Source organism: Bos javanicus, chromosome 9 (assembly GCF_032452875.1).
Source record: "Bos javanicus breed banteng chromosome 9, ARS-OSU_banteng_1.0, whole genome shotgun sequence".
In the NCBI taxonomy this organism is placed as follows: domain Eukaryota; kingdom Metazoa; phylum Chordata; class Mammalia; order Artiodactyla; family Bovidae; genus Bos; species Bos javanicus.
Genome location: NC_083876.1, coordinates 23,763,108 through 23,907,286, shown reverse-complemented (window position 1 = coordinate 23,907,286; position 144,179 = coordinate 23,763,108). Strand labels below are relative to the sequence as shown.

At 40.0% G+C, this 144,179-nt stretch overlaps 3 protein-coding genes and 1 pseudogene across 4 annotated transcripts; 1 reads left to right on the top strand and 3 right to left on the bottom strand.

Annotated features, from left to right (window-relative positions):
- Nucleotides 1–13,084: 13,084 nt before the first annotated feature.
- KIAA0408 (KIAA0408 ortholog) lies at nt 13,085–26,381 on the bottom strand. The gene is made up of 5 exons (XM_061427340.1): nt 26,246–26,381; nt 21,331–21,690; nt 21,163–21,242; nt 17,510–18,842; nt 13,085–15,467 (listed from the first exon to the last, which is right to left on the bottom strand). Exons 1-5 carry the CDS (start codon nt 26,378–26,380, stop codon nt 15,294–15,296), a joined length of 2,082 nt encoding a protein of 693 aa, XP_061283324.1. The 5' UTR covers nt 26,381; the 3' UTR covers nt 13,085–15,293.
- Nucleotides 26,382–44,951: 18,570 nt separating this feature from the next.
- MTCL3 (MTCL family member 3) lies at nt 44,952–93,266 on the bottom strand. Of its 2 annotated transcripts, none has more exons than XM_061427338.1 (7): nt 92,245–93,266; nt 89,089–90,739; nt 88,385–88,609; nt 86,453–86,611; nt 54,462–54,533; nt 46,683–47,864; nt 44,952–45,062 (listed from the first exon to the last, which is right to left on the bottom strand). In XM_061427338.1, exons 2-7 carry the CDS (start codon nt 90,190–90,192, stop codon nt 44,952–44,954), a joined length of 2,853 nt encoding a protein of 950 aa, XP_061283322.1. In that variant the 5' UTR covers nt 90,193–90,739; nt 92,245–93,266. The 2 variants fall into 2 exon arrangements, with proteins under 2 accessions (XP_061283322.1, XP_061283323.1); XM_061427339.1 differs by having other exon boundaries at nt 89,089–90,287.
- Nucleotides 93,267–96,853: 3,587 nt separating this feature from the next.
- On the bottom strand, nt 96,854–97,730 carry LOC133254494 (small ribosomal subunit protein uS2-like; annotated as a pseudogene).
- A 12,054-nt stretch (nt 97,731–109,784) lies between these two features.
- LOC133253737 (protein LEG1 homolog) lies at nt 109,785–122,918 on the top strand. Its single transcript, XM_061427337.1, has 6 exons — nt 109,785–110,148; nt 113,204–113,290; nt 115,211–115,395; nt 117,238–117,338; nt 117,622–117,860; nt 122,509–122,918. Exons 1-6 carry the CDS (start codon nt 109,845–109,847, stop codon nt 122,622–122,624), a joined length of 1,032 nt encoding a protein of 343 aa, XP_061283321.1. The 5' UTR covers nt 109,785–109,844; the 3' UTR covers nt 122,625–122,918.
- The last annotated feature ends 21,261 nt before the right edge of the window (nt 122,919–144,179 follow it).

Sequence of the window (144,179 nt, the reverse complement as noted above, 5' to 3'; positions counted from 1 at the left end):
AATCCCAGGGATGGGGGAACCTGGTGGGCTGCCGTCTATGGGGTTGCACAGAGTCGGACACGACTGAAGTGACTTAGCAGCAGCAGCAGCAGCAGCAGCAGCAGCAGGGCTTCCTTGGTGGCTCAGGAGGTAAAGAATCCACCTGCAATGCATGAGACCTGGGCTCGACCCCTGGGTGGGGAAGATCCCCTGGAGCAGGGCATGGCAACCCACTCCAGTATTCCTACCTGGAGAATCCCCATGGACAAAGGAGTCTGGCGGGCTGCAGTCCAGGGGGTCACAAAAAGTTGGATATGACTAAGCGACTAAGCACAGCACAGCACAGCCTTCAGAGCTGTGAGAAGGATATGTTTGTTTGAGCTCCTCTGCCCCATCCCTACTCTGGCCCTGGCCCCACCACACATAAAAGGCAATGAAAACATTAAAGGAGACAGTCTCCCAGTCTCTGTGGGAGGACAGGAGCCTTAACTTGAATGGGCACCTCACTCCAAGGTATGAAACTACTTTCTGTCATAAAAATAAGAAAACGGTGTTTTCCCTCTGGCTAGTTCAGTTACCTAGCATAGATGGTCACTGAATTACCAGGTGAATTTAGAATGAATTCTGTATGACTGATGGTGCTGTCCAGCCCTCCCACTTGAGGATTAGTTATTATTATCTTGAAAATAGGTATGTATTGGGCTTCCCAGATGGAGCTAGCAGTAAAGAATCTGCCTGCCAATGCAGAAGATACATGAGATGTGGGTTCGATCCCTGGGTAGGGAAAATTCCCTGCAGAAGAGCATGGCAACCCACTCCAGTATTCTTGCCTGGACAATCCCATGGGCAGAGGAGCCTGGTGGGCTACCGTCCATAGGGTCACAAAGAGTTGGACATGACTAAAGTGACTTAGCCTGCAATGGACTCTATCAGCTTTGCTATATAAGAGGGTAAAACTCCTTTCTATCTTTACAGTCTCCTAGCAGGTTACCTGTGATGTGCATTATAGTCTGCTTTAGTCCTTATTCAAAAATAAAAGTACTGTCTTTCTCTATTATCTTTTTTGGGTTGGGAAAGCATTGTGTTTTTAATTATATTTCTCTAATGATTTCAAATTTTATATAATGAGTATTATTATGAATACAATGGGAAATATTTTATTTTATAATTAGCTTCTATTTTTGTAATTGATTTCTTAATCTTTTTTGTTAACCACCAGTTAATAACCACTTTATTTGTTTATCCTGCTCTATACTATAAACTGTTCTTAGCTCTAGATCGACTTTTCCAAGTCAAAAGAATTCTTTTGACTGTCTGTTCCATTTTCTTCTGAGCTGCATGTTGTAGGGTGTTAAGCCTGGGAAATACCTGTTTAACATATTGTTGCAGCTAGGAGCTCCATTGATCTCTCAAGGAGATCTGCTTAAAATCTCCTCTGCTTTTCAAAGCAACCAATTTATTGTTAGTCTGGTTAGCCTTCCTTTGGGCTCTGCCTTCAAAATATTTCTCTTTTTCTTTCTTTCCTCTATTGAGAATCAGAAAACAACAAAAAATATTTTACTATAAGGATGTCCTAAATATTATATTCTATCTTTCTATCTTCTGTCTACTTATCATCATCTATCTATCTTTGTGTTAACAATCGATTCAGAATAGAATAAACCAATAGTGTTTTATAAACTGATTATTGTTTATCTGAAGTTCAAATTTAACTGGGCATCATGTATTTATAATTTTAAATATAGAAACCCCACATGTATGATCATCATAAATATGCTTATTGGAACCATTTTCCTCCAGATGATAATTTCTTTACCCAGGTCAGGGTAATTTTATAGTCTATTATTTAAAATAAGTTGATAGATTAGACACAGTGAAGCTAACAGAAAACACATAATTTAAATGAGTCAAAAGTGACTTATTTCTCAGATAAAAAGATTTCTCCTATTCTTTAGGGAAAATTAATTTTCCAATTAAGATACTGGAAGATAAGCATCATTTGAAAGAGTAAATCAAAGAAATCATATTTTGTTTATAGATTTTAAAATTTTTTTCCTCTTTACAAATACATTGCTGTAAAATTTTGAGTAGAAAATACAAAAGTATTTTGCTATACATAAATGAAATCCCACTACTTTTTTCCCACTCTACAATATAGCAAAATTTTTTCCTTGCAGTCAAAAGAGTCAGTAAGTGCCTGTTTGCTACTAAGTCCTCTAAACTTCTCTATATTCTTCTTTCTCCTTCCCCTGAGTGCTATAGTTCACGTATATAATGAGAGACACCTTGAGATGGCTGGTGTCAGTAGCTCATTTCCTCCCCCTTTTGGTAGCTAGCTAGACTCCCGTCTGAGGCTGAGGAAAGAACAAGCAGAAGGTGGTGCCTGAATTTGGGGTTCCCCTTTTCCAACAAGCCTGTTTTTAATGTCCCATGACATTGTGAAAAGAAGCTCCCTTTGTTACATTGTCAAAATCAAGTGGCCATTTCCTACTCCTCTTTCTCTCTCAATATGTAGAATAGTAGTATCTGGTGAGGTCTTCTTCTGACAATCCCTGTTCTCCCTCCTCAGCTTGCCCCCCACATGCCCCCCAGCCCCGCAAAGAGCTACACAGCATATGCAGGGCAATGGGATGGCTTTGCCTTGCTGTTTTCCCCGACTGTATGTTTTCCCAAAGCGTTCACTTTACTTCTGGTTGCTAATGTTGTGTGTTTCTTTGCCCTCATTGCATGTGTACTTTCTGAATTGGGGGACCGTAACAGTCAGGTAATTTAGAATCAGATCTATCTTTTCATTGTGTCTTATGAAACCTAAAGGGCATGGACCCCTACCCCAGAGTGGAAAACAGACATCAAAGCCATTCTTCATTCCATTCTGAAAATTTCCCTTCGCGCTTTATAAAATTTCAGAAATTAGAACTGCTAAGGAAAAAAAATATTTGAAAAGGTCAAGATTTTCGATTAGGTTTTGCCAGTACCATATTTTTGTCTTCTCTTGAAATGGATTTGAGATTTAAATAATTTTGGAAGCTTTGTTGAATAATCCATGAACATTCTGTTGCAGGAAGAGGGACTCCTTCCAGGGCCCGAAACTGGGCTCTTGTCTAACACTCAGAAATGAATTGTCCGAGGAGACACATGTCCTCACAAAGCAAGAGATTTTATTGGGAAAGGGCACGCGGGTGGAGAGCAGCAGGATAAGAGAACCCAGGAGAACTGCTCTGCCACGTGGCTTGCAGTCTCGGGTTTTATGGTCATGGGATTAGTTTCTGGATTGTCTTTGGCCAATCATTCTAATTCAGTCTTTCCTGGTGGCGCACACATCGCCCAGCCAAGATGGATGCTAGCGAGAGGGATTCTGGGAAGTGGACAGACACGTGGCGTCTCCTTTTGACCTTTCCCGAACTCTTCCGGTTGGTGGTGGCTTATTAGTTCCATATTCCTTACCAGGATCTCCTGTCATAAAACAACTCATGTGAATGGTTACTAAAGGGCCTGGCCAGGGTGGGTGGTTTCAGTCAGTGTGCTTCCCCTAACACTTCTAGAGTGTAAATTTCAGAGTTAGAGAAGAGATACCAGGTGAATTAATATATTTTCAGGTTTTGTAAATTGATGATCAGGGTAAGAGGTGCTTGCTTGGAGCACAAATGTAAAATGTAGTTTAAAGAATGATCCTCAGTGATTTGTTAATCTTCTTCCCTTTAAAAACAGATTGAATACCTTTATGTGAAAGACTTATTCCATGTTCTTCTTCACAAAAATGTTAATATCTGAAGTACAATTTGGGGGGGAAAAAACTCCATAAATTCCTTTATTCTCTTACTAGAAGTTTGAAATTTCCATGTAGTACTCTCTACCAATTTGAGCCTGTAAACTCTTCTGATTTTACTGAGATCCATAAGTAAATGATCCTGCTACACATCAGTGATAATTTCACTTTGCTCTAAAATACTGGAGAAAACAAAAAGTTGGCCAACAGGTGCCATCTTTGATCATTTTTCCTTATGTTTAAGGCATTAATGTTAAGTTAAACGTTTCATTTTAGAGTAAGTTCTGCAGTAACATTTTGGATTTTCCCACTTCCCTTTTATACTCTGCTGTGTATGACCAGGGCTGTGAGACTACACTGTATCTTCTAGGCCCCTTTGGTACTGGAAGGAGATCTGGATGATAAAAAAAGAGAAGCTTCTGGCTTCCAGCTCCCACCCAGTGATAACTGCCATTGTTGTTGTAATGATAGTGATGGTGAGGCGATTTTAAACTCAACAGTCCAAATGGAAGCTGCATTTTTCTATAGGAAATGGTTCTTATTTGGCATCCTAGAACAAGCCCTGACGGAGCTTCCAACAGTGCGGCTTCAACATTAGGGAACATTAGCAGGTCCTAATCTCTAGGTATTAAATCTTCTTTCTTGCTCCTCTAGCCCTCATCATCAGTTTGTTTCTCCAGATATTCTGTCCCTTTGTTATCAATTTCCCGTTCTTACATGTTTCAATTCCTATTGTTTCTATCCTCCTGACTGGTCCCTGACAAAGTACTGCTTTGAAGCCACTAGATTTCCTAGACTACAAGTAGCTTTGGAACCTTTGTCCCTTTCCCAGGTGGCGCTAGTGGTAAAGAATCTGCCTACCGATGCAGGAGATGCAAGAGACAGAGTTTTGATCCTTGGGTCGAGAAGATCTCCTAGAGAAGGAAATGGCACTGCATCCAGTATTCTTGCATGGAAAGTTACATGGCAGAGGAGCCTCTTGGGCTTCGGTCCATGGGGCTGTAAAGAATTGGACAGAAGTGTATGTGTGTGTGTGCGCACGCACACACACACACACACACACACACACACAGAGATATGTGCAACAAACCAAATGGACCCCAAGGACATTATGTTTAGTGAAAAAAGTTAGATTTTCACCCCCACAATATTAATAGTGTATGATTCCATTTATATAACATCCTTGAAACAATAAACTAGATGGGTAGAGAACAGGTTAGCGGCTGTCTGGGCACAAGGATAGGTTTAGTGGGGAGGCAGCACAAAGGAATTGTTTTGTGATGGTGCATCAAACATGTATTTTGATTGTGGTGGTGATTATACAAATTTGTACATGAAAAAAGGTGCATAAAACTACACACACACACACAAATGAATGCAGGTTTTAAAATGCAGGTCCTAATGTCAGTTTCCTGGTTTTGATTTTACACTAGAGCCTCTATAAGGTGTCATCATCGGGGAAGCTGGGTAAAAAGCTGGGAAGCTGGGACTCTTTGTTCTATTTTCTCAGCTTACTATGAGTCAACTGTTACTTCAAAATAAAAAGTGTATAAAACTGTGTTGGGTACAAGCCAACTCAATAAAAATTAGATAACCTGATTTTCTTTGTTGGTGAATATTTTGTGGCTTTTATGTCAGCCAAGAAAGCATAACCTTTTTAGATACAATTATTGACTGGGAAGTTTAGTACTCTTGTGCTTTGGGGAATAAAGTGCTGTCAACAGTGTGGTCCCACAAAATGAACAGAACATGCTACTAGAGGAAGAACAGTGTGTTAAGATTTCTCCTGGCATTGGCTGCTAGAGCAGGAAAAGCTGAAAAATGGGGTTTCGCCATGTGTCCTCAGAGACCTGGACAGCCAGTCTTTAATTATTCAGTTGCTGCAAGAATCAGTGTTTCTAGCCAAGACACATAGTAATCAAACTGATGAAAAGTAAAGATAAAAATAAAATATTAAAAGCAACAAGGGAAAAATGACAAATAACATACAAGGGAACTCCCATTAGTCTATCAGCTGATTTCTCAACAGAAACTCTACAAACCAGAAGGGAATGGCATAATATCTCTAAAGTGATGAAAGGGAAAAACATACAACCAAGGATATTCTACCCAGCAAGACTCTCAATTCAGATTTGATGGAGAAATCAAGAGCTTTATGGACAAACAAAAGTTACCACCAAAGCAGGTTTACAACAAATAAAGGAACTTCTGTAGGCAGGAAACATGAGAGAAGGAAAAGACCTATAGAAAATAAACCCAAAACAATTAAGAAAACAGTAATAGGATCATTTATATTGATAATTACCTTAAATGTAAATGGATTAAATGCACCAACCAAAAGACATAAATTGGCCGAGTGGATGAAAACACATCCATGTATGCACTTTCACTTACCACATCACTCTGATTGACCCCCCAAATTCTATGTAATTATTTTATATTGCTAGGTTAATCATGGAGAAGGCAATGGCACCCCACTCCAGTACTCTTGCCTGGAAAATCTCATGGACGGAGGAGCCTGGTAGGCTGCAGTCCATGGGGTCGCTAAGGGTCGGGCACAACTGAGCGACTTCACTTTCACTTTTCACTTTCATGCATTGGAGAAGGAAATGGCAACCCATTCCAGTGTTCTTGCCTGGAGAATCCCAGGGACAGAGGAGCCTCGTGGACTGCCGTCTATGGGGTCGCACAGAGTCGGACACGACTGAAGTGACTTAGCAGCAGCAGCAGCAGCAGCAAGTTAATCATGTTCCCAATATGGCTTGCAATTATGATCCTCTTTTATTTTTTGTCTGGCTATTGATTGTGAAAACTGATACACATCTTTCACTATTGAAAAAGAAAGAATCAGTGTTTTTAACCTTTAGATTACATGCCACAGAAAGTCATTGATTGCAAAATGGAATTTAAGAATTTCTAACAATTACCGTGATTATGTATTTTGTTTACAAGTGCTTGATTCCTTCTAAGTTCTACTTTCTGCCAATAGAGAATAAGTATTTTAAAATAAGCTGCATTGCATGTTATGTTATCATTTTTTGAAAAGCCCCTGATGCTGGGGAAGATTGAAGGCGGGAGAAGAAGGGGATGACAGAGGATGAAATGGATGGATGGCATCACTGGCTCAATGGACATGAATTTGAGCAAACTCTGGGAGATGGTGAAAGATAGGGAAGTCAGGCATGCTGCAGTCCTTGGGGTCACAAAGAGTTGGACATGACTAAGCAACTGAACAACAACAACAATTTTAAAATTGTATTTCCTCAGGAAATATATTATGTCATTTAAAAAGGAAGTTTGGGTCCCAAGCTGAATATTGAGTAAAGTAAAACAGATAATTTAAACTTCTTAGTACTTCCAGAAATCAGCAAAAGTTGGAGAGATGAGTTTTACCAATGAAATGATGATGGAAAGGTCATAGACCACTCTCTTTACTACTGAACTGGTACTAGGTAGCTGCCATCTAAAAATAGTAGGATGTACTTAGAGGCGTATTTGAAATATGAGCTATAATATGGTGGAACTGCCAAAGGTCTAGTTGTTTATATCTTTCAGTGGATAAAACTCTGAGAATAACTGCATAAACCATCACTGTTCTTGTGGTTAACATTAAAATAAACTGTTCAAAGGAGCAGAAAATGTTGCACCAACAGAGGAAAAAAATATTAGCCAGGAGTGAAAAGCACAATTGAAAAGACAAAATTGCCTGATTATTAAAATCTGTTTAAAGAAAATAACCCCAATCTTGGTGAAACTCCATGCTATAGTTATGATTATATCTGTTTGGAGATTAAAAAGAAACCAACAGGATGAAAAAGATACAATTATTAAATGATGTTTGATGTTTGATAGTTCTAACATACAAGAAGAATGACCGATTGAAAGATGAACCCTAACCTTGCTCTTTATTTTAAATTGGAAAGCATGGACACTGATAACTTGGTAATTTAAAAATCTTTATCCCAATTTATACAGATTGAAATTACAGAAAATGATTTTTAAACTGTATATGAGATTTCTTTTTAATTAATGAAAATGCCCATTGATGAGTGTTTGCAGAGAAATGAATCTATGATGTTGATATTGATGTCAACAAGGGGTCACCCTTTTATATTCTGCATGAATCAGCATCCCTGGGGTGGTGCGTCAATAATATCCCCTCTCAAAGAATTTGTTTTTTTGCTTTTCTTTGTGGATTAGTGGGCTGGACATAAATGCTGAATTTTGTTGAAAATTAACAGAAATAATTATTTAGATGCTTATCTTTTAGATAAATTTATAAAGAAATGGGAAATGAGTTTGAAAATCTGCGCTTTGACACGTATATGTGCTGGTTTAGGCAGAGAAATCTGCTGATCAAATTAGGGCCCTCCCTGGTGGTCCAGTGGTTAAAGAATCCCCCTGGCAATGCAGGGAACATGGGTTTGATCCTAGTCCAGGAAGATTTCACGTGCTGCGTAGGCGTACTGCAACTACGAAGGCCCACGAGCTCTAGAGCCTGTGCTCTGCAACAAGAAGAGGAGCCCCACTCTGCAACCAGAGAAAGTCCCCGCACAGCAACCAAGACCAAGCATAGCCAAAATAAATAAGTAATGATTTTAAAAAGATTTTCAATTTAGTAAAACTACTGTTTTAAGAGGAAAATTAAAAACTTGGAAAAATGGCTAAAATATGGGTTAAAATGATGAATCACGGCTTTATCTAACGGCAAACAGTAGTTCTCAAAGTTGGCTTATTTAGCAAAACCATTTTAAGATTGAATTATCTGTGAAAGCTTTCACCGGGTGTGATAAGACAGCAGTTAAAATGTGACAGCTGTGAAGAACTGACATCGACCATGAAATTTTGGAAATTTTAATTCAGTGACATGTGGTAAAAGTTAGTCCTATATTATTATTTTTTTGTCTTCACAAAAGCCCTTCAACTATGTTTCTTCTCAGACAATAAAAAAGAGAGCCTTACAATATTTCACATAGCACACTGACTTTTCAGCTAAAAGATACTTAAGTTTCTACCAGCAGTCAATTCAAACATTCAAGAATACTATCTCGTTGGTAGTATTCTTGTCATTTTATGCCAGTGATTATGCTTATAAAGTTTACAAAACAGTGAAAACAAATGATCTCTATTTGTAGGCATATTTTAAGTGCTGAAAATATGGTGACACCATCAAGAAGAGAAATTACTATACAAAGTAAATTCAGCTGGCTCAATTTTGGGAAATAAATAATTTCAGTCTGTGGTAATTAAATAAGGAAGCAGAGAGGAAAACCTATTTTGATTTTCCTGATAACAAATGATTAAAGCATTTTGTTACTGTTAAACGGTTAACAACAATTTTTTTTTTATTCAACAAATATTTATTGAGCTTACTTTCTGCTGGCACTTTCCTAAGCACTTGGCACAGTAAGTGAACAAAGCAAACACAATCCTGGCTTGTTTAGGGACTGTAAAAATTTTCAAGTTATGACTACCCTAAATGAAATTATTTTAGACACCACCCTTCATGGATCAAAGCCTTGTTGTAGCAAAGGGGCTTGTATAAGTCAATGAAGCTATAAGCCATGCCATGCAGGGTCACCCAAGGCAGATGGTCAAATGAAGAGTTCTGACAAAACATGGTCCACTGGAGGAAGGAATGGCAAACCACTCCAGTATTCTTGCCTTGAGAACCCCATGAACAATATGAAAAGGCAAAAAGAGAGGACACTGAAAGATGAGTCTCCTAGGTCAGAAGGTGTCCAGCATGCTACTGGGGAAGAGTGGAGGGCAATTACTAGTAGCTCCAGAAAGAATGAAGTGGATGGGCCAAAGTGGAATTGATGCTGTTGTGGGTGTGTCTGGTGGTGAAAGTAAAGTCTGATGCTATAAAGAACAACACTGCATAGGAACCTGGAATGTTAGGTCCATGAATCAAGGTAAATTGGACATGGCCAACACGAGATGGCAAGATTGAACATCAACATCTTAGGAATCAGCAAACTAAAATGGATGAGAATGGGTGTATTTAATTGAGATGACCATTTTACCTACTACTGTGGGTAAGAATCCCTTAGAAGAAATGGAGTAGCCCTCATAGTCAACAAAAGAGTCCAAAATGCAGTACTTGAGTGCAATCTCAAATATGACAGAATGATCTCTGTTCATTTCCAAGGCAAACCATTCAACATCACAATAATTCAAGTCTATGCCCCAACCACTGATGCTGAAGAAGCTAACGCTGACCAGTTCTATGAAGACCTACAACACTTAGAACTAACACCAAAAACAGATGTCCTTTTCATCATAGGGGACTGGAATGCAAAAGTAGGAATAATAGGCAAGTTTGGCCTTGGATTACAAAGTGAAGCAGGGCAAAGGCTAACAGATTAGGTTTGTAAAGAGAACATACTGGTCATAGCAAACACCCTACTCCGACAACATGATTCTACACATGGACATCACTAGATGGTAAATACTGAAATCAGATTATGTTCTTTGCAGCCAAGGATGGATAAAGCTCTCTACAGACAGAGACTTTGGGTAGTTATTTTTTTTTACTATTAGAGAGAACTTCCTGGAAATGTTAAAAAAAAAAAACAAAACACTGGTCTTGATACTCTCTTATTTCTCTAAACAAGTCGTTAATTTGAGAATCAGAACGGTACTTGAGTGAGTGTGGGAAAAGTGAGCTGATGGAACTGGGTGACCCTTTGGTGCAGACCTGTGGGGCACTGACAGTCTGCGGGAACCTCCTCCCCTAGAGACAGAATGGAGTAGTACAATGGCCAGAAATTTCATGTCCTCAGGCCCTGGCCTTTTGGTTTGTTTTAACTGGATGACAGAGCATCAGCAGTGGATACTCTTGCTCTCAAGTATCTTTTCCTCTGCTCCATGCAGCCCACCTCCTTTCCATTCAGGACAGAGCTCAGAGAAGCTGATTAAGCTTCACCTTCTTTAGTTATAATATCGCTGCACTTCTTTTTCCCTGAGACCATATTTTATTCCCAGATGCAATATGGGTGTCCCCTATGCTTTTCCACTTCATATATACAGTCATTTTCTAAGTTCTTCTAGACATGGTCTTACTCTTTGATGTTGTGCCTATTTCTTTTTTTTATTGAAGAAAAATGTCACGTTCAATTTCTGGGGTATCTAATTTTGCTCTTATTATATGAAGATTTTATTTATGGGTTTATCTAGATAAAATTTTAGATGACAATAAAAGGACGGTGGAAAGAACAGATTATCAGTCTACAGGCACCACCCTTGCCTGTCTTTTAAAGTCAGATGAGATGGCTCTGTGTGATTTCTAAGGTCCTTCCTACTCTAGCTTCTTCTCTCATTTCTAGACTCCATCATAGATTCATAAAAACAGAATCATTTTTCTTTCCAGAAGTCGCCAATCTTACCTGTTGGATTCATGAGATCATTGTAATATGTATCAGATTTTAAGTCTTAAGATTTTTTTTCTCACTGAGACAAATATTATTTTCTATGATAAGAATTCCCACAATAAAAAATGGCTAGGCACTTGCCTTAAAACTCCTCCTGCAATTTTTTTCTTTGCTTTCTTTTACTTTATGAAGCTCATTTTTGGAGAGGCTTATTTTCTGAGCTGTAATAAAATGAAGGTCATGGGTCTAGATTCTGATAAAGTTGCATGCATACTAAGTTGTTTCAGTCATGTCCAACTCTTTGCACCCCTCTGGACTGAAGCCTGCCGGGCTCCTCTGCCCATGGGATTCTCCAGGCAAGAATACTGGAGTGGGTTGCATGCCCTCCTCCAGGGGATTTTCCCAACCCAGGGATAAAACCCATGTCTCCTGCAGCTCCTGCATGTGGATTGCACATGGATTCTTTACTGCTGAGCTGGCAGAGAAGTCCCTCTGATTAAGTACTTGCTACTTAAGAAATGTGCAGAATTTGAAGTGAAATAGCACTCTACTAGAAATCTGTGGGGCTTTCCGGGTGGCTCAGTGGTAAAGAACCCACCTGCCAAGCAGGAGGTGCAGTTTCAGTCCCTGGGTCGGGAAGATCCCTGCAGAAGGACATGACAACCCACTCCAACATTCTTGCCTGGGAAATCCCATGGACAGAGGAGACTGAGGGGCTACAGTCCATGGGGTTGAAAAAGAGTCAGGCACAACTTAGCAACTAAAACAACAATAACAAGAAATCTGTGTGTGTCTAAAAATAATGTAACTGCTTTCATAATGTAGGAGCAAATTTCAGAGGAGTATTTCTTTTTAAAACAAACTTAATCAGACTTAATAAGCAGATAAATAGACATCAAGTGGTGTCACTACATGAGAAACTAGATGTGTTTGCATATGACTGGGTGCAGGAGTTCAAGCAGGCTTGGTCTTTAGACTACCATCTTGAGATATTTTAGGAGAAGCTAGGTTGAACTGTGTACATATTTGAGTTTAGACTTTAGAAAACTCTCAGCTGGAGTTTCACCAGTAAAAGAGGAAAATATAAATGCTCTTCCTCATGTATACACATGCCACCACGAGTGTTTCCACACCTATTTTACTTGATAGTTTCCAATGATTGAAAGAGATTTCATTATTGAGTAGCTGTTTGTCAGCAAGCGTGACTAAAAATCATTTTAAAAAGTCTGTGTGGGAAAGCAGATTCTCGTATTTAGGTCCAAATGTTTTCTTAGTATGACGTGGAGACTGGCTAAATCCTCTATGTAGAAGTAATCATGTTTTGTGCATGATAATATCTGGTCTTTGTCATTGTCTATGTAAAAATAAAGTTATGAATAATGTTTAATAAAGTGAATTATACAACATCATTTGTATTTGGCTTTGATCATAAAGCAACATAGGGAGCATGGGCAAGGGTTGTGCACATGTACACATACACATACACACATACAGGCACACGGGCACAGAAACTCACACTCTCCTCTGCCTCATTCTTCTTCCTTTCTGAGATCAATCTACAACATCAGTAACTCTACTGAAATAATATAAGATTTTTTTTCCCTTCAAAAGTCTGCCAGGGAAAACTTCTAATCAAGTGCCTCTGAAAGGTTTATAAACCCCTAAAATCCAGTAATGATGGTATAATAAAGGTAAGTTTTGGGGGAAGAAAATGCCCATCCAAAGTAGAAAAACTACTGGCTAAAAGTCACAATACATCAAAAATGTATTTTCCAGGATAATTTCCATTTAACTGATAGGTTTTTCCATAAAAAATTATAAAATATGTAAAAGAGAAGACAGAATATTCAAATAATATTTGTTTTAGTTTTTCCAACTTTACAATCAAGGAGTTGGAGTAGATACTAAGTTTTTTTTTTTTTTCCCAGCGCTAATATTCTATGATTTTTGTCAACATAGGATGTTAAAATGTATCCCACTGTTTTATTCAGATGGTTAGAACAAGTGGCACAAAATTGTGATGTGTGACAATATCACCCTTTTAATTTACAGATAAGGAAGTCCCAGAGAAGTAACATGAATATATCCAATGATACACATCATTAGGGTATCAATGAATGTCACTGCTTCCAAATCTCCCTAATTAGCAAGTATTTTGTTCTGTGTTATTAAGGACTCAAAATTCCCTCCCCACCCCTGGAAATTCTCTTTTAGTAGTTATGGGGTGAGGCCAAGAATTAAAAAACAACCCTCAATATTTGACTTGTAATTCAAGTTAGGACCACAGACCCACATCAGACTACCTGGGATACAGTGAAGGAGAGGAGGAGCTTTGTCGCACAGCCCTTGGGCAGGCTTGTGCTCCACTGTTACACAGCAGGATCTTCCGGTTCATTATCTTATGCCATAGTCTCCCACCTCCCCAGGGTCTTCTCCCTTTTAGATGAACAGCATATTATATGAGTGACATCACTTGATATCTAGGGTACTTTTCTCTTACAGTCTTCCTATGGAAAAGGATATGCCTGAAACAAAAAGAATTAAAAGACTGGATCTGTAGCCCTTTCTTACCATCTGCTCCAACCTCACGTTCTAGAAGTTTAATTCTGCTCAACTCCCGGAAAGTCTTCTTATCGGAAAATATGAATCTGGCCATCACCATGCAACAGTCTTGAGCCTTTAAGGCAGTCTGGGATTCAAAAATTAATTACTGTACGTCAAATCATGGTGTGATGAAGTGAATTTTCCTAAATTGTTAGAATGTATCACAAGGAGAAGGCTCTTTGAATATCTTTGTAATAAGAATTCGTTAAGCTTTTGGTAGTAAAAGAAAAGCTTAAATAGAATTACTATCTAATAATGTAGTTGGCTTTATACAGAGACAGTGGACAGCAAAGTTGCTTCTAAGATCATTCATGTAGAATTCCAAGCACCTCAACGTTCCTACTTCTGTCAGCTCTCAGTATATGGATATTCACTGTTGGCAAAGTGCAACCACCAAAAAAGTTTCTGCCCCTTATGCTACCCACGGATGCCAAAGGTTAGTTTAAGGCTTTTTGAATGTAGCACACTGCAAGAAATACAATTCATCTCTCAACGAAATATCGTTCCTGATTTTCTTTGTTAATAAAAATTTGAAATAGTCTCTTATCTACTAATTTCAGGGAAAAGGTTAAAAAAGGAAAAAGTGAATAACTTACCTCTCACAATATGCATTGCTCCAAATGCTGAAAAAAAGCTTACTAAAATTTTGCCAAAATTAGAATTCAGCCTAACCAAATTTCTTTTTAAACCATATTTAAGGTATGTTTGTTACTGAAGTTGTCAAAATAAATTAATTGTTTAGTTATGTTGTTTATAAAGCAGTCTTATGCTGGCTCTGAGGATCAAGTATACAGCGAAAGCCATAATAGACTGCTGAATGATATATAAAAGTTTTTGTGGACATTTTATGTTTGTTTTAGAAGGCTGATCTGTTTCAACCTATTTAAACTTTTTATTTATTAATATTTAAAAGAATAAATGAGGAGATCAATGGTATTAGTCTATCTTTGTATGGGTTAAGGAACTGAGTTGGCTGTAGAAACCTACTAACCTTAGGTATATGTATAGTTAGTTTTCTATGTAGCTGGGGCCAAGAAAGTGGTTAGTTAATATATGTACCTCAAACGCCTTAAGTGGATACCTATTAAAAGGTACAAAAAATATAAATAATACTGTGTATTTTAAAAATTTTTAAATAAACACAAAGAATATATAGGTATATATGTTATAATTTCAAAGTCAACACTAGCACATAAGTTTTACTTATCTAAATACATACTGACATTTCCTGTATCAACACATGCACCTACAAAACACATAGCCATGCACATAACCTTGCTTTCTGCCACTTGCAAGAAAGTCAGAATATACAATATAGTACACTGTTTCGATGTAAATCATATTGGCAAATTAATGAGGATGGCATTAAAAAATTCTGATCTAGGAAATCAAAATACAAGAAGATAATTACTCCATAGATTAAAAACACTGAAGACTGATGGGAAGTTAAGGTTTAAATTGTCCCAGTAATCTTGAAAGATACAGAAGAGATAGAATTGGTTGTAAACACTCGGAATACTCTGTTTGGCAATCAGGACTTTTGTAGTCTAGCAATCCAGGCCAGAGACTTAGACCATCGATGCTTCTGATCGCAGAGGAATGGGGAAGTTGTGGGCAGTTCTCCGCAAGGCAGGGGGTGCTGAAGGAGATCTAGATGCCCATCTGGATGGGAGACGGCGATTTGCTGGTCTGGCAGGTCGGGAAAATCCTTTTCCAGGTGAGGATTTCACTGCCATGGATTCCTAAGACACAAAAGAAGACCTTCACCTCACCATTCAGGCACCAACAATGAGCTTAATATACTATGGATCTCAACTGTAGGATTAATGTATTTACCATGTTTACAAGCAAGAAAAATTGAAGAATCTCCTTGTCTAATATTTGTGGTCTGGGATGTTTTCATCAAAACAGCTCACTTTGAATATGAATATGGCATTTTCTAATCTTGTGGATCTCATCATACTAAGTTTTAATACAACTAATTTCTAATTTCATAGAACTAACCATGTAAGTTAATCTTATGTTAGAACTCAAAGTTTATGTCAGGTAACATTGATATGATGGAACTAAAGATTTTCCTTAGTGGAGTGTTAGGATATTTCAGTTTTTTAAAGATAATAATTTAAAGAAGAATTAATTTGCGTCCGGTTATTTTATGTCAAGTTATTGACACTTTTAGAGATCATAAACAAAAGGGACACAAATCACCAAATGATTTGTCTGATGCTATCTTTTTTTTTGTTCACTAAGAACCACTCTTATTATCAATCTTTTAAAAGCTTCAAAATTATCTTCAAACGACTTTAAAATAGAACTTTGTTCTTTTTAAAAATATTTACTTTTGGCTGTGCTGGGTCTTAATTGGGGCATGTGGGGTCTTTTGTTGCCGAGTGGGCTCTCAGTTACCATGTGTGAGGCATCTCTCTAGTTGTGGCGCTTGGGGTTAGTAGCCCCTTGGGCGTATGAGATCTTAGTTCCCTGACCAGATATCAGACCCATGTCCCCTGTATTGGAAGGTGGACTCTTAACCACTGGACCACCAGGGGTGTCCCAAATATAAGAACTGCTCTTAAGGATCTACAGTAGAGGACCCTTCTCAAATCTCCAATCATTGCAAAAATGGGAAATATTTAATAATATTTGTTAATGAGAATTTTGGGCTGATCATTGTGTACATGCTCCCACGTCCATGCCCTTCCATATGAAGCCAGAGGACCTTACAGGTATCTATGGGCTCAACTGAACAACAGACATACAAAAGCAGGATAGTTATTTGCACTTTGGGCAAACAGACAAAGTTTCTGATCAACTGGATGTAAACTGATATTTTTGTAGGACTTGAAAACCACATAAAAATTGCTCACACCAGAAGGAGGCAACTTGCATCCTTTAAAAACTATGCTGCATACACACTGTGCTTTGTAAAACTAGGATTTTCAAAGTATTGCCTATTATAATAATATGTCACCTTGGAGCTTTTTATAAATTATGTGTATAAGGTACTGATGGATAGCTCTTCACTGTAAATAGAGATCTCTTCAACCTCTTTTCTCCCCTCTAAGATTATACTCTTTTGCAAGCACACTGTAATAAAAAAAAGGTAACAGTTTGTTTAAATACCCATTTTGGGGGGACAATTTCCACACAAAGAATTTATACCTACAATAATGACTTTAAAGTTTTTATGCTATACTATCATTTTTTTTTTCATATACTGCCTTTTAGCTCCACAATAAGATAACTTTATGAGGCACTATTTTAAATGATTTTTTTTAAACCGAACTCATATTCATGTGAATAATCCCATGAGGAAGAACACAAATCAAATTCTGGGAATGACTGAACCAATCATAGCTAATAACAGAAAAATACAAGTTATTTTTAAAATACTTTCCATATACTTTAACAAATATAAACACTTTAATAGGATAAAATTCTATAAATGAACAAACTCACATTCAGAATATTCTTTAAGAAAGAAACACAACAAATACTTGATCATTTTGTTCTGGAGCCCACTTATTACATATATTTTCTGCTATTTCAGAATTTAAACAAAAGCTGTAATGTGCTAACCCCAGACTTAAAAACTAAACTTTTAAAAGTTCGTGCTGAGTTACAATCCTAAGGTTTATATTTATTCACAAATGAAGGGTCAAAGAACTAAGAAGATGTCAAAACATTTGCCTATGTTCTATTTATATGAATGGGCAAATGACCGAACTCTGAGCCATTGCTAAATATGGATGCAGTTCCACCAGAATATGTTAAATTGCTTTCTCACCTCAGTTACCTTTTTCCGACCTACTCCTTGCCTCACTTGCTGTGCTCCATGCATTGCTGTCTTGTGCTCAAGCTCTTGTTCTATTTGGAGCTTTTCTAAATGTTGACCTAATGTGGCTCCACCACTGACATCAGAACTACATTTGGTCCAGTTGGCCTGGAAGCATCGAGAATTCTGCAATGCAGACCCCGCAGATGTCTCATAGGTTTTCAGCAGCTTTTCCACCACACCATAATTTGACCTGGGGTCCGCAGACCTTGGCCGGCCAGACAAACTACTTGGTCTCCAGTCATGCTCGTGAAGCATATTCCGGTAACTGCGAGGGCTTATGGGCTCCCGCGTTTGTCTGAACTGGCCTGGTGTGGGTTTTTTGGTGGAATTATCAGGCACGTTTTCCCTGGGCACAGGCATGGGGGCACTGGTTTTCAGAACGTCAGAAACACTCTCACTGACTGAGATGTTGTCTGTGCACGCAGTCAAGGTCTCACAGCGCTGAAGATCTTCGGATTGTTCTGAGCAGCTTTGACTTTGTTGTACAGCATGACAATTTCTATCTGTTCTAAATACAATTCTGTTAAATTCATCAGTCTTTTTTGCCAGCTTTTCATTCCCAGTAGTCTTTTCAAAGCCATAACTGAAACTTCTCAGTGGGCTGCTGCTCTGTGACGCTAAAGAGCTACAGTCATTGTTTATATGAAGATCAGGAGGAGGTTTAGCAGAGTGATCTGGAATTACCTTTTCATATTTTGGCTTATTGGGAGTAGAGCAGGCTTTCTGAAACCACAGTGTAGAGGGGCTATTTTTTGCACAAACCCCAGTGTTGCACGACCACATGCTAAGTCCAGCATTTTCATTACATGGAGGCTTGTTATCTACTTTGGCTTCTGGTGCCAAAGAAGGAAACGTGATACCATCATTCAGAGTCTTCCCTTCATTTAGACCCAGCAGCGGCATCTCATCATGCTTCCAGAAAAAATGAGGGTGGCTGTTCTTTTCACCTTGACCCTCTTGGGCCACCCAGCTGCTGTGGTCTAAACATTCCTTCCAACTTTCATGGGCTTGTGCAGAATATGAGCTAGGAAAATTTCGAGATGTGCTTCTTGGAGGAGGAATTGGTGGAGTTTCACTTCTTTTCGGATCAGTTGTATCAATTCCATCTTTTTTCTTGGAATTGTTCTGGAAAACATTGGTACAGCTCAGATTTTTTCTGTTTTTCCATTTTTTGTTTTCTAAACTGGTTGAAGGAATGCACTGGCTGTTGTTGATCATGTGACCTCCATGAGGAGTATTCATTACATTTGGTGTTTCCTGGAGAAAAGAATCTGACTTCATCCTAAAAATTATAAAGCATGCTATATTAGTGATGACTTTGTTTATGATAAGCTCTTAAAAGACACTGGGCCTAAAACAATGGATTCTGATATAGGAAAAGGAGTCACAACTTCCTTAAACAATATTTTTATATAAATTTCCTAGTACAAAACTTCAAGTCACTTTTGCTATAGGATAAAGACCACCACTCAGTGTTGTATTCAAGACTATATACATAGTCTGACCCAAACTGTCTTTTTAACTGTCTCTCATTTTCTTCTATTACCTGAAACTTCACCTACATTTAGACTTTGTGTAGTCTCTTGGGTGTCTCCTATTGGTGTTCCCATTTCCATAGGTTTTCTCTTGCCATTTCCTTATGTCAGCTTGGCCTACTGAATTCCTATTCATAATGTCTTCTGAGCTCAATCTCCTCCCCTCGAATTTGAAATAACACTCTAAGAAATTAATGAAATAACATTCTATTTCATTCCAGAAATCTGAATCAAAGCACAGAGAGACATGAGCAATACCAAATGGGAGGTGTTATTTGGACAAGAAAGAAAAGTGAGCTTTTTTTTTTTTTTCTGATGAGTAAAGGACATATTTTTTTTAAAAAGCTGCAGTAAAAATCATGTGGCTGCTCAAGCTACAGTGAGTAATCTGGCATAGATGGAATATAAAACAGAGTGGGAAAGAATGATGACAAATAAGAGAGAAATGCTAGGTCAAATTGTAATAACTTTGAATTACATATTAAGAATTTTGAGCTTTTTTTATAAAGGCCATGAAGTCACAGTGAGAACTTTATACCAGGGATGGTTTGTAAAAGCAAATTGGAAAGTAAGAATTTTCTGAATTATCGAAATAAAAACCTAAATGTAGCAATAATGTGGGTTCACAAATTAACATTAATTAATCATATTGATAAATAGAAACCACATTTATACCTATTTAACTTCCATTATGAGATAGCTTATAATAAAGCACAGATGAATGCCTACTAGGCAAAAGCTAAATGGGAAAAGTGGAAGGCAAAATTATGTATAAAACATGGTTGGGTAAGTAAAATCTGTTGTTAAGTCAGTACAAAAATTCTCTCTGAGCTTCCAAAGAGATGAAGAAAAATAAGGGTTCACATTGCTATAGCTTCTCAGAGAAGTACGCTGTCCCACAAGGAGATAAATGGTGATTTTAGAGCAATCCATCACTTAACTTGCAGAGAATCCAATTTATTTTTCAATTTGGCTAAAACTTACCCTTAGAATTATATAGGTGTTTCTGAACTGAAACAGCATTTTTACAGCACTGTGTAAATACATATGTGGGTATGTATTTACAGTACGTTGTTCTGAAAATTATGAATGCTTTCATTATATACATAATAAATGTAGAGAAATAAATAATTCAGAATATTTCAGCAGAACATCATTATAAAATTAAAACACCATACTGTTAAATTTGACACAGCTTAAAGATGTATTTGGAGAAGGCAATGGCACCCCACTCTGGAGTAGAAAATCCCAGGGACAGAGGAGCCTGGTGGGCTGTAGTCCATGGGGTCGCTAAGAGTCGGACACGACTGAACAATTTCACTTTGACTGTTCACTTTCATGCATTGGAGAAGGAAATGGCAACCCACTCCAGTGTTCTTGCCTGGAGAATCCCAGGGACGGGGGAGCCTGGTGAGCTGCCGTCTATGGGGTTGCACAGAGTCAGGCATGACTGAAGCGACTTAGCTTAAAGATGTATTTAACTAGGTTAACCCATCATACTGTTCCACTGGGCAAATACTCCAAACAAAAAGAATGCCATTGCATACACTTGTTAATTTACTATTTATTATGGTGAGTGTTGGGGTTTTCCAGGTGGCTCAGTGGGAAGGAATCCACCTGCCAATGCAGAAGGCAAAGGAGATGTGGGTTTGATCCCTGGGTCGGGAAGATCCCCTGGAGGAGGGCATGGCAACCCACTCCAGTATTTTTGCCTGGAAAATTCCATGGACAGAGGAACCTGGTGGGCTATACAGTTCCTAGGGTCGAAAAGAGTCAGATATGACTGAGTGACTGAGCACAAGGGCAAGTATAACTAAACTAAACATCAATAAAAAGTAAAGTACACATAATAGTCAAATTATAAAGAAAACAAGATTTACTTTAAGAATTAATGAACAAAGAAATGTACAATTTAAGCTTTTATCTCCTAAAATAACAGATTTTAGTAACATTACTAATTCTTGCTAACAAAGTGTTAAATGTGAAAGGTAATTTGGATTCATTAACTTAAAACAATATCCGTCTTGATTTTTCAACATAAAAATCATCATAGATGTACCAGCCTACCTTCTGTGGTTAGACCGCTTTCGAATTTCCTCTTGAAAGTTGCATAATTCTTCACTAACTTTGGCAAGTTCTTCAAGAGCCTTTATACATATAAGCAATATCATGTTAGCCCTTTGAAATGTAAATATTTCTTTAGAAACAGTCCAAGGCAAATCCCGTCTTACTTACTGTGTTGAGGGCGCCAGAGCAGCTCTTGTTCTCTGCCTCAGAAGTCCTCAGGTCAGGCCAGGCCCCATGTTCTTTTTGGTTGTCTCTGGCTTCAGAATCCATATACCCTACTTTTGATTTTTTGATTGTTTTTTGTTCCTTGCACACTTGATTTCTTTCCCTGAGTAAACTCTGCTCTGTTTTATCTTTTTTTCCCAGAATGTCCCTGGGATGTATCCCTGTAAATTTACATTGTCCTGAATTGGGGTAATCTGGAGAAGATTCCATTTTATCTCCAACAGCCTTCTCACAATCAAGATCAATGACCTTAGCACGTTCACTCATGTTGATTTTCCTCCGACGCTTTACTTCATGGCAGAGCTATAAGGAAAACAAAGATAAAGTTTTCCCCCTAACCCACTTTCTCAATAGTTTTGATCCTAAACACAGTGTTCTGAGTTCTCTTAGCCATATTACTATATAGTGGGTCTTCCCAGGTGGCACTAAGGGTAAAGAACCCACTTGCCATTGCAGGAAATATAAGAGACTTGGGTTTGATCCCTAGGTTGGGAAGATCCCTTGGAGAAGGAAATGGCAACCCACTCTAATATTCTTGCCTAAAGAATCCCATGGACAGGGGAGCCTGGTGGGCTACAGTCCCTAGGGTCAGACATGACTTAAGCTACTTAGCACGCATGCATACATAGACTGCTCCAGGGCACTAATGCTTATGCTTCCAAACTATGCTTCTAAAATCTGGATTAGGTGGAGCAACTTTTGATGAACCATAAAGACTACATGTAGTAGGGCAAAGAAGGTAATTTCTATTTGACTAGAAATCAATTCATTCAAAAATGACAGAAACCTGCGTTTATATATAGATGTCATAATGATACAGAGCACTCTTAACAAAATTGGAATGACCTCAATCAATTACTGGCTGCTGCTGCTAAGTCGCTTCAGTCGTGTCTGACTCTGTGCGACCCCATAGACGGCAGCCCACCAGGCTCCCCCATCCCTGGGATTCTCCAGGCAAGAATACTGGAGTGGGTTGCCATTTCCTTCTCCAGTGCATGAAAGTGTAAAGTGAAAGTGAAGTCGCTCAGTCGTGTCCGACTCCTGGCAACCCCATGGACTGCAGCCTACCAGGCTCCTCCGTCCATGGGATCTTCCAGGCGAGAGTACTGGAATGGGTTGCCATTGCCTTCTTCCAATTACTGGCAATGTGCTCTAATTTAACCAACATTAAGGCCATATTTTAAAAATATATGATCCTACTTGTAAGTCAACATTGAACTGTCTAAATGACTGACAATCTCACATAGTAACTCAGCTCATTCTGTCCCCTAAGTAATTGTCTCATCATCAAAAGACGCTTCTTTAGGACTTTACGTGAGTGAGGAGTAGGTAATTCTCAGACTTGCTTTTTTTTTTTTTTTTACTTCCAAGGCTATATACATTCAAAAAAAGTTTCTTCCTTTGTCCTAATTAAATGTGAGCCTGTCCTATGTAATACAATTGAACTCTAAGGCTTTGATCATCTATTAGTTTATTAATTGCCCCAAATTATTTCTTGAGGATTTAGTTTAACCTGCAGGCAATTAGTGACTTTCTCTTCAGGCTTGAGTTCTGAGAAAGCTTGTCAAATTCCAAAGACTGTCAGAGAACTATTAAAGCAAATGACTCTACATTTTACAATCACATCCTATATCTGCACGAGATCTATTAATCAAAGAATAACAGATTAATTTCTGCTCAGTATTTATGCAAATCTCAGAGAGAAGCACTAGAACATATTTAATGCCTGAAGGATATGCAGTGCATTTATTGCCCTAGTCATAAATTTGTCATTGGATAAAGTCAGGATAGCATCAAATTGCCATCATGAATCAACCATTTTGGCTCCTGTAAAATTATCTGCACTGAACTTCTGTGGGCATTATAATTTTGGCCGACCTTGAGGGGCATAATAAGAAGCAACCCTCAAAAGCACCAGGCTAAATCTAAGGATGTTCTTGGTGGCACTGTCCTCTTATAGAGGAGTCATGGGTGAAAACAAAATTGCTTCAATGTAAAATTAGGGACCAAAGTACTATTTCTGGAAAATTAGTCTGATTTTGTTTCCTGAATATTGAGAAATATGCATCTGATAATTGTTTGTTACTTGCTAGAAAGACAGACCTGCTGCATGCATTTTGCAAGGGATCCTTCCTCTTATCTTCATTTCACCTTTCTCTTCTCGTTTTGAAATACTTTAATTTACACAGAATTCTATTTGACATCTTAAATTCTCTTGGGGACTTAGGTGACGTATGAAAAAACAAAAAACATTATACTATTGGGAAACCATTTATTCTGTGCAAGGAAATCTGTTACTTGGTCCTCAGCTGTTTTCAATGGGTATCTGATCATTCAAACAAAGGACACAGGCAGGAAAGATGGCAAAGTGATTAAAAAAAAGAAAAATTCCCAGCTGTCTATTAACTCTGTTAAGAGTAACTATCTGGATCAGTCTAGGTTTCAAAGATCCAAGTATCTACATCTTCACTTTGTAACAGCAAATGCAATGATTGTGGATAGTGGCTGAAAAAAGAATCATTAGCATCTTAATACCCAATACTGATCCTTTCACTAATGATATATTTACTTGGAATCACAGAAGTTATAAGCCTGCACCTAAAATTGTCAAATTTTCTAGCATATGACTTAATAAGTTGTGTCTGATTTAAAACACAGAATTTGTGATAAATAAGAAAGAAATACAGTCTCTTAGTCTGGTGCTACTAAAGAACCTGCCTGCCAATGCAGGAGACATAAGAGACACAAGTTCAATCCCTGGATCGGGAAGATCCCCTGGAGGAGGACGTGGCAATGCACTCCATATTCTTGCCTGGAGAACCTTATGGACAGAGGAGCCTGGTGGGCTACAGTCCACAGGGTCGCGAGAGTCGGACACGACTGAAGTGACTAGCACGCACACGTGCACACGCTTGTAGTATCTTACATTTTTCCAAGTGTAGACTTTTAATTTTAGTTAACAATATTGTCTTGACTTTCTATGACATGTGAGGACAATTTCCTGTTTTTCCCAATCTTTTCTAACCCAGCTTTGTAGCTTCTAAGCAGGAAGATATTAAAGGTGCATTATTACAGGTACAAATACTGGGAGTGGAAAAGGATACATACATACTCTGCCATTTTATATAAGGAACTTGAGAGTATCCATGAATTTTGGTATCCATGGGGTCTCCTGGAGCCATTTCCCGTGTCTACTGAGGGACAACTGTATTGTTATGACAAGGGGGACACAATGCTAGTCTTCAGGTATTGTAGAGCATCCTCTCTGGGTGGGTAGTCTGGGTAAGCACATTTTTCAAACATATTCTCAGGTATGGTGCTGTACCATGCATGCATCATGACATAAATAGCACCACAGCTACTATCCAAGATAAAGAAAAAATATTCCATTCCTTCTGTCAGTATTTTTACGGACTATCACCTAAGTTGGAAGTATGTTTAATGCCTGCTAATTGATAGGGCTCATATCCTCCATAGATGGAATCAGCAGAGCTGTCAGAATAATTATTTGACAATAACAAATTTAACCAGACAGCAGACTGTCTTAGCTACCATCTTAAGCTACATGGCTTAAACAATGGGCTAGACTAATCCTGACTCCCTTAATTATTTTGCTCAGATGCTAGAATTATCTGAGACTATTATTTAATGGATTTTCCAAACCTTGAGAAGCCAGTGACCTATGAGTTCAGGTTTCAAACTGGCATTGTAGACTCTGATTTAGCCATCTCCTTTTTGATCCAATTGAACTCTGGGTGGAGGAGTTAACAGAGGAAGCAAAATGTATTTTCCAAACTATAGAAGGACAAGAAGCAAATTCTCCTTTCAATCTGCAATCATCTACTACATGCCTGACTTCTCAGCTGGATTTTCCAAGAACAGTCTAACGGCCATGTGTTAGTCACTCAGTCATGTCCAACTCTTTGCAACCCCATGGTCTGTCCATGGAATTCTCTAATAGAGTAATGGCTATTCTTTTTTTATTTTTCCTTTTAGCATGCCAATTTGTATTTTATTCATAACTAATTACATGGCTGTTAATAAGAAAATTATTTGCACTATAAACAAAGCATCAGCATTGATTGCCTGTGAATGAAGACCAAGGAGTCTGTTAAAATAACTGTCTTGACAATGTGCCCAAAACCATGTAAGTCAACAGCAGGGATGTTACAAGAAAGCAAGATAAGTATAAATAATTTTCAGTTGGAACAAGCCTGAATATACGTCAATGCAGATAACTAAAGGAAATATTCAAGGTCCAACAGGCTGAAGGGATTAAATTATTATTTGTATCAGATTCTGGGCATGTCATTTTTCATACTCTTTTATAATAAATGTGCCAATAAATGTGGTGCACCTTGCCAGGATAAATATGTCCACTGTCATTTTCTTTTTGAAATACGACACTCCTTTTGGTTATACTGAATTATTGAGTACATAATTTCCTTTAGTAGATGTTATTCATAAATTATCTCAGAAAAGATCTAGTTTTAATGCCCAATTGTAATAATCCAAAGGTATGTTCCACTAATTATGTTTTTCTTTTATTTTCACACTGAGCTCAGCATTTGAAAACTCATGCAAAATACATACCTCACTTTTGATGCCATCAGAATTTTAGTCAGAAAAGAGTAAATTGACATATTTTAGAGTTTTCATGCCAAGTTATAAAATAAGTATAGTCTCTACACTACCAATGGGTTAGGTTATGCTATTTTCAGTCTAATTAAGTATCACTGAGACATGTATCTTTTAGGTAGAATTGGAAAGTAAAAACAGTTTCCAATACAAAACAAGCCAAAAGGATTTTCATTCTGAGTTTTAAGTTTCCAAAGTATTCAAACAAATCAACACGTACCTCTTCTATCTTCTTCTGCATTATCTTCCATTGACTTTCCCATTCCTTTCTTTCATTGTCAAACTGGTCCAGTAATTCCATTTTTTCCTTGTGCCAGTTAGCCTCTGTGTTCTCCCACTGCTTGTGCAGGTCCATGGCAACCGTGTGAGTGTTAGTGAAGGGGTATTTCTGTTCGTCTCTGCCTTCTCTTAACTGTTTCTTGGAAGCTTGGAGCTGTTTTATTTGAAGCCGTCTCACTTGCCTTTAAAACAAAGCCTAATATAAACATAACAAGAGAGAGTTCCAAATCCATGTGCTTTCTGGAAACATTTTATCAGACTGTCAAGAGCCATTGACATAAACAAACCACAGGAAAATTGGACTCAAAAGAAGAGATGACAAAAATATCTGCTTAAGAAGAGACTAGCACAATCAAAAACAAAAAAAAAGTATCGTTCAGGTTTTTTTTCTTCCTCTTTCTGAAACCAGACAGCAAAATTACAGTGGACAGGATGGTTAAATGCATGTGTGAGATATAAGTATTCCTTAAACTAACCACCTAATCTAAAGATAGAATTTTTCATGACTATTTAAGAGTGGAAGTATGAAATTCAACCGGATAGTGACAGCTACACAACTGTGGTAGATTCTTCTGCAGTAGAATTACTCCTTCTGTTCTGATGCAACCAGATTATATAATTTTATGATTTTTAAAGTCCTGAGACAGTGCTATGCTACAGTCTTCACTTTATACTGAAGAGCTCAATCTTGTGGCAAATGTAGTTACTGTATCAATAAGACCCCAATGTTGGTAGTCAATCTGGGACTGATGGTATCAGCAAGAAACCAAACTAAAGCATGGAAAAATATTGTCATTATTTTATTTCATCAAGTAAAATACTAAAGCAGCAAAATTATTCTGAAAACCATGTTAGAACTTATCCATGCTCTCTTTTCCTTCTAATAGCAAATTTGGAAAACTCAGCAGTGGCCACAGGACTGGAAAAGGTCAGTTTTCATTCCAATCCCAAAGAAAGGCAATGCCAAAGAATACTCAAACTACCACACAGTTGCACTCATTTCACACGCTAGTAAAGTAATGCTCAAAATTCTCCAAGTCAGGCTTCAGCAATACGTGAACCATGAACTTGCAGATGTCCAAGCTGGTTTTTGAAAAGGCAGAGGAACTAGAGACCAAATTGCCAACATCCGCTGGATCATCGAAAAAGCAAGAGAGCTCCAGAAAAACATCTATTTCTGCTTTATTGACTATGCCAAAGCCTTTGAATGTGTGGATCACAATAAACTGTGGAAAATTCTGAAAGAGATGGGAATACCAGACCACCTGACCTGCCTCTTAAGAAACCTATATGCAGGTCAGGAAGCAACAGTTAGAACTGGACATGGAACAACAGACTGGTTCCAAATAGGAAAAGGAGTACGTCAAAGCTGTATATTGTCACCCTGCTTATTTAAATTATATGCAGACTACATCATGAGAAACGTTGGGCTGGAAGAAGCACAAGCTGGAATCAAGATTGCCGGAAGAAATATCAGTAACCTCAGATATGCAGATGACACCACCCTTATGGCAGAAAGTGAAGAGGAACTAAAAAGCCTCTTGATGAAAGTGAAAGAGGAAAGTGAAAAAGTTGGCTTAAAGCTCAACATTCAGAAAATGAAGATCATGGCATCTGGTCCCATCACTTCATGAGAAATAGATGGGGAAACAGTGCAAACAGTGGCAGTCTTTATTTTCTGGGCTCCAAAATCACTGCAGATGGTGACTGCAGCCATGAAATTAAAAGATGCTTACTCCTTGGAAGGAAAGTTATGACCAACCTAGATAGCATATTCAAAAGCAGAGAACAAAGGTCCATCTAGTCAAGGCTATGGTTTTTCCTGTGGTCATATATGGATGTGAAAGTTGGACTGTGAAGAAAGCTAAGCACTGAAGAATTGATGCTTTTGAACTGTGGTCTTGGAGAAGACTCTTGAGAGTCCCTTAGACTGCAAGGAGATCCAACCAGTCCATTCTAAAGGAGATCAGTCCTGGGTGTTCTTTGGAAGGACTGATGCTAAAGCTGAAACTCCAATACTTTGGCCACCTCATGTGAAGAGTTGACTCATTGGAAAAGACTCTGATGCTGGGAGGGATTGGGGGCAGGAGGAGAAAGGGACAACAGAGGATGAGATGGCTGGATGGCATCACCAACTCAATGGACATGAGTGTGGGTAAATCCCGGGTGTTGATGATGGACAGGGAGGCCTGGTGTGCTGCAATTCATGGGGTCGCAAAGAGTCGGACATGACTGAGCAACTGAACTGAACTGAATAGACTAGATATCAGAATGTATGTTCTGATACTGAATTTAGAGTATTGAAGAAAATGTTTTAATCACTTTGCAGGGAAATCTTTGATCATACTAAGCACTGACTGAAATAATTAGATTTCTAGCATTTAGGGCATGTGTACTCAGGATTTTAAGATGAATTTTAAAATACCTGATTGGTAACTCTTTTATAACTCATCTAAAATTTCTGAGATTTATTTACTTACATTAGAATGGGGGATATCCACAAGGTTATTATAAAGATTAAATGACATGAATAAAAAGAGATTTGAGAAAGATAAAATTTCCCCTATTTCTTGTTTAAAAAAAAATCTTGTGCTGACTTCCACTGAAAGTATTTTTGTTAGTAAAGCCAGATACATTTTTAATGGGTAGAAACGCATGCTTAAAATGTTCAAATCTCCGTCTAAGATAATCATGCCTAAAAGAAGTCTTTAACTCTTCAACTTTTTAGGCCACGACCAAAGTGCCTTGACTTATGAGGTGGCAGATGATGCTACTTTTGAGCTAATTCTCAAGAGTCATAGCTGCCTGGGTGCTGGCATTGTCAAATGAAGCCCACAAAACCAGGCAGCGAGCCTCAGTTTGCAGTCATAGAAGGCCGCATATTTCATATCCCAAATATAAACATTGAAGACATTTGATTTTTTTTTGGTCAGGCTGTCCTGAATGTGCATATCATGTGCTAAACTGTGCCAAACATACACTTTTGAGCTGCAATCTATTAATGAATTATAAGAGACTAATAAGGGTCAAAGAATATCAGTGCTATATGCAGGGCTCCACCCTCAAAAAACACCCCAATAATGTTAGGACCTATATGGTTATTCTTCTCTCAAAAAATTTGTTACAGATACTTTGATCATTCTTACCTACTTCTTTGGCACTCTACTGTGACTAATTTATCCAAGAAAAAGAAGTAATTTCAGATTTAGCCATTAAAAACACTAACATGTCTCAATTTTATCCAGTTTTGCTAATCTCATTTTCCATCCTCTCTGTCCCCCTTCCCTCCTTTTGCTACCCTCCAGCCCTATGAGACAGTGACCAGAGGTGCGTACCACAGCAAATGGAAGTTGCCCCAAAATAATGTGTTGATGAAGACATAACATAAGAAAGAGAGTAAAGAATACACAGAACTTTGTGTCTTAGTAAATCTGTTACTGATTTTGATTACTTATTAATCTTCTGCTGCTGCTGCTAAGTCGCTTCAGTCGTGTCTGACTCGGTGTGACCCCATAGACAGCAGGCCACTAGGCTCCTCTGTCCCTGGGATTCTCCAGGCAAGAACACTGGAGTGGGTTGCCATTTCCTTCTCCAATGCATGAAAGTGAAAAGTGAAAGGGAAGTCGCTTAGTCATGTCCGACTCTTAGCGACCCCATGGACTGCAGCCCACCAGGCTCCTCCGTCCATGGGATTTTCCAGGCAAGAATACTGGAGTGGGGTGCCATTGGGTTCATCTAATTCACAGGAAATGGAGACAGTGCTAATTTTCAGAGAATACAGACTGCTTTACTATATGTAATTACTTGTGAGCTAAAACTATCTTGCAGACTAGCAGATATTTAACATTAAAACCTCTTAGGAAGAGTGGAATGCTTTAAGATATCAAGAGAAAGTTGCAAATTTAACCAATCAAGTTATAGAAAGAGAGCAGGCTAATTTCAAGCGACTAGAAAAGAGGTGCTATGATAGTCCATGTTTCATTCCGTCTTTAAACACTAAATGTACAGAAATCATCATAAGAGTCTCCTACAATTATGTAGCAAATGGCTTCAATTTTTCTTTTCATTTCAAATTCTTCTTGAACCACTTTCAAATCAGGGTTAAAGGGCAACAGACCCTTTTCTTTTTTACTTACTTGAAGAACATCATCCAGGAAAACCTTCAATCAGGCTTGCTCCTGGTAACAGGACTACACATGAATCCAGGTAATGTTCCTGAAGCAGACAGAACCCTGCACTTAATTGCAAAAAGCCAAACTCATCACTTAATACGGAGAAGGACCAGAGCTTCTACAGAGCTTCTCTTTCCCAAGACTAGAGCCACATCTAGTGCCACAAAACTCAATGGCTACGGATCAAAAACAAGCCTTTGAGAGAAAATTCCTATAGAGCAATGTCTGTGTCAAATTCTGTGGGTTTATTGTACTTTTCACTGTCTATGTCTTGTCACAAATGTCAAATATAATACAGCTGAATATATTGCTTTCTCCTCCAAAAATAAAGTGGGGTCCAAAGCATTTTGTGAGGATTAAATATGCAAGAGAGAGAATGCTTAATCCAAGCACCTAACACCGTTTCGGATCATACTAGGTGCTCAATAAAGGGCTGCTTTCTCCTCTCCCCTTTCTCCCTCTCTCTTTTTTTGGTCTTCCCCTGCACCCTTCTTTCTTTAATCTATCTTTCTCTAGATAAAACTATGATTTTGATTTAATTAGAAAATTCACAGAAGCAAGTATAATTGTGTGGACTCATATTTTTAATGGTTTTCCTTTGCCTTCAGTGTTTTTCAAGTATTTTAAGAACAGAAGGCAAGTTAAAGATTTAGGAATTTTTTTATTGTTAGTAAAAATCTGAGTAGATGAATCCTACATAAAACTGTTCTTGTTATAATTCTCCCTAAATGTTAAAAAAAAAATCCAACTAAATAGTGCAATTTTGTAGGGACATAATGTTCTGAAATGAAAAGTTATGGGGTAAAATGGCTCAACCGATTCAAAAACTCAATTTCAGTGCTTTCTGCGGAGGCCAATATCAAAGTTCTCTTTGTTCCTAGCTATCTCTCTTTTTCGCCCACAGATACTGGTATCTCCGTGGGAGAGAAAGAAGAATTTCTGCTATCTACATCCCTCCCCAGGTCTCCTTGACTCTCCATTTCACTTCACTGTCTCCAGAATTTCATTCAGAATAAAATGTGTAAGAGCACATGTGAAGTATCAGAGGGAGTTGCATTACTCAGTCATGCACACATTCTTCCCCCAACAACTCTAAGTGAGCATTACATAATCCACTTTAACCCACCTCTCCCTCCCCAAGGCCGGAAGCCAGATTTGTAGAAGAGTTGTGAGTGGGTTGCATAAGTATGATGATGAGAGGAAAAGAAGTTCTGCTAACCTTCCGGCCCTACTAGGAAGCAAAATTTAGGAGCAACACAGGAATTTCACAATAGATCAGTTCCATTTTCCATGTTAGGCTCATGTAGGCCATGGTAACACTTCTTCATCTGAGGGATGCTCCACTCTTAACTACACCTTCATCATTACCAGTTCAACCTTCATCTTCCCCACTAAAAACTGGATTTTAGCCAAACAAATGAAACAATGTTAGGAGAGCAGACTGGATGGCAACTTCTCCCTTTGGAAAGTTTTGTTCCTAGTTTGTTTCCTATTCTCTGATTTCCTTTCCCTAAACATGCTACTTTTCATATCATGGAAACATTTTCATTTGTAGGAGGTTACACATTCCAATAGGAATGCCACTGGTACTGCCAACCTCACAATTCCTAGAACAACCGTTTGCCTTGGAGATGCTTTGCTTCCTCTTAACTTTGAGGAATCAGGAATTCCCTTGTCTATACCCATCAAAGTTACACACCATTTGCTTCCAGGATTCTCCAGCCCTTTCTCCAGGCTATTAGGAATCACTTGCAACAATTCAACTGATTAACAGACCTTATTCCTCCCTTAGTGTTCACTGGCAAAGGCATCTTTCCAAAGAAAACCATGACTTGATTCTGTTACAAGGCAAAAGGGAATTTTTAAAACTGGCTATTTCAACATGTTCTTTATCTTCCAATAAGGTCAAAGGGATATTACCACACACAATTCTGAAAAATCAATTTTGCCTTTCCATTATCTTTTTGTTCTCTCTTCAGTTATATATTCAAACTAGAAAATATCCAAGGATAAACAGATGCCTAAAGCTAACCAGCTTAAACAGTAGAAGACATAGATTAAGGTTCCCTCCTAACTGCAGATGAACCCATTATGAATGTTATGCACTTCAACTCAAATTACAGAAACACTTATCATGCAGTGAGTAAACCATCATCTTGGATGAAACCACACTGATTTATTTTTCCCTGCCATTTTCAAATGCCAACAATTTCAAAGACTGTGAACTTTACTCGGCAAATGTTAAAAAGTCTTCATCCTAATGAAACTAGTTTTCAAATAAATAAATTTAGTGAAATCCTACAGCAGGGAAAGCGGTCTTCAAAGTTCTGAGAAGCAGTGTTTGAAAAACCGTCTCACAGAGCGGATGGCACCATCAGTCCAGAGTCAGGATATCCACTCACGGCAGCTGAACCCTTTCTTCCCTGGGAGTCAGTAAAATCCGTTACGCACCCCGCCCCACTGTTTTGAAGCCCAGGCACTGATGCTGAATCAAGCAGATGTTGAAATCACCCTCCACTTAAACCGTATCCACAGCTTTAAACATGTCAGCAGCAGCCCCTCTCTATATTTTGCCACAATTACTCACTTGCTTTCAAACTGTCAGAAAACAAACATACCTTTTTGCACTGGGGAGAAATCCTACAGAGGTCCAACCACCGGTCAACCTAGCAATGGGAGGACAACTGGTTGTTTTAGAGTGAAAAGCCTTTGACGTCTTGGAGCAGTGAATCTTGCTTCTTTGCATGAAATGGGAATATAAAATCAGTCCAACCATTCAACAGAGAAGTACTGACAAGTCCCTTTGAAATCTCTACCACTTTCACAAATCAAAAAGCTGCTCAGCCCAGTGTCACAGCGGCAGCTGAGACTACTGTGACGTCAGTTTCTCGGAGGCGGCCTTCGAGTCACCTCTTCCAACCAGAGCTCTGTAACTTTAGAGCAGCTCCTACTCTGGGTAAACAACTCCAGGTCCAGGACATTTTTAACTTTTATAAGGGAGCCCAGTATTTCTAAACTTGCCAAAAGAGCTGGTGTTAATATCTCACGATGACAATGGCCAATTTTAGATTTCACTTATTTGGAAAAGTTAACTCCTTGTTTACAGGCAAGAATCATCTGGCCTACCTCTCTCTTCCCCCCTTTCAGAACTGAGCTTTTTGGTCCCTTTGGAAGTTGGTGTTTTATGTGGCAGAAATTTCATATATATAATCTCAAAAGATTTGTGAAGATGTATCAAACTTCTGTCTTGAAATAAGGTAGAAATGGCACATAAAGACTAGCCTCCTTCTTTGTGATTCATTGGTAGCTTGCTGCCTGTATCTATAGTGATGGTGATGTCTTTCTGCTAGAGGAAATTAGATACCATGGGAAAGGACGGTATTTATTGTGGGAAGGAAAAAAGAAACAATGAGTTACTTGTTTTCAATTAAGGCATGCTGCAGCCTAATTCAGCAAATATGCTAGATAAAACTTTAAATAATAAGGGCTTATCCTCAAGTCCAAAGTCTGTGTGGTCCTTAAGGCACTACATATTCACTCTCACAGTATTTTGCTGCTTCCAGATAAATGGTTCATGGGGAGCTAAAATGTTTACTATGTATAACCTTCTCATAGTAGGACTTTAGTATACGTAGGACAATTAAATGAAATCATACTTTGTGTTTCGAAAGCCCAGCCTCATAATCTCAAAAGCAATTAACAACAATAGTAGTTATAGTAATAATAGTGATGACTCATGGAGAGACAACTCTGCACAGCTCTGTGCTAAGTACTTCTAATAGCTAATGTATCTTCATTTTAGTTCACTCTTGCAGAAAATGTGTCTGTAGATATGAATCCAATTTTACTGATAAAATCAGGGCTCAAAGAGGCCAAGTATCTTGCTGAAATTCACAGAAGCTTGACTACATCAGAGGAGTAGGTCTTAGAACTGGATTCTCTAATTGAGGACCCTGGAATTTTGTCACAGAGATATTGGTTTCAAATTACTGCTACCACTTATCTGTGTGAACTTCAAGTTTGTTAATTCTGTAAAGGGATAATTTACTTAGTAGGGATGTTTTAAGAGTATGGGGGTTGGGGGAAGGACTTACAGTACCAGGTACTAGGAAATGTTAGCTCATTCTGCCTCCATCCTTATCAGGACAGAAGGAAGATCTTGGCATGGGGGTGGAGGTGGGAGTTGGGAGGAAAGGAATATCCCCAAGGCATCTCTACAGAATTATCTAATGAAATTGTTTCTCCTACCCTCTCTGTCACTCCAGACCTCTTAATTTCAATGTGTCTTTTGTAAATCAAATTCAGACAGTTTTCCACACCCTGTCAGAACTTCAGATAATATGTAGCTAATTACAAAAGAATTACATTGCTCTCTCCTCTGTACTTCACTCAATAGTACCTATTTCAATGTCATTTTTGACAGATGTTCCAGTAATTATTTTTTGCAGTTGTTTCATCTGCATCTTGTCATGGTAAAGTTGACCTTAAATTATATATAGAATAAAAATGAGGGATGAAAAACTGATGGAATTTCACCCAAGTCTACCATTTTTTTCTAGTATTTACCAACCTTTTCTGTTGTATAATTTTATGTGTATTAGCTAATATTTCCAAGCTATATTTCATACTTAAAGAAATAAAGTAATACAATTAGATGACAGCATATAAAGGCAATAAATATTCAGCACAGGTATTTCTGAACCTTACCACTAAAACTTTTAAGGAGATTTGTTTTAAGAAAAGTTCCTGCTCTTATGTACACAAAGCAAATGGATTTTAAAGACTGATGCCAGTATGCCCAGCCATAGAGTAATACTCAGACATTTAGAAGTTCCTGACATTTTCAAGCAGGAGTCATAATGGCTGAAAACCTTATAGAAAAAGTGCAGTTTGTTGCATAATACAGGTTACTTTGAACCCATTTAAATATTTAAAACTTCTAATGTGAAACTGACTCAAATTATTGCTCTATACCTTGGAGAGAATTTGGAAGAATCATTTGTATCTGATGTCATACTAATCCTTTTTCAATGTATAACAAATATGTAAAAAAATGCATATAATAATACTTAAAGTAAATGTAGAAACACAAGCTGCTGTCAAGAAACAAAAACAGAAAATCCTGGAAAGGGTTTGAAATGATCTGTATAAATGATGATATTAAGCCACAAACTAAAACGTTTTGGAAAGGGGGCAAGAGGAATATTGAGAGCATAAATGTCACTAGGAGGTGTTTCCAGACTTATAGAATTTTATAGCCAGAAAAAACTGCAACTGTCCAGTCAAGCTTCTCATTTTACAGCTGAGGGAAGAGGCCTCGATGTTATTTACTCAGGGTCACAAAGCCATTTACTAGCAACATCAGGAACAGAATCCAGGTCTGCTAATTCCTGGGGGAGTACCTCAAAGTTTAAAATTCCAACGAGCTCAAGGTAAGGAATAGAACCCAGGGATGAGAGTTTTGGGCATAAGACACTGACTTCTAGCCTTGCCAAATCTTAAACTCACTTTTTCTAAGTCCAAATGAGGGGACTAATACTAATATTTCATCTTCCAAGTATGATGCAGGAGTCATATAAGACAGTATTTGTAACTATTTATCTTGAAAAGTTTGTATCGTTCAATAATATAAGTCCTTGGTCAGAATAAGAAGAAAAAGAATTTTAACTGAGTGATCATAAAAAACCTGGGGATTAAAGCACCGACTTTGTCTTTAGCATATAATGCACATTTCATTTACAGTTCTCTATCTGAAGAATGATTTTGAAGCACCACAAAGTAGTTATTTATTTCATCTCTTTATGCTATTACAGCTCTGGCCATATATTAGATTGGGTAGCTTCTGATTTCTTGCTTGTACAATTTTCAGGCCCTTCTTCCTTTACTCTTTAAACACATTTGCCAGCTAAAGGAGTACTGTTTTTCTATTTTTATTGTAAAGAGATGGAAAAAATTGGAAGGGATGACTTTGAAAAACTGAACTCATAGCATATTAAAATTTAGAAGCTATTACAGGTGGCAAATCTTAAATAATCCTTCCTTACAGTATAGTATCTGCCCTTTGCAATTTTTAAAATGCTTTATATGGAAACTCTCAGGACTTTCTGCATTTTTCTGAAACCAAAACTGCTTAAAAAGTCTTCTAATTTGAAAAGTATAAATTTTAACAAATTATATCTATTTAATAAAAATAAAGTGCTTCATGAAACATCTCAGTTGTTTAATAGAACTCTCTTGAATCTTAATCTTCCATTCTAAAGAGAGGTCTTGGGTACTTTTAACATTCCACTTAATGAATATTTGTGAGCACCAACTCTGGGCCAGGTGTAGGGTTGGATTCTGAGGACTGCAAGAATAAAGCAAATCTTTGTCCTCAACCAGCTCCATCGCCTCTGAAGATCCCTGCAATAGCAACTGCAGCGTGACTACCCACTTCCTGAGTATTCCTTGAAACAAATGAACAAATACGGAGCACCTCTCTTGGTAGTCCCCACAGCATTCTGCCACCGGGAGCACCATTCAGTGTTACTCTCAGACCCTGCTGTATGCTGCAATCACTCAATTACTTAAAAAACTCTCCTCCAGAGACTTTCTGAACCAGACCACCCAGTGATGAGGCCCAGGTTTCTTAATTTTTATAATGTTCTACAGCTGATTCTGTCAAGTTTGGTCCTGTGTTTATGAGTCATAGAATGACAGAGTCTAGACTCTTGTGTTAGTAAAAGAAATATGGTGTCGATACTTACTAGAATCTGTTTGGGGTGATCTATTTTCCATGGAGTTACATGTTCAGATTGTCATGTTCCAGCTAATGTGCTATGTTCCCAGTGCTGGATGTTTTCCCCTTAAAATCATGGGATGCTGGCCGTCTCCTCTACTCTGAGGGATGGCGACATGTCAAATATGTTAGCCAAGCAAGTCTGTCATGGGGTTTATGTACAGGCATTTCCAGATGACAGAAATATTCAAAGGAAAGAGTTTCAAACTATCTGATTTATTTTTTTAAGTATTGGCCTATATTTTGAAGAAACAAAACATTTTTAAAACATGTTTAGTTATTTAGGACTAGAGACACATCTTGCTGACGATTTTCCAATTTGTTTCTGGCATCTCACTGTATTAAATTTTTTTTGTTATTATATTATTATTTGTTTTTATCTCACTATATTATTTCCAGATTCTTGACTTGGGAAATGTTGATACTGAAGATAATGATAATGTTGATAGTGATGACAATAAAAGCTAAGTGACACAGAGACTCTTCTGGGGCTACTTCTCATTTCATTCCAGAAAAGGGCCTTGGGAATGCCTGTCCACCACAAGAGGGCCACCCTGAGACACTTCTGTTAGGACGTTCCAGCAATAGAGCAGGGCTCAGAGGCCATGGCTGCTACTACTAAGTCCCTTCAGTCGTGTCTGACTCTGTGCGACCCCATAGACGGAAGCCCACCAGGCTCCCCCGTCCCTGGGATTCTCCAGGCAAGAACACTGGAGTGGGTTGCCATTTCCTTCTCCAGTGCATGAAAGTGAAAAGTGAAAGTGAAGTTGCTCAGTCGTGTCCGACTCCCAGCGACCCCATGGACTGCAGCCTTCCAGGCTCCTCTGTCCCTGGGATTTTCCAGGCAAGAGTACTGGAGTGGGGTGCCATTGCCTTCTCCGGAGAGGCCACTGAGAGGGTGTAATAACTTGAAGGACACAGTAATTCGTATTCTCCCCACCCTGCCCCATCCCAGGGTGTTTCCACCCCACCTTTATCTTCTACCAGAAATGTTAGATTTATCACCACTACGTGACAGCATTACATTTTAAGTAACTGTCTGATAAAATGCCATTGACAGAGGAAGCGATTACTGGCTAGTCACAACTTCATTCAGAAAAGGAGAACCAATGAAAAGAACATGAGAAATCCTCCAAAAGAACAACCCATCTCTCTAGTCTACTTGACTCCTAGTTCAAAAAGGAGGTTAACAAAAATGCTAAAGGATTTAAGAAAGATGATTAATAGAAGCACAGAGCACTGTAACAAGGAACCAGAAACTGTAAAGAGGAACCAATGGAAAATAGATAACTCAATTGCCATGATTACAAACCCATCTAAAAGAAGAGGAGAACAGCCAACACACAAAAAGGGCTGGAAAGAACAATCAATATAGGTAAGCTTTGATCAGAGCCTGGGGAACGAAGCTGTTTCCTTTGTGGGCTGTAGAGCAGACAGACAGACAGAAGGTCAGAAAGAGGAACTGAATGAGTGGTGCTAGATTTTGAGGGGCTAATGTGAGAGGTCTTGATACCCAGGTGCAAAGAAAATGTGGCATCATGACTTGAGGAGGCCACGCTAAAGGATCTGGAGATGAGAGTTTAGAAAGGGAGGCCCGCAGTCATACTTCAGATCCTTTACCGTGGTACAAGACATTTATCTTGGTACAAAATAAAACTTAAGAGTATTTATTTAATATATCTAATAATGCATCGATAATTTAAAAGAAAAACAATCAAAATAAGTAAAATATTATGAACTGAACTTGAAAAACCCTCAACAGGAAATTTGGTTTCAACAACATTCAAAGAAATATTCTCATCCTCAAGTCAAAAGCGTTACATGAATATTTTCTGAAAGGATGAAAAACTGCTAAACACCATTGATTATATACGTGTATAGTAAATTTTAGGGCTTCTCAGGTGGCGCTAGTGATAAAGAACCCGGCTGTCAACAGAGGAGATATAAGAGACGTGGGTTCGATCCCTGGGTCGGGAAGATCCCCTCGAGGAGGGCATAGCAACCCACTCTGGTACTCTTGCATGGAGAATCCCATGGACAGAGGAGCTTGGTGGGGTACCGTCCACAGCGTCCCACAGAGTCACACACAACTGAAGTGACTTAGCACACACGTGTAGTAAATTTTGTGAATTCGTAAAATCTTACAATTTTATTTTCAGATGCTGGATGTGGATGGTACCCTATTTAGCTATAGAGAAACTCATACAAGTGTGAACTAAAAAAGCTTTTATAATTGTAACAATGAAATAAAATAATCAGGAAATGTCAACATATTTAAGCTTATTAAACATAAACATCTGAGGTATAACATAAGAATAGGTCCTTTGAGACAACACCACCTGGTTTGACAGTGGCAAGTGAAAGGTGGAGATTCTTCCTTGTTTTTAAGAGTTGAGGGTTGCCTTTCCTGCTCCTATTCTTTGATCAAGCGAGGTTGCAACAGCGCTGTACTTGAAAATGGCCCCTAAAAGTGTCAACTTTTCTCACTTTCAATCCTGACTTTACATTAGAGCATCTGACCTGAAGCATGACTGCCAGATGAAAATGAACTGTGGTTCTATAAGAATATAGCTACCAACACCACATGAATATTTAGAGTTAAGGCTTAGCGACCAAACTGACATTCCAAAGTTCACTGGCAGCTGAGGAAATAATCGTATCCCACTCTACCACACAGAATGAAATGAAGGCTAGGGAATGCAGGCCAATACACATTCCAGGCTCAGCACTGAATTTTCCCTTGTTTTGAGTTTGAGCCTGTTCTGCTTAAAAATAGCCAACTGAACTCTTTTTTTCTTAAATCTCAGCCAAATTACCAAAGACACTCCTTCCTACGCCCAAGAATGTGCAAGCAATGGAATTTTTGTTTGTTGGAATTTATTTTCAGGGTGATGTTTAAATAGCACAGTTTTCAAAGGTGCAAATAGGAGAAGAGTCCCTGTTTCAATAATTGGAGGACTGTGTTTTCTTCATGAATAAAGGAGCCTGGATGTTGCTCTCTTAGAACTAGCTTTATATGACAAAGACCATGCAAGGAACAGAATCAAAGGGGAGGGGAAGGGAGATAGTAGAGATTTCCTTTCTGAGGTCTTGGGAGTCATCTCTGTTAACTTTTCTTCCCATGACTATATCCTGCAGTGTAAGGAAGACATTCACCCTAGATCCTGGGTGCTCACAGAACAGCCTCATGTTCCAAGGAGAAGGCCGAAAGGGACAAGGTTAACTTCCGTCTGCTGGCAATTTGCTGAGACCACCTTCCAATTACTGGCCCCCAGCAGTGCCCTGAGATAGAGTCAGGCCTGAATTCCCTGACACTGGATGCATTTCCCATTGTACATCACAGTGTATAAAGATGTGTGTGCACACACAGGCACAGACTGGGTAATCAGTTCTTCAGTGGGTGGGGCAGAGTTGGAAAGAGCCTCCAAGTCAGTCCTATTTCCCCTCATCTTTTTCTTACTGGGGTTTATATACAAAGAGCCTGGATGGAGTTCAAATTTCTCATGAAATTCTTCTATAAAGTCAATGGCTTAGGGATCCACAGGTAAGGTTAATAACACTGTTGCCAGGAAGAATTTAATGCTTCACAAGAGATCTGAGGACAAGGCTGATGTTTTGGATAGCCTGGACCTCCCTTGGTTACCCTCTCCTTTCTTGTTCAGGTCACAAGATATTGTTGATATATATACTGCACGCATGCTAAGTCTCTTCAGTCGTGTCTGACTCTTTGTGACCCTTATGGACTGTAGCCCACAAGGCTCCTCTGTCCATGGGATTCTCCAGGCAAGAATACTGGAGTGGGTTGCCATGCCCTCCTCCAGGGGATCTTCCCAACCCAGGGATCAAACCCACATCCCTTGAGTCTCCTGCATTGGCAGGCAGGTTCTTTACCACTAGTCTATGGGGTCGCACAGAGTTGGACACGACTGAAGTGACTTAGCAGCAGCAGCAGCAGCAGCAGCAGCGCCATGTGGGAAGCCTACCCCTGCATTGATTTCTGTATTCTTCTATCCAAGAATGCCTAGGGGGTTTACTGTGTTCTCTTAGGGAAATCTAACATGCTATCAGGTATGCAATAAAGAATAAATTGCAACCACAAATCTGTTTTTTGCACTTTGGTAAGAATACAAGTCAGAGTTAGCTGTCTATATCTCTGTCCTTGTCAATCAGCCAGTTGAAAGCTGTGAAAACGTAGAAACTGAACCTCAATTTCTTCTATACTTAACACAGCCAATACTTCAAAATGTGTGTTAAATAAACAAAGGATCCATGCTCTATCTTTTTGCTCACATCTCTTATGTATGCTTTCTCTTTGGGGTTTGGAGGTTAGAGTCAGTTGGCATCTGTTATCCCTGGTGGGTTTGTGGGACACTATATCCTCTCTGTGGATCACACGGGGAAGCTTTGTGGCAGAGATGATTGTGTAACAACAAAGTGGTGGTTTGTTATGATGTGTTGGGGGGGATTATCTTGAGGTTTTAATTCAGCGTTTACATGCACCATTATCTCCAGGTGTGTGTGTGACCCTGACACACACAATATTCATCGTGGTTCTCCTTTCCGACACATATTATTCTGATTTGTCTTCTCTAGCTTTGTTTCTTTCAAAAACCTGTTTGAATGAAAGGGGGAATTTTCTAACACCATTACCAGTATGGAAACAGAGTTGCTTTGTCATTACAGGTCTCTGGCAAAGGCCATATAACAAAGGTAGACATGCTCTATAAAGAGGATACAGATGTTCAATGAATGCTTGGAATTTTAAGGTCTACTAAAATCTAGACAACCAATGATAGTATCACACAGTTTGCTGTGACATTGGTATATATGTTGTATATACCTTATATGCATATTTTAATAATTCAAACATCTAAAGAAGTGGTTCTTGGGAGTTAATATATATATATATATATATATATATATATATATCTATATATATCTGCTTGGGTTCATGTATTGGATTTCAATTAATGTAAAGTAGCATCTCAATTCTAAAAACAAGCCAGGAATTCTGATGTGCAGCTAGGATTGAAAACCACTTATGTAAATATTTAGTTTTTGGTTCTCCTCATGGTAAAGATAATTTCAATTCCAAAGCCAGTTTCTTAAAGCCACACAGGGTACTGAATATCTATAACATTTCTGAAGTGAACACGTGCACTGCACACCATGCTTCCTCATAGGAACAAAGCTAGGAATCTGGGGATGACACGTATTTGAAGTTCTGGCCCTTTTCCTCTAAATGCCAGTAGACCTTTCAGTCACCGTGACTGGAACCTGAAACACCTCCAATAACTACCAAATGCCTCATAGGTAGATGAGAGAGTCATTGCTTAGCTGACTGTATTCCAGTCCAAAGGCAATAAGCATTTCATTTAAATTTCTGCCTCATTTACTTTCAGTTCCACTTTCATTGCCAAAATGATTCCTCTGAGACAGCAAAAGTGAAAGTTGCTCAGTAGTACGACCCCATGGATTGTAACCCGGCAGGCTCCTCTGTCCGTGGAATTCTCCAGGCAAGAATACTCAAGTGGGTAGCCATTCCCTTCTCCAGGGGATCTTCCTGGTCTGGGGATTAAACCCGGGTGTCCTGCATTGCAGGCAGATTCTTTTCCATCTAAGCCACCTGGGAAGCCCCCAGGATGGCAATCTGGGGGTTAATCAAGGTTCTAACAGTCAAATTCTGATTTTTAATTAATTTTTTATTTTTAAAGTGGCTTCTTTCCTGGAGATGAAATATTTTTTAAAGTAACATTTGTATAATTGATTAACTATAGCATTTATGCTATTTCATTTGTTCTTGTCATGAAGTTCTATCTAACCACCTGAAATCTTAAGATGAAAAGCTGGGAAGTATGTACTGACAGATTCTAACTGTTGGTTAACCACTCCTCACTCCCAGTCTCTTTTTTCTCCAAAACAAAGCAAAAACTAAAACTAAATTAAAAATCAGGTACATTAAGAGTAGGTATCCCTGATGGCTCAGACGGTAAACAATCCACCTGCAATGTGGGAGACCTAGGTTCGATCCCTGGGTGGGGAAGATCCCCTGCAGGAGGACATGGCAACCCAATCCAGTATTCTTGCCTAGAGAATTCCATGGACAGAGGAGCCTGGGGGGCTATACTCCACCGGGTTGCAAAGAGTTGGACACAACTGAGCAACTAAGCACATTATAAACTCAATTTTTAATTATTATGTAGTTTTTACTAAATTAACACTAAAAGGGAAATTTACATGCCGAGGGATGAGGACTCAAAAGACTGTGGCCTGCACCAACTTCTGTACTGGAGCAAAGATTTTCCATATGTCATTCTTTATGCCTGGGGCAAGATACTTCATTTTGTTACAGATTTTCATATCTATCCACCACCTCAGCAGTGTTTCTAAGTAGGTAACGTCAGTGAGTGTTCTCAATCACTCAATCAGCATGACTCAACATGACTGAGTCCAGTTTTATACTCTGTAAATTGCCAGTGAGATGGACAGCATAAGACCTTTTGGCTACAGGAAACCTATCCAAACCACTTTAGGTAGGAGGAGAAAGGGCAGTGCTGAGATTCACCAAAGTAAAATTGTCTACAGAGCAACTCCCACTGGAACTATGCTACTGGCTTTGGACTGTGGTTTCATGAAATTCTACTGATGTACTATTTTTTCCCTACTCAAAATACTTCATATACTGAATTTCTAGCATATTTCCTGCTCCAGAAGCAGTCCTACATGGTAACCTATTACAGAGGACAGGATGCCAGGCAACAAACCTGATTAGCAACATACAGCTCCAAGTATAACAGGTAAAAAGTTTTCCCTGGGGGCTCAGCAATAATGAATCCACCTTCGACACAGGAGATGCAGGACATGTGGGTTCGATCCCTAGGTTGGGAATATCCCCTGGAGGACAGCATGGCAACCCACTCCAGTGTGCTTGCTTGGAGAATCCCATGGACAGAGGAGCCTGGTGAGCTACAGTCCCAGGAGTCGCAAAGAGTTGGAGACGACTGAAGTGACTGAGCACGCACGCACATAATAAGTAAACACAGATATGGTTGGTTTGGTTGGAATGGTTGAAACTGGTCAAATGCAGAGGACAAAGATAATTTCCTTCTCAATGAACTAACTAATCCAGTCTCATGCTTCCAAACACGTAGACAAAACACCATCAGCATCACAATGACTTGTTTAGTTTCCATGATGGTCACATTTTATTTCTTCACCGTAATTTTTGCTGATACTTATTGGTTATCAAAGTTATTTTGTTAATCTGATGCAATTTAGCAAAAGCACTTTATAAATCTATACATTTTCTAAGATGTGACCAACTTGTGAATGTCCAGATTTTGAATTATCATAATAGTCAAATACTGAGAAATAATTGAGAGACTTGGGAAATGTTCACAGTCATTCTTACAGTGATTTAAGAAGAGTACAAATCAAAATGTAAAAGAAAGTAGTAAAAATGAAAATGATTTATAAAAAGAGAAGTTGTACTTCCACCCTTACCTGAAATATTTAATGCTCAGGCTTCTTACTGAATTTGGTAGTGGGAAGATGCGTCTTTTTAAAGAAATAAGCAGTCTTCAGTGTTTTTATAGCATTGGTTACTACAGAAATTATACTTCTTTTACTTCTTGTCTTGAAGGGTGAACAAAACAAACAAACTGAAATACTACAATGAATGGTAAACGATGAAAGGTTTACAGTACAAAAAACAGTGTAAAAAGGAAGACAAGTTTAAATATTGTTGTGTAAGAAAGTGATGAAAATAATACAAGAATGAGAATAAGTAAAATGATAGGCTGGAACATCTGGGAAGGTAAATGCAAAGACAAAAAGAAGAATTAATTAATAATAATTTTTAAAACTTAAGTTTATATCAACTAATCTACATATCCATTCAACTTAAAATAAAGACCCCTCCCTCATATATACTTACAAAGTCTGAAAGCCTACTGTTATATACATACTTTCTCTTACTCTGATTGCTATTTCTTTCTGAGAGTATCATTGAAAAAACACATGCGCAAAGTATTCAAAATCTGCAACAAGGAAATTAAAAACCAACTATTTGACATAATACATAGAGAAAAAAATCATTAACATTTCAAAATTCAACAAGTTTTATCATAAAACTTTTTATTTTTTTTAATAGCAAAGCAAAGCAGCATGCAAGATAAATAAGCAATAGGGTTGGGATTTTTCTAGTTGTGACTAACAGGCAGTTAATCTAATATCATGCTTCTGTGTATAAACTGATTTTTAGATGTAAACCTCTTGCGTGCCTTAAAAGCCATGCATGCTGTTGCTCTTCTGTGGGTTCTCCAATGGATACAAGATACCAGGCTTGCCAGAAGGGTAGTACTGCCTGTTTGTTTTGTAAACTCTCTTTTATGTGGTTAACTCTGACAAAATGCATTGGTTTTTGGCCACCATACCTGGCTAGAGGAGATCAGTCCAATTCATCAGATGTGCCTCTACAATTAGGATGAAGGAAAAATGCTGGTTTTCCCTGTTCGGGAATAGTTATTACTATTTCTCTGAGTTAGTGTTGCCTTGAGGCTAAAGTGTAACACTCCTTCCCCAGCCTGAGGGTCTTCTATAGAACGGACAGTGATTTTCTCTAGAAATAAATATCATGTTACTTTGACTGGTGGTAGGTACAACAGCGGCTTCTATCTGCTCCTCTTGTAGGGAGGGCTCCAGACACAAAAGCATCTCTCTTTAGCTGGTTCCCTGGTGGCTCAGCGGTAAAGAATCCGCCTGCCAATGCAAGAGATACAGGTTCGATCCCTGGATTGGGAAGATCCCCTGGAGAAGGAAATGGCACCCCACTCCAGTATTCTTGCCTGGGAAATCCCATGGACAGAGGAGCCAGGTGGGCTACAGTCCACCGGATCACATAGAGTCGGACACGACTGAGCGACTCAACAACCGCCACCACCACCAGTAGTGATGCATCAATACTGATCATTTAGTGATTTAAAAGTATGTTAAGCTTAATTTGAATCTCGGCTAGAAAACCACAGGCCAGCAATTGAAGATTTCTATTCGGGATCTTCCTGCGGCAAAATCTATTAGAATCAGTAGAGTTAATACTGAAAATGTCGACCTTCAATAATAATGTATCTTAGAAATCCTTTCATCTTTACACAAAAACTGGGGGAAGGGAGAGGTGGGTATATCTCTCTCTGAAACAGATCAGAGAGGGAACAATTAACTTAGCGATTGGATGACGAAAACCTCAGGCCTGAAGAAGGACAGGGTGAAAGAACAAGTGCGCCGTGGAGCTTCCAAGCCCAGAGAGGCTCTGAGCTGGGGTTTCCCTAAAGCGGGGCGTGGAGGTGGGTGCGCGGAGTCGCCCCTCCGGGGACCGCGGCTCCGCGGACCAGCCTCGCCAGCGCCGTGGCTCGCAATAGGCAGAACTGTACCTGACTCACGGATATGGGCTCCTCGGCGCCGGGGTCGTCGGCGGACTTGGGCACCTCGAGGCGGTCGATGAAGGTCTGCAGCTCCTTGCGGAAGGCCTTCATCTGCGCGTTGATGCGGTAGAGCAGCTCGTGCTCGCGGATGCGGCTGCCGTCGTCCTCCTCGTCCATGAGTCCGAACAGGTCCCCGTTGGCCACATAGATGCGCGCCTCGGTGATGATGGTGCTGGTGTCGGCGATGAGGCGGTCGATGGTCTTGCCCAGGCGCTCGGCCTCCGAGCGGATGTCCTTCATCTGCTGCCGGTCAGAGAAGCTCTTGGGCCAGGGCCCCGGCGGCGGCGCGGGGTAGAAGGAGCGGGTGGGCGTGAGGCAGCGGATGTTGCGCACCTCCTCTGAGTCGCTCTCGCCGCCGATAGGCCCTTCTCGCTTGCGATGTGGCGGCCGTGAGTCGTCATCACTCTCCTTTTTGCCCGCGTCGCTCTCGGCGTCGCTGTCACGCGGGCTGCTGCGGATGCCCAGGTGCGAGGCCAGGTCGTAGCGCTGCATGTTGGACATGAGCACGCGGTTCTCGTACTGCAGCTGCATGACCTTGCCGCTGAGCTCGTTGATTTGCAGGCGCGCCGCCTTCAGCTCCTCCTGCAGGGCCTCGGTCTTGGCGCTGTCGTGGTGCCGCGCGCTCTCGTGGCCCCCCGACTTGTATTTGTACTTGTTGAGCTCCGCCGTGATGCGCTTGTTTTGCTCTTCGAGGTCAGCCACGTTCCTACGCAGCAGCTCCGTCTCATCCTCCACCAGCTGCAGGTGCTGCCGCAGCTCCGACAGGGATTCGCTCTGCTCCCTCATCAGGGGGTTGGCCGAGCCGTTGAAGTCGTCGCCCCGTAGGTCGTCCAGTTCCGCCTTCAGGCCTCGGTTCTCCACTTCCAGTTCGACGATCTTTCTGCCCAGGATGTTGGCTTCTTCCTCCACCAGCCTCAGCCGCAGCTTGAGCTCGGCTTCTCTGGTGCTGGGCGGGCCCCCGGCTTCTCCTTTGGGCAAAGGACTGTCCAGATCCCCGTAAAAGGATCGGTACTTCTGGAGCTCGTGTTCGAATCTGTCCTTTTCTTTGTCAATCTTGGCCATTTTCTTTCTCATCAGAGCGGCTTCTTCCTTCACGAACTGCAGCTGGCATTTCAGATCTTCATTGTCCTCCTCAATTGGGAAAAAGAAAAGGAAGGGGATAGGAGCTCATTTTTCATGTAAAGAAAGAAAACAACCAAAAAGGGACACCTGCGGAAATCATTCCCTTTCCTTGTAATTTAAGATTTAATGAGACAGAGGGAGAGACAGAGACATAGATGCTGTATGTTTTCTCCAAATCATTTAAATTCTTTGGCAAATAAAAGATCAGGACAATATTACATCCTGAAAACAAAAAGAGAAGGGAATATAAGAAGAGAAAAACTGTGGTCATCACTATTCACAAAATTATATGTTCCCAGTGCATATCACTGGTTTTGACTGTCATTTTCAACAGTGTTCACTTTGTTTTGTTTTTCTTGCAGTTTGAATTCCCCGGAATGTAGTAAATATGAAAAACATTCCCTGGAAGGAAGATGTGGTTGGTATGCACTCCCTGCCATTTATTGAACTCTGACTCTTAGCCAGAGTCTATAAAGTTCTCAACATATATGACCTAATTTAATGTGTAGAGTAAATTTAGTAGTAGGTATTACAAGAATTGGTTTAAAGATGTTCAACAAATTGTTCAAGGTTACATGGCTATTAAGTAGCAGAGGACGGAGGTGAAATTTGAATTCAGTTCTGACATTAAGGCTCAGTTAGGCACATGATCACAGAGCCATACAGAAAATAATCTATCCACCATCTTTATTCAAGGGAGAATTGTTTTTACAGCCTTTAAAATAGGTAAAGTTTAACACAGGAATGGTCCATCCAAGAAGAAACTGGTTCCACCTAGATCACTTTTAAAATGGGATGTATTCCCATAAGTCTGAAATGGCTAGAACTGGTTCTGCCTGATGAAAGAATGGTGGAGTAGATCCTACAGAACAGGGGTCCCCAACCTTTGGGATCTAATGCTTGATTATCTGAGGTGGAGCTGATGTAATAATAATAAAAATAAAGTCCAATAAATGTTATGCACTTGAATCATCCTGAAATCATCCTCGCCCACTATGCCCATGTCTGTGGAAAAAACTGTCTTCCATGAAAACTGGTTTCCCTGATAGCTCAGTTGGTAAAGAATCTGCCTGCAATGCAGGAGACCTGGTTCGATTCCTGGGTCAGGAAGATCTGCTGGAGAAGGGATATGCTACCCACTCCAGTATTCTTGGGCTTCCCTTGTGGCTCAGATGGTAAAGAATCCACCTGCAACGCGGGAGACCTGGGTTCTACCCCTGGGTTGGGAAGATCCCCTGGAGAAGGGAAAGGCTACCCACTGCAGTATTCTGGCCTGGAGAATTCCATGGGGTCTCAAAGAGTCAGACACGATCAAGTGACTTTCACTTTCACTTTTCATGAAAACTGGTCCCTGGTGCCAAGAAGGTTGGGGACTGCTGCTATAGAAGTTCTTCGCACACATTTGTAGGCACCCTTCAAACCCTAATCATTAACTAAATGGAAAATTAAAAACAGAAAAATGGAAATCAACTCTTTCTCTGAGAGCCAATATAAAAGCACATTATAATGTTCAAGGACATATTTCCCAAGAATGATTTCCCCAAATTCTCTTTTAAGCAGGAACTTTGGGCATATCATGTGACTTTGGCGGACTTTGGTTTCTTCATTTCAAAAAATGGGAATAAAAATTCCTTTCTTTTCCAGCACTGAGTCAGCTGTGTTTGAGGTGAATTCTGGTAAAAATGTAGCAACCACGGAAGGTGAAGGTGAGGAGAATAATGAGCTTCTGCCAGGGATGCTCAGTAAATACAGCCCAGAGCTTTCCAGATGGAAGAGAGGGAGAGTGGGGCACGGGGCTCTTATGCTCCCATCCACTAATGAGAATTAGTATGAAGGTCTGAGAGCTGCTGAATGTGCAGAGCCTTAATGTCACATTCTTTATATCATTACATCTTCATACTAGCCCCACGAGGAAGCTGATATACAAAATCTACTTTATAGATAGGGCAGCATCACAGAAGAGCCCAAGTTAATGTGACAGAGCACATCTGTATTCAGACTGATTCTCAAAATCATGTTTTTCCACTGCACATGATGCCTCTAGAAACGATGTGCAAGAGGAAAAAAGTAGGACAATGAGTTAAAATAACAAAATCAGATGTGTTGGCTTGTATGCTTTCCTCTAGAAGGGGTTCACAAGAAAGGAGAGAAGCCCAGAGAGATGAGAGAACCCCAGGAGCACAGTGAGAGAAAGGGGTTAAGAATATATGTCACAGGAAGATTAGATATGAAAATCCATTTCACCAGGAAAGAAAGAAGCTGCCTTGCAAGAGACTATGTGTGGGGGTCCCCTGGACTAATTCAGTGAGAATGAAACCAAGGACATATTGTGTGTGTTAGTTACTCAGTCATGTCCGACTCTATGCAATCCCATGGACTGTAGCCCCCTAGGCTCCTCTGTCCATGAAAGTCTCCAGGCAAGAATATTGAAGCAGATTGCCAAGCCCTCCTCCAGGGGATCTTCCCAACCCAGGCATTGAACCCGGGTCTTCTGCATTGCAGGTGGACTCTTTACCATCTGAGGCACAAGCCTAAGGACCTATCACAGTGTCTAATATCACATCAGCAGAAGAGTCAAAGATAACCCTGATGTTTTTGAGCTTAGGTGTCTTGATGAATTGTGTTGCCAATAACAGGAACAGAGACTGAACAAAAAGGATCAGCTTTTAGGGGAAGAATACGGGTTTAAGTATATTAAAATGTTGCCTTTGAGGTGTGTCCGCAGAGGGATACCCAGTAGAAACATCTATCAGTGGGAATCTCAGGCCCACGATTAGCAAGATTACAGCCCTGGACCCGGAGACAGCTTGGGCCCAGAGAGGAGGACATGAGGATGAGATGCACAGAGGTGATGGCTGAGGCTATTGCAATGGCTTCAGAGGCAATCAAAGGGGAGAAGAAAAGAAAGGGAGACTGAAAAGAAATGATCAAAAGTTGGAGCCCGGAGCAGGACAAAGTCATTAAAGCCAAGAATTGGAAATAATGCTTGAAGAGAAAGGTGACCAACAATATGCATGCCGAATATGCTTTTATCTAGACTAGATTCTGTCAGGAAGTAAGAGTAGGTGAGATGGGGAAAGCAGCTAGGCTCCATGTTCTGTCAAAGTCCTTGACTGCAAGGAAGGCCTTTAGCTGCTAGTAAAAAAAAATGTTCACATAACACTGCAGTTTGAATCTAACTAAAACAGCAACACAGTTTAATATATGTCATAGATTAGAATAGAATGACAAGCAAATATAAAAGAGGAGGATATCTCATTTGTGTATATGTAAGCTCTCCTGTCCATTCTTTCATTCCATTTCATGCAATGAAAACATTAGAAGTATGTTATGAGTTGGACATGTATTCCATGTAGCAAAGTCATGAATCCTGTATGTCAATGTGCCTTGCATCCTGTATGTCAGAATCCTGTATGTCAAGGTACCTTGTATCCTCATCCTGTAACCCAAGTATTGTAGGCACCATTTGGAACTGGGCAGGGAAATCCTATACGTAAATGTGAATCAGTAAATCAGAGATTGTATGGAAAGTGCCTGGTTGAAATGTAACTGATCAGAAATGTTTGCTCCTATTTTCCACAACTAATGGCAGTCAAGAAACATTACAATGCTTTGAGATGCAAAGCAAGTTATCTTTTTTGTGTGTGTATGGTAAAGACTCACTCTTAAGAAGATATAACCATAAGAGGAAGGGGAACATTAAGATGATGAGGGCCCAAAGAAGAGAGCTGAGCTTAACTTTACCTTAGCCATTTCTAGAGCTAAACTGCACTCTAATAAATTAACTAATTGGAAAAGACCTTGATGCTGGGAAAGGCTGAGGGCATGAGGAGAAGGGGACGACAGAGGATGAGATGGTTGGATGGCATCACTAACTCAATGGACATGAGTTTGAGCAAACTCTGAGAGATAACGAAGGACAGGGAAGCCTGGTGTGCTGCATAATCCATGGGGTCGCAAAGAGTCAGACACAACTGAGTGACTGAACAACAACAACAACTCATTTAATCTGTGCAACAACTCTCTATTATGACCCCATTTTAAGGATGAGGAAACACAGGCATAGAAAGAATAAGTAACTTGTCTAAGGTCATGTAGCTGGTATATGGCAGAGATTTCCATGTAGGCAACCCAGTCCTAAAGTTACTGTTTTTAACTGTTCTGCAAGACCATTTCTCAGTATATAAAGTCACTGTGCTGCTGGAGGAATATGTGGGGAATACGTAAAAGAAAGAGAACAAAATGAAATACAAAGCTATCCAATAGTAGCAGGTTGAACCATATGAAATAGCCATTTGTAGGTCAGAATCAACAGTATGTTGGCAATTTCATATGGCTCATCTAGAAAAGGGGTACATGGAAGTATTCAAAAGTGTGTATTGATCCTACTCCAGAGTGCCAGACATTAGACACTGATGAGCACAAGCTGAATAAGATGGTCCCTGGCTACAGTATGGGGGCTTCCCTGGTGGCTCAGAGGGTAAAGAACCTGCCTGCAATGCAGGCCCCAGGTCCCACTGAAAAGCTAATGAAAGCTGCATGTGTCTTTTGGAGAAAAGTGCCTACATGCACATGGAGTGGGGGTCCACAGAGCCAGGAACAAGCACTTAAGGATTCCTGGATTAGAGAATATGGGTGAAAAGAATAAATAAACTTTAACACGGGAAGTATAAGAATAGGACAAACATAAGTTAAAACTGAACTGAACCGAACTGAACTGAAGTTAAAAAAAATAAACTGTTGGTTAAGCTGACTTAAGACTTTAAAGCAAGGAGTATAAAGCACCTTCTCCCTAAATGAGGTTGGGGAAGAAAATTGATGGATAAAATTATGGCAAGACAGAGTTAGACAGTTGTGGTGACAGAGCATATATGAACTTATTAAGGGAGGATGAGACAGGTACAGATTGTAAAGAATCCACCTGCAATGCAGGAGACCTGGGTTTGATCCCTGGATGGGAAAGATCCCCTGGAGAAGGGAATGGCTACCTACTCAAGTATTCCTGCCAGGGAAATCCCATGGACAGAGCAGCTTGTTGGCTATAGTCCATGGGTTTGCAAAGAGCTGGACACAACTTAAGCAACTTAGCATGCATGCACAAGACAGTTACAAAAGGGAGATGACTTTGGTAGAAGACTTGGGATTCTAGAACTGCTGAGGCCTATAAATGTTCATGTCAGTACCAAGGGGAAAATGAACAGAGAGGGGAGAGAGAGAACAGGAAACTTAACAATTACTATGTTATGCTTTTAAAAAAGAATGAGATCAACTTTTTCAAATTTGAATATTTAAACATTGCTTTAGTTAAAATTATTACCAAATGAGAAAATACCTTGTAAGAATGAAAAAAAAAAAACATATGCTATAGTATTATAGATCCCAGTTTACATCTTTAAGAATAAATATTTAGCCAAGTAATTTTAGTGAGCCATAATGTCATAGCTCGGAGAAGGCAATGGCACCCCACTCGAGTACTCTTGCCTGGGAAATCCCATGGACAGAGGAGCCTGGTGGGCTGCAGTCCATGGGGTCGCTAAGAGTCAGACACGACTGAGCGACTTCACTTTCACTTTTCACTTTCATGCATTGGAGAAGGCAATGGCAACCCACTCCAGTGTTCTTGCCTGGAGAATCCCAGGGACGGGGAGCCTGGCGGGCTGCCGTCTATGGGGTCACACAGAGTCAGACACGACTGAAGTGACTTAGCATAGCATAGCAATGTCATAGCTGACCCTAAATATCTCGTCTTCTGTTTTAAAATCTCCTTTATTACATCCACCAGCACCTCTGCTCACCATAAAGCTAGTCTTTACTGTAGCTGTTCTAGGTTCTTAACATGCCCATGTTGAGGACATGTTTTAAGTTTTATTTTTATTCTTTCATTTCTTTTCTTGGCTCCCCCAATCATGGTAGAGAGAATTACTTCATTCTGGGACTCTCCAAAACCATCATGAGTCTCTCTTTTCCCTCTGCCATCTTTCCTACAGCATTCCTTTCTTTCTCCTCTCCTGATACTATAGGAACAGCTATTCTAATGTCCTTATTAATTATGGGTAAACAAGATTAGCACCATGGGTACAGTTCTTAAATGCAGCAACACATAAAGTACTAAAGACATTTTGCTATGTGATTATAATACAGAAGCAATAGTAACAGGAATGTTAGTGGTAGTTTTTTAAGCAAAGATACTGAATGTTTTATATTGCCTCCTGCATTTATAGCTACATAATGGATACACATAATGTAATTCTGTTTTACACAAGTATGTCTCGTTAATATGTCTACATATGAAGTGAAGTCGCTCAGTCGTATCCGACTTGTTATGACCCCATGTACTGTAGCCTACCAGGCTCTTCCGTCCATGGAATTTTCCAGGCAAGAGTACTGGAGTGGGTTGCCATTTCCTTCTCCAGAAGATCTTCCCAACCCAGGGTTCAAACCCAGGTCTTCTGCATTGCAGGCAGAAGCTTTACCATCTGAGCTACCAGGGAAGCCCTGGTACAGGGAAGCCCAGAGAAGCCCTATATGTCTACATATAGATGTAGCTTATCATTATGTACATTTAGAGGTGTTTGATGTACTAGTTGAAATTTTATTTCCACATACCTCTGTGGGAGTCTGCTGAGCCTTTTTTTCAGATTTTGGCAAATCTTTGCTTCCTCTTCTCTTTAAAGATAGCTGAAACAAAGCATGAATAGGTTTAGTTTGATTAACTACAATTTAAATTCAATTTTAGTTTTAAGAGTTCTAATCTCCTATGATTAAAAAAAAAAAAAAAGCCAAATAAAAAGTTCAATAATCGTAAGACAGGGAAAAAACCCAAACCATATATATCTTACTTTGGATGGGAGTATATATCACAATAGAAGGATAGCTGGAAATTGTCATGTTGAACTGAGAAATAGAGGAAAACTACTGTAACAATGCAGAAAAGCAACTTGGAGGAAATTTAGATCAATAACTTAATATACTTATATTGCAAATGAAAGCAAATCCTTGTTATCATTCTACATCATGGAAGAAAAAAAAAAGAAGAAAGTATTATTTCTGGTTGGACTTAAGGTTGTTATAAGATTATCAAGACCAACTCTCAGTGGATTTATATAGAATTTGAAGAATCTCACTCTTTCCTAATCACTCACTCATGTAAACAAACATGATACACACGTCCATGTACACACTTACACACGTGTAATACAGTTGGGAGTGGTAGGGGTTACAGTGAAATGGAGGCATCATGCTTTTTCTAAAGGAGCAGGATGATGAGAAGGAATTAGAAATGTAGGCTTTTTCAAAAGAAGCTGGAGATTTGGATAGTTATGTAAAATCTTCCACGTTTTACTTAACTGAAATTCAAACAAACAACACTTTGCAGGTCAAAAAAAATACACATTGAGTGCCAAATCCTCTGAGACCAGCAGTGTTTGATCTCTGGTGCTCGGTTCCATTTCTCACCACCAGTAAAGTAAAGTCATTCTGTATGAGTAAGAATCCATATGTATGAAAATCTATCATGTACCAAATATTGAGCTGGACACACAAGGATCAAACATATAATGTACCGACCATCAGTAAGTTCACAACCTGGCGAGGAAGACAGAGATACAAATGCAAACAATTTAGTGCAAGTTGGCAAATGCCATGCTTTAGGTTCTGTAAAGAAAGGACTTTGTCTCAGTGTGGCATCTCCACCATGAGAATAATGGTTGCCACAGAGCAGATGTTGAAACGAAATATTTGCTGAACTAATGAGTGAATGTGAAATATGAGATTCTGAGGTCAAAGAGGAGGATGGCGGTACAGGCTGACAGTAAAGGCAGGCTCGGTTTCTCAAAAGAACAGGCTTCATGAATTTGCCAAGAACTGCAAACTAAATTCCTCACATGCTAATTTCTAACCCATTTCCAGTGTTAAACACAGGCATATGTTCAGGTTGCAACTGCTTTCATTCAGTATAAAACGGTAACTACAGAGCCAAATGAATAGTCTACATGGTTACTTATTTCTCTTTTACAGAAATTCTCCATGTTGCTTGTATAATTTTCTTAGAAGCTGTGGGGACTGATTCACCATAACCAAAAGTGATTTAGGAATGAAGCAGCAAAAACTGTCTCAAGAAAACCAGGAATACAGTAAGCCATCACTAGGGACTCGTGGAACCATCTGTACAGGGGCTATCTATGAAGACATGCCTAAGTTCATTTTATTAAATATTTATGGAATGCTCTTACTTTGAATTTATTCCATTATATGTTTATCTAGTGCTTGCTAATGTACTTCATGAAAGTGAAAGTGAAAGTGAAGTCGCTCAGTCATGTCCGACTCTTTGCGACTACCAGGCTTCTCTGTCCATGGGATTCTCCAGGCAAGAATAGTGGAGTGGGTTACCATTTCCTTCTCCAGGGGATCTTCCCGACCCAGGGATCGAAACCAGGTCTCCCACACTGGAGGCAGACGCTTAACCTCTGAGCCACCAGGGAAGCAGTACGATAATAACACTAACACAGTTTCTGCTCATTATGATTTTCCTGATTTACTTAACAAATGGTCTGTTCAGTCTGCAATTTAATAGTGTGGTGAAAGCAATGATAATGCAGAAGCAATATTAACTGGCATTGAGTACTATTCATATCAAACACAATTTTTTTTAAGTTCACTTTGTAAATGATAAGGGGCTTCCCAGGTGGCACTAGTGGTAAAGAACTTGCCTGCCAATGCAGGAGACTATGAGATATGGGTTCAGTCCCTGGGTTGAGAAGATCCCCTGGAGAGCAACCCACTCCAGTATTCTTGCTTGGAGAATCCCTGGACAGAGGAGCCTGGCAGGCTACGGTTCATAGGGTTGCAGAGTCGTGCAACCCAGAATCGTTGTATGACTGAAGCATCTTAGCACAAACATAGATGGTAAAAATAAAGCTGAGAGAGGTTAATTAGATTATTTAAAGCAGTGGTTCTCCAAGTATGGTCCCCACAGTAACATCATCAGTGTCACTTGGAAACTTGTTATTTGTGTAAATTCTCAGGACCCATCCCAGAGCTACTGAATCAGAAAGTCAAGAGATGGGGACCAGTGAGCCATGGTTTAGCCAGCTCTCCAGGTGATTCTGATGCATGATAAAGTTTGAGAAACACTAAAGTCACTGCTTGGTAAGTAGCAAAATCAGGCCTTGACCCAAGTCTTTCTGATCTTTTGTTGCTGTTGTTGTTCAGTCACCAGGTCGTGTCCAACTCTTTGTGACTCCATGAACTGCAGCACCCCCGGCTTCCCTGTTCTTCACTAACTCCTGGAGTTTGCTCAAACTCATGTCCAATGAGTTGGTGATGCTATCTAACCATCTCATCATCTGTTGCCCCCTTCTCCTTTTGCTTCAGTCTTTCCTAGCATCAGGGCCTTTTCCAATGAATCAGCTCTTCGCATCAGGTAGCCAAGGTATTGGAGCTTCAGCTTCAGGATCAGTCCTTCCAGTGAATATTCAGGGATGATTTCCTTTGGAATTGACTGGTTTGACCTCCTTGCAGCCCAGGGGACTCTGAAGAGTCTTCTCCAGTACTATAATTCAAAAGCATCAATTCTTTGGTGCTCAGCCTTTTTTATGGTCTAACTCTCACCTCCATACATGACTACTAGAAAAACCATAGGTTTGACTATATGGACCTTTGTTGGCAAAGTGATGTCTTTGCTTTTTTAATATGCTGTCTGGTTTTATCATAGCTTTCCTTCCAAGGAGCAAGCATCTTTTAATCTCATGGCTATGATCACCATCCATGGTGATTTTGGAGCCCAAGAAAATAAAATCTGTCACTGCTTCCACTTTTTCCCCTTCTATTCATCATGAAGTGATGGGACCAGATGCCATGATCTTAGTTTTCTGAATGTTGAGTTTTAAGACAGCTTTTTCACTCTCCTCTTTCACTCTCATCAAGAGGCTCTTTAGTTCCTTTTCACTTTCTGCCATAAGAGTGGTATCCTCTGCATTATCCAAGGTTGTTGATGTTTCTCCCAGAAATCTTGATTCCAGCAAGCTTGATTCTGATCTTTATTATTTACTAGACCACAAAGAAGAAAGGCTTGATCCAGCCTAGGGCTGGAGATGGAATGGGGAGCTAGAGATGATTTCCAGAAAGAAGTAGAATCTTATCTTGACTCTGGTAGATGAGGAGTAATACAGCATGGCACCCCACTCCAGTACTCTTGCCTGGAAAATCCCATGGACGGAGGAGCCTAGTAGGCTGCAGTCCATGGGGTCGCTAGGAGTCAGACACGACTGAGCGACTTCACTTTCACTTTTCACTTTCATGCATTGGAGAAGGAAATGGCAACCCACTCCAGTGTTCTTGCCTGGAGAATGGGCTCACACAGAGTCGGACACGACTGAAGCGACTTAGCAGCAGCAGCAACACAGACGAAGATGGAGAGGAGAGGAAAGAACAAAGCATTCCATGTAGAAAGACCATTGCTGGGACAAAGATATTTGGGATTCTGTAACAAAGTGTGAGGAGAGGGTGACATGGGATTTACTATCAGATCTTGAAGGACATTGAATAAAGCCTCGATTTTATTTCAGGAAGGTCAAACTATTGTCCTGATGTCAATTAGGACAATTAAGAAGTCTAATTATTAATTTATTACATTTCATTAGTAAATTAGAATAATTAATTAATGATTAGATTACATTATTAGGTTAATTGAATTTAATTGTTAAATCAAGTTATTAATGTTTTAAAGGAGTGTCCATAATCAGACTGTCATAGAAGAAATACAAAAACACAAAGGAAGCAGTCCAAATGACCATGAAGTAAAGGGATGACATTAAAGGGAAATGAGGGAAAGCATGCTCTAGTTCTGAGAACTTTTGGTGGGGGGAGGGGGGGGCTTTGTTTTTATTCACTATATAGATATAATATTTGTTGACTTCTAACCTAATATACTGGAGAAGGAAATGGCAACCCACTCCAGTATTCTTGCCTGGAATATTGCATGGATAGAAGAGCCTGGCAGGCTATAGTCCATGGGGTCGCAAAGAGCTGGACACAACTAAGCGAATGTGCATGCCGGCACAGCATATATACGGTACTATCAGATCAAATCAGTCGCTCAGTCGTGTCTGACTCTCTGTGACCCCATGAATCGCAGCACGCCAGGCCTCCCTGTCCATCACCAACTCCCGGAGTTCACTCAGACTCACGTCCATCGAGTCAGTGATGCCATCCAGCCATCTCATCCTCTGTCGTCCCCTTCTCCTCCTGCCCACAATCCCTCCCAGCATCAGAGTCTTTTCCAATGAGTCAGCTCTTCGCATGAGGTGGCCAAAGTACTGGAGTTTCAGCTTTAGCATCATTCCTTCCAAAGAAATCCCGGGGCTGATCTCCTTCAGAATGGACTGGTTGCATCTCCTTGCGGTCCAAGGGACTCTCAAGAGTCTTCTCCAACACCACAGTTCAAAAGCATCAATTCTTCGGTGCTCAGCCTTCTTCACAGTCCAACTCTCACATCCATACATGACCACAGGAAAAACCATAGCCTTGACTAGATGAACCTTTGTTGGCAAAGTAATGTCTCTGCTTTTGAATATGCTATCTAGGTTGGTCATAACTTTCCTTCCAAGGAGTAAGCGTCTTTTAATTTCATGGCTGCAGTCACCATCTGTAGTGATTTTGGAGCCCAGAAAAATAAAGTCTGACACTGTTTCCACTGTTTCCCCATCTATTTCCCATGAAGTGCTGGGACCGGATGCCATGATCTTCATTTTCTGAATGTTGAGCTTTAAGCCAACTTTTTCACTCTCCTCTTTCACTTTCATCAAGAGGCTTTTGAGTTCCTCTTCACTTTCTATGGTACTATATGGTTATACAAATAGGATTGGGAAGTATTTCACTCTCCCACCAAAGGGCTAACTATTTATGATGGTAAAAAGAATGCAGATGATTAACTAAATCAGTAGACAGAATTAACTCTATTTATTAATGAAGAACAAATAAAAGATGGAGAGAGGAAAAAAACAGCTTTGATTCTCTTTTTTTTTCCTGTTTTTGGCTGTGTCCCTCAGCTTGTACAGCTTCCCTGGTGGCTCAGATGGTAAAGAATCCACCTGCAATGTGGGAGACCTGGGTTCAATCCCTGGGTTGGGAAGATCCCCTGGAGGAAGGCATGGCAACCCACTCCAGTATTCTTGCCTGGAGAATCCAATGGACAGAGGAGCCTGGCAGGCTACAGTCCATGGGGTCGCAAAACGTCAGACACAACTGAGCAGCTAAGCATAGTTCAGCTTTAGGATCTTAGTTCCCAGCCAGGGATTGAACCTAGGCCGCCGGGGGTAAAAGCACAAAGCCTTGGCCACTGGACTTCCAGGGAATTCCCTATGACTCCGGATCTGGGGAAATCAGAGAAAATCACCCAAGAGGGCTGATATTTGAAGGATACATGACATTTCAACAGAAATAAAACCAAGTAAGCAACAAGGGCAAAGACGTGGAGAAATAAATGTGCTTTATAGATTTGTTGACTTATGAAAAGAAGTGTGGAGGTAGAGACACTGTAGAGTTGAGGTATAATGCTTCAGGGATTGAGGTCAGCATGTGGAGGTAAGAAATTTACACTTTATCCTGTGGGCAATGTTAAAATGAGCCCTCTGAATTAATATAGGAGAAATGCTGAAACTAGGCCATCTTTTCCTAAGAGGCATTTTCTATTTTACTTTTATTTAAATATCACTCAAGTGGGATGTCAAACTCAAATAGAATTCTGAGTAAAGGTTTCCCCCTGAATAAAAATATATTGCCTTTAAGGCACATCTAGGGCCACACATAACTTTAAGTAACACATTTAAATTTTCAATAAATATTTTACCATCTTTTCATATTCCAGTACATTTTTATTAACTTTCTGACTCCAGTGAAACAAAGACAAGAGATTCACTTGGGTGGAGAAAGCTGGAGAAGTAAGTGAAGTCTAAACAGCCTCTTTCCTACGAGGATAACATTTGTCACCTCCCTCCACTCCCCATCATCCTGTCCCATCTTCATGTACTAAATCTAGGAACCTCTATAAGGGGACCAGTTTGGGAAGCTAGAGCTAAATCTCATATTGGTTCTCATAGAAGGCACTTCAGGTGACTCTCTAGAGAAATATACTGAAATCATGTCTTCTCCACATCATAATTCTTTGCATTCCCATCCTCAGCTATCCAAAAGACTGAAATTATTTTTATCCATGTCAAGGCCAAGAATTAGAGAGTTTTACCCCAAATTGTTTGCATAGCAATTATATAATTTGGACTTGTGTTCTAAAATGTTTCGAGACTGACTTCCTTCAGCGATTAAAATTTGGGTCATTTCTTAATATGTGGCATCTTTGTGCTTTTAGGATATTAAACAACAGAGAAGAACCTGCCTAAAATTATATCTTTATACATGTTATATGTATAAAAATCTCCTGTGTTTTTTAATAAAATTAAAGAGAGGCCTATTTGCATAGCAATTAAATTAAGAAGGAAACCATAAGTGTATTAATATAGGATTTGTTTGTGTGTTAGTTACTCAGTGGTGTCCTACTCTTTGCGACCCCATGGACTGCCGCCTACCTCTGGGAGGGCTGCCCAGGCTCCTCTGTCCGTGGAATTTTCCTGGCAGGAATACCAGAGTGGGTTGTCATTCCCTTCTCTAGGGGATCTTCCTGTCCCAGGGATTAAACCCAGGTCTTTTGCATTACAGGCAGATTCCTTACCATCTGAGCTACAAGGGAAACCCAATATTGGATTTATGGAGCACTAAATGTGTGCACATACTTCTCCAAATACTTGATATGTTCCCACTCACTTAATCTTACCAGTCTTCAGAATTTGCCACCATCATCTGAAGCAAACAAGAGATAAACCTCTCAGCTTGTGTTAGAGCCAGGATGTACATTATCCAGCTCACAACTCTTGCTCTGAACAAATACATTATATCCCACTGCTACTCCAAAAGAATTAAAGTACAGAGTTATATTATTTCTGGGCATATCCTTCTGCATGCTATTACACCATGGCTGCAGCTGCATGGGGTTTGGGGCTCTGGTCTACAGAGATTACACAGGAGCAATGTATTTTCCTATTTTCAACATAGGAGTCGGCAGAAGTGACATATACACCCATTGGTTCTCACAGTTATCCTGTAAATGCTTGTGACTTCAGGGCAACATTGGAAGTGAGGCACGAGGATTTCTGACTAAAATCTAAGGAAAACTGAAAGTGGCAGGAAGTCTGGCTCTGCTACAGTCTGAATGTTTGTGTCTCCTCAAAATTCCTATCTTGAAATCCTAAAGTCTAAGATGGTGGTGACAGGAGATGGGGCCTTTGGGAGGTGCCCAGATCACGAAGGTGGAGCCTTCAAGAGTGCCCTTATTAAAAAGACTTCGGGCTTCCCAGGTAGTTTAGTGGTAAAGAATCCGCCTGCCAATGCAGGAGATGCAAGAGACCTGGGTTCGATCCCTGGGTTGGGAAGATCCCCTGGAGAAGGAAAGGGCAACCAACTCCAGTGTTCTTGCCTGGAGAATTCCATGGACAGAGGAGCCTGGTGGGCTGCAGTCCATGGGGTCGCAAAAGGGCTGGATGTGACTGAGCATGTACAAAGACAAATGCAGACAGAAAAGAGACCCCACAGAGCTCTCGAGCCTCTTCAGTCATGTGAGTATACTGGTTTGTGTCCTGGAAGAGGGTTCTCACTCGGCCATGCTGCCACCCTGATCTTGGACTTCCAGCACCCCAGACTGTGAGAAATAAATTTCTGCTTTTTATAAGCTAATCAAGCTAACCAGCCTGTGGTATTTTGTCACAGCAACACAGTTTGGAGGGAAGCAGGTGTGGCTCGGGTCACGAGAAGTCCTCCTCCCTCCCTTGGATTGCATCCTTGACACCTGGCAGAGGAGAGGCAGGTGAGCGTACCCAGAGATCTTGCCCAAGACCACATCCTCCGCTCTCTCCCCTAAACAAATGAGGCAGGGTCCTAAGCTTTCTGGGGCTTCCCTGGTGGCTCAGCGGTAAAGAAGCCACCTGTAACGGAGGAGACTTGGGTTCAGTCCCTGGGTCAGGAAGATCCCCTGGAGAAGGGAATGGCTACCCACTCCAGTATTCTTACTTGGGAGATCCCATGGACAGAGGAGCCTGGAGGGCTACAGACCATGGGGTCACAAAGAGTCAGACACAACTTAGATGCTGAGCATGCACGCACACTACCAAGAAGTTGGTAGGTTAAAACAAAATAATAAATAAAAGTCCACTTAAAAAATTCCATTTAAAGCTTAGTAGGGCTTCCCTGCTCACTCAGTGATAAAGAAGCTATCAATCTAGGAGACATGGGTTTGATTCCTGGTCCAGGAAGATCCCATATGTTCGGAGCAACTAAGCCCGCATGCCACAACTATTGAGCCTGTGCACTAGAGCCCAGGAATCTCAACTATTCAGCCCACATGCCCCAAATATTGAAGCCCTAGAGCCCATGCTCCACAACAGGAGAAGCCGCCACAGTGAGAAGCCCACACGCTGCAGCTAGAGAAAAGCCCAAGCAGCACCGAAGACCCAGCACAGCCAAAAAGTAAATAATAAAAAAAGAAAAACAACAAAGCTTAGAAAAACCAAATGTCTCTACTTTTTCAACAAAAGACTGAAGAGCAAAAGTATGCATGAGCTGAAAAGTATTTAAAATGGGACATATGAAACACCTTTGTTCTGTTCTATTACTTCTAAAAAAAATTTCTTTTTTATCAATTCATTTTTCCAGAGTGATAAATTAAGATTCTAGGTCTCGAAATCATTTTGTAAAGATTATTTGGTCCCAACACTCTGTAATGGCCTATCTGCCTTTATGGCTTCTACTTACCAGCACCTTTTCAACAATTTCTCTTCTATCCCTGGCCCTGGAAGTCCCCAGAGTCTTGACACTCTTCCCCAAAGTCAATTCTTTTTTTTTTTTTTGGCCATGTGGCATGCCCTGCAGGATCATTGTTTCAGACCAGGGATCCAATCTGCATGCCCCTGAAGTGGAAGGATGGAGTCTTAACCCCTGGACAACCAGGGAAGTCCCCAAATTGCTTTCTTAAATGACCTTTGCCCTCAGTCATGCAAGGAACCAAGTTAATGACTCTCCTGACTCTTTCACTTGCCCTAGCCTTGGGGAAACAGCAATGTGGTAATTCTGATGTGAACTAAGTTGGTTTCCATGTAATATAATTCACCAGGGTTTTACAAAACAACCTGGAAATGATGTTCATAAAGGAACCTAACTTTGGGCTCCAACCAGTGTCTCTTATACATCAGATCTAAGACTTCATTAGTGATGAAGGCTTTCCACAGTAAAAACGTTTACAAAGCTGACTGTATTTCTCCCCTCCCAGTAGACAGCCCATTTGCAATGTGCCCCCATTAAGAGGCAGAGTCTTTTCCTGTACCTGTTCAAACCAGGTTGGCCTTGTGACCTGCTTTGACCAATAAAATATGGTAGGAGTAAAATGTGGTAGAAAAGATGACAAGCTAATTCTGACTACCCTCAAGAGATCTTGCTCATTTCTGCTCATTTTCTGTTGGTCTCATGCTGTCCCATATGACAGTCTGGGATAATGTGCTAGATGGAAAGAGTCACGTGGCCCAGTTATTTTCCATGGTCCTAGTCAATATCCAGCCAACTCCCAGAAGCAGAACCTCCCAACTAACTGGCTGCTGCTGCTAAGTCGCTTCAGTCGTGCCCGACTCTGTGCGACCCCATAGACGGCAGCCCATCAGACTCCCCCGTCCCTGGGATTCTCCAGGCAAGAACACTGGAGTGGGTTGCCATTTCCTTCTCCAATGCATGAAACTGAAAAGTGAAGTCACTCAGTCATATCCGACTCCTAGCGACCCCATGGACTTCAGCCTACCAGGCCCCTCTGTCCATGGGATTTTCCAGGCAAGAGTACTGGAGTGGGTTGCCATTGCCTTCTCCAACTAACTGGCAGATGACCACTAATATGTTTGGAGACCCAACTGAGACCAGAATAATCTATATAGAGAGCAAAATAATTGGGCAAATAAATGACGGTTGTTTAATGCCGCTAAGTTTTGTGATAGTTTGTTGCATATAAAAAGCTATTTCATTTACCAAACGTTTTTCACCATTGAAATTGAAAAATGATTCAGTTAAGTTTAAAAAAACAAATCCTTTATTCAAACCCCAGAAAAGCAAAAGACATATGTAAGAAGCCAGGAAAAAAAAGTTGAAGGGAGGGTCAAAAAACATAGGAAAAAATAAAACTCAATATACTTTCTTTGTTCTTACCTTGCCCCTACTTGTGTCAGTATTTTGATTCCATAAAATATTTTTTTAAATAAAACTGAGCTTTAGATAAGTTATCATAAAAGCTCACCTTCCAGTTTTAAAATGCAGATACTTAAGATGCTTCTTTTCATAAAAGAAGGTGTTTAATTAGCACCAAAGGTGTGATACAAGTTAAATGCTAATAAAGTTCATCCTAACAGTCAAGCTTAATGCAGGGTCTGGCTTAGCATATTTTTGAAATACTTCTATTTGAACTTAGTTTTTATTCTTCTTTTTAAAGAAATGATATATATATCTTTACAGTGCTTCCCTGGATCCAGGTTTTTGTCCTTTTGTTTCTATAGTCTTCTCAGGCAAGGCAAGAAAAGAAATCTTGCAAGATGCCCTAATTAAGTCAATATGCAGAGTTGAAACATAAAAATTCAAGGAAAGCTGTACTGAGAAAATTCTCAATTGTATTTTAAGGACTAGATTTCCCAAACTTCTACTGCTTGCTATTTTCAAAGGTCAGAATGTAGGAAAGAATAGAATAGAGAAGAGAGAAAAAGAAATTAATAAATTCTGAGAAAAACCTTTGGAAGGTTTGGGAAAGAAAGCTAATCAACAATTTAAATCTTAGATTTGTTCCCAGAAAAAAAAAACAATAAATAAAAAATGGAATTTTCCTCTCTTGGGGAACATGGTGATCTGAATATTATCACAGAGGTATAAGTCATAGTGGAGAGGTGTATCTGGCATACAGAAATGTATGTCATAGAGGCGGAGCTCCACATCTGCAAGAATGAATCTACCCTCTTCTGTCAGAAGGTTACTTATTGTCTTCTGTCCCATAAGCCCAGGCCCCACTCCTATCTTCTGAGTTATGAGGCTTCCAAACTTATTTTTTCCTTACCTCCAGTGACTGCCTAAATAAACACTTTTAAAAGCTGGAAATGTTAGCTTTCTGCTCTAACTACTTCAAACCAAAGCCAAATTGAAATAGCTAGGATCATGGGATCATGCATGTTCTTTGCTATTTCAAGGTTTTCTTTTAACTATTAAAATTTTTATTGGAGTACAGTTGCTTTACAATGTTGTGTTAGTTTTTGTTGTACAGAAAAGCGAATCAGTTCTGCATATATCCATACATGCATACATGTATTCCCTCTTTTTGAGATTTCCTTCCCACTGAGGTCACCACAGAGCAATGGGCAGAGATCCCTGTGCTAGGCAGTAGGTTCTCAATAGCTATCTATTAGTTATCTACTGTTTGTTTGTTTTTTTAATAAAATAATCCAATAAATTTTCCTTTCCTTGTTTCCTTCATCCTTCTCCCTTTGTGCTGCTGTAGATATCTACAGCAGAGGTCAGGTTGGCTGTAGAGGAGTAAAAATTCTTTATTGCCAAGGAACATCAATGCATGAGCTTTGTAGAACATGCTATCAAACCGGACCACCAATGAAAGGGAAAACATTTGAACCTTTGCCTATATGGGAATCGGGGTTATCTCCTCAGGGCCACATGGCTTTGAATGGCTCTAGATTTGCATAGTGTCTTTCCTTTTATAAAAGTCATTCTTTGTTGCCAATCATCATCACTTTAGATCTCTTCTGCTCCCTTCCTAGCATACTGCTTGTTATTAGTGCTTAAATGTTGTTAGATTGGAACCCCCTTTCCATAATTAGCACAGTGAAATTTAGGTAAGCCAGAAACTTGAAAAGCAAAATACCGAACTCAATTCCAGAAAATTCAGAAGATCTGAAGGACCATGGACTATCAGAAGGGAAAAAAAAGGAAAACGAATGTTTCTCTTATTAATGGGATGTGCTTACTACAGAACTAGAGGAAACGAAATTGGGAGGAAACTTGAGATAATATTGTAACAGTGGGGGCTTATAAAACCTCTGTGAAAAACATCCCTTTAAAAAGTTAAGTTTGGGCTCAGTAATTGCCTGCCTCCCATTGTATTGTGCTTTCTATCATATGATCAAACTATCTCCCAGATCCTTAGGGGGAATTAGTGTCTATATTCTCTAAGCTACTTGAGGACATTCAAGGGGCTCAAGGCTACTGGTGAGAGATTTTCTGGTACTAAAATCTCATACATCATTGAAGAAATCCTCTTTTGATGCAGGGTATAGGTTCTTAGAGGGTCTTCCAAGTTATTAATACAGCAATAAACTGATCCCAAAGCAAGATCACCTTGCATTAAAAAAGCAAAGTCAACATGATAACAGTGTTGATTATTATTCTCTGATACACATATCCCATATTACACTTGGACAGGTATACCTTTAAAAGGCCTAAGAAAGTCTCACACAATCAAACAGATACAGGACTGGAAGCTTTCTCATTTGAGACTTTTTTTCAAACCTGAGAGCCTGGTTAATGACTTCTGAAATAATAATAATTAAAAAATTATTTTATGTCTTAGATACTTGATCCACTATAAATGTATGATTGCTAAGCTATGAAAGTCATCAGCAAATGCAGAGATTTATATTCCCTTCTAAACTGCTCTTGTTAATGAATTGAGTTCTAAGCACCACTGCATTTAGCAATTAAAATTCATTTAGAAAATTGTAGCTGGGCAGTGAAAGCAGTTTCTTATGGCTTTTCTCTCTAATAGGGCAAAGAAAAAAATTGCAGCCAGCATTTGTAAATTAAAATAATGATTTTTCCAGTTTCTACATTGTGTATCAACCACCTTTACTTAATGTAGATTTTAACATCATTTGATTTTAATGATTAATTTTAACATCATTTTGTATCAACTTATAAGAAACATGCTTGAAGTACCATTAAGACGACAGGATGCTAAGGGTGGTATCGCATAGGTGCTTTAAAATTGTTCTTTATGCAATCACACATTTAGATATTTCATGATAAAATTTCAAAGGTCAGTGTGTGTGTTGCGGTTAGTCACTCAGTCATGCCCCACTCTTGGCAACCCCATGGACTATAGCCAGCCAGGCTCCTCTGTCCATGGAATTCTCCAGGCAAGAATACTGAAATGGGTTACCATTCCCTTCTCCAGAGGATCTTACCGACCCAAGGATTGAACCCAGGTCTCCTGCATTGCAGGCAGATTCTTTACCGTCTGAGCCACCAGGGAAGCACTTCAAAGGTCAGAGTATTCAGTAATTCCTGAAATGCACTTCAGGGGAGTAGAAGCAAGGTTCTAGGGTAATTCCTGGATGAGATTTAAAAGTGATAGCCCACAATTGTGCTTTAAAAATTTTGGAATTAGTTGCTAAATTTTAAAATGTGGACAGTTTCCATTTTAAAAAGGAAGATTTCCAGTTTCAGTTGAAAAATTAGAAGACCTGGTAAAGTTGGGCCTTGATTATGGAGGGGCAACCATGGCCTGGAACCAAATATTGAGACATACACACAATATTCAATTAGTCCCATCACTCCTAACACAGACAACTTCACTCATTCATATAACCTTTTTGACCCCTAGTAACAGAGAAAAGTTCAAAGTCTGCCCTGGAACACTAAGGTCACATATGTGGAAGGAGCTCAAGAAACTCAACCTAGACCCTGCCTGTACTTTTCTAGTAGTTTGCTTCTATAGAAGGCAATACAATCCCTTCACAAATGACTCTAATGGATAAAATATCTTTATTTTTATCTCAAATCTACTTAAAGTAGAAATCACTTAAAGCAATTCAAAAAATAAATCCACTTTATCTTCTGTACTATATCCTTTCACTTAGAAGAAAGTGATCACATCTCAAGTATTTTCTTCTCTAGGCTGTATATATTGCTCATGCGTGCATGTTAAGTCAGTTTGGTCATGTCTGACTCGTTGAGACCCTACGAACTGTAGCCTGTCAGGCTCCTGTGTCCATGGGATTCTCCAGGCAAGAATACTGGAGTGGGTTGCCTTGCCCTCTTCCAGGGAATTTTGCTGACCTGGGATCGAACCATGTCTCTTATATCGCCTGCATTGGCAGGTGGGCCCTCTACCACTAGCGCCACCTGGGAAGCCATATACTGCCCAAAGTGTGTTAGTTGCTCAGTCGTGTCCGACTCTGCAACCCTATGGATTGCAGCCTGCCAGGCTCCTCTGTCCATGTGATTCTCCAGGCAAGAATACCAGAGTGGGTTGCCATTCCCTTCTCCAGGGGATCTTCCCGACCCAGGGATCAAACCCAGATCTCCTGCACTGCAGGCAGATTCTTTACTGCCTGAACCACCAGGGAAGCCCCATGTACTGCCCAGTTCTTCATCATATGACATGATTTCATGTCTAGTTTATGGTCAACTTAACTTCCTAAACTTTTCTTTGTGTAAATAGCTATGAATATATTTCTCTCTTTTTTTTGTATTTGTAGAAATTTAAAAAATCAAATGGTAAGATCACATTTATTCATATTAAGTTTCATTATTAATTTGGGTTTATTACTCTAGGATATTAACAATTTTTTATTCTTTCCTTACCTGTATTTTCCTTGACAGCTACAAGAGGGTTCTGCCTACATATTCTTTTATTCGAGTATAATAGATATTTACTAGAGATGCAGTTGAAATAATGTGAAAATATTTATATTTCTTATATTCTTTTGGAATAGGCCAAAAAGACGAATGTTTGCTGTCCATGCTAAGTCACGTCAGTTGTGTCCAGCTCTTTGAGATCCTATAGACTGTAACCGACCAGGCTCCTCTGTCCATGGGATTCTCCAGGAAAGAATACTTGAGTGGGTTGCCATGACCTCCTCCAGAGGATCTTTCCGACCCAAGGATCGAACCCACATCTACTGCAGCTCCTGCACTGTAAGCGGATTCCTTACCACTGAGCCACCAGGGAAGATCCTCTCAAGAAGGGGATGTTTTCCCACCCACTCCAGTATTCTTTCCTGGAGAATTGCATGGACAGAGGAGGGTGGTGGACTGCAGTCCATGGGGTTGCAAAGAGTCAGGCATGACCTAGCAACTGACACTTACACTTCCTTACTTTACTCTCATACTAGCCACTCTGTGTAATAATGAAATGTCTACTAGCTGCCAGAAATTGGGTTGGAGTTGTGCATATCAAGTTGCACCACAGCTTTGGATCTGAGTACTGGCAGTGAGAAGGACTACGGAAAAGTTACACAGTGTCTTGAGCCATGATGAAATATAAAAAGAAAATTTGATATTCAGTGATAACATTTTTTTAAAAAGAAACAAAAATTAGAAAAAGAGATGAAAGTATATGGGACGAAGACATTTCAACAGGTAGAGGATAAGTTTTTCCCATGAACAGGGCTGGTGCAGTTGGAACTCCACGTGCAAAAAGATGAATTTAGACACCTAAATCTCATGTTCAATGTTCATGTTCAATGTTTAATAAAATAGCTATAATAAAAAATAAAATAAATGTTGGTGAGGATGGTGTTCAATTGGAACCCTCCCCCACTGATGAGCTGTGATGGTTTCCAAGTGTTGCTAGTCTTCTCTGAATGCCTAGCCAGCTTAAGTTAAGAATGTGTGCATGCTCAGTCACTCAGCTGTGTTGAACTCTTGGCAACCCCAAGAACTGTAGCCTGCCAGGCTTCTCTGTCCACTGGATTCTCCAAGCAAGAATACTGGACTGGGTTGCCATTTCCTCCTCCAGGGGATCTTCCCCACCCGTGTCTCTTTTATCTCCTACATTGCAGGTGGATTCTTTACCCGCTGAGCCATCAGGGAAGCCCCAAATTAAGAGTATGTTCCTTCAATCCTACCCACACCACTGTGAGTAATCCTATTCATTTGTACCATCTAAGGCAAATTTTATTTCCTACTGAAGCACACTGATTGATACAAAGGGTAAAGAAAAAATACCCAGAAACATGCAGAGAGAAAGTAATTTGATACACAAAGGAATCAAAATCAAGATAAATCTCACACTTATCCACTGCAAGAAAAATGACAGAAGCTAATGGAACAAAATATGTAATATGAATGTGAAAAAAATTCACACATAACGTGGAAAAAAATTTTTTTTCTCCATGATTCCTTTTTAAAAAATTTTTTTTACTTTACAATAAAAATTTTGACTTAAAATTTTCATTCTGCCATTCCTATGTGAAGTCAAGCAAACGCTATTTTCAGAAGTGCAAAGTCTCAGAAAATAAAACATCTACAAACTTTCCTTGAAAAAAAAATTCAAGAGCATTATCTAATCAACTTAAGATGATATACAATTGAGGTCTCAGAAACGTAGAAGTTGTGGTTTAAAATCATTGACAATAAGTACTGAAATTGAATATACAGAATTGTTTCTGTGACTATATAATTACACAGGAAGCAAAGATATTCTTTAAATTGAAACTTGATACTGCAACAATGAATAATAGTAATCTCATTCTATAATCCCATTTTAAATTAACAAATACAAGACAGTAGGTGGCTCAGATGGTAAAGAATCCTCCTGCAATGGGAGAGACCTTGGTTCAGTTCCTGGGTTGGGAAGTTACCCTGGAGGAGGGCATGGCAACTCTCCAGTATTCTTGCCTAGAGAATCCCCATGGACAGAGGAGCTTGGCGGGCTATAGTCCATGGGGTCACAAAGAGTTGGACATGACTGAGTGACTAAGCACAGCACAGAAAATAATCCAAGGGACCGTACTAAGTAAAAGAATTCTTAATTCTGTGTTCCATTCCTGGTTTTGGTAATAGTGAAAACTGAAACTTATACATGTATTAAAAAGAAAATGTATATTCAGATATAAAAGGAAAAAAAAAAAACGAGCAGAATTTAAAATGTCTTTTAAAATGGAGTATTACTCAGCCATTAAAAAGAATACATTTGAATCAGTTCTAATGAGGTGGATGAAGCTGGAGCCTATTATACAGAGTGAAGTAAGCCAGAAGGAAAAACACCAATACAGTATACTAACACATATATATGGAATTTAGAAAGATGGTAACAATAACCCGGTGTACGAGACAGCAAAAGAGACACTGATGTATAGAACAGTCTTATGGACTCTGTGGGAGAGGGAGAGGGTGGGAAGATTTGGGAGAATGACATGGAAACATGTAAAATATCATATTAGAAACGAGTTGCCAGTCCAGGTTCAATGCACGATACTGGATGCTTGGGGCTAGTGCACTGGGACGACCCAGAGGGATGGTATGGGGAGGGAGGAGGGAGGAGGGTTCAGGATGGGGAACACATGTATACCTGTGGCGGATTCATTTTGATATTTGGCAAAACTAATACAATTATGTAAAGTTTAAAAATAAAATAAAATTTTAAAAAATATCTTTAAAGTATATTTTTAAAAAATTTATCTTCTGAATTGTTATAGAACATAATTATTCTAATTTAGCCATATCTCTAAGTAAATGAATTCAATCATTGCATTTTACCCTTGAAGGATAATACTTTCCATATAACAGATTCTCCTAAATACAAGCAGACAGCTACCATTTCATGAAGTTCTATGAAAATGCTTTCTTCCATGTGTAAAGAGGCAGTGGATATAATCACATACCAACATATTAGACACTCATTACGCACTTGAATGCAATAATCAGTTGGGTTGTCTAATTATTTCTACTATTAGTCAAGGCTCTTGGCCAATTGAAGAATGCTTACTTTGTGAAGGAAAGAAAAAATAATGTAGTTAATTTTATTTACCACTATGATTAACTGGCTAGACAAATTAGAAATAACTGAGCTAGCCAGACAACGAATATAGAACACTTGAATTTTTAATTTTAAGCACTTCTGAGTTGAATCATGCTGAATACAAATGGCCTTATTAAGTGAAATATTTAAGTATAAAATGGAAAATGTCAGGAGAGCAGCTAAATGACATCTTTAAATGTCATCTTCAAATGTCGTTTACCATCTGGATAAAGATCAGTTTAAGTGACCCTGAAGTGTAAAAATGGAATTAGAACAGACATCAAATAAGTGGCTGCATTTCCATTAAAATGCAATCAAGTACAAAATATTCAAGATATGACTGAATTTTCAATTTGGAAAACATTTCCTAATATACAGTGAAATTGCATGTTATATTTACTCAAATGTAACACAAGTACTGGAAAACAAAGGAACCGAGTAAATTCTAATTTTAGGAGCTAAAGCTGGGCTCCTCTGACAGCAGTCAATGTCTTCTTAAACACGTCTTCCCTTGACTGTGCATTTATTGACAGCTTTTGCATGTTTAACAGTCTGCCTGTGTGAGTTAAATGAAATATGGTTCTTAAATTCAGAGAGCATAGAATTTAGCTGTGGAGTCAATAAAAGCTAAAAATTGATCAAAAATATCTTGTGCTTGAATACAAGAGCCCTCTTCTCTCTGCTAAGATGTTTCTCTTTAAGAATAATGTTCACTGAGCAGCAGAGGTAGGAGAGAAACATTTATCCAGACACATGAGCACTGTCAGCCCTGTTGATGGTTGCAGGGGCAGGCAGGGCAGCCTCACTGTAAGCAGGTCCCCCCCAAACCTTTGCAAATGTGAGCTAATGGATGGCAAAGCAGCAAGGACTAAGGACATACCTCCTGCTTCCTGACTCGGGACGGACAGAGTGGTTTTATAGTGAAGTTAGATGTCATAGGGAGCTTCAGAAAGTAGCAGACATTCATGGGAAAAGAGAAAGCAAAAGAGTTTCAAAGGACTACATAAAAGAACTGGAGTCCTAGAAAGACCTAAAATTTCAACTACATGGACTTAAAAATTCTTCCTAGGAGTTGTCTTAATCGGCTAATCTAGAGCTATCTGATATTATTATTATTATTATTATATTAACAACAAAATCTGATGTCTACATCATACCTGACAGTTTTTCAAGCACTTTCACATTTTATCTCCTGTTATCCTTGTGAACAGATTGGACAGGGAACATACTTATTTTCCTTTAAAAAATTAAAGGAAAATAAAGGAAAATCACTTTATATTTCCTTTAATAAATTATTTCCTTTAATATTTTTATTATTTCCTTTAATAAATTAAAATTATTTATTTTAATTATTTCCTTTAATAAATTAAAGGAAAATCACTCTCAGTGATTAAACTGAGAGTTGGGCTTTCCTGGTAGCTCAGTGGTAAAGAATCTGCATGCCAATTCAGGAGACGCAGGTTTGATACCTGGTTCAGAAGATCCCCTGGAGAAGGAAATGGCAACCCACTCCAGTCTTCTCGCCTGGGAAATCCTATGGACAGAAGAGTTTGGTGGGCTATAGACTATGGGGTCGCAAAACAGACATGACTTAGCAACTAAACAAGAGTCAGCCATTAACAAATCTATCTGAAAAAACACAGGTATTAAGTCTGTAAAAAGAACAGGCAGGATCAACAGACCTGAAAATATTTTTCTAGCTTTATGTTCTTAGTTTTTTTTTTTTCTTCAAAGATTCCCTTTTTTGTGAGATAAAAGAGATTTTTCTTATAGACATCTTGAAAGTATTCTCTTAATGCTTGTCCGGAGCATTCCCTAAATGTGTGCTGGAGATGCAGACCTTGAAGATTCCAGAAGTACTGAGGTGTCTGTAGAGGACAGGTCATTTGTGGGGTCAGGAAAAAGATGAAGTGGCAGCCTGAGACTCTGCAGTGAGACCAAGCCGGCCAGTGGAGACAGGGGTTTGGAGGTAGATGGACTGATGTGGACCTGGCCTATTTTCTGAGCATTAAGTGTTCATCTCAAAAATGAAACTATTAACACAATGATACATAAAGTGACTGGCTTATAATTAGCACTCAACACTGATGGCTATTGAACAACTGCAGCCCTGGGGTGATTTTCCACATCTCCCAGGCCAAATTAACTGCGAACTGAATGTCCCAAACATTGGCCATTTAAAGTAAATTTAGATAAGTCTTTGAGGGTGAAAGGATCTGCAGTCTTCTTCCATTCTCTAAACCTGCAGTTCACGCTTTCTCACCAAAGAACATGGAAGTTCAACTGCAGATTCGATGCCCAGGATGTCAGTGTCATCTCCCCTTCCAAGAAGCCAATGAAATCTTGTTTCAGGGAAGACTTGCTGCTTCTGGGGAATAATTGGGGTTTTCAGGAAGCAAGGTAGAGGCCTGGAAATTTCTAGGAGGCAGGAAAGTCTCAAGAGACCTCTAATGCTGGAAGTGGGGTGGCGCTGGAGTTAGTCATCTACTTCCTTCTCGTCTTGTTTGTACAATCTCAGCAACCAAAGAAAGAGCCCTGATTCTGAGTCAGCTTCCTGTCCTCTCTGCAAAAGAGGGCCTGAAACACCTTTCCTAATTTCCATTCATCCGCTCATTAGAAATTATTTATTGCTTGTCCAATGTTGTCAACAACTTCCAGTTGTTGTGGATACAATGGTGAATAAGACAGACTCAGTCCTTACCCTCAGGAAATTTACACTCTAGTGCAGAAAAAAGCTACAGACAAGTGAAATATGAAATATCAGTTGTTACAATATTACAGAAGCACAGGGTCTCATTGACTACAAGCCAGGCACTGAGCTGGATGGAGTGCGACAGTGATCACAATAGGTGGGGCCCTGTCTTCACAGTGCTCACCGATGAGACAGCGAACACCAGTGTGCATGCTGAGTCGCTTTAGCAGAGTCCGACTCTGTGACACTATCGACTATAGCCTGCCAGACTCCTCTGTCCATAGGATTTTCCAGGCAAGAACACTGGAGTGGGTTGCCGTGCCCTCTTCCAGGGGATCTTCCCCACCCAGGAGTTAACCCACATCTCTTATGTCTCCTGCATTGGAAGGCGGGTTCTTTACCACCAGCATCACCTGGGAAGCCCGAAAGTATTCAGCACAGGAATGCAAATACTTTGCTGTCAAATAAAACCTCTACAAGACCATCTTTTCCATCAGAAAGTAATTAACTTGAGTCCAGGGACTACTCTCATGGTGACATTAACTGTTATTCCCTTATACACACTATATGTACACACTCAGTAAATGTTTAAAAATACTTGCTAAATTAAAGTCAGATCAAAGTTTGGGGATTCTAGGCTCAAGGAAAAGGCTGAGACAGAGAACAGATGCATTTTATGCCACTGCTAGAGGCAGGGCCATTCTCAGGTAGCCAAGAGTGGCCATGGGTAGAGGGCAGTGGTAGAGAACAGTGTTGGTAGTTTAGATCCCAAAGCCTAACGCACCACGGGGAGAAGTCAGGCACAGCTACACCCTGAGTAAGGAATGGACTAGATTGTTAAATGAGAGCTGGTTCTACATGAGATTTTTGTCTGTCACACACAAACACACACATACACACACACACAAGCCAAGCCATCTCAAAATAATTATTTCACGCTTAGAAATATAAAGACTTTCACCTTTAAAAAGCATCAGAGAACACAGCAAAGGAAACTATAAGCAAGATGAAAAGACAACCCTCGGAACAGGAAAAAATAAATGCAAATGAAACAACTTACAAAGGATTAATTCCCAAAATATACAAGCAGCTCATACAACTCAATGCCAGAAAAACAAACAACCCAATCAAAAAGTGGGGAAAAGACCTAAACAGACATTTCTCCAAAGAAGACATATAGATGGCTAGCAAACACATGAAAAGATGCTCAACATCGCTCATTATTAGAGAAATGGAAATATCAAAACTACAGTGAGATATCACCTCACATCAGTCAGAATGGTCATCATCAAAAAGTCTACAAACAATAAATGCTGCAGAGGGTGTGGAGAAAAGGGAATGCTCTTGCACTGTTGGTGAGAATGTAAATTAATACAACCACTATGGAAGACGGTATGGAGATTCCTTAAAAAACTAAGAATAAAACCACCATATGACCCAGCAATCCCACTCCTAGGTATATAGCCTGAGGAAACAAAATTGAAAAAGATATATGTATCCCATTGTTCATTGCAGCACTGTTTACAACAGCTAGAGCATGGAAGCAACCTAGATGCCCATCGACAGATGAATGGATAAAGAAGTTGTGGTACATATGCACAATGGAATATTACTCAGCCATTAAAAGGAACTCATTTGAGTCAGTTCTGATGAGGTGGATGAACCTAGAACCTATTATACAGAGTGAAGTGCATCAGAGAGAGAGAGATAAATATCATATTCTAATGCACATACTTAGAATCTAGAAAAATGGTACTGAAGAATGTATTTACAGGGCAGCAATGGAGAAAAAGACATAGAGAACAGACTTACAGACATGGGGAGAGAAGGGAGGAGAGGGTGAGATGGAAAGAGTAAAAGGGAAACTTACATTACTATATGTAAAATAGATAGCCAATGGGAATTTGTTATATGGCTTAGGAAACTCAAACAGGGGCCCTGTATCAACCTAGAGGGGTGGGATGGGGAGGGAGGGGGAGGGAGGTTCAAAAGGGAGGGGATGTATATATACATCTATGGCTGATTCATGTTGAGGTTTGACAGAAAACAACAAAATTCTGTAAAGAAATTATCCTTCAATAAAAAAATAAATAGAAAAAAAAAGCATCAGAGAAGTCTCATATTATTTCAATAATAGCATAAAACAAACATTTGGATGTTTAACTAATGACCAGCACTCATTAACTCATGCCACACACCTTAGGGTGAAAACCGATCAGCCTTCCAGGGCAGATTTCACTGCAGAGAATTACAGTCAAAAACTTAGATTATCTAGATGCTATCATTCCATACTGTGGTTTATTACTAATTGGAAAAGATGGTGAATTCTTTAGTTACCATGGGATTTAGATACCTCCTGAGGCCACTGGTGCACTAAAACTACTGAATACTCTGAGCGGGGCTCAGCAATGAGATCCAACCAGTCCATCCTAAAGGAAATCAACCCTGAATATTCACTGGAAGGACTGATGCTGAAGCTGAAGCTCTGATACTTTGGCCACCTGATGCAGAGGGTCGACTCATTGGAAAAGACCCTGATGCTGGGAAAGACTGAGGGCACCCCTGAGAAGAAAGGGGTGACAGAGGATGAGAAGGTTGGATGGCATCATTGACTCAATGGACATGAGTTTGAGCCAATGCTGGGAGATGGTGAAGGACAGGAAAGCCTGGTGTGCTGCAGTTCATGGGATCACAGAGTCGGACACGATTGAGCGACTGAACAACAGATTATTCAGAAAGCTTCACTTGTTCTTACCCCCTCACATAGCGTCTTCAGTTCTGATTTCCACAGTAAACCAGCTCCTTAGATGCTGAATAGTAGCAACAATCAAAGAGAGCATTGCAGGTCTCTGTGGTTAAAACCCTTCAGCAGAGCCCTCAGTGAGTGCACACTCTCAGTTTAATGCAACATTCTGATACCTGCATCTCGGTAGCCTCTGTGGCATCCATAAAGTGTAGTGTGTTAGTCACTCAGTCATGTCCAACTCTTTGCAACCCCACGGACTGTAGCCTGTAGACAGGGGAGCATCTGTCCATAGAGTTCTCCAGGCAAGAATACTGGAGTGGGTTGCCATTTTCTTCTCCAGGGGCATCCATATGGCCACATTATGTGCTGTGCTGTGCTTAATTGCTCAATCATCTCTGACTCTTTGTGACCCCATGGACTGTAGCCTGCCAGGCTCCTCTGTTCATGGGGATTCTCCAGGCAAGAATACTGAAGTGGGTTGCCATGCCCTCCTCCAGGGGATCTTCCCAACCCAGGGATTGAACTCAGGGTCACATTATAGCAGGTGTTAAATTACTATTCAGTAAATATTGTTGATTGTATAAATGAAAAAATAATTACAGTAATAAAATAACAGTAGTGAAATGAAATGGCATCCTGACTACAAATAGAATTTTCAGGGAACACAGAGATGGATAACTTTATCAAGGAGAAAATGACACTTTTCTTGAGAGTATTCAGTTTAATTTCTACATTTATGAGTAAAGAAACTAAGGCCTACACCTTTCAAATTATTGTTCAACATTATAGGGAATGAGTTGGAGAAGGAAATGGCAACCCACTCCAGTGTTTTTGCCTGGAGAATCCCAGGGACAGGGGATCCTGGTAGGCTGCTGTCTATGGGGTCACACAGAGTCACACATGACTGAAGAGACTTACCAGCAACATAGGAAATGAGAGATGAGGCAAAGCCAGTTTCTAAACTCCATGACATATGAGGTTTTTTCAAATAAATCACCCTAAAATTCACAGCTAATGACAAAATGTCTTAACTGTATTTTCAGCAAAATTTAAATTCCTAATTTATTGATTGTATAGATGAGAACTGACAATTGTAACAAAGGCTCATCCATCCACTGGCTGCCATCCATCAACATATAAAGTCTGTTTAGAATTGATTTTCTTCATGGTTGCTCTAGGCCTGGGGTTGCCTTTATATCTGATCACAGCTAGGTGAGAATTTCTTCCAATATTTCTCCCTCTGCCTTGATTGCTACTTAACTTAGATTAATAGTGTACATCTACGGATTAAGTTTTCCTTCATGGTCCCAGAATTTTTCTGTGACCAAATTTTAAACTCTTTATTTCAATGAGAAGCCCTGAGCTTTAGCAACAACAGTGTGGCTCAATTGACTGAGAACCATTCAAATCCCTTTTTAAGGTAGGTTAGATACAGAAGTCAGGGAAGCAAGCTACTTTTCACTGACTATGTAGGTCACATGCTTCCATAAATGCACGGAAACACAGGTCAGCTGCTCAGGCCACTCAAAGTTCAGTCTAGAGCCCCAGTGAAAGTCGCTCAGTCGTGTCTGACTTTGCAACCCCATGAACTGTATAGTCCATGGAATTCTCCAGGCCAGAGTATTGGAGTGCATAGCCTTTTCTTTCTCCAGCGGATCTTCCCCACCCAGGAATCGAACCAGGGTCTCCTGCATTGCAGGTGGATTCCTTACCAACAGAGCTATGAGGGAAGCCCCTAGAGCCTCTGTTAAACTGGCAGAGTCCAGAGTAGAGACTTAGTTCCCACAGATATGGTTTATCAGCAAACAGAACATACATTTATTGAACATTCCAATAAATGTTTCAACATACATTTATTGAACAATTCCTACAAAGCCTTGGGAACTGCATATGTACTCAAGGGGCAGAGGCTTAGTCCATTATTTTAAGAATTCATCATCTGTTTAGTGCCTTACTGTTTCAAGAATATAAAGTTCGAAATTCCAGCCAAGAAAGGAACTGTAATCTGATCCATTATATAGGGTGTGTACTGCTGACGTGGAGAAAAACATAAATTTGAAACTTATAATAAAAAATCAGTATGTTTCACCAATAGGCATGTTCTGATCTGTGAACCACTTTGCTTTTACTGAGAGCTTGGCATGTGGGTAAAAGAAAAGGGCCATTTACCCAAATGAGCCTTGGGAATCACTTCAAAGTGCATACAACTGCAAATGTGATTTCATTTTTAAAAAATCCAACAAAGCTTACAATTCGTAAATTAATGCATCTTTACAAATCCAACGATTGGTAACCTTGAAGACAAGCTTTCCTATGCTTAGGTGCCACATTATGCTTTGCGTTTACTTTAGTTTCTTTTATTCCTGCCTGTGTTACTCAACAAACTAAGGCCTCTGAGAAGATGTGACTACAGTCATAGTATTTAATTGATACATTTCAAAATATTTATGGTAATTTCACCATAAAGATCAATGACTACTATTCCATTTTTCAGACCATAAGTTAACTACCAGGACCAGGGAGAAGTAACTTGGATGCCAAAGAAATTCCCCACTTAAACGTCTTTAGGGCTGTTTCTTTGCCGATTTATCACTCAGAATTTCTTGTTGCACCTTAAACATGCCCAATCAAAATGCAGCATGGTTACCATCAGCTCTTTATCTTACATAAGAAAATAAGCAGGTAACTGTAAAAACGCAGGAAAAGCATTTGTTTATTAAAGTGTTCTGTCTGTACAAAGAGTCTGAATAAACAGCTATAATCTCCATGTACTCTATAAAAATTTTAAAAAGACACTACTGTTGAAATTTATAGTACTAATTATTGTCGTGTTCTAGAGTGAAAGTTCACGGCAATAGATAGGCTATATTAACCAAGTGCACAGAAAATAAAAGTCCCAAGATAGATGGTGCTATTACAGTAGGCCAGTTAAGAGCTCCCTAGAGCAACAGGCAGAAAAAGTTAAGAAAATTAATTTATTTTAAGATTTTGGGGTTGGGATTGGGGATGAGACAATACAAAGAGTACAGATTCTGAAATTAAAAAGATCTAATAAACATTCTCATCATCATCATCTAATTTACTCTTTTTCTCCTTTTTTATGTTCAAAGACAAAAGGTCTTTAAAGAACTTCTGTTGGTTCATTCATTTCTCAAATATCTATCACCAATGCTTCTCCAAATGCCAGACTTTAGAGGTGACATGAGAAGACCCCTTCATTCTGAAGAGCACAGGGCTTTCAAAGCTTTGAAAATCAAGGTGGTTTCTACAGAGGTAAGACTTCATGAAGGGCAGTGACCTTCACTTAACTGTAGCAGAGACTCACCCCTCACAGAGCCTTCTCCATACTGTAAATAGCCTCCTCTATATTCTTTTTTTTTTTTTTTCCTTTCCTGCTACAATGCCTGGCATGTGGAATCTTACTTCCCCAACCAGGGATGGAACCGGCACCCCCTGCATCAGAAACAAGTGTCTCAACCAATGGACCACCAGAGAAGTCCCTGACCCCTCGATATTCTCATGCTATAGGTGCAGTAACCCAGTTCGGAATTCCAAAGGTTGATTGTTGGTTCCATAAAATAACTTTTAAAAAAACCTCTATCTCACTGATTGTGATGCTGAAAGACAGAAAATCAGTTTTACTAAGTTACATAAAGGTAACGGCATTTTTCTGCTGCAAGAAAGCATATTGCCAGTCTCTATCAATGTTTTATAATTGCGATGAGAATGCAATTAAGATTTCAAGCCAGCATCCTGAGAGGTCCCTCTTGTTTGCAGTTGGCAGAACATCAGCTGTTTCAATACAGGCAATGAGTAGCAGTAGAATCAGCTAATTACATCCATCCTGCCTCTACTCAACTCTTCTGAACCCCTGGTGCCTACTCTGTGTTCTCAGGGGGAGAAGATAAGCAGATGGATGTGAGCAGGTGCATGGGACCTTGTACAGCCACCAACCCCGAGAGGGATTGGTCAACACCCTCGAAGCCAGTTAAACTCTCAGTAAACGGTTTGCAAACTCTGACAGATGGCGTATTGGTCCCTGCTGTGCTGTTCAACATCTATATGACTCCATACAAGTAACCAAACTCTGTGAGTTGGAAGACTGATTCTCTCTAGTATATTCTGTTTGACATTTTATGATTTTACTCCATAACTAGTACATTGTTTTCATAATGGAAAGCTTGGCCTGGTTCTATTTACTCCACTGGTAGGACACCACAAAGGGCTAACAATTGTGTGATTAACACTCACCAAAGACTTAAAAACTGTTTCTGTTTTACACCCATAAAAGCAGATAATTAACTGAAGTTGTTGCAATCAGATGGGGGACAAGTCAGCTTCAAACCCATGACCTCTACTGCACAAAGTAAGCCAGTTACGATTGCACCTCAGTTTTTATATTTATCTTTTTAGAAGCTAACAAAATCAGCATTACAAAAATCTTATTTTTTGTAAGTGAAACATTTCTGATTTTTAAACATATTTTAAAACTACTTTTTCTATCTTTGATACTTTAGAACATTATGAAGGTCAACCTCAACTGACCTTCATATGACTACAAAACTTTCTTGCCAGAATATTTTTCATTTTCTCTTTAGAACAATATTTAAAATCCTTCAGATATTTTTCTGCTTTCTCTCCCTTCCTCTTTATTTCCATTTATTTTCCCTACCACCACTCAAATTCCCAAACTGAATGCTATTTTAGAGCCCATTTTAAAAATAAAAGGTTACTTTAAAAGCTGATGTCCTGATGAAAGTGAAAGTGTTACTTGCTTGGTTGTGCCCAACTTTTTGCGACCTCATGGACTGTAGCCCGCCAGGCTCCTCTGTCCATGGGATTCTCCAGGCAAGAACACTAATGTGGCTTGCCATTCTCTTCTCCAGGGGGTCTTCCCAACCCAGGGATCGAACCCAGGCTGGGTTTGGCTTTTATTCTTCCCAGGTGCATGAGAATTTCCTTTTTGGCATGAACATACACTCACACTGCCTAATGCAGCAAGAGTATTTTCCCAACTCAGAGTTAGAACCCCGAAGGAGGAAATGGTTATAAGAAAAAAGTATGGGAGACAGAATCAATGAAATGTATTTTTACAATGAGGATATCCCCAGGTTTCTTTTTTGTTGTTGTTGTTGGCAGTAAGATTATTTTGACTTTAAAGACAGAAGAGGTCCCATCTCTCTGGCTAATGGCCAGGCAGTTTACAGGAATCTTCCCCTTTCCCAGACACAGGATGAAAATCAGAAAGCTCTTATGCCATTCTTAAACCCAACTTTTCAGATAGTCACTTGAAAAACATTCATATAATACCAAATCACAAGGCATTTCTTTTTCATCCCTTGTAATTAGTGAAGTTTGTTTCGACTTGAAAATTTTTAATTGCCTAGACAAAGAATACGGAAGAATGCAAGTAAGGTCTGAATAAGGAATGAAGCCTTATTTATGTATGTGACAATGAGCTTTCTTTTTGCTTGTTACTAAGAAGGTATTTAACAGCTACTCTTATGGGCTGGATTATACCCCTTGCCCCAATTTACATGTTGAAATCGTACCCCAAGCAAATATCTCAGAACGCAACCTTATTTGGAGAGGGTCTTTACTGAGACAATCAAGCCTTAAAAAAGTCATTGCAGTAGGTCCTAATCTATTTTGACTGGTGTCTTATAAGAAGGGGAAATTTGATCACAGACAAAGTGAATGCCATGTCTACGTGAAGATCCAATTTATGAGCCAAGGAGAGAGGCCTGGAATAGATCCTTCCTTCACAGCCCTCAGAAGAAACCAGCCCTGCTAACATCTTGATTTTTGGACCTATTTATTTAGAAAATAAATGTCTATATTTAAGCCACTCTGTAGTATTCTGTTATGACAGCCCCAGCTACTTCCTTAATTTAAAAAGTAAGGAAATCAAACTTTCCATTTTCCTGGCAATCAAACTTTCCATTTTCCTGGCAATCAAACTTTCCATTTTTCACAAACTTCAACTGTATATTATTATCGAAGAAACATCTTTATACCTATGTTAATATTTGATTTCTCAAATTTAGGGAAAAAAATCTTAAATGGCAATGTCCCAGATTTCACAATAAAAAGCATGATCGTTGCAGAAGGTGCTGAGACTCACTGAAATCATTGAAAGTAACATTTTACAACTGAATACACTGAGGCAAATAGAAGTTGGAGAACTTTTAAGTCACCCAATTAGTTATTGGTGAAGACAGCCCTGTGGCTCCCAGTTTCTCTACTGTAGCACACAGCCACCCTCAGGTACTAGCTAAAAATCACGTATCAGTACAATGATGTTGCTCTGATTGTCATGTTAAAAGTGTTTACATGATAATGTAAAATAAGTAGAAACTTTGACCGTAAAATAGTTTATCCCACTGAAACAGCTTTCTACAAATTCCTGCCACATGTTCTTGACTACTGATGTTTTCATTGTTACGTTGTAGTTGCATTTATTTCCCCCAGGGAACAATAGCTGTATTAATATACTAATCACCATCATCATGAACCAATTACAGTACACACATTGCTTTAGAAAGCAAAATAAGGACAACCTGGGTTTTGCTGGAGAAGCTGCCCTTGAGGTTAGACATGTACAGTTAAATTTGGAGTCAAGTTGAGGTCACTGCTAATGAAATAGAGAGTTGGTGATCTGTGTGGAAAATGGTTGCCTCATGGAAGCTATTCACTCACCAATAAAACTCACTTAGAGCAGGAAAAATTTAAGGGTTTTAATCCCGAAACAAACTTGAGCTTTTCTTAAAGTCTTGGTTTTACTTGAAAAGGAGGTTCTATGTTATTTAATCTTTGCCATCCATCCTCTGTTTCTAAAAGAAATCCTAGTAAAAGCTGAATGAGAAGTTTTATTGGGAAGATACTACACACCATGTACATTCCAAAGGAATTTCACTGTAAACATCTAGGGAATAAGCTTTGTTAAAAGAAATGTTAAAAGAATTCATTGTTAAAAGAATGTCAGTTTTTCCTTCACTCTGGGTCCCTCAGGGATTCCCTGGTGGCTCAGATGGTAAAGACTCTGCCTGCAATGAGGAAGACCCAGGTTCGATCCCTGGGTCAGGAAGATCGCCTGGAGAAGGGAATGACCACCCACTTCAGCATTTCCACCCGGAGAATTCCACAGACAGGAGCCCGACGGGCCATAGTCTACGGGGTCACAAAGAGCCAGACTCAACCGAGCGAATAACACTTACCTGGGTGTAGTTACATGTTTATACCACTTTGAGATAAGCACAGCAATGGAAAGTGCAATATCTCAATTAGTGTATGGAAAGATCAGGATTTTCATTTACATGTTCAGAGAACCACATGTGTATTTGCTAATTTTCAATAATGCTTTTCACAAGTTGCATCATACGTTTTCAGGCAGTTTTCAAGGAAGAATACTATTTTATTTCCAATTGTTACTTACCACAAAGCGAATTATTTCTTGATATATCTTTTCTGTTTCTTTTACTCTCTAGTTATTTTCTTATTACTGATTTTGTTCTTTGAGAAGATTCAGGGAAACTTGCTAAGAATCGTCTAGTAGCTAAAGTGGAAGAGAACTCTGATTCTTCTACTTGAACGAGTAGGACTAAGATGAATGTATTAAACTTACTAGTAAATAAATTTCAACTCGAAAGAAAATCTTAAACAGAGTTATGCTGTGATAAAATTAAGAAATGGAAACCCACTCCAGTATTCCTGCCTGGAGAATCCCTTGGACAGAGTTGCTTAGCAGGCTACAGTCATGGGGTTGCAAGAGAAGATCTTAAGGGCTGGGTGCTGGTGATCCTCTAAGCATTAGACCATTTGGGGGTTGTGTTATAAGGAGCAGTCAAGCAACAGTTAGATCAGATTGAATTGCCTTGATGGTCTTTTTCATCCTAAAAGTCTGTGGTTCTATGAACTCTGGAGAAATCTCACAGGATTAGCACTTCCCCCTCAACTAACTGAAGGCTCAGTCCTTCATACTTGTGATACCCTTTGGGTTTGGCATAGCTGTGTAATTTATTTCACTAACATCCATTTAGAGGGCACACACAAAGCATCAGTCACAGTTCATATATGTCTAGTCAGAAGCAGGGCAGAGGTCAGAATTATTTCTTTGCTACTTATTTATTGGTATGAAAGCTTGTATCTGTAACTATATTGGGTGAGAACAACAAACTGTCCTACAATCATAAAAATGGAATTACTTTAACAGTCATATTAGTCTTTGGCACTCTCTATGAAGAGCTAAATATACACAACATGCCATGAGATAACCAATTACTAACCTCCTTCATTTTTTCCAGTTCGTTCTGTAATGCTTGCTTTGCTATCTCAACTTCTATAAGCTGTTGCCTCAGTTTCTCATTTTCATCCTCTGTTGTTGTTCGCTTTTCTTCCACATTTTCCAACTCATGGTGAAGTCTCACAGATACATCCTTTGCAACCTAAATTAAAGTGTTTTTTACCAGTAAAATATAATTAAAGACAATACAATAAATGGACTAGTTACATTAAAAGTATTAGAGCCAATACATATATAGTACCTACCATATGCCAGGCATCCTTCCAGATGCTTTACATATAAACCATTCACACATATAAACCATTTAACCACCACAACAATCCCACAAGATAGGTTTGAGTATTATTCCTATTTTATAGATGAGGAAAACTGAGGCTCATCACGGTAAAGTAATATGCTCAAGGTAACAGAGCTAACAAGCAGCCAGGTAGTCTGGTTCTACACTCTGTTCCCTTAATGTCTACATGATATCATGGTTATAAATGTTCAATCGTGTTTTACTATGCGTAGAGAAATTTCACAAATCTCCTCTCATTCCGGGTACCCCCATTATCACTTATTTTAAAACACTTGAAAATAAAATTTTTCCAGGTAGAGTCTGGGGCTTGAATTTTGATCCTATCATTCTAGGTGCTTAGTTTTATGAAACATTTTAATCTTTAAGATTAAGTTAAAAAAATTAGTGTGTGCATTTTTGCCTCCTGTTTTAAGATTACCTCAGAAATTTTAGAGTTTGGAACAAAAGTGAAGTAGTTTGGTTCAGTGACTTAGGACACAGACAGTGAATCTAGACTAGGAAGGGAGCCAGGCTGACCACTTACTAGCCAAGTTCCAGGGTTAGGGGCTGGGCGCTTAACTTCTGTAAAGGGGTCATCTTGTCACCTGGGAAATTATGTTATTAATAATCTCTACCTTATAGTTTTTTTTTTTTTCCCCTTGAGAACTAAGTGAAATAATAATGTACGGAACAAGGCTTGCCAAAGTGCCTGGTGCACGACCGACATTCCACAAATGTCAGAAAAAGGAAAAAGAAATAATACAACTTGCATAAAATGTTTTCCCATAGCTTAAAAAAAAAAGATAATTACACTCAGTTTTGATATCTTGATGAAATTAATACAACTGAAATCGCATTTCATTTGTTGTCCAAGACAGTCAAGATAACATCTGATTTGCATTGTCCATGAATCTGCCTACAGTCAAACCCAATGAACAGACCGCACCTGCCCCAAACTCGCGTTTCCAAGCTGAAATTTCTCCACTGGCAGAGATTCTGAAGGAGCTACTTCACTAAGAACAAGGTTCTTTCATTTAGCTCACTCTCCCATTACTTTTCCTAAAGGAACCACACAAGACAGTGTTCCTTTCTGGGAGTGGTTGAAATGGTTAAGTACAGAAAGGAAGGACTTCTGGAAGAAGGCGGGGATTGGGGGGGGGGGCTTTCAGAGAGAAATCTCAATTCTAGTATCTTCCCCGGAGCTGTCCCTATTCTGGGCTTCAACTCCCCCGAGGAGTCTTCACCGCGCTGCTCCTGAGTGCCTGCATCCATCCACTCGGCCTGCATTTGGAGGAGGCTCTCTGGAAGCCAGATCCAGGCCGGAGCCGGCGCTCTGCCACACCCATGTTCCGCTGGGGAGGGAGGCGCCCTCCTCCCACCTCGGTAAGAGTCACGGTTCCTTCCCAGGAGAGTACCCCGAGCTCGCCCTCCGAAAGACCTTCCGTACACACAGGACTCTCACATCCACCTGTCTGTTCCTCCTCCTCCCCTTCCCGGACCTTGAATTGCTGTCATAGGCGCTGCGAAAACTCCCGCGTCCCTAAAGCTCTTGGCCTCTCTCCACTGAAGGCCTTTCGACGCAAAGAGCCCTGGATCCGCGTCCCCACCCTCGTCCCGTCCCCCGCGCCCGCCGCAGACCTTGAGGTCTTGCTCCAGGCTGCGCAGCAGCTCCCCGTCGATCTCGCCGGTCTGCGCGTAGCGGAGCCGCTTGCGCTCGGCTTTGCGGAGGCGGTACTGCAGGATCCGGCAGTTTTTGTTGGCTCTCTCCAACTCGTGGCGCATTTCCTGCAGTTGACAGGCGTCCTCCTCGAAGAAAGTGTCCCTCATTTCGTCCATCTCGGTCCTCAGCTCATCGATCTCGTTCTGAGGCGGGGACAGGCCGCGGATCAAAACTGGCCTCGCCCCCCCACCCCACCACACCCCTCGGACACATAGCACGTATACCCCATTCCAACTCCAAATCCTCAGCTTTAGCGGCCCCTTTCCATGGGACAGGGATGACACGGAGCTGAACGAACAAGAAACTAAGGAAACGGGCCCTTGGCCTTCCCTCGCTCTCCTAACTCGAGTGCTCTCCATGAAAAAGTGAGACAAACCATAATAACCAGAGAAACGAAGGCCCGGATTTGGAGCCAAATAAAAACCTAACGCTACTTATCTCGAGCCCTCTGAGATCCGGAAGGGGCCTAGGAACCCCCTCTTCTCATTTCCTGTCCCCCTTCCCTTCTTCTTTAAGTGAGAGAGGGTTAGCCGCCTCTCACTTGGCCAGGACACGCCCTAATCCTCCGAGGCCCACTCCTCCCCTCCCCCAACCGCACCCCCCCGCCCCCTCCGCCACTCACCTTGAGAGTCTCGTTCTCCTCCCTCAGCTTCTCCATCTCCTCCTGCATTTCTTCCTGCTCCTGGAGCTGCTGCGGGTGCGGCTGCGACGAAGGGGGCGCAGCCGCCTGCATGCCCCCGCCGCTCGCGCTGCCCTCTGCGCTCTGTTGGGGGCCCTCTGCCGCCGCCGCCATTGGGGAAGCGGGAGGGACCGCCAGGGGCTCACAAACGGCAGGGGCGCCGGCGACCGGAGAGCTGCGGTGGCTGCTGCTGCTGCCGCCGCCGTTCTTAGCGTGCATCTGAGCCGCGGCCGCCGCCGCTGCCCGCTCTTTCTTCAGATGGAATTGGATGAGCTCAGACTGCAGACATCCTTCCTTCCAGTAGCTCCCTCCAGCACCGCCGCCACCCGCCACCACGCCAAGACCGGAATTTCTGCTGCCGGGGCCTGGGGTTTTGCCCGCAGAGGAGGAGGAGGATAGCGAAGGGGAGGCCCCCTCCCCGCCGCTGCCGCCCCTCTGCTGAGCGCGGACGCTTTTCCCTCGCCAGCCCCTGGGCGGCGGCGGTGGCAGCGGAGCGCCCCCCTCCCTTTCCCCGGAGCCACTGACGGCTCCTCCTCCTTCCCCACCCCCTCCTCCTCCTTCTCCTAGCGGAGGGGGTTCCCCGAGTTTAGAGGACGCGGGCTCTAGCTCCCGGAGCGGCTCCTCCGACAGACCAGGCCTCCTGACACCCACCGGGGCCACGGTCGCCACTAGGGCTGCTTCAGCACCAGCTACAGGCTGGACAGCTCCCGAGGCCGCCCCCTTGGGCGCCGGGGGCGCGGCCTTCTCCGCTCCGCCTCCGCTTCCCCGGGCGCTGGCCGGAGGCGCTGAGCGGCTCCCGGTCTTGTTGCCCTGCTGCTGCTGCAGCTGCTGCTGTCGACTAGAATTGAGTTTAGTGCCAGCCCCTACTGGGGCCCGGGTGGTCGCGGTTGCCTGTCGGACAGAATTGTCCCTCAGTCTAGCGGGTGACTGAGCACGCTGCTGCTTTCTGCTGCTGCCCTCCGGGTGCAAGCGAGCCTCAGTGGCACCGGTGGCGGCAGGAGCCGCGGCTGTGAGAGGGGCAGCGCCCCCCGTCGGTGGCTGACTCATGGCGGTCTAGGAAGAATCTAAGGGACGTGATTTACAATAGTCCATCACCAGATCATTCGCTTCCCTCTTCACTGCCACCAACCTTCCTTTCTAATCTGAGACGGAAACAAAAGAAGGAAAGCACACAGCATGTCTGCGTTGTTACAGAGCAAAGGCTGATTCCCCCAACAGGAGAAGCCCTAGAAAATGAGATTTGAAAGGCGCTTTATAGAAGCCTTGACTTTACAAATAGGATGCAGAATTGTCAATTCTCATTTCGCCCGGGGAGGCGCTATCACCACCCCACTCTACCGCTGTAAAACGAAGATCTGAAAGCTGCTGAACCTAACATTCTCACGGTAGCAGGTTATGGCAAGCATGGAGTCAAAAGGAATTGATGGGAGGAAGGAAGTTTTTTGTTTCTTCTTCTTCTTCTTCTTTTTTTTTTTTTTAAAGAAGATAAGGTCAAGAAGAAGCTTCAGAAGGAAAAGATGTCCATATGCTAGAATTGTCAATACCTTGATATTTCAACTTCGGTTTCTTCACTATCATATCTGCATTTCAAACCCTAGTTTTGCGGAGAGAGTTTTAATTAATATTCTCAAATGTCAATTAGATGAAAAGGGTTTTCCCAGAGAAAATTTGTTATGGATAAATGATACTCTTCTCAAACCGATCTAACCCTTATTGTTGCTTTTAATTAGAGAAATGCACCCATTTTCCTTCCTTTAGACTAGAACTGAAAGAAAATAGAAATGATGAATGGCTTCAAATCAAATTCAGTTTCAAGAAAATATGGCATTAAAATCTTCTATATGCTTTCATCATTAGCAACCCTAAAGGTATTTTTTCTTTTAATTAATTTTTTAGCTTTGAGAAATAAATTAAAAATACTTTTTGAATAATTTATTGTGAATGTGCAAAATCTTTTAAATTAGAAGTGGTAACTTTTCTACACCTATCCAAATTTCATTGTTTTTGTGAATCGTTTTAGTTTTAAGGGTAATTGCTAGATAGAAAGCATTTTCATTATTAAGCATCTCCTCAGATGGCACCTAACAGGCAAAGTTATACTTTTAAAGTGCCCAGTCCTTTCCATGAAGTCAAATTAAGACAGAATGACCCTACACCCAAGAAGCCTGGTGCACCCTCACTGTGGTACAATTAACTCCTACTGTGTATTTTTTTTTTTTTCAAGATAAATCCATTACTGGCTTTTAAAATCTGGAAAACAACTCAAAACCCATTGCCTCCTGGGTTCTTCTCCCTACTGATTCAGCTTACTCAGCTATTCAATTAGGTGCCTTTTCCTTAGAAATATAATTTCTCTCTAAAGCACTGAAAAGGGCATGACTAGGCAGAAAGTTCTGTTTAAAAAAAAAAAAAAAGCTCCTATTGTTAGAGAAGATATTTGCTAATTACTGTACTAGCATTATTCCTGATATTGTCTAAGTACCATAACTTAGTCAATGTGTAGTAATACCTCAATTTATAAAGAAATATTACTGGGAAGGCTCCTCCATCTGCCATTCTCTTTCAGGAATCTCCTTCCAACTCGGTTTGGAAAATAATACTGAACAAAGAAGAGATGGTGGGAGGGTGAAGGAACAGTCGTCCATCAACTTATTTTCTATATGTTCTCCCAGAGCAACGTGCTCCGAAAATATCTGAATACCTGGCCTAGCTATTTGGCAGGTCACACTAAGGTGGATCACCCAGATAAGTTATACTGCCAACGCAACCTTATTTTTATTTTGAATTAGGCATAACCACTCTGAAGCTGAAAGCCACCAGAGAACGCTTAATTCACCCCCATATAGTTCTAATCCAGGTTAGGAAGCTCGAGTTCCAGGAACTCGACTCCCACAATCAAAGGTACCTGGCTGCTGTCACGTGGTTCTCACAAAGTGACAAGATGCTGTCTCTCTTGGAGGCTTCCCTTACGAAAATCGCCAAGCAAGCACCCCAGCAACGGTCTAGACCAACACTTTTACTCTCAAGCTTTATCTGCCCACTGACCCACCCAACCCTATATCTCATCCCCATCCCTTTAGAAAATGCAGAACTGCTCACTTCTTAGCAGAGGCGATGCTTTTTGAAGTCAATCGACAGCTCTTTCCTTCTGATCTTCCGGGGACTTCAGGATTTATTGTGTCTTCAGGAGACGAGGAAAGTTTCACTTCGCACTATTGTATATGCGACCGTCTGGCAGAGCGCTTTGACTCTGGGCCGGTTCGCACCAGTTCCACACCCACTCGCTTTCTCCAAACAATGGTGTGAACGCGGAGACTCAGCGGCCGGGAGAGCGAATGACTCTTTCGGCGTCCGCGGCGGGGCTGGAGCTGCGGCTCGGAGCCGGCAAACCCGCGAGGTACCACGCCGTGCCAGACGCTCCCCGGGAAGTGCACTGATATTCATGAGCTGACCTCACAGGCCTGGGCAGGGGAGGGGGCGGGATTGCAAGGGAGGACAGGGCAGAAGTAACCAAAGAGAGGCTATTTTCAAAAGGGAAGAGAAGGCGGGGGCGGACGCGGAGGGGAGGGTGGCAGGCAGACAAAAAAGGGCCGGAGCCACGCCCGAGATGGAAGACTCGGAGCGGCGCTCATAGGTTCCGCTGCACTCGCATATCCCTTGGCAGAAGCTTCCAAAGCCGCTCGGAATCGGATGCGCTGGTTTTCCGCAGAGCTTTGTTCTGGGCCGGATCAATCTCCATCAATTATTTACTTGAGCTCTGGTCTCGGGGAGGCGGATTCCAAGAGCCTTCCGGGTGTGATCGGCGTCTCTCGATGCAGCTGCGCGGCGCTGGCGGGCGGCAGCTGGGAGGTCTCTTTGTTCCCTCACTTTAATTCTCGGTTGAGCTCTCCACGCGGTGCACCCTCCCCACCCCCAGCCCGGGCGGAGTCTTCAGACGTCGTCTCCACGGGGAGATAGATAATGGTCGCCAGATACGTCGTCCCGCAGACAAAGGGTTCTTGTCACGCCCCGACTCATTTAGTACAAACCGAATAAAAATCGGTTTGCAGCGATCCCTTACAGACGGGTTTGCCTTCGCTCCATTTTCTTCTCTCCACTGTGAACACAAGGAGCAATTACCGTGGTCCACTTCATAGTAGTGCATGTGGGTAACAAGAATCATCAAGAATGTTATTTACTGTAAGATACGAGTTTAAAGCGGGGGGGGGGGGGTGAGGGACTTCTGAATATATGTCTTGACGATGCACAATAATCCATACTGCTCCACAGTAAGAGTATTTAAAAATAAGACTGGAAATTCTCTTTTTCCTTCCTTTTTTTTTGTTTGTTTTGGTGGGGTGAAGTGGGTGGAGGGAAGTAGGAAGTTCTCTTTCTTACCTTTAAGAATTCCTTGGTGAACTTGAAGATGAGAAAGAAAATAAGCGCTGCTTTACAAAGAGTATTTTTATTTTAAATTTCTCTAACATTAATATTCTGGTTTTGCATGTGAAAGAGGATCGATATCTGGAAATAGTAATTTTTATATTGACATGAATTTTAGTGTAATATTTTATTTTCCAAGCGTAACACCTTGCATTAAAAATGAAATAACACATTTTAGGAGTGGTTTGCATACAAGCACTATCATTACAGTGAAACATAAAGATGCTCAAGCCCTGGTGATTAGTATCTCCAGCAATATATAAGACAAATATAGCATCAGGACAAAATTATTCATATGTTCATCTGCTCCAAAATAGATCAATGCCTGTTTTATGCTCGGCACTGTCCAAGGTGCTGGGTATGCAAAGAAAAATCAAGAAATAGTTACTGTTTGGGTAGGCTCAAGCATGTTGATGAGAAATGGGATGATTTCCATATAATCCTTTAAATACCTTTGGAAGGTGGAAATGGGATGTCTATGACATCTGCCATGAATAGTTCAGACTTTGACTAACATACCAAAAATAAAGGGAAAACAGCAAGGTAAGATGTAATCACAATTTACTTGGAATCTGCTTTATTTTCTTAAGAAATACTAAGATTGATTTAAAATGGATAAAAACATTTTTCAGATTAATCTTTACAAATCAAATAATGATATTATAAACATAGTCTGTGGACACAAAATCTACCTCATGCTGCTTCTTTAAGAATTTGTACTCTGTTTAGGTATCAGTTTTTCCTTAGTCGATATTGTTTATTTCAATGCAATTAGTAACTTTAAAAACATCTAATAAAAATCAAGAATTGATTATCATACATCTTAAATCAAACAGCCAATGTACTTAAACATGTCATTTTATAATATAGTATTATGCAATTCAGGGTTTAAAGCTAATAATAAAGATTAAGTGCAAGCAGTGTTTAAGATGCTTCTTTACTCATGTAAATGTGCCATAAAAAGAACTTTTGAATTGGAAATTTATCTGGCTTGCTATTTTATTTGCTAGTGACAGAGAAAAGCTGATGTTTTCAGATCCATCCTCTGTTTTCGGAGAATAATTTAGCTTGGATATGTGCTGTTGTCTTGACCACTACTGATATATGTGTGCTGTAAAAAAACATGTTATGTGAATTACATTTTAGATAATAGTTTATGAATCATAGACTCTTTGGGTTGTAAACATCATGATTTATCTTTTTAATCTCTAAGCAGGTTACAAACCACATTATACTTTAGTTTAGCCTAATTTCAGCCATCTCAATAAGGTCTGTTCTACAATCTCCTGGACCAAGTGAACACATGTTATAACTAAACATTAGGACCAAAAACTGAGGGTTAATTCATATACTGGATAAGGCTGCTACTTGTGAATGGCAGAAATTGCTACTCTACCACAGGTATTTTATTTACTCTTGTTTTTTGCTGTTGTGTAAGTTTGCAATTGCATATTGCATACCAAACTTCTGTCGTACTACTTCTATAAATGTTCCTGAATATCAACTCTTGATAATTCAATGTCTAGCCACTCATTATAGCAAAAATATTATCAAGCATCTGATTTTAATACCATTTCATTTTCAATCATAATCTTAGTGAAGGTTTTTAACAAGTCTAGTAGTTATTATATAAATTCTATATACATTTAAGATTCTATACACATTTAAATTCTATATACATTCCATACACATAAATTTAATTAAGTTATTAAATTTTCCCTAATCTTACAAGTTTAACAGCTCAGAATTGTCAATTTTTACATATCAGTGCTTTAAGAATTTTTTGTCTTCCTACCCTAAATCCTCCTTCATCCCTGGTGGCTCAGATGGTAAAGCATCTGGCTGCAATGTGGGAGACCCAGGTTCAATCCCTGGACTGGGAAGATCCCCTGGAGAAGGAAATGGCAACCCACTCCAGTACTCTTGCCTGGAAAATTCCATGGACAGAGGAGCCTTATAGACTACAGTCCATGGGGTCGAAAAGAGTCGTACACAACTGAGCGACTTCACTTCACTTCACTTCACTTCACTTCAATGTGAGTATAGTAGACATCCTAAAGTAATTTAGGATAGAGTAACCCATACTTGGGAGAAGGCAATGACACCCCACTCCAGTACTCTTGACTGGAAAACCCTATGGGCGGAGGAGCCTGGTAGGCTGCAGTCCATGGGCCGCTAAGGGTCAGACGTGACTGAGTGACTTCACTTTTCACTTTTCACTTTCATGCATTGGAGAAGGAAATGGCAACCCACTCCAGTGTTCTTGCCTGGAGAATCCCAGGGACAGGGGAGCCTGGTGGGCTGCCGTCTATGGGGTCGCACAGAGTTGGACACGACTGAAGTGACTTAGCAGCAGCTTAGCAGCAACCAATACTTAAAGCTCAACATTCAGAAAACTAAGATTATGGCATCTGGTCCCATCACTTCATGGGGAATAGATGGGGAAACAGTGGAAACAGTGGCAGACTTTATTTTTTTTTGGCTCCAAAATCACTGCAGATGGTGATTGCAGTCATGAAATTAAAAGATGCTTACTCCTTGGAAGGAAAGTTATGACCAACCTAGATAGCATATTAAAAAGCAGAGATATTACTTTGCCAACAAAGGTCTGTCTAGTCAAGGCTATGGTCTTTCCAGTGCTTATGTATGGATGTGAGAGTTGGACTGTGAAGAAAGTTGAGTGCCAAAGAATTGATGCTTTTGAACTGTGGTGTTGGAGAAAACTTAAGAGTCCCTTGGACTACAAGGAGATCCAACCATTCCATTCTAAAGGAGATCAGTCCTGGGTGTTCATTGGAAGGACTGATGCTGAGGCTGAAACTCCAATACTTTGGCCACCTGATGTGAAGAGTTGACTCATTGGAAAAGACCCTGATGCTGGGAGGGATTGGGGGCAGGAGGAGAAGGGGACGACAGAGGATGAGATGGCTGGATGGCATCACCAACTCGATGCACATGAGTTTGGGTGAACTCTGGGAGTTGGTGATGGACAGGGAGGCCTGGCGTGCTGCGATTCATGGGGTCACAAAGAGTCGGACACGACTGAGTGACTGAACTGAACTGAACTGAATCCATGCTTCACTGTGAAACCTTAGAACAGCTTTTTCTATATTCTATTTGTAAATATTTTCTCCAGACTGTCTTTTGCCCTCTGATTTTGTGGTGTTTTGCACAAAATTCTTAATATGTGGATATATTTTTCTTATTTTTTCTTTCTTTTTTTAAAAGAAACTTTATTTTCTGTCAACCTATTTCCATTTTGAGTTTGTTGAAGAACAACTTAAGACTACTCCGGGGTTGTTCCTACCTATTCAGTGGTCTGAGCAGTGGGAGCTGCAGACCAGTCTTCATTGACAGGCTTGAGTGGGGAACAGCTGAATAGACACAGAAAGCACCTACACACCTTCAGGCCAGTCCATCACCTTAGCTTAGGAAGCAGCGAACTTTGGAGTTAGAGTGGTCCAGTCACCTGGAAATTCCTCCCTGGTCACAGCCTTCTCAGCTGCCTCCTGCTTTTCTTTGTCAGTCTCTTCAGGATTTTTGGAGATGCAGAGATCAGATGTGACCTTCAGTGGGTGTTCACAGGAGATGGTGCCACGCAGGTGCAGAACTTCCACTACATCAGACCCACTGAGTGAGCTCCCTTGTTGCACAGAATGGTGATGTCCACACAGCACAGGGGAGAGTCTGTGTTACATAGAGCAATACTAAACGAGTTAATATATGAGGCTTCTGTAAGAGGCCAGTGGTCAGCCCTGGGATCAGTAACCACCAGAAGTCTTGGCCCCCGGAAGGCTGCCTGCATCTGGTTAGTGAAGTTTCCAGAAGTAAAGCGGCCAGCAATAGGAGTGCCTCCAGTGGCAGCCCTGGACTCCAGCACAACTGACTGGCCGGTATTCCTGGAGAATGTGAAACTGACATCAGTTGGGTTTTCAATGGCACCGATGACACGCTGCCAACAGAAGTTTCTCCCAGGTTCTCTTCATACTTATGATGTACATGCCATGAGCTTTCCTTTGGCAGATGTGCCATTCCATCTGGAAGTCAAGGTTGGGGCCACCTAAGTGGGTTCCTGCGGCAAGAAATTTGAGGACATCCTTCTCCTTCATTTGCATCACATCAAGGATTTTGGACATTGTGAAAGTTTCCCTTTAATTTAAAATGGAGATCCAGAACAGTGCTGTATGAGCTCCTGTCTTGGCGGTGCGGAAAGCACATATACATTTTTCAATAATATATTTATAGCTGATAGACTGGCTTCAGAGATGGCAATGGCACCCCACTCCAGTACTCTTGACTGGAAAATCCCATGGACAGAGGAGCCTGGTAGGCTGCAGTCCATGGGTCTCTACAAGTTGGACACGACTGAGCGACTTCACTTTCATTTTTCACTTTCATGCATGGGAGCAGGAGATGGCAACCCACTCCAGTGTTCTTGCCTTGAAAGTCCCAGGGACAGGGGAGCCTGGTGGGCTGCCGTCTATGGGGTCGCACAGAGTCGGACACGACTGAAGCGACTTAGCAGCGGCAGCAGCAGCAGACTTTGGCTTAGAAAGGTCTTCCCATTACAAAGTTATAATATGTTTTCATGCATAGTTTTAATTCAAATATAATTTTTAGAAATTTAAAAATTAGCTGCTTTGAATAAATCTGGAAATTATTTTTGTGAACGATGTGCTATAGTAATTTAACTGTGGTTTCAGGAAGTAACCAGTTATCCTTTCTCCACTGGCTTAAAACTAATAGTAGTAGCTGTTCTTTGTCTTACTGAGATGATTATAATTATAAATGATATCTTTTGATTGCTGGTGAGGATGCTTCAGTTGTGTCTGACTCTTTGTGCCCCCATGGACTGTAGCCCGCCAGGCTCCTCTGTCCCTGGGATTCTTCCGGCAAGAATACTAGAGTGAGTTGCCATTCCCTTCTCCAGGGAATCTTCCTGACCTGGGGATCAGACCCTCATCTCTGGTGTCTCCTGAATTGTAGGTGGATTCTTTACCCACTCAGCCACCTGGGAAGCCAGCCCAACTTTTCAAGTATTTATATTATTTAAAAATTTAGTCCTAAAAATAGGTAGGTACTGTTACATTCTCCATTTTATACATTAGGTTATCAAAGTTCAGTGACAGTAAATAATTTTCCCAAAGTGAAAATTTAGTGTCAGACTCAGACTTGAACCAAGCCATGCTAGCTCCAGAGCGCATGCTCTTAATTATCATACTGGTTTTTTTTTTAAAATAGTATTCCATATTCCAATAATAATGGCATCTTTTCTGCATTACCCACTCTTTTCATTGATCTATTCCTATGCTGACATATGCTACTTTAATTATAAAAAATTCATAGACCACATTGACATCTGATAGGGCATGTCCCCTTTTATTCATTTAAATCTTTTCTGTTTCCTTATGTCCATTTTTTCTCTTATGTGAACTTTAGTTTATCATGCTTTCTGGAAATCCTGCAGTGATTATCTAACTTTATACATCTACTTGGGAAAATTCATATCTTTGTAATATTAGAGTATTTTTGCATGGGAATGTAATCTACCCATTGATTTGAATTATTTTAACTGTTCCTTAACAATGTTTCTTTTGTGTTGTGGTTATAATCTTGCACTTGTGTTTTGGCTTTATTTTTAGGTATTCCAAAATATTTGTTTCAATTGTAAGCAGTATATCTCTCAAGTATATTTTCAATTATTTGTTGCTATGTATGAAAACTATAATTAGCTGATTTTTGTCTCTGCCATGTGGCTGAATGATACTGTAAATATTAATTGTTTTTCATTCACTATTTTTCTTTTTTTATAGAAATGAAGAATATGAAAGCCTTTTGAATTTCTTTTAGAAATGAAGAATATAAAATTGTTACACAAGTGAAAAAACAATCCCTGAAACTATCCATTACAGTCACTACATTTTATGGATTTTGAGCTAGACTATGTGTGTGAATCAAGTTTCTTCACTTGAATGATTTTTCCTTGGCTGTGTTTTTTTTTTTTTTTTGGCTTTTTCTTTTTTTCTTTCACATAAAAAAGTCTAAGAAAAAATGATATGCCTATTTACATTACTATGACAATTTCAAATCTTGTTTAAGCCACTACAGAGTGCCTGACAAAGTGAAAACAGCATTGTGCAGTGAATTCTTTCACTGTGTTTTATCAACGTCAGCACTTTTAAATGGTGAAAACTTCATACTATGAGTGTCACTGAGGCTCTGAGACCACCTAACGAGTATTTTGCTTAAAGAATATACACACACATCACATTAACATATACCTCTGAAATGTGAAAAAAAGGTTAGGGAAACAGCAAACTAGTGTCAGCCATTCTATATGAAAGTCCCCATTTTGGCCAGAATCATCTTGCCAAGAATGGACAGAACTAGCATAAAAGCAGGTTTTAAAAGTTTAAAAAAACAAGCTACCTTTACAGAATGTTTCAAACTTGATAGTGTTTCCGTACATTGTTTCTTTTAATCTTTATCACAAAGTGATAGTGCTTTAAATCAAAATACTAAAAAGGAAATTAAAGTAACGTGCACTGCCTGATCAAAGGAAAATCACACATCATGATTGACAGCAATTGCACAGAATATGTGGAAATAACAGTACAGTTGCCTGATGTAAAGTCTCCGAACTAAAATTAGGGGACAAACATTTGGCTAATTCTTTCAACATTTAATGTATTCCTATTTGGGATGCAATACACACACACACACACACACACACACACACATATATTCAAAAAAGGAAGTTTTCTGGACTTTCGGGAAGACTATCCTACCCTTCCACACTCCTCTTCCAAAAGCATTTTACAGTAATATAAGATTTTTTCTATTATGAATAATTTGTGTATTTTCTAATTTTTTTTAACAATATTTAGTGTTTATAAAGTTTAAAGGAAACTAAATAAGATGAAGTTCTTGCTCTCATGTTTATGTTCCGTAGCACAACTAATGGATACTTTTGAGAAAATATAAACCTAAGCAAAAATTCGAGTGCTGATTTTATGTAGGTGTTAAGGAAACTTACCAGAGGGTAATTTAGTCAGGGAAAATCTCATGGAAGGATAAAATTCAAGCTGGCCTTGAAAAAAATTACAGGTTTGACCCATTTATTGAATCCCCCTGGTTGACGGTGATCTATTTCTGCCTTAATTCTGTGTCGTTCTTTCCTTTTTTTTTTTTTTTAATTGGACTTTCACTGAAGTTTTAGCATATAAAGAACAGGGGCCATGTCTTGTTCACAGTTACATTTCCACTGTTTCTGTACCTATTCACTATTCTTTGCTCATAAATGATTATTTAGCCATAAAAATATGCACAATTGCATTATGTTGCTTTATTGTCATAAATGCATGTAATATTCTTCTCATATAGATTGTTTGGGATATGTGGGGCCACATCTTACTTATTTTATATCCTTCCCAGTTTTTAGAACAAGGTTTTGCAAATTATAAGTACTCCATAAATATTCTCAATTGAATGGGGATATTGCAAAAGAGAAGAGGGATTTAAGCAAAGGAAATGAAGGCTACAGCCTAAGGCAAGGAAAGGGTTCCTCAGTGGCTCTGTGGGTAAAGAATCCGCCTGCAATGAATGAGACACAGGAGACCTGTGTTGGATCCCTGGGTTGGAGATCCCCTGGAGAAGGGAATGGCAATCCACTCCAGTATTCTTGCCTGGAAAATCCCATGGACAGAGGAGCCTGGTGGACTACAGTCCATGGGGTCACGAAGAGTTTGAAGTGAAAGATGTAGAATCTTTCTGTTAACGAGTACTCAGGTATCTTCAGTAGTTTTCCAGTACCAGTTAATAATAACTCCAACTTTCTGGTTAGTTAATTCAAAATTCTTCACTCCTTTCTTTCTCCCTGCACACCTCCTTAAGCATTCAGGTAGTCTTATCAGCTGTGAATACAAAATAATTTCCAAATAGATTCATTTCTCACTACTTTCACGGCTACTATCACAGTCCAAGGTCTTCCCTGGTGGCTCAGATGGTGAAGAATCCACCTGCAATACAGAAGACCCGGGTACCATCCCTGGGTTGGGAAGATCCCCTGGAGAAGGGAATGGCAACCCACTCCAGTATTCTTGCCTGGAGAATACTATGGGAAAAAAAAAAAAAAAAAGAATCCTGTGGACAGAGGAGCCTGGTGGGCTACAGCCCATAGCATCGAAGAGAGTCAGACACGACTGAGTGACTAACACACAGTCCAAAGGAAAATAACCACTTCCCTGAGAGGGTCGCCCTGCGTCTACCCTTCCTCTCTCTCCTATGTAGTAATGTCCACATGGTGACCAGAGTGATAGTTTCAAGTCAGAACACGTTGCTCTTCTGCTCAACCCTTAAAACAGCTTGCCAGCTTTCCCAGGGCAAAGCCCCTGGTTCGGGTATGGTTCAAGGAGGCTCCCTTAGTGTCTTCACCTTGCTGTACCCTTACACCCTCGCTTTTTGCTCAAAGGCTACATGCACACTCAGGACTAGAGATTTTTGAAACATTGTTTCCCTTCTGCTAAGAACTCTCTACCCTAAGATTGCCATTTGCCTCATGCACATCCACACCTCTTCTCCTTTTTTTTCAAATGTCACCTTCTTTGACATGTCGCAATATTCTGATTTCTTTATACAAGCTTGTGCCAGGTCAACAATTTCTACCTTACTTTTTTGCACCTTCCTAGCACTTATCTCCACTTAACATACTCTACATTAATTGAATTTTTCCTGTCTGTTTCCCCACTCTAGAATCTCCAAGATGGTAGAGCTTTCATTTTTTTCACTTCTCTAGCTCTAGGACCCAGGACAAAAGACCTTCGTAAGCACTCAAAAATGTTTTCACTTGCTTGAATAGATAAAAAAAATAAACGTGTAAGTAAATAAGTATCCGTGAAGATTTCAGATGTCAAAACAAAGAGTTTTGCTTTGATCGAAAAAGCACCAGAGACACACTAAGGATACTTGCAGAGAGAGGAGAGAGAGGTTGCCCATGGTCAGAAAGGACAAATCCAAGGAAGACAGAGTAAAACACGGATTTGTCTAATACAATCTGAAATGATTGGAATCCGGTTTAGGAAAATAGTTAAGTTGTTGTTCAGTCACCCAGTCGTGTCCAACTCTTTGCGACCCCATGGAATGCAGCACACCAGGCCTCCCTGTCCCTCACCATCTCCCGAAGTTGGCTCAAGTTCATGTCCATTGCATTGGTGATGCCATCCAACCATCTCATCCTCTGATGCTCTCTTCTCCTTCTGCCTTCAATCTTTCCCAGCATCAGGGACTTTTCAAATGAGTTGGCTGTTTGCATTGGGAAAAACAGTTACAGAAATGGAGGAAAAGTAATGAATTCCAAAGGGACAAATGTGTATTGGCTGAATTAACGACCTTGGGTGGAGAGAAGTGACATTTCACAGATATTCTAAATAATACTGTGATCTTAGAGAGCTGGAAACTGTTGGGCCACTTTCAACAAGAAAGAAGGTGGGAAGGTTTGGAAGAGATGACACTACTATTATGGGGGAAGAGTAATGATTTATTGAGATTTTTAAAAAAATCATTCTGTTCCCATAATGCTCTTTATTGCAATGATGTAGAGGATGAAAGAAAATGAATTTTTTTATAGTCATAAAAGACTATAAAGCATGTTTTTATTTTTTATGTTTTATACAGCTCCTCCCCACATCAGACAGCTGTATTTGACCTGCATACTAATCAGGAGAGGAGTGATTCTCTACTGCTCCAGGTTAATTTAGAGTGTGTTCCTGCTGGGTCTAAAAGAGCCCTGAAACAATAGAGGGGTCGCCAGATTCTCTATGTCCCTATCCCCCAGCAGTGTGCTCATTTTAGGATTCTGCTTTCATAGGCAGCACATGGCATAACAGAACTCAAAATTCTACATGTTTCTACTGAGACAGAGAGAGCAGGAGAAAAAGGGAGAGCGAGAGAGAAAGAGAGGTCAAGATCTACACTGGTTTATTGCCTTGAGATTCTGCACTAGAACTGTACTATCTTCTGCCGTTTCCTTTAGTCGAGTTTCTGAGAATACAAGTACTGGGAAATATATGATTATCCCATTAGTTTTAAAGAGTAGAATCAGGACCAGAATAAAGTTATGCCACTTACTTACCATCCAAAAAAATAATGAACTGCCCAGCAGGAGAATGTTTAGGAAGGCTGAGCCATCCAGATTTTTTGAACTGAAGTGATGGTTGTAAGAAGTAACAACCATTTATAAAGCGCTTAGCATTTCTGAAGGAAGCACTTCCTTTCAAGGTTCAACTTACTTCTAATGAGTCACAAGCTTGAAACTGTTTCCCCTTATTTTGTCTTTTGCTGTCTTTGTGCTTTTTCCTCTTTTGGTATTAAATACGAAGGGAGTTAAACTTGAAGGGATTATGGGGTAAAGACTTAAATTGCTTGGCTATATTTTTGAATGAACAGAATGAGTGAGTCCCTTGATTAGTAAGAATTCTTTTGGTTAAAGTGATGATTACCCAAGTCAAACTAGCTGGGGCAAAAAAAGAGTATTTATTGGAGGGACATCCTGTTGCCAAATGTGAGAAAACAACTGGACTCATTAACTCTTGGGACGTGGACACTGCAGGACTCTCTCGGCCTCTTATCTCTGTGTCTCCGGTTCTTCAATGTCAGTTTTTCCTACTTCAGGCCAGCTCCCGCCCTTCTTCCCCGGCACCTGCATCCCACATTGTGATCCTCCCACTTCAGGGAAGCCCTGGCTGGCTTTCCCAATTCTGTTTTTAAAAAAGCACAGAGAAGGATTCAGAGTCACTGCTTTTAGGACACAGGCTCATCCTTGGTGTATTCTGCCAAGGCCAAGAGGCCATGTCGTGGGGTCCTACATGAGCAAGGAGTCTTCTGCTCATTTCATAGATGAGGAAACTGAGGCACAAGGAGGCTAACTGACTGGTCCCAGATCATTCAACTAATAGCAATACTATTTGATCACTATCTATATGCATCATTAATAAATATTAATTCAAATTGGACCTGCAATCATTAAAAAGCCATCTGGAACGAGCCTGAAACAGAGGGCAGTAAAAACAAGATGGTAGATGGTATTAGAACTGTGGTGCCGGAGAAGACTCTTGAGAGTCCCTTGGACAGCAAGGAGATCAATCCTAAATCAATCCAGATCAATCCAGTCAATCCTAAAGGACATCAACCCTGAGTATTCATTGGAAAGACTGATGCTGAAGCTGAAGCTCCAATACTTTGGCCACCTGATGCGAAGAGCCCACTGATTGGAAAAGATCTCGATGCTGGGAAAGATTGAAGGCAGAAGAGGGCAACAGAGGATAAGATGATTGGATGGCATCACCGATTCAGTGGAAATGAACTTGGGCAAACTCTGGGAGATGGTGAGGGACAGGGAGGCCTGGAGTGCTGCAGTCCATGAAAGGTGGGGGGCGGGGGCGGGTGGTTACAAGATATTCAATAGGTTATATAGCACCATCTAGTGGTCATCTAGAGAATTTAATTTTATTCACATTTCACTGTGATATTAATAACTGAGGAAGTTTTGCCTATTTTTAATAAGGTATCATAAGCCAGAAACATAGATTTACATCCAGAAATCTGTGTATTTTATGGGCCCAGTCATAAAACAGTGCACATCTAAAGGGTCATTTCAACTAATATTTACTAGACCAGTTTCTTAGTGCTGATGTTTAACAATATCTTTGAATTGGGGGAAAAAAAAAAGTGGAATAAATCCTCTTGTGGAAAATAGCCATTTATTCTCAAATGCAAAATAAAATGAGCCAGACTTCAAGGTTTGCAGGAGAGAGTCTTGTTTCTGGGAAACAAATAGTTGCTACTATGAATTAAGTAAAAGTTATATACAAATCCTAGGGGCCTTTCTTGAGATGAACTTGCTTATCCCGAAAGGACAGGACGGGAATCCGCTGCTGCTCTCCAGTTTGCCGCGAGAATAGGAAAGAGGGAGCCGCACGCAGGGGACAGATCTGGTTGGACAGCTTGGTCCTGAATGCTAAATTCTCCAGATGACCACGAGATGGCGCTTTATAACCTATTGAATATCGTCTTGTTCAACGGCCACATCGTGTCCGACTCTTTGTGACCACTCTGGTGCCACCAACTATTTTGATACAATCAGTCATGCTGCTTTCTTTTATAAACGTGAAACTTACAACAGGATGATTCTAGCATTTATTATTTCTACATACTACAGTAAAATGTCTAGGAAAGAGAAAGCTTACACAAAAATACTGACCTCTTGACTATTTTAAGATTACATTTAATTCAGCATAGTTTGATAATTTTTTAAATATAAACTTAAACTTCTATTACAGAAATGATATTTCATGTTGCAGGTAATCAATAAATTTGTCCCTGGAGCAATAGATGTGTAAAAAGAAATTTTACGTATCTTTAGAGAATTCACCATACCATGCTCTATAACACTGGAATCAGGCTAATATTTATGACCCTCCAGTTACTTGATGAGGTCATTCAAATCTTGATATGAAGACTTGACGCACATCTGCGTCTCCATTCCTCCCCTGCAGAAAGGCCTATTTCTATTCTTGATGCAATATGTGATTTGGGGCAAATAGATGTCTCTGGACTGCAGTTTCTTAAGCCAATAAAATGAGTTTTTTGCATTATATGATTTTTTCGTATTTCTTCCTGTTCTAAAATTTAAAACTCATTCATCTCAAGTATTTATATTTATATCTTACTATTCATATCTTACTATCATGATCCACTGGCTCCTGGGAGGGGAAATGAGGCAGATATCCTGTCAATTCAAGATTGCTAGAAAAGTAAATCCTAGCCCAAAAATGTTTTTTCTCTTCTGTAGACCTTATAATTTATAGCCCCCTGGTAGTTTAACATTAAAATAGACACCCATCTTTCCTTTCAGAAGATTTTAGTGTGTACGTGTTCCCTGCACAAGAGGAAAAGAAAAGAAATCCTGAGAAAACAGCTCACCTGAACATGATATTTTCTTCCTTCAGGCAACTAGATTTCATGATACGTGGAAATATTCTGAAGGAGGAAGCAGACAGAACAAGCTCCATCTTAAAAGCAGGACTCTGTCTTGGGCCAGACTGTGGGCTTTGAGCTATATGCCCAGTATCTAGGAAAGTGACATACCAACTGGAAAACCAGACCCCCCCAGAAGGAAGAGCCCCACTGCTCGTACCTAGACTCTCCATTGCCAAAAGAATACCTTAATTATCTGTGTAACCGAATAGAATCATAAATTCTATTATGTTTATTGGGGTATGACAAGAGGCCTGGTGATAATTGTCCACTGTTAACTACCTAGGCTTAAGGCATATGAATCACGGGTTAACTTAGATTGTATCTTTCTTTTCCTTTGTTCAGACTAGTTTCAGGGAATTTGGGGAGCTTATATACACTTAGGGTATATAAGCTTTTGACAAAAACTGGTCGGGGTCCTTGGCTAAGAGGAGACTCTGCCTTGGGCCCGCCCGTGTAATAAACTGCACTCCACCATCTGCATTGTCATTCTGAGTGAGTTTGTTTCCCAAAACGCCTGACTACAACAATTCTATCCTTCCCTCAGGTAAAAACAGACCTGTTACTCCAGCTTGTTCAGTCAGTTCAGTTCAGTTCATTCGCTCAGTCACGTCCAAATCTGTACGACCCCATGGACTGCAGCATGCCAGGACCCCTGTCCATCACCAACTCCCGGAGTTTACCCAAACTCATGCCCATTGAGTCAGTGATGCCATCCAACCATCTCATCCTCTGTCGTCCCCTACTCCTCCAGCCTTCAATCTTTCCCAGCATCAGGGTCTTTTCCCATCTTCGCATCAGGTGGCCAAAGTATCAGAGTTTCAGCTTCAACATTAGTCCTTCAAATGAATATTCAGGACTGATTGCCTTTAGGAGTGACTGGTTGGATCTCCATGCAGTCCAAGGGACTCTCAAGACTCTTCTCCAACACCACAGTTCAAAGGTATCAATTCTTCAGGACTCAGCTTTCTTCATAGTCCAACTCCTATATCCATACACGACTACTGGAAAAATCATAGCTGTGACTAGACGGACCTTTGTTGGCAAAGTCATGTCTCTGCTTTTCAATTTGCTGTCTAAGTTGAGCATAGCTTTTTTTCCAGGGAGCAAGCGTCTTTTAGATTCATGGCTGCAGTCACCGTCTGCAGTGATTTTGGAGCCCCAAAAAATACATTGTCTGTCACTGTTTCCATTGTTTCCCCATCTATTTGCTATGAATGGATGTGACTGTTAGGTTGTTAGAATAGGAAACAGGGGTCCAGAATGGCGGTGGCTAAAAGACAAGGAGGAGAAAAGCCCGCGAAAATAGAACAAAAGAAGGTCCGAGGACCAAAGTGAGGACCTCAGGTAGAACAAACAACACTCCTGGCTAGCCCAATTTACATACAGCAGGCCGAAGGTGGGTGGGGGACATATAAAAAGAGGAGCCAAAGGGCTGGGGGTCTCTCTCTTTCTCTCCCGCGCGCTGGGGCTCTCTTCTCTTCACATCTTTGGGTTGGCAAGCCCTCAGGCCTCGAGGATGGATTTTCCTGCTATTATCTAAATAAAATAGAGCTATAACACGGAGCTGTAACACTAATTTGTCTAAAGAGCTATAACATAGTCTGTTCGAGACCTGAGAGCTGTGACACACCAAGGGCTTTAATGTCCGTCACTCCAAATCTTTGTCGTGATGAGACAGAACCGAGAAGTATATACTCATCTGACAGGATGAGTATCAAGATGCCATGATCTTAGTTTTCTGAACGCTGAGTTTTAAGCCAACTTTTTCACTCTCCTCTTTCACTTTCATCAAGAGGCTCTTTAGTTCTTCACTTTCTGCCATAAGGGTGGTGTCATCTGCATATCTGAGGTTATTGATATTTCTCCCAGCAACCTTGATTCCAGCTTCTGTTTCACCCAGCCTGGCATTTTCTATGATGTACTCATACATCATAAGCAGTGTAACAGTCTACAGTATAATGACAATAAAAGTGTGAATCCACCTTTCTGCAAACATGAGTTGCATTGAGTTCTGAGTTATTGTAGTTATCTCAAGGCAAAAGACAGTGAAGCTGGAGAAAGGCTTAAGTTCAAGAGGAAAGGGGGCGGTGGCTGCCATTCCAAGAGTGAGTCTCAAGGAGTTAAACCTTTCCTCCGTGACTGGATGAGTGTGACTTTGGGAGCTGTACCCACCCGTATCTCAGGCCAAGTCAAATACCTGGGAGCCACCTTTCAGGTTCCTCTTTTCATTATCCGCCATGCACGACAGCAAGAAATAATATTGTTTCTTACAGAGAAGACCACAAAGAGTCTTGAGAAAATTTCTTCCGTGACACAAGCAGGTTGTGGGCAGTTGTGTTACTAGAGGAGGGGGCCAAAACTCCTTCTGGTCCCTTCGCTCCTGTTCCTTTATGAAAAGCCCTAATCTTTGCATATGGGAATAGCATAGCAACAACTGTAGTTCTTAGGACACTGGGAGAAGATAAGATTAGAAACCGTGTAAACATGGGGAAAGGGCAAGAATGCAGGGCAAGAGGGCTATCGACTGAAAACTACGGTCACAGCCTGCAAGTAGGGAGTTATTTTCTTTGGTGGGAATGTTGAGCACTCTGAGCCCAGGAGACAGTATCTCAGTAGATCTGAGAAAATTTCTTCCGTGACACAAGCAGGGTGTGGGCAGTTGTGTTACTAGAGGAGGGGGCCAAAACTCCTTTTGGCCCCTTCTGTTCCTTTAAGAAGCAGCATTTCTTGTTCCCTTATGAGAAGCCCTAATCTCTGCATATGGGGATAGCATGGCGACAAACTGTTGTTCTTACGACACTGGGAGAAGGGGAGATGAGAAACTGTGTAAACATGGGGGAAGGGGGAGAATGTAAGGCAAGAGGGCTAACCCAGCCCAGGGATTGAACCCATATCTCCTGGGGCTCTCGAACTGCAGGCGGATTCTTTACCATTGAGCCACAGGGGAAGCCCATATTTGCATGGGTATTTATAAATTGTGCTATGTAATATTGCTGATTATTTATTTCATGCAAGTTTAACGCCCTCCCCACCCCGTCTCCCTGCCCTTCTCCCCTCTCTCTTCTGGTGTCCATTAGTTTGTTCTGTAATCTGAGGAAGCAGCCTATTTTCCTTGGTAAGACTTTCCTACTATCTCAAGGAAATGAACAAAGATGATATGCTCTGATATGAGGAAATACCATGCCTTCTTTCTGCACTTTCCAATAAAAGCCCTGCCATAATCTCAACCCCCCAGCTCCAGCATGCTGTCTCTCCTTGCTCCTTCGGCCTGTGTGCTGGTTGGTTGCATTTTTGTTCCTTCAGCAGAAGTTTTTAGTCTCTCAGATCAGTATCTCCCACTGTGGAATGAGACTCCAGGTCAGTTCAGTGACTACAGTGTGGAGAATGGAAAGTACATTATTGATCCCTGGGTATACCCTAAGAGAATGGGCATGTATAAAATCCTCCTGAACAAGACAGCCAATTATTTTGAAAAATTCGCACCAGATAATGAACAAAACTTTTTATGGGGATTACCTTTGCAGCATGGCTGGCAATATAAAACAGGTAAGAATGATTTGTTTTTACTCGTATGATTTTTCCAATCTAACCATGTGGTAATTGGGAAATGGAACTCCGTATAAACCAAATTTTGAAAATCAAGTTCTTTCTTTTTCCTCTTTCCCCCTCATAACCATTAGTTTTCTACTTTTTCTCCTCCATAAATCTTTCTGGATTGCCTGTTTTGATTTGAAACTGCAGTGGGGCATATAGCATAGTCGCCAAACACAAAAAGACTTCATTTCCAACATATTGGGCATTCTACTTGAACTCCTACTAGGCACTAGATTCTATTCTAAGCACTGTGATGAACAAAATAGTCAAGAAGATATGCACTGAAACAGATGATGTCAAATTACTTTGAATTTCTTGAAGTTCTAACTATGATTACCTATACATGTAGATGGAGAGAGGCAAGAAAGGGATCTTGTTCATGAGGATGTTTCTCTGCAAAAGATCAATTCCTTTCAAAAATAAAGTACATTCTAGTGTTTAGAAGATTCATAAATTATAAGATGTTTGACTGGCAGAAAGTCTTATGAAAGAGAATGGTGTCTCTTTCACTCCATACAATAACACTACCGATAAGGAAATTTGTTGGGGGCCAGAGTGAGGTACTCCGCCCGTGACAAAGGTCATGAGGAAGGAGGCTCGACATACGCAAAGGCGGGATCGAGCCTCAGGAGTCCGCCTGGAACTCCTCGAGCATCTACCCCCCATAACCAGAGCCTGCCGACTTTACTACTTTGTGCTCTCACCTACATCTCTGACTTTACGGGGGGCTGTCCCCCACCACCTCTTTCGGAGAAGGAGTTAACCTAGAGCTCCAGTTAATAATAATTCCTGTGCGTGATAAGAGTGTTTTAACCTACAAACTCCTCTGAAGGTTCTCTAGCCTGCCTGACAGGCTTGTCCGGCCACATGTGATTGCTCACAGCCTCCCAACCGTGAGAGGCACGAGATGCTTTAAACCCTCTAAAAACAGGTTCTTTAGAGAAGTTAGAAAACTATAAGTATAGTGGGCTGATTAGAAATTGTATTGGTGAAGGGTTTTTCATTTGTTGAGCCAATGTTTGTTGCTAAGTCTCCACATCCCCTGCCTTTACACATGTTGAGTATATAGAAGAAATAAGTATTAACCTTTGATATTAATCATGTTAGACCTTAGGCTAAGTAAATTCTTTCCTTAACTAAAACCCACTACACCCTCACCCTATAGGAACGTAACTTTATTTGGGTGGTGTCTGTTTTGAGAATAATCAGCCCTGGAGAAATAAGTGTCCTGGTTGACTGACTGCTGTCACAAGGAGAGGGTCGTAAATTGTCAGCAGGCCCCCCTGGCCAGAAGATGATGTAACACCCCTAAGACCTCTATATACATTTGTATGAAGCACCTGACTTTAATAAAATCAGGACTGCTGACTCCGCGTGACTTTTGCATAACATCTCAGTGTATAAAAGTAGACCATGGAAAATAAAGAATTGGGATCAGTTTCTCGAAATACTGGTCTCCCCATGTCTCTCTCTCTTTCACTCTGGCTGAGTCTCCATCTGGAGCGTGGAACCCACCATGCTTACTAATTATGCCTGGGTTTCTAAGATCCGACCGGGGAGGCCTCAGTGTCTCCTCTCCTTCGGGAGAACGGAAGGACGCCTGTGGCCTACGTAAGTGGTGCAAACTTCTTGTCTTGAAGTTTTATTGGTCTCCCGCGTAAACCAAGCTACTCAGCCTCTTTTCTCCACTGCATTTTCCTACTGAGCTATCCTCATTCTATTACTCTTTATATCCTTAATTAACATTTAATTAAGCAATTGTTTCCTGATCTTCGCCTACGCCGTCTCTCCTTCGAATACCCTGGATCAGCCGGGGCAGGACCCCGGCAGAAATTTGTTCTGTTCTGATGAAATAAATATATATATAGGGAGAAGATTATAGTTTATCTGAGATCTAAGGAGGAGTCACCTGCAGGAGCTCCTGAAGTTGGCTGTTCACACGCCTTTGTCAGATGATGTCTTGAGACTCAAACCAGCTCTTTATCAGGCTTTTCCCAGAGTCAAAAAGATGGAGATCTAGGAGAAATCATTAGCACTATGGGAGGCATGCCAGTCTCAGGGGCCTAGGGGCCAGCAATAGATGGAGGCTGAATAGGCTGGTAGATTAATGTTTTTCTTATTCTTTCATTACACTTACATATTATGATCAAGCCTGAGTAAACTTACCTAATAATGGGCTTATATGTCTCCAGCATTTTCTAAAAGCAGCTGTGGGGTGGGAGTATTTCAGACGGTGTCCTTGCCATCCAAGACCTTACAACACAATTAAAACAGAAAAGATATCAGAAATGCAACAATGAGCAATAAATAACAACTCTTGGTTAAAAATTAAAGTGCAAAACAAAGGGACACGGTGGAGTCAGATGGAATAATCAGAAAAAAATGGATCTGAATTGAAATTTGAAATGTGAACAAATTTCCTTGGGGAAATTAAATCTCCTAGGGAATAAAAGTATGAACAAAAACAGTGGTTCTCAGGAGTGGCTGCACATTGAAAACAACTAATTTTCAAAACTATCAATGCCTAGGTCCTCCAGCAGAAACTCGACTCTTATCTCAATAGTATGGAAAATGAAGGTAAAGAACAAGTGTCTGTGACTGGGTGCAGTGTGTGTGTGTGTGTGTGTGTGTGCACGCGCACCTTTGCAGTTTGAGGAACAATCAGGAAAGTTCACACTTCTAATATTCATGCAGGTGAATAGCATTAGCAAGTTCTTTAATGATCATTGTTTAATAACAATCAGGTTAGGAAAACTAATAAATACAAAAGCAAATAATATTCGAAACAGATCATTCTAAAGTGGAATATTGTTGTGATGTTAGATGAAGGAAAAGAAATTGGCCCTGAGATGGGAAACGAAGGTAAAGAGTGATAGGAAGAGAAACACAAGTCATGAGAAGATAAATGTTTGTGCTTCTTTGCAAACAAAATGAATTAGGCAAGGGATGATTATAACAAGTTTCAAAACGTGCACAGTAAATAATCTGTGCATCCTCTCTCTTCTAGGCAGATTGGTTGATCCCACCCAAACGACAGACTGTGGCTATGAATCTGGAGATCGTTTGTGCATCTCTGTAGACAGTTGGTGGGCTGGTATGTTCATTTAATAGCAAAATACTTAATAACCTTCCCCCAAAGAAAATATCCAAGTTAAAATCTTAGGGACAGAGACAAAACAAAAACAGCGCTATTGCTCCGTAAAAATGAATCCACTTCATCATGTATCTCGTGGCCTTTCTGTCACATTCTAGGATTTAATGGCCACAATTTCAGTAACGATTCCTTAGGACCTATTTTACCCAGGGACTGCAACAAGGACCTGCCAAGGACAATGGCTTTTGAATGACCAGCTCTGGTGTTAGATGGGAGGTCCCACTAATCAGAGGAGTCTCCAGGACCAGGAAGGATGAAAAAGCAGAGAACGAGAAAATAATACTTTTTTCTTTTTCCATTTTGCTCAGACCAAATATATTTAACTAGGAAACTTGTAAAAATGTCAGAGATGAATGTATCACAAATCATTCTATCAATTAGTAATGTAAGGCTTCTGTCAGATATTTAATAGTCAAATAATCAGAAGGTATTTCCTAATTCTTTAATTTTATCTTGTGTGTTAGTGCTGAAATTAATTTACACACAATTTCTTTGAGATATTTCCCACTAATTAGAAACAAGGTCACAGTTAATTTCACTTTCTTAGAGTGGCACACATTGTATACATCTTTACTTATTTTTCTTGTATGACACTCATTGAGTCTTTTCAAAGACTCAGAAATTGTCATGGCCACAGATCTAGAATTTAAGCTTCTTTTTTCTCACATGGACTCCAATAGTTTGGAACATCAGCCTGCTACCCTGGGGCAGAGGACTGCATTCAAAATGCATGTCTATGATGAAAAGTGTTCTGCATCGACAGTGGTAATCAGTACAACACGTTTTACAGTCAACTACATCGTATGTCTAAATTTGTTGGTATAGGTTCTACTTAGACAACAATTTTAAAAATCTTAATTCAGTGCTAATTTAATTATCCAAAGATTTGTTGCCAACACTTAGCCAACATTTTTGCTTCAAAGACTTAATGTGGGACAAGCACTTCACAATGTCATGGTTGTACATTAAACATAAAATACAAAATACCAACACTGTACGCATATTAAGATAATTTAGAAAAAAGTCACATTTCATGGTAAAACCTCAGAAGTGTATCATTCTATGCACAAGTAGATATCTTTCTTCCATTTTTATATAATGCTTTGAAAACATGAATGATACCAAATTCATTAAAATTACTTTTTGTGTGTTAAAATGTTGTAGACAACTATTTGCTTCCCTGATGGCTCAGTGGGTAGAGAGTGTGCCCACAGTGCAAGAGACAACAGGAGACACGGGTTTGATTCCTGGGTTGGGAAGATCCTCTGGAGAAGGAAATGGCAATCCACTCCAGGATTCTTGCCTGGGAAATCCCATGGACAGAGGAGCCTGGTGGGCTACAGTCCAAAAGGTCACAGAGAGTCAGACACCACCGAGCAGCAGCAGCAGCAGCACTCAACTCTTTTAGCCCATATTCATTTCTATTGTAGGGTTATTAACCGAAATGCGATAGAGTTATGTATATGATCCTTAGGGAGATTTTCAATATTTTGCGGTGACTTTTTTTCATGTTTCTGGATCTCTGACTTTTTGCTTAATGTCTTATTCCAGTATACTTGCCTGGAAAATCCCATGGATGGAGGAGCCTGGTGGGCTGCAGTCCATGGGGTTCCTAGGAGTCGGACACGACTGAGCGACTTTCACTTTCTCTTTTCACTTTCATGCATTGGAGAAGGAAATAGCAACCCACTCCAGTGTTCTTGCTTGGAGAATCCCAGGGACGGGGGAGCCTGGTGGGCTGCCGTCTATGGGGTCACAGAGTTGGACACGACTGAAGTGACTTAGCATACAGATTACTTAAAAATATCCTCTATCATATTTGTTGGCGCTTGTGGTAATGACAGGTATCTTCTTTTACAGATATGAATTACTTTCTCTGTGCACTGCCCTTCCTTGCTGCGGTTGATTCTGGCATAATGGGGATATCATCAGATCAAGTGCTGCTTTTGCCACCATCCAAGGACCAGACAAAGTTTTGTCTTAATGTTTCTAGTTGTCAGTCCTCCTTTCCTTCAACAATGAGGAAGTGGAATGCCCTTTACAAGGTGCCTTTTTCAAGTTCTATTATTTAATCTTTCAGGAGGTGGTAAGAGAATTTCTTTTTTTATTGGAATATAATTGCTTTACAATGTTCTGTTAGTTTCTGCTGTACAACACTGTGAATCAGCTATATGTACACACACACACACACACACACATACATATATACATACACAGGCTTCCCTGGTGGCTCAGAGAGTAAAGAATCTACCTGCAATGCAGGAGACACAGGAGACATGGCTTCAGTCCCTGGGTTGGGAAGATCCCCTGGAGGAGGAAATGGCAACCCACTCCAGTATTATTGTCTGGGGAATTCAATGGACAAAGGAACCTCTATCATAGCCTGGCGGGCGACAGTCCATGGCATCGCAAAGAGTAGGACACAACTGAGCACTCATGCACATCCACGTGCTATGCATATATCCTCTTCTTCTTGAGCCTCCCCTCCCCCATTCCACTCTTCCAGATCATTGCAGAGCACTGAGCTGAGCTCCTGTGCTATACAGCAGTCTCCCACTAGCTACGCATTTTTACACCTGACAGTGAATAATGCCAATGTTGTTCTCTCAATTTGTCCCCCTTTCTCCATCCTCCGCTGTGTCCACAAGCCCATTCTCGACACCCGCACCTCTATTCCTGCCTTGTAAATAGGTTCATCAGTACCGTTTTTCTAGAGTCCACATATGTGTGCTGTTTTGTTTAGGCTTTTGTGCGTATTATATGGTATAAAAATATAAGTTTTTATACAAGTTATATTAATATCATTACTTTACGGGCTTCCTTTGTGGCTCACAGTAAAGAATCTGCCTGTGATGCAAGAGACATGGGTTCTGTCCCTGGGTCAGGAAGATAGAAGATCCCCTAGAGAAGAGAATGGCTACCCACTCCAGTATTCTTGCCTGGAGAATCCCATGGACAGAGGAGCCTGGCAGGCTACAGTCTATGGCGTCGCAAAGAGTTGGACACGACTGAGCGACTACCATTTTCACTTTCTTTCATTTTCATTCCGTGACATCAAGGCATTACATGTCATTTACACCTTCTGAACCAATACAGCATTAACAGCAAATCTATCCACTCATCTCACTCTAAACAAGCCGTACATAAATGCGAGAGCACACACTGAATGAAAAGATTATTCTGGTAAATTGAACCTTCAGATCAAGTGAGCAATAACACTTGGGAGAAATATGATTATGGGGTTGGTTTTAGAATAGTTAGTTAACTTCTTTCAAATGATTTGATAAGTGGTCACAAACAGGTATAACTAAGCTATTATGTGGCAATCAAAACCACATATTCAATGACCAAACTAAAATACATCGGTGAAGCATAGTCATGGACCAAAATCAATGCAAAAAGAGATACTTGCTAGTTCTATAGACTGTTAGTTCATTTTTTAAGATTTTATTAAGTTATATATTCTTGTAATTTCCACCTTTTCTTAAACTTTTGTGGTAATTTCAACTATGGCAGCAGAAAAACAGCTGATAAACAAAAAATAAAGTTGTCTTGAGGTTTGAAAACAACAAAATTCTGTAAGGCAATTATCCTTCAACAAAAAAAAATAAATTAAAAATGATTCTGACTTTGGGGGGGAAAGTGCTGTTCATCTCTTATAGATACATGCAATATTACTCTTAATCTGCTCCTAATCTACTCCTAATCATTATTGTAGTCTTTACAGATTGTTTGTCACTCATGGCTTGTGCAAATTAATCCACAGAAACAAAATTCTCCTGTGATGTAGACTATTGCTAAATTGGAAATGTGGACAAAGTGAAATTGTGGAGAGAAGAATTGTTCTAGTTGAGCAAACATGAATACATTTCTTCCCTCTACTGTAGCATTTGCAGTCACCTTCTAGTAGCTTCGAGGACTTATTGAAGTACTTGTGGGAGGCACATGTCTCAAGCTTGAAAGATGGTTACAAAATTTTTGAAGACAGGTAAGCATGGATCTCAAGTTACCTCTACTTAATACGGCAAATAAATTTTAGTCTTATCTATACCTTTTTATTTCCTAATATCAGTCTTCTTATTAAATATTATATTTAATCTTTGGGGATTAGTTACCTATATCATCTAAGGCAGGCACTCAAGCCATCACATTCTAAAACTAAAAATTACATTCTTAGTTTGTTGACAGAAGGTGATCTTTTTAAGAAAATGACAAGGGTGCCGTTCTGAGTGACAAATGATAACTGTACCGTGTTTTCGCTTGTCTTTTAGGTTAGAATATTATTCTAAACCAGAAGCGGGTTTTGGGAAAGATTGGTGCGTGGTTCTGGACTATCTAGCTGCAGCCAGCTTTCCCACGATCTTCAGTACAGTATCTGAGTTCCAGCAGGCCCTGCCACCCCGAGTGCTTGTGGATGGGGACAAAGCTCCCTTCATCAGCGACTTTACTGACCTTCAGAACATAGTCCTGCTTGGTCTAAATCTTCTTCATAAAGTGGATAGCTCAACAGGTAAAGGCTTATAAACAATACCTTTAATCAATATCGCGTTGAATAGAGAAAGGAAAAATAATGACGATCAAAGATACATGTTGTCATAACACATACTCTTAAAGAAACCAGAGCCATTCTGGTCCGAGTACTACAACAGTCATTAACTGAGGGTTGGGCTGATCATGCATGTAGTTACTGTTTAAACTTTCGGCTTAGGAAGGGGAGGCAATCATGCATGTTAGGCAAAGGTAAGGCAGTGTGGAGCGGGGCAAGCAATGCTCAGACAGAAAGACAGCAGCCGACTTACGGGCCCTGACCACACAGGTCCTTATTGACCCATGAAGCTACCAGACTATCTCGTGTACTTTTTTCATCTACAAACCCAGATATATTATTTCTGTTGTTGTTGTTACAGTATTTTTTTTAAAGCCTTAATGTCACTCTTTCATTTAGAAAAAAAGAAAAACGTACCATAAGAAAACCAGCAAACTGACTTACATGAGCTCCCTCCCACCAGCCTTACCAGTCATGGCAGAAGTATTCTGCTTCAGCCCCTCAACTGCTGAGTGTCTTAGCAGAGTGAAAAAAAGAAATCTGTAATTGCAAGTTTGAATTACTACATCATCCCAGTTTTCCAGGCATGCACTTATGCAGTGTATCAAACTTAAAACATAATTAAGATATTAGTACTTTTAAAAACTAAAAAAAATTAAAGCTCTTTTTTTTTTTTTTTTTTTTTGAGCAGACCATTTTTAAAGTCTTTATTGAATGTGTTACAATATTGCTTCTATTTTATGTTTTGGCCATGAGGCATGTGGGATCCTACCTCCCCGACTGGGGATCAAACCCACACTCCCTTCATTGGAAGGCAAAGTCTTAACCACTGGACTGCCACAGAAGTCCCCCAATATTCGTATTTTTAAAACAACAACAACAACAAAAATGAATCTGAAAGATTTAAAAGATATAAAAGCAAAGTAAATGTTAAACTATATGTTTCTGAAATCTCATTTGCATTAGGTAGAATAACAAACCCAAACATTTTAGGAGCTTCTGCAACTGAAGTCTCTTCTTGCTTCCTCCAATAATGGTTCCAGGGCAATGTTCTCTGTCAGTGGCAGCTTTCCTTCACACAATGCTGACTGAAGATGCTTTCATCTCTAGCTCTTCCAACCCCCAACCTCTACATGATTCACATCTCACCAACAGAAGGATACTGTGTTGGAGAAAGTCTTGACACTTCCTTCACTTCATCTCATACTTTACTGGTATAACCTAGGCACATTATCCCATATTTGGATGCAAGCAGGGGCTAAGGAATTAAATTGTTGCCTAAGAACGGTTTTGTGTTACAAATCTACTCCATGAAAGGAGATGTTTTAGGATCTGCCTAGCCATCTCTGTCAAATTATCACATAGCATAATTGTATTCTAGGCCTGGATCATATAGACTGGCTCTTCCCTGCTAAGATTAAAGGGTAAAGAACTGAGTCAAGAATTGAAGGCCCTATACAGCAATATTTTGACAAGATTTGATTTTACCAAAATTTAGCTTTGAATTTAATATGTGGTTTTGAGTTGCTTTCACCAGAAAGAATTCAAGATTAAATATGGAAAACTAATGATTAAAAAAACAAACCTTGATAGCATACTTGTTTAGATATCACATAACAAGGTATTTTACTATTATTTATCCACCGTTGTCATGGTTAATCACTCTTCACATTCCTGCTGACAGTCAGAATTCAGTAACAGCACCAAAGGCCTTGGGATCTCCAAATAAGCAGAGAATAGGGAAAACAGGTATGTTAAAAGCAAAGCATTAGTAAAATACAATTAGTGATATTCAAAAATGAGCATTTAAATTAATTAAATAGAGACACATATTTCTATTCACAAAAATCCTCTCAAAATATCATTTAAGTAACTTTTAGTCTCCAGAGATACTTTATGATGCTCTTCACAAGAAATCTGAGTTAAATTCACTGAATAAATAAATAAAAACAGACTTTTCAGACTTCCAATTAGCTCTTTAACATTTCACTGATGAAGAATGTAATCAATTCTAAGAATTGTCATGTAGTTTAAAAAATTTTTTAATTATGTAAAATTCTCAACCACCTGTCTATCTGCAATGGCATCAGCTTTTAACCCTTGACTACACATATTTTCCCCTTCATGGATCACAGCCTTGCCCTGGTGAAGGGGCTTGCATAACTCAGTGAAGCTATGAGCCATGTCAGGCAGGGCTACCCAAGACAGATGGGTCATAGTGAAGAGTTCTGATAAAACATGGTCCATTGGAGGAGGAAATGGCAACCCACTCAAATATTCTTGCCACGAGAGCCCTATGAACATCATGAAAAAGCAAAAACACAGGACACTGGAAGATGAGTCCTCCAGGTGGGAAGATGTCCAGTATGCTACTGGGGAAGAGTGGAGCGCAATTACTAATAGCTCCAGAAAGTATGAAGCGGTTGGGCCAAAGCAGAAACGATGCTCAGTTGTGGATGTGTCTGGTGGTGAAAGTAAAGTCCGATACTGTAAAGAACAATATTGTATAGGAACCTGGAATGTTAGGTTCATGAATTAAGGTAAATTGTATGTGGTCAACAGGAGATGGCAAGATTGAACATTGATATCTTAGGAATCAGTGAACTAAATTGGATGTGAACGGGAGAATTTAATTCAGATGACCATTATATATACTACTGTGGGTAAGAATCCTTTAGAAGAAATGGAGTAGCCCTCATGGTCAACCATAGAACTGGAAATGCAGTACTCGGGTCCAATTTCAAAAATGACACAATGTTCTCAGTTCATTTCCTAAGCAAATCATTCACCATCAGAGTAATCCAAATCTATGCCTCAATCACTGATTCCCAAGAAGCTGAAGTTTACTGATTTTATGAAGACCTACCTTCTAGGACTAAAACAAACAAACAAAAAAAAAGGATGTCCTTTTCATCGTTGGAGATTGGAAATGCAAAAGTACAAAGTCAAGAGATAACTGGAGTATCTGTTATACTGGAGTAACAGGCAAGTTTGGCCTTGGAGTACAAAATGAAGCAGAACAAAGGTTAACAGAGTTTTGTCAAGAGACAATGCTGATCATAGCAAACACCTTTTTCCAAAAAACCAAGAGATGGATTTACTCGTGGACATAACCAGATGATCAATACCAAAATCGGATTGATTATGTTCTTTGCAGTCAAAGATGGAGAAGCTCTATACAGTCAGTAAAAATAAGACCTAGAGCTGACTGTGGCTGAGATCATGAGCTCCTTATTGAAAAATTCAGTGTTAAATTGAAGAAAATAGGGAAAACCACTAGGCCATTCAGGTATGACCTAAATCAAATCCCTTATGATTATACAGTGGAGGTGACAAATAGATTCAAGGGGTTAAATCTGGTAGACAAAGTGCCTGAAGAACTATGGACTGAAATTTGTAACATTGTACAGGAGGCAGTCACCAAAATCATCCTAAAGAAAAAGAAATGCAAGAAGGCAAAGTGGTTGTCTGAGGCAACTACAGATAGCTGAGGGAAGAAGAGTAGTGAAAGACAAGGGAAAAAGGGAAAGATATACTCAACTGAATGCGTGGTTCATCACCCAATTTTAAAAAATCAGTCCTTGGTGCAAATTCATAGAATTTGAAATATACTTAAAACACTGCAAATAATTGAATAAGTAAAACCCATGCTGCTAGTACAAATGAAATTATACTCACTGCTCTGCACATAGTTTTTACTGGAAAATCTACATGGAGCTTTTGCAGTATCAGGACAGATCGATCTAACCCATTCAGTTTAAATTATATGTAGTATTAATGAATACATCATAACTGTGGACATTATTTTCTGTTATAAACTATATAACAGGAAATACTACAAAAGTGGCACTTTGTGTATGTATTTCTTGCCATAATTTGTTATTTTACCAAAAAATATGTATAAAGGAAATGTATTCAAGTTGGTAGGTCATATATTGCTGCTGCTGCTGCTGCTAAGTCGCTTCAGTCATGTCTGACTCTGTGCGATCCCATAGACAGCAGCCCACCAGGCTCCCCCGTCCCTGGGATTCTCTCCAGGCAAGAACACTGGAGTGGGTTGCCGTTTCCTTCTCCAATGCATGAAAGTGAAAAGTGAAAGTGAAGTCGCTCAGTCGTGTCCAACTCCTAGCGACCCCATGGACTGCAGCCTACCAGGCTCTTCCGTCCATGGGATTTTTCAGGCAAGAGTACTGGAGTGGGGTGCCATTGCCTTCTCCCACATATATTGCTAAATGGTGTTCAAAAATTTGTCAGGAGTTTACATTTTTGTTACAAATGAATTGAGTTTCCTTTTTTCTCCAACCTACTATCATATAGCAATTTCTAAAATTTGTGTGTAATGTATAAAGTGCTACTTCACTCTTATATTAATTTACAATTTCTTGAATAGGTGTTCTTTTCCCAGTTTTCTGGTTAATTGCTTATATTTCTTATTGATTTTTGTGTGAAAATCTGGTCAATCAATTTCAAATTTAAAGATTTATGTGTATAACTATCATGTAATGTATACATATATTTGTATCCAAAATACATAGAATTTTATTTAAAATAAACATTTCAGCAAATGAGTATACATTTTAATTTACTTGTAATTATTTTATATCCTTTCCAGGTTCACTATCTTTAACTATATGGAAAATTTTAATGAAGACACAGGCTGCAAAGATGCTACTTCTAGAGATTTTTGAAGCAATTCTTGTAATCTTTAATCCAACATTTCTGGGATGATTAGTGAATCAAAATGAACAATTCTAACTTGCTGAACAACAGTAATATCAAAATTTAACACTGTCACAATTATACAGTTTTCTTGTTTCTGGTGTCTTTGACTTATGCTCATGTGTTAGGACTTTGTCCATGCTGTCCCATCTTCAGGTTCAAATTAATGCTATCATGATTTTTCTCAATTAATAATTCTTGATTTTTAAATTTATTAATACTTAAAATGTTCAAGGTCTAAAGAAGATTGTATTAATCTATCATAAACCACTGAGAAATAAATAAACAGACAATAAACTTGGATGACTCTTCTGTTGTTATCCTATGTAACCCAATATCATGAAATTTAGACCAATATGTCTTGCTGACTTATAACCAAAGTCCAGAACATTTTAAACCGAAATACTGACAAGTTTTAAAACTCATAAAACAGAACTGACAAATAGAATATAGAATTAATTTGTTAGGGTTTTGTGTGTGTGTTTTCACTAATGACAAGTTTACAGCAATTAGGCAATTTTCCCTTCCTTTGGTCCACACTTGATAATAAATCCTTAAGGATCGAAGTTGTCAAGATTTTTCTCTGAGGAGACAGATGACACTGGGTAGCTGGTGGTGACTTTTAGAGCATGAAGCTTTCATTGAAAGCTTTCCAGGACTTCCCTTGTGGTGCAGTGGATAGGATTCCACTTGCTAATACATGGGATACAGGTTTGATCCCTAGTCCAGGAAGATTCCCCATGCTGTGGAGCAACTGAGTCTGTGCACCACAGCTACTGAGCACATTCTCCAGAGTCCCTGTGCTGCAACTCCTGAAGCTGTGTGCCTAGAGCCTGTGCTCTGAAACAAGAGAAACTACCACAATGAGAAGCCCATGCACTGCAACTAGAGAAAACCCACTTGCAGCAATGAAGACCCAGTACAGCCAAAAACAAATACATGAATTAAGTAAATAAATAAATAAAACTGTGTGTGCCTGTCAACAACAACAACAACAAAAACCTTTAAAAAAGTAAATGTAAAAAAATCACAAATATGTCATTAAAAAAAATGTTTTCCAACAATAGAGACAGAATGAAGAAACAATGTAGGTTGGTTTTGGGGGGCTCCAAGGAGCTCGGGTTCTTTATGTCTCAGTGCAGAAGAATTCGGCAAGAGGCAAAGGGATAGAATAAGAAGTGGTTTATTAGAATAGGAAACTTGTGAGGCCTGCGAGCATGTGGGCAAGGGGTTGCTGCTCCCCAAGAACTTAATGGGCTACAGTTTTATAATCAAAGCGAAAGTGGGGAGGAGGAGAAGACCACCTTCTTCTTGAATAAACATCAGCAGTTCCTCCTCCATGGCTGGTGGGGGAGTTTTCTTCTTCCTATATGGTCAAGCCAGGACTGTCATGGTGCAGTGGAAATGAGCAAAAGGTGGCTATGAGGCAAAAGATCGATGGGCCCCAGGCTGGGGAGTTTCTCCCTTGTGTACAGAAACTGCATAATAGCAGAAACTCCATAAAAGCAGCATGATGGAGGAGGCTGGGCCTTGCACAGATAAGAGATAAAATACCACATATTCCTCATTCTCAAAGTCAAGGAGAGCTTCCCGACATACACATGAGCAGAAAGGTTCCTTAGAAGTCAAAAAGGGAAAGGGTGTCATCTCATAGTCAGTGATATCAACCTACCCATAGGTTTGGCTAAGAAATGAGCACGCACACATCAAAGGATCCTCAGATAAACCAGACTTAGAACCAGACAAGCAAGGTGATTCATCGAAGGAAACCTGGAAGAAATGCTCCATGAAAGTGAATCAAACTACCATGAGGGCACTACTCTCTGAGTCTGTCTCTGAGTACTGTACTCTTTTTTTCCTCCTAATAAATACTCTTTTTAAGAAAATTAGAGATACCAAGGGAAAATTTCATGCAGAGATGGGCTCAATAAAGAACAGAAATGGTATGGACCTAACAGAAGCAGAAGATACTAAGAAGAGGTGGCAAGAATACACAGAAGAACTGTACAAAAAAGATCTTCACGACCCCAATAATTACAAAGGTGTGATCACTCATCTAGAGCCAGACATCCTGGAATGTGAAGTCAAGTGGGCCTTAGGAAGCATCACTATGAACAAAGCTAGTGGAGGTGATGGAATTCCAGTGGAGCTATTTCAAATCTTAAAAGATGATGCTGTGAAATGCTGCACTCAATATGCCAGCAAATTTGGAAAGCACAGCAGTGGCCAGAGGACTGGAAAGGTCAATTTTCATTCCAATCCCAAAGAAAGGCAATGCCAAAGAATGCTCAAATTACCGCACAATTGCACTCATCTCACACGCTAGTAAAGTAATGCTCAAAATTCTCCAAGCCAGGCTTCAACAATACATGAACTGTGAACTTCTAGATGTTCAAGCTGGATTTAGAAAAGGCAGAGGAACCAGAGACCAAATTGCCAACATCTGTTCGATCATCAAAAAAGCAAGAGAGTTCCAGAAAAACATCTATTTCTGCTTTATTGACTATGCCAAAGCCTGTGTGGATCACACCAAACTGTGGAGAATTCTGAAAGAGATGGGAATACCAGACCACCTGACCTGCCTCTTGAAAAATCTGTATGCAGGTCAGGAAGCAACAGTCAGAACTGGACATGGAACAACAGACTGGTTCCAAATAGGAAAAGGAGTACGTCAAGCCTGTACATTGTCACCCTACTTATTTAACTTATATGCAGAGTACATCATGAGGAATGCTGGGCTGGATGAAGCACAAGCTGGAATCAAGATTGCCGGGAGAAGTATCTATACTAAGATGACACCACCCTTATGGCAGAAAGTGAAGAAGAACTAAAGAGCCTCTTGATGAAAGTGAAAGAGGAGAGTGAAAAACTTGGCTTAAAGCTCAACATTCAGAAAGCTAAGATCATGGCATCTGGTCCCAGCACTTCATGGCAAATAGAAGGGGAAATAGTGGAAACATTGGTAGCCTTTATTTTTGGGCTCCAAAATCACTGCAGATGGTGACTGCAGCCATGAAATTAAAAGACGCTTAGTGCTTGGAAGGAAAGTTATAACCAACCTAGACAGCATATTAAAAAGCAGAGATATTACTTTGCCAACAAAGGTTTATCTAGTCAAGACTATGGTTTTTCCAGTAGTCGAGTATGGATATGAGAACCGGACTATAAAGAAAGCTGAGGGCCGAAGAATTGATGCTTTAGAACTGTGGTGTTGGAGAAGACTCTTGAGAAGTCCCTTGGACTTCAAGGAGATCCAACCAGTCCATCCTAAAGGAGATCAGTCCTGAGTGTACTTTGGAAGGACTGATGCTGAAGCTGAAACTCCAATACCTTGGCCACCTGATGAGAAGAACTGACTCATTGGAAAAGACCCTGATGCTGGGAAAGACTGAAGGCAGGAGGAGAAGGGGACGACAGAGGATGAGATGGTTGGATGGCATCACTGACTCAATGGACATGAGTTGGGTAGGCTCCGGGAGTTGGTGATGGACAGGAAGGCCTGGTGTGCTGCAGTCCATGGGGTCACAAAGAGTGGGACATGACTGAGCAACTGAACTGAACTGAACTGAATAAATACTCTACTTGTTTCACTATTTTCCATCTTTGCAGAAATTCTTTTTCTGCAAAGCCGAAGAGCCAGGGTCTTGTCACTGACCATCGGTTTAGTGGCTAGGATTCAGCACTCTCCTTGCCACCACTTGACCTCAATCTCTGGTGGGGAATTGAAACCCCATTTCAAGCCCCTGCTGGCTGAAGCCATCAAGATCAGTAACATATGCTAAAAATGGTAAATCATCTCAGGTTTTGGTATAATGCCACCTTTTTCTTATATTTTTGTTTTTAATGCATACAAAGGAGCATGTCCTACAACTCATTAACTTATAGAGCTCACTGGGCAGGATATGGGTCTTAGGCCACCATTGTTTGAGTGTTTTGGGGCATGTCTCATGAAGCCATTGAGCGGTTTTGTTGCTAAGCAAGCCTGCTTGGCTTCGTGTCTAAGCAAACCTGCCGTCTTGAGTGATCATTAACTTAATGGGAGTCTCCCACACTTTTTCTTAAACTAGAATTCCCTAGTGTGATTAACTATTTAAATACTTGCTCCATTCCATTGTGCATGCGTGCGTGCTAATTCGCTTCAGTCATGTCTGACTCTTTGCGACCCTATGGACTGCAGCCCACCAGGTTCGTCAGTCCATGGGATTCTCCAGGCAAGGATACTAGAGTAGGTTGCCACACCCTCCTCCAGGGACCTTCCTGACCCAGGGATCAAACCTGTGTCTCTTATGTCTCCTGCTTTGACAGGCAGGTTCTTTACCACTACTGCCACCTGGGAAGTCCCCTTTGTTTCTTTACTCTGTCCCTATCCGCAGGACTCACCTGTAGACTAAATCTACCCACTAACTGTTGGAAAAAGAAGTTTGATAAACTAGTTTGAATAATATGGGCATCGGAGTAAAGAGGTAGTTTAAATCTCAGCTCTATTGTTTTCCAGGGTGAACTCGGGCCATTTTCCTAATTTCCTCCATGCCTCATTTTAATTATTGTTAAAAGAAGATTATAAAATCTACTTGCAGAATTATCTTCAGAAGTCAGTAAAAACAGAAAGTGACTAGGGCTCTTCCCAATGTGTAGTAAGCATCCACAAAAATTAGCAATTGTTGCAATAACTGTGCTCAAAGATCAGTGACATACGCTGTATTGTTGGAGCAGTAAAAACATCTTTGATGAGCCGAGACCATGACTTAAGTTTTGACTGAATCCTAAAGCACAGAGAGCATTTCCTAACAGAGGCTGTGCGGTAAACACTCTGCCAAAATCTTCTACCCCAAATGATGTGAAAAAACTATCCATTTATGAAATGTCTACACAAAACCAAACCCTCAATATTGCCTGAAGACAGACAGTGCTAAAAAGACAAAATAGCTCCCAATAAAAAGAGAAAGCTCCACAAATACTAGCGCCCCAGGAACACAGGCTTTGATTCTGTCCAGGTAGGTGAGGAGGGTAGATAACAGAGAACAGCACACACACAATATATATATATATTTATATATAAAAATATATATTAGTAGGTTGTATAGTACCATCTCTGGGCTTCCCTGGTGGCTCAGCTGTAAAGAATTCACCTGCAGTGCAGGAGATGGGAGATGCAGGTTTGATCCCTGGGTCAGGAAGATTCCCTGGAGGAGGGTATGGCAACCCGCTCCAGAATTCTTGCCTGGAGAATCCCATGGACAGTGGAGGCTGTCGGGCTACAGTCCATGGGGTCGCACAGTCGGACACGACTGAAGTGACTGAGCATGCACACATGCATGGTACCACCTAGCGATTGTCAACTGAAAAAATGCATAACCTAGAAGTTGAGAGCAATGTTTTATCTGGCAGACATTCTTAAGACTTCAAGCCTAGGAAACAGCATCCCAGATAATGCTGAGAAAACTGTTCTGCGGGGGCGGAAAGGGGTAAGGCAGGATATATGGGTGTTCTCACAACAAAGGACAGGTAGTTGGAATATCAAAAGATTACTGTTAAAGAAAACCAGATATCTCAAGTTTAGGAACATAGCGCTTTTTTATATGCATGGGAAGGTGCAAGAGTCTGGGCTCACTGAAATCATTCCTCTGATATGCATCTCCGCTATCTGGGACAGGATCCTGTGTTTTCTCATCCTGAGTTTCCTCAAGCTACACTGTTGGAGGTGGCTGCAGTCTGATGACTGCTAGATGCAGGCGGAGTAGGGGCAGGGGAGACATTTCCTGTTTCCATCCTGAGTTCCCTCAGGGCTCACCATCAGGGGTGACTGCAATCAGTAATGGCTGCCGCATCCTTTGCCTCCTGACATAGCAGGTAGCATTCTTAGTCCACATGATGGTTTCTTCTATAGAATGACTGAGGAAGTTTTATTGTGCTTAATGTAATCTTTTAAAAAGTATCAAAATAGGAAATAAATGTATATTCACACATTTGTATATTTTATGAGATCAGTAAGAAAACAGCACGTATGTAAAGGATCATTTCAGTTACTACTCAAGAAACCAGCTTTGTAGGGCTGGTGTTGACAATAATTTTGAAATTTTGCAGTATAAAATGATCCAGATTACAAGGTTTTCCATAGACAGTCTGGTAAGACAGTCTTATTTCTGGGAAACCAATAGTTGCTACTATAAATGAAGAAAAAGTAGGCATATGTGTATATGGAGATGGTCTGTGAGCTTGGACATCCCCAAAATGATGAACATAGCAACCATTCAGATCCTGACATCAAAACCTCATTTTCCAATAAATGGAGAAGGATGCCTTTGAGAAATGGCCAATTCTAGGGTTGAAGCAGATAAAAGGAAAATGAATTTAAAATATGCTGTAATTTCAGAAAGCAATAAAGTGTTCAAAAATAAATGGGAAGGGACTTCCCTGGTGGTCCGTGGCTAAGATTTGGCACTTCCAATGCAGGGGGCCTGGGTTTGATTCCTAGTCAGAGAATTAGATCCCGCTTGCCACAACTAAAGATCTATATGCCACAATGAAGATTCAGTACAGCCACATGAAAGTAGATAAATACTTTTAAAGATGGATATATTGTCAGAAAGGATTTCTACTGGCCAATACTAGCATAATGGGTTATTGTAAATAATGCTGTAATGAACACAGGGGAGTATATATTTTTTCAAATTAGTGTTTTTATCTTTTTCAGGTAAATACCCAGAAGTAGAATTGCTGGATCATATAGTAGTCCTATTTACAATTTTTTTGAGGAATCTCCATGCTTTTTTCTATAGTAGTTGTACCAACTTACATTCCATTTTCTCTTCTTACTGAGAAAGAAATTTTAATTTGTAATGAAAAATTTTATATCTATATTATCTGTATCACGTGATCTAGCAGTCTTTCTACTTGTAAAATACGTTTGAATTTTATCCAGTAAATTTTTTTTTATCAGTTTTCTCTTTATTATAATACTTTCCAAGGTTGATATATAGGTAAATTGAAAAAGATTTCAGTGAAAAACATAGTGTAAGATGGAAAGATAGTATAAGATTTAAAAATAATAACTCTGTATCCATTCTTTCCTATTGTGAAATTTTTCACATGCAACCCTCAAGTATGAGACATGTGCAGCCTGTAAGCATTTCAAGAGGTCATCAGAGCTACTAGATTGTTAGTGCTCAGTTGACCTAAAAATATGATGAACATGCATTATGAAGCCATAATTTCTATAGGCTTTGTATATAATTTATTTGGTGTGAAAAGAATGGATAAGATGGTCTTAATATTAGATTGTTAATGTGGGTGCTAATGAGATATCATGTCATGCAATAATTTACTCATATTAATATTATTGCCATCACAATAAAGATTTTTATATTAGAACTTTATTCCTTAGGAACATATGTTCAAGGCAAAAAAAAAATACTAGATTAAATATTATTTAAAATTTACCTCACTATTCTTTAAAAGTCTTAACTAAAACACTAAAAAAACCCAAACTGGTAAAATTTATTCCATTTTTTCATTGTTTCTGGAAAGGATGAATAACACTAGAAACATGGTAACAAAAGTTGATCTGACCCTTGGATGGTGGCAGAGAGGTGATATTGTCTTATGATATTCTCATTATGCTAGAATCAACTGCAGCAAGGAACAGTGTTGCAGAGAGATAATAATTAAGGTTTGTATAAGTGAAAAGCTATTATTACTATTGTTAGCATATAAGTAAACCCACAGATCTAGAAATATGATAAAACTTAATCAGAAATTTCCCTTGGTCTCATATACAACTAGAATATGCTTCTCTTTAAAACCTCTCATAAAGCAGAAATGATTTATGTTGTAAATTTACTATTTTAAACCATAGATAACAATTGCAGAATTTTAAAATACTAATTGAATTCTAAAGCACAATAAGTGAAAAAAAAACTGGTAACTTTTGTAGGACACTATACTTTTATGAGTTTGTATTCTAAATTTGAAGATCCAATATATCTTGAAAATATTTTAATATATATCCAGAGTTTTTTCTTTTTAACAAAGTTTTATTTGATAATGTATTACAAATTCTTCTGTTCTATGTATTTAAAGCAAGGTTTGAGTTTACTAGTTTTCTATAACTGATATTTTCAAAATTGGATAAATTAACTACTAATTTTAAAAATACCTTTTTAAAATATCATGTCAAAACATTCACACTATTTGGGGCAAAGGGTTTTCTTTTATGTTTATAAAAGCAATAGTTCCCATTTCTTTATTTGTTTCTACAATTCACATTCTATACTGAATTGATTCTTTGAGGAAAGTTCATCACTTTGAGGTTTGATTGTTACATTAAGCTCACCAGCCCATCAACTGTCCACAGAGGTACATAGATGATCCTCAGATTCATGACCACAGACCATCCTTTGTGTGGGATCCATCAGCTAACTTGTCTAAAAGAGAAAGGATCAAAGGTTGGATTTACTAGGCTCATTTAAAGCTGTAGGATATACTAGATACATTGTTGTTGTTGCTGCTGCTGTTAACTCACACACAGTACACAGGCTTTATTTGGGATCTATTTTAAGTTTTGTCTTTCTGGTTAAGTCCTTGTTCTATATGCAAGCACTTGTTTGGCACTTTGGTCTGATTCTGGGATTAGACTGTTTCAACTGAAGCTGGCTAAAATGCATTTTTTTGGGGGGACAGAGGCCATGTCACTGAAACTGTATAGGTTTTTCAGACTTTGACTTATTCCTTTGGAAGGTACTGTTTTCTGGAAATTGTCTGAAGAAGCTTTCAGCCTGGCTCTTCTGAGACCAAGCTATTTTGCTTGTTTGTTTAGCATTGGCTGGTATTAGGCTTGCAAGCTGCTTGAATTGAGCTGCAAGCTGTTCAAGTTGTTTGAAAATTGTTCTCTTGATCTTGGTGGGACAGTAGTAAGTGGTCTTGAAGTTGGATCTTCATTCCCTGTTCAGGAATTGAACCTGTGTAGTCTGGAGGAAAACCAGGAATCCTAGTCCTAGACCACCAGGGACTATGGGCTAGGGGCAAAGTTATCCTGTCTCTTGCCCTTGTTTGAAAGCAAGACTGTTTCAAGGGGGCAAAACCAGGTAGAAACTTTATTACTAGATACACAGTACAACATGTGGGAAACAGTTTATTTAGACAGAAGAAAAATGGGAATACTCACCTGGAGGGAAATGGTGTCTTTCCTAGTGAAGAGGAGCTCCATAAAGAGGAAATTAAATCAATTAAAAAGGGGCAGTTCATCTGGGTGTTTGTTCTCCTCTGACCAATTATATTGCTTCTTTCTTACATCTGATCTGACTTAGGGCCCTACCTGATATGTGTGTGCATATTTTTGCCAAGATGGATTCCACCGCAGAGGCTTATGGGAGGTTTGACAACACCTACTATGGGAAAGCACCCCTTCCCTTTTTGACCCTTGAGGAGCCTTCCTGCGCATGTGCAGTCAGAGAGGTTTTCTTGACCTCAAGAGTAATAGTTGTGATTATATTATCTATTCCAACAGAGCTCAGCTTCTGCCATTAACTTTGTTCTTGGCATGTCTAGGGAAGATTAAACTCCACTTTACTTCACTTGACAAACCCCAGCTGCTCAGGCCCAGGGCCCATCTGCCTCCCACCTCACTTTCACTCTAAAGAAAAACATCCAAGAAATAGTATCACAGTTATCTAAGTATTTTGAGAGTGTCCCCTCTCCCCAGGACTCTGGCCAATTTTATATTTAAAAACAATGGCTCCCCTCTTGCACATTTATAACCAAATGGATCAACCTGACCAATGACAATTAAAAATATCATTGACCATTATGGGGAATTTTTGAAATCTCCAAACAATTTTCTTAAAGCCAAATTGCACTAAAATTGCTTAAATATTTCCAGGGACTTGCCTGGTGGTTCAGTGGTTGGAATCCACCTTGCAGTGAAGGCTACTCAGGTTTGATCCCTGGTAGGGGAACCAAGGTCCTACATGCCACAGGGCAACTGAGCCTGCACCACAATGAAAGATCCCTCATGCATGCCGCAACTAAGACTGGATGAAGCCAAGTAAATTAAAAAAATTTTTTTTCAAAACTGAGTGAGACGCTTACTTTCAGTTGGTATGTTAAGGCTTCCCGATACTATTGAGAGTCTTAAATTGTCTTTCCACTAATTAAGATTTCAAGATTAACTGAGATAAACAATTTTAAAAAGATAAAATGTCTCCCAAAGCCTCATGCTCTTCTCCCTTGGTTCCTCTTTCAGTACCAGCTTGTCTCTTTCCCCATCTCCCACTGGCCAGACTCTAGTTCTGATGCCATCACCCCCTTCCTTCTATACCACCCACACCCCCTCTATACTGAGAATTCCCCCATGCTAACTCTCTCACCCAACTTCCCCCTTTCTCTGAAACTCTCCACAGTTGGTTTTCCTTTGAACTTGCCAGGGTCTGTTTCTTTAAAATTAAGCCTTCTGAGGATCTAGAGAGCAAACCTTTAATTTCTTATATTCCCTGGACTAAATTTGAACTGCAAGTCTTTGTCAAAGATTTTCCCAAAGTAACCAAAGATCCTCACAGGTTTGCTAAGGAATTTAATATTGTCTTTCAAACTTACCCAACTGGTTTCTCTGACTTATATTAGCTAGTTCATATGCTTGTTGGTGAACACCAGGCTCAGCATTGCATAAAACCTGCTAATAGGGAAATCTTGAAAGATCTCTAGAATGACAATTGGGAAATCAGCCCACTAATTTATTACACACTCAGACTTGAGCAATCTAGGTGACTTCATCAAGCAATTTCTAGAATTTTCCCTAAACTTGGTTGGAACAAAATTCAGACTTGCACACAAAATTCTGATGAACCTGTTCATGACTATTACATCCAACTTCAGGTTGATTTTAAAGAAAATTCTGGCCTTCCTTTAGATGCTGATTCCACCTGGGTAGCTTTGAATGTTATGTTTATTAATGGGTTGAACTGGGACCTTTCCTTTAGAGTGAAAAAGGACCAGGATGAAGTAGGAGACTAGGTCTACTCTGGAGTTAGTTTATCTGGCAAACCAATTCTCTCATACTCTGGATGAATCACCTGAAAGGAAGACAGCCAAAATTCTTAATCTTCAGCTCCAGGAAATGAAGGCTCCTAAATAAAACAAAAACTCTCCCAGTTTCTATTGCAAAAATCCAGGACATTGGAAATAGATTATTATAAACGTAAGTGTTTCATGTGCTTTCAGCCTTCTCAACAGCCTTTCCAATGTCCTCCTGATTCCCAGTGATGAGGTTTTAAGGAATTACATCCTGTGGAAATAAAATTAAATATGGCCCCTATGTTCAGTAATTATTGAATTGCAATATTTTTACCTGCAACTTAAGCTATTATTAAGATTACAAGGCATTCTAAACTTGACTCTGTTAGTTAAAGAAAATCACCCTGACAATATTTCCACAAGGAATGCTGCCCTTAAAGGTACATTTAGCAGCCAAACCTCTGTCACAACTAAAGGTATACTTCCCCAAATGATAACATGGAAAAAAATAGCTAGAGAAGCCCAACAATTGGCCTCAGTAAAGGAAATACAAGGTTGTAAATTTAAGTTGTTACTTTGTTAAAGAGAGAAAGCTCTGGTTTGACCAAACAACAAACTGGTCATACTGGAGACTAAAATTCCCACTCGTCACAGCTCTACATACAATAAACTACTGATCTACTGTCAAAATGACAAACTTCATGAATCAATATTAGTGAAGAAATAATAATAAGTTCACAAAAGTGCTTCCTTATTCATAGCCAAACTGTGCTCACCTCCTGTTGTTTTTTCCTCTAAAGAACATTTTTCTTGGCTTCAGTGGCAGGAACTACATCATTCTCAATAACCTTAACAAAAAGCTGTTTTTCTGGTACCCATCTTTGCAAGAACAAAACTTATGCTATATTTTTTACTATTCAAACTAAAATTAATGTCATGGACTCACCCTATTTTCCAATTATACTATGCCATATTAATTTATGGTTCCCAGGTGGCTCTAGTGGTAAAGAGCCCACCTTCCAAGGCAGGAGACATAAGAGACGTGGGTTTGATCCCTGGGTGGGGAAGATCCCCTGGAGGAGGGCATGGCAATCCACTCCAGTATTCTTGCTTGGAGATTCTCCATGGACAGAGGAGCCTGGCAGCTGTGGTTGCTGGGGTCACAAAGTCAAACACACTGAAGCGACTTAACACGTGCATATTAATTTCAAACTCTGTCCTTTAGCTCATTCTATTTCTTTATTCATGGATTATTTTTCTTTTTTAATCCATCAACATTTACTCTTTTTTCTGAGATTCATTTCCAGTCTTATTCTATTCCCAGACTATTCCAGCTCACAACATTCTCACTTTTGTCCAGTATCTTATGCTTTGGCCTCTTACTGATTGCATCAGTTCTAACTTTTCTTCTTAACCATGTTGAAAGCTCTTTAAGGGAAGTCATTATCCTGCCTCAGACTTTCAACAGTCTCTTTCCAATTCCCACGTTTTTTAAATTAAAATTTCTGCTAAGCAATAAAAATGAATGAATATTGACAAGTGCAAGTAGATAGCTGAATCTCAAAATAATTGTGACAACTGAAACAAACCAGATAAAAAAAGAGTGCACAACTGTTTGAATGAAAACTCTAGGTAATGTTGTCTAATCTGCAGTGATAGAAAGCAGATCAGTGGTGCCTGTGAAGTTGGGGAGCGGGGTGGGGTGAGGAGTTACTGCATGTGGGGCAGGGAGAGAGTAGACATAAGGGGTTGGGAGGTTCTTGAGGATGAGAATACAAAGGGGAAAAGAAGTTTTTTAGAATAGCACATATGGTCATTATCTATGATGATGGGTTCAAATCTCTACACATATATTAAACTTCTCAAACTTATCAGTGAATATATTTTTAAATGTGCAGCTTATTGTATGCTTATATAAAGCATATATTAATGCTTTAATAAAGCATTAACATATTAATAAAGCTATGTAAAAGACTGCTAAACAAGCAAGGAACAAACATTCAGAGAGCCTAAGTATTGTGCAAGCATTATGTCCTTGTTATTAAACTAAAACATATAACTTAAGAGCCTCAAAATTCCTCCATCTGAATTTAAAGGCATTTCTAAAAGAGGCAATAATTGATCTTCCCAAAGTTACTATCCACTACTTTTTTCACATTCCAGTTCTCCCACCAATGTGGTGGTCTTGCTCCTGATACAACCTGCTGTCATTGCATATGCGTAATATTATTCTGGCAATGCCTTCTTCACGCTCTTTGGGCCTACTTTCTTCTTATGTTAATTTTTGAATGGGAGATTTCTACAGAAACTGAAGCCTGTGATCAGCAATTTTCACTTTGGCTGGCCAAAAATTAATTCTGTTCTTTCACTAACACTTTGCAGGTTATTACATTCAATAGTTACACCTGATACACTGTAAAGTCTTCCAGTTTTTGTGAAATGTTGTCTTCAATTCACCCTTCTACAGAAGCAAAGGAGCATTCCCCCGCACCGGTGAGTTTCATTTTCACTTTCCACATCAGAATCAATCACTAAGGTTTTTTGTTTTTTTTTTTTTTTTTTGGTGTAATACTCACATTGTCTGAATCAGAGCTATATTCTGAAGAACTATAATCTTCTGAGACATTAGTATATATGTTGCTTGGACAGTCAGAGAAAGTATCTGCATAAAATTCACCAAAATGTTCTTCACTCAAAACTCACAAAGCGTCATTTTAGAAAATTCTATATTTATAACATACATGAGGTTAGAATGAAAACCTAATGGAGCAAAATGTGACTGATAACAACAACCATAAGTTGTATAATGAACCCTTGATCAATTTTAAGTTCTAACTTCATGGAAGCACAAGCTGGAATCAAGACTGCTGGGAGAAATATCAATAACCTCAGATATGCAGGTGACACCACCTTTATGGCAGAAAGTGAAGAAGAACTAAAGAGCCTCTTGATGAAAGTGAAAGAGGAGAGTGAAAAAGTTGGCTTAAAGCTCAACGTTCAGAAAACTAAGATCATGGCATCTGGTCCCATCACTTCATGGCAAATAGATGGGGAAACAGTGGAAACAGTGGCTGACTTTATTTTTCTGGGCTCTAAAATCACTGCAGATGGTGACTGAAGCCATGAAATTAAAAGATGATTACTCTTTGGAAGGAAAGTTATGACCAATCTAGACAGCATATTGAAAAGCAGAGATATTACTTTGCCAACAAAGATCCATCTAGTCAAGGCTATGGTTTTTCCAGTAGTCATGTATGGATGTGAGAGTTGGACTATAAAGAAAGCTGAGTGCAGAAGAATTGATGCTTTTGAACTGTGGTGTTGGAGAAGACTCTTGAGAGTCCCTTGGACTGCAAGGAGATCCAACCAGTCCATCCTAAAGGATATCAGTCCTGGGTGTTCATTGGAAGGACTGGTGTTGAGGCTGAAACTCCAATACTTTGGTCACCTGATGGGAAGAACTGACTCATTGGAAAATACCCTGATGCTGGGAAAGATTGAGGGCAGGAGGAGAAGGGGACGACAGAGAATGAGATGGTTGGATGGCATCACCGACTCAATGGACATGGGTTTGGGTGGACTCCAGGAGTTGGTGATGGACAGGGAGGCCTGGCGTGCTGCAGTCCATGGGGTCGTAAAGAGTCAGACACGACTGAGCGACTGAACTGAACACACAGTGATGTTAATTGTATCACTTGCTAAAAAATGTATTGATATCTCCAGTCAATAAAGTTTGGGTGACACAAGACATCCTAATACGCTCCAGTCAATAATGTGCTAATCTCAGCCTATGTTTGTCACTCTTTCCTGAGCTGCTCTTGTACTTAGTCTTTATCTTACCTTTGAGACTGGGGAAGGGGCTTTCCTGGTGATTCAGACATTAAAGAATCTTCCTGCAATGCAGGAGATTTGGTTGGGAAGATCCCCTGGAGAAGGGCATGGCAACCCACTCCAGTATTCCTGCCTGGAGAATTCCATGGACAGTGGAGCCTGGTGGGCTACAGTCCATAGAGTTGCAAAGAGCTGGACATGACTGAGCAACTAACACTTTCATTTTTATACTGTTGGTGAAATACTTTTTTGGCAACATTTATCATTTTTAATCCTGTTAAAATTTTCTCTAGTTATGTCATCAAGTTCAACTTAATTAAATATGGAGTAAAATCAGCTACTCAAAAAAAATGGGGGGGGGATTCCATTTATTGAGTTCTTGAATGAAAATGGAATTCTTTAATTAAAGTATCCAATCCAACATTCTACCTAGCCATTTGCTCATTACTGGGCCTGAGCAGAAAACTTTTCTAGGAGTGGGTGTGTGTCAATATATATATATATGTATATAAGAATGTATGCTGCTGCTGCGGCTAAGTCGCTTCAGTAGTGTCCGACTCCGTGCGACCCCACAGACGGCAGCCCACCAGGCTCCTCCATCCCTGGGATTCTCCAGGCAAGAACACTGGAGTGGGTTGCCATTTCCTTCTCCAATGCATGAAAGTGAAAAGTGAAAGTGAAGTCACTCAGTTGTGTCTGACTCTTAGCGACCCCATGGACTGCAGCCCACCAGGCTCCTCTGTCCATGGGATTTTCCAGGCAAGAGTACTGGAGTGGGGTACTATTGCCTTCTTTGATAAGAATGTATGTATGTGCATAATTGAATTACTTTGCTTTATGGCAGTAATTAACATAACATTGTAAATCAACTATGCTTCAATTTAAATAATTTTGTTTAATTTTAAAAATGGGCTAAAGACATAAAAGGACATTTTAGGTAAGAAGAGATATGGATATCAAATAAGCACATGAAAAGATGTTTAACATCATTAGCTATTGAGGAAATTAAAATTAAAAACCTTAGTGAGATATCATTACATGCCTATTAGAATGGCTAAAATAAAAAATAGTGGTAATACAAATGCTAGTTAGGATGCAAGAAACTGGATCATTCATATGTTGCTGACAGAATGTAAAATGGCAAAACCACTCTGGAAAACAGTTTGGCATTTCCTTTTAATACTAAAAATGGACTTACTATATAACTAAGCAATTAAACTCTTAGGTACACATCCCAGGGAAATGATAACTTATTTCCAGGTAGAATATTTGTATACAGATATTTATTGTAGCTTTATTTGTAGTACCCCATAACTATAATAGCCAGGAACCCAAATGGTATTAGTGGATAAATGAATAAACAAACTTGTGCATCCATGTCAAAGAATGCTTGTTGTTTAGTCACTAAGTTGTGTCCAACTCTTTCATGACCCCATGGACTGTAACTGGCCAGGCTCCTCTGTCCATGGAATTTCCTAGAGAAGAATACTAGAGTGGGTTTCCATTTCCTTCTCCAGGGGATCTTCCTGACCCAGGGATTGAATCTGCGTCTCTTGCATTGGCAGGTGGATTCTTTACCACTGAGCCACCGGGCAAGCAGTGTAAAGAAGTAGAATGATGACCGAGTCTTGTGATGATGGTACAGTTAAGTGTATTATATTAATAATGGTAGTAATTACACAGTGCTACACATGTGATAAATTTGTAGAGATACATACACATACAGGTATGCAAATGGCTATAGCTGAAACTGATGAAATTTGAGCAAGCCAAATGGATTAAAGCAATGTCAACATTCTGGTTTTGATACTCCTGCTGCTGCTGCTGCTGCTAAGTCACTTCAGTCGTGTCCGACTCTGTGCGACCCCATAGACGGCAGCCCACCAGGCTCCTCCGTCCATGGGATTTTCTAGGCAAGAGTACTAGAGTGGGGTGCCATTGCCTTCTCCGAGTTTTGATAATGTAAGGACTTAAATCTTAACATTGAAGGAATTTAGGTGATGGGTACCTGCAACTTCCCTGTATATTTTTTGCATTTCCCTATGGAAGAAGCACAAGCTGGAATCAAGATTGCCAGAAGAAATATCAATAACCTCAGATATGCAGATGACACCACCCTTATGGCAGAAAGTGAAGAGGATCTAAAAAGCCTCTTGATTAAAGTGAAAGAGGAGAGTGAAAAAGTTAGCTTAAAGCTCAACATTCAGAAAACGAAGATCATGGCATCTGGTCCCATCACTTCATGGGAAATAGATGGGGAAACAGTGGAAACAGTGTCAGACTTTATTTTGGGGGGCTCCAAAATCACTGCAGATGGTGACTGCAGCCATGAAATTAAAAGCCGATTACTCCTTGGAAGGAAAGTTATGACCAACCTAGATAGCATATTGAAAAACAAAGACATTACTTTGCCAACAAAGGTCTGTCTAGTCAAGGCTATGGTTTCTCCAGTGGTCATGTATGGATGTGAGAGTTGGACTGTGAAGAAAGCTGAGCACCAAAGAATTGATGCTTTTGAACTGTGGTGTTGGAGAAGACTCTTGAGAGTCCCTTGGACTGCAAGGAGATCCAACCAGTCCAATCTAAAGGAGATCAGCCCTGGGTGTTCTTTGGAAGGAATGATGCTAAAGCTGAAACTCCAGTACTCTGGCCACCTCATGCGAAGAGTTGACTCATTGGAAAAGACTCTGATGCTGGGAGGGATTGGGGGCAGGAGGAAAAGGGGAGGACAGAGGATGAGATGGCTGGATGGCATCACCAACTCAATGGAGGTGAGTTTGAGTGAACTCCGGGAGTTGGTGATGGACAGGGTGGTCTGGCATGCTGCAATCCATGGAGTTGCAAAGAGTGGGACACAGCTGAGCAACTGAACTGAACTGAGCTGATGAATTTATAATTGTAGCAAAATAAAAAGGTTTTTTAAAAGTGAGAATGTACATTATTTTGTTATACATGGCCAGATTCTTCTGTGAGTCTTGTACTATTTTGCCCTGCTATTAGAAATAAAGACTTTATGTTTCATGAATTACCTTTGCTAATTTCAGGGTAGATGGCCCAAAGAAATGGGCCAGCATATATTTAATTTGCATTTCTCTTACTGTGAATGTGTTAACCCAAAGAATATAACTGTCAAAGCAGATTCGTATGAACTGTAAATCTTTCCCAATCCTGAACTTATTTAATGATTTTGAGGATACAAGTAAGAAACAGACGGAGACAGAATTTATTTTTGGAGGGCAAGAAATCTTCAGACACTGCACCCTAATTGTCTCATTCTGGTGCACTAATGTGCAATTCTAATTCAGATTAACAGATGTATTCTGAAAAATGTGTGCAAATACACTGTTCTCAAAGGCAATGAGTTTACTTTGGGGGCTCCCCTGTTTTATGCTGTTTTATACTTACACACGGAGAAGGCAATGACACCACACTCCAGTAACTCCTGCCTGGAAAATCCCATGGACGGAGGAGCCTGGTAGGCTGAAGTCCATGGGGTCGCTGAGGGTCAGACATGACTGAGCAACTTCACTTTCACTTTTTACTTTCATGCATTGGAGAAGGAAATGGCAACCCACTCTAGTGTTCTTGCATGGAGAATCCCAGGGATGGGGGAGCCTGGTGGGCTGCCGTCTATGGGGTCACACAGAGTCGGACACGACTGAAGTGACTTAGCAGCAGCATACTTACACAGATTAAAAAATATCCTACAAGATTAACTCCCATCACCAGCTCTGCTAAATCCAAAAAATTTCTCTGTTTACTTGCAATAAGTGGTCAGTAAGCAGAGAGCTACTGCAAGGACCCTCCAGATTAAGCTGTTGGGGTAATGTTGACCCTCCAGAAAATGTAGAGGACAAAGAATCAAATCAAAAAGGTTTAAGATTTCATGTTGCTTGCCCTTTTAGGTTTTAGGCTTTGGACTTACTTAGGACTAGTTACTGCTTTCTATTCCCTATTTCTCCCTTTTGGAATGGGAATGTCTATTTTATGCCTGCCCTATCTTAGAAGATACACACCTTATTTGGTTTCATAGGTCTATAGTTAGAGAAGAAGTTGCCTCAGAATGAATCATACCTTGAGTCTCATCCATAGAGGATTTAGATGAGACTTTGGACTTAGACTTTAGAATTGATGTTGAAATGAGTTAAAACTTTTGGGACTGTTGGGGTGGAATGAATACATATTTTATGCAAGGAGAACATGAACTTGGGGGACCAAGCATGAACTGTTATTGACTGGAAGTTTGTGTCCCCCTTGTGAGATGTCTAGATCATAAGAGTAGAATCCTCATGAATAGGATTAGTGCCCTCATAAAAGAGACCCTAGAGAACTCTCTTGTTCCTCCTCCCTCCTTTTGCTGTGTGTGGACACAGAGAGAAAATGGCCTTCTGTGAGCCAGGCAGCTGGTTTTCACTGACACTGAATCTCCCAGCACCTTGATCCTGAATTTCTCAGCCTCCAATTGAGACATAAATGCTTGTTGTTTAAATCATTCAGTCTATGATATTTTTGTTATAGCATCCTGGAAGGATGAAGGCAACCAGTAAAACCATCTATCCTGTTTGAGGGAAGTTATTACATCAAGCATTCTTATTCACTTTTCTGTATTATTTACGTGCATATATGCTGAGTCCTGTCTGACTCTTTGCGACCCCACGGACTGTAGCCTGCTAGACTCCTCTGTCCATGGAATTTTCCAGGTAAGAATACTGGAGTGGATTGCCATTTCCTCTTCCACATGATCTTCCTGACCCAGGGATCAAACCTGCATCTCTTGTGTCTCCTGCTTTGGCAGGTGAAATCTTTACCATCGTGCCACCTGGGAAATCTGCTTGAATCAGTTTTGGTAAATGGTGTCTTGCTGTGAATACATTTTATTTAGTTTGTCAAATTTCTTAGCATCATTTAGCTCATAATATTTCCTTATTACCTTTTTCATGTCTATAGGATACATAGTGATGGTCCTTCATAAAATTCTGATACTGATAATTAATGTCTTCTTTGTCTAGCTATATCAACTTTACTCACATTGTTAAAGGACTTGATAATGGTTTTGTTGCCATTTCCTAGTCCAGGGCATCTTCCTGACCCAGGGATCAAATCTTTGTCTCTTTGTGTTTCCTGCATTGGCAGGAAGACTCTTTACCACTGTGCCACCTGGGAAGATACTATATATTTATAACACAGTTTAAAACCAAGAACTGTGATCTTTCCAGCTTTTTCTTCTATTTCAAGATTGTTTTGGTGATTTGGGTATTTTCGTGGTTTAATACATCTTTGTCACTTGACTTCACTTATTAGTTTTACTTTTTTAATGTAAAAATGTCTCACTTGTATGTAGACATTGACCAATCTGTTTTCGACTTTTGAACAACGGATCTTGCTTAAAAAGACCTTCCTCTAGCAAACACAGATAATATAAAAAATGTCATTTATTTTCATAAGGGACAATTTTGGTTGAAAGGTACTTAAAGAATACTGGGATTTGGGGGGAAATTAAAAAGTGATGCAATATAGGAAAGAAGTATTACTGGTAGTCAGAATTGTTGAGGGAGTGTGTAATTTCCTCAGCTCTGTCTCGCCACAGCAAAAATTTGAAATGCCACACCAGTGTTACAGCTAGGTTACAGTTCAGTTCAGTTCAGTTGCTCAGTCATGTCAGACTGTTTGCAACCCCAGGGACTGCAGCACGCCAGGACTCTCTGTCCATCACCAACTCTGAGAGTTTACTCAAACTCATGTCCATTGAGTCGGTGATGTCATCCAACAATCGTATCCTCTGTTGTCCCCTTCTTCAATCTTTCTTCAATCTTCTACAGTCTTCAATCTTTCTTCAATCTTCTCCCACCTTCAATCTTTCCCAGCATAAGGGTCTTTTCAAATCAGTCAGTACTTCCCATCAGGTGGCCAAAATATTGGAGTTTCAGCTTCAGCATCAGTCCTTCCAATGAATATTCAGGACTGATTTCCCTCAGGATTGACTAGTTGGATCTCCTTGCAGTCCAAGGGACTCTCAAGGGTCTTCTCCAACACCACAGTTCAAAAGCATCAATTCTTTGGCGCTTAGCTTTCTTTATAGTCCAACTCTCACATCCATGCCTGACTACTGGAAAAACCATAGCTTTTGACTAGACAGACCTTTGTCATCAAAGTAATGTCTCTGCTTCTTAATATGCTAAGTTGGTCATAGCTTTTCTTCCAAGGAGCAAGCATCTTAATTTCAAGGCTGCAGTCACCATCTGCAGTGATTTTGGAGCCCCCCAAAAGTAAAGTCTCTGACTGTTTCCATTGTTTGCCCATATATTTGCCATGAAGTGATGGGACCAGATGCCATGATCTTTGTTTTCTGAATGTTGAGTTTTAAGCCAATTTATTCACTCTCCTTTTTCACTTTCATCAAAAGCCTCTTTAGTTCTTCATTTTCTGCCATAAGGGTGGTGTCATCTGCATATCTGAGGTTATTGATATTTCTCCCAGCAAACTTGATTCCAGCTTGTGCTTCATCAAGCCCAGCATTTCGCATGATGTACTCTGCATATAAGTTAAATAAGCAGGGTGACAATATGCAGCCTTGACATACTCCTTTTATGATTTGGAACCAGTCTGTTGTTCCATGTCCAGTTCTAACTTTTGCTTTCTTGACCTGCATACAGATTTCTCAGGAGGCAGATCTGGTGGTCTCATATTTCCATCTCTTGAAGACTTTTCCACAGTCTGTTGTGATCT

Bases quoted from the DNA above. Each gene is read 5' to 3' on its own strand.
- LOC133253737 (XM_061427337.1), top strand. From the start codon at position 109,845: ATGCTGTCTCTCCTTGCTCCTTCGGCCTGTGTGCTGGTTGGTTGCATT. The intron at 113,291-115,210 runs GTATGTTCATTT...CTTCTTTTACAG, and splicing joins TGTAGACAGTTGGTGGGCTG to ATATGAATTACTTTCTCTGT. The intron at 117,339-117,621 runs GTAAGCATGGAT...CTTGTCTTTTAG, and splicing joins TACAAAATTTTTGAAGACAG to GTTAGAATATTATTCTAAAC.
- MTCL3 (XM_061427338.1), bottom strand. From the start codon at position 90,192: ATGAGTCAGCCACCGACGGGGGGCGCTGCCCCTCTCACAGCCGCGGCT. The intron at 54,534-86,452 runs GTTAGTAATTGG...GCTTTGTTTCAG, and splicing joins AACTGGAAAAAATGAAGGAG to CTATCTTTAAAGAGAAGAGG. The intron at 47,865-54,461 runs GTATGTGGAAAT...TTCCCAATTGAG, and splicing joins CTCAGCAGACTCCCACAGAG to GAGGACAATGAAGATCTGAA.
- KIAA0408 (XM_061427340.1), bottom strand. From the start codon at position 26,380: ATGGACCTGCACAAGCAGTGGGAGAACACAGAGGCTAACTGGCACAAG. The intron at 21,243-21,330 runs GTAAGTAAGACG...ATATGTATAAAG, and splicing joins GCTCTGGCGCCCTCAACACA to GCTCTTGAAGAACTTGCCAA. The intron at 15,468-17,509 runs GTGAGAAAGCAA...TTTGTGTCTTAG, and splicing joins GTCGGAAAAAGGTAACTGAG to GAATCCATGGCAGTGAAATC.